Genomic DNA, 144179 nt, shown 5'->3' with positions numbered 1-144179 from the left:
AGAGCAGGGCTGATTCTGCCCTTTTTCTAAAGCACTGTCACCTTTAAACCATCTGGAGCTCTTATTAAGTCCCCTAACACACAACTCAGACAAATCCTAAGCCAACCATCCTGGCTTTGTCTTACTCATTTTAGACTTTAGCCTTTTATAATACTCTTGCCTCTTAGCTCACGTGTTTTCCCAGTGGGTACATACATTCCAAGAGCTGGGCCTATTTAGAAAAACCTACATCTTATTGGAAGCTTAATGTCTGTAGGCAAATGAGAGAGTGATACAAATTTCCTTATTAAGCAAATGGGCTGTCTTTCCTGACAGCAAAAAAGGAGGTAATACAAAATGTAGGTCCTTGGGGACAAGACTCGGGCTATTACGCTGAATGTGTATTTTATTATTTCTGGCAGACAAGGGTGTATGTAGGAGGTGACACTGTTCGGCCTTTTAAATAATGTGTTTGGCTTCAGCGTGAGACCCTAAGGAGCCTTAAGCAGAAGTCTCTGTGGAGTTTTCCACTCGCCTTCCATTCATCTTTTTCTCCCTCATCTGGCCCAAGATCCCTACCAAACCTCTCCCCCAGGGTGCAATGCAGATTATTCACGGCACAGAAATATTATAAAGAAATAATATATATCTCAGGTTCCAAATGCTCCAAACCATGATTTTTGGTCCCCAAACCTCCTCCTCCTTCTCCTTGGTGACCTCTCCACAAAGCCTGTTGAAACCCGCTTTCCCAGGTCAGAGTCCATGTCCATTCCTCTTGTTCTTACTCCTAAAGGCCATCTCACCTTCAGGTCCTATCAGTTCACAGGCTGGCCTTAAGTTTGCCCGGATGTCCAGGGCAGGGATTCAGCCAGAATGGCATGAAGACTAACTCACACCGCACTGCTCTTCATCTACCCATACCTTGAATCCTTAGACTTACCTTAGAATGAAGCATGAAGACAAGGGTCAAGAATGAACAAAGTAGGCTCCTACTAGTCCTGAACCAGCCCCGACACTAGAATGGAGAAGGCAAAGGAGCTGGCAATGCCTCCTGATTTATGGAGAAACCAGAAAACCAGGAAATTCATTAGGGACATTATATTGCTTAATAATGAGATTCAATTGACTTATAACCAGTTTTAAGCTCAGTTGTCTTTTGCTCGACATTGTTAATTGTACTTATTCATTTTTACAGTTGCTAAATTATGAGATATGCTATAGAGTTGTGAAAGAAAAGAAAGGATTTATGCATGTTCTATGCTAGGCTGTGTAGCTAAAAGTGAAACTTGAACTGTTGAAAGAGTTTACAAGAAAGCTAGTGTCAGTCTCCCTAACTCAGAGTCCCTGGCTCTCCAGAAAAGAGATCCTTTTTTTAAATTTTTTCATCGTTGAACTTTTTGTTTTATATTGAAGTATAGCCAATCAACAATGTTGTGATAGTTTCAGATGAACAGTGAAGGGACTAACCCATACATACACATGTATCCGTTCTTCCCCAAACCCCCATCGCATCCAGGCTGCCACATAACATTGGCCACAGTTCCAAGTGCTATACAGTAGGATATTGTTAGTTATCCATTTAAAATACAGCAGTGTGTACATGCCCATCCCAAACCCTCTAACTATCCCCCACCCCAGCAACCATAAGTCTGTTTTCTAAGTCTGTGAGTCAGAGAAGAGATCTTTGACAAAAGACACAGCCTGGACCACCATTTCATCTTGTAACCATGGTGACCAGGCTTCTGTTTGTGCCCTAGGTTTCCTAAAGCAGTTTGTGATTCCAGGATGGGTTCAAAATGTGTTTCATAATTACCTTCCAGAAATCCCAGGTCTTCTTAGTTATTCAAACTCTGTGATGAGAGAACTGTCTTCGGGGACCAAAATTATCACCATCATCATCATCACCATTATTTTTCTCCAAAATGCTGTGACCTTCAGCAAGTTACTTATCACCTTGAGCCTCTATTTCTGGCATGTAACATGTGAGTTAGAATAACTTCTTTTCCATACATAGGGCTTCACACAAGGTCCTCAAGTCTTATGGGCTGCTAGTGGTATTAATCATGGCAGTATGTGAAGGCAAAAATTACTCAGATTCAAATCTACTGCCTGACCAAAGGAGCTCCCACTGTAGCGTGGTTTCTGTCTTTCAAACAAGTCTCACTTGTTTCGTTTAGGAGAGGAGTTAGAAACAAGCAACCACGTTACTCCCTGGAACCATCCCTGCCACACACAGGAAAGTAGCCCCATGCCCCTAGCCCTGAGTGGATGAGAGACTGCCTCTCATGAATCATACCTAGTCTTATATGCATATATACATAGCATTTCACACAGAGACAATGACATTGGAGAAAGATTGCCTCAGTGGCCATTACAAGAATCTCCCTTGTGAAAGACCCTGAAGTTTTGTTTGAGGATAAATAGGACACAAGGCATTTCAGCTAAAGGGAGAGGCCCCAAGCAACACGTACAACCAAAAATAGATGCTCATTCTGAGGCTTGCTAAAGACAGGGGTTTTTTGTTTTCTTTTTTCTGGCTGAGGGAACTTTGTTTTGTTAAACTCCTAGTTGTCTTTGCTCTATAAATCTAGGGACATGGCCTGGGAAGGAAGAACTGGCTCTGCTTAGTAGAGAGAGATAAAAAATTTGGAGTTCCCCCAAAGAAAATCTGGAGGGAAGTTCCTTTGAGGGATGAAGCCTTCACCCTGGATGAGAAGAGAGACAACAGAATCACAGAAAAGGTGGGATGTCAGTGGGTGAGACTTCTTCTAGTGTTTAGGTATCAACCAGGGGACTCACAGCTTCCATCCGCCCACACACGCAGCAGGATGAAAAAAAGCAGACTTATGGGACTAAGGTGAAATCTACAAAATACACAGTAGGGCCAAATGAAAATAAGTTTAATGAGGTCTTTTCATGGCTTAAGTAATCAACAGCAATTTACAGAAAGGCTCCCATAAACTATAGTAGTTTACTAATTATGATATGTATATATATTCATATTTTAATCTCTCTGCAGTCAGGATTCACCTTACAACTGATGATGTGCTAATATTAATTGGCAATGTTTTGCTTTATCTTCCTTAGAGGTAAGGAGAATAATGGTGGATCTTATAATCAGTGGCATCTCAGATTTTTTTTTTTTAATATGGCAGTGGCTTCAGTGAATGTGCCAATAACTTCAACTCTCCAAACCATTTCACAAATACTGGCATTATCACAGTCCTTAGGGTTACAGGGTTAGATTCCAGGCCCACAAAAGCAAGTTCTTTTCATTTTCCTTATTTCAGCTGACATCTCTCTGAAGTTCAGACAGTTCTTATCCAAGCTCTAACATGAGAGAGCACACAGCAGAGGCAAATTTAATTGTACCTGACATCTTTGCCCCAAGCTGATTAGCCAACTAACAACATGCTTTGATTAACTCACTGTGTCAAAAATATTTTGACTCTTTCCACTTTCTTATCAAGACAGAGAGGGGCAGTTCAGAGCACTGCATCTCCATAAACAATTATCTTTTAAGTCCAATCAAACTTTGCCCTCTCTCTCATTGGCCGTTATTCCCACTGAGTGAAGGAAACTTCCATGTTTCTTATTCCACATTTTTCTTCTCAAGGAAGTGGCTTGAGATTTCTAAATCTATCTTAGCCCAGTCGAGACTCTGTAGACCAAAAGCCCAACACAGTGTCTTTAAGAGATGGATGAGAACAATGCCAAGAGACTCTTCCTCAAAGAAGTCACATATCTTTAGTAAAAACAACCAATGTACTGAACACACACACATGTGGTGCTTGGCCTACTTGAATTTCTTGGGAAGGACAGAAGTTTCATACCTAGAAAAACAAAGAGACAAAATGGTCAGTGTGTGTGATTGAGTCAACACCCAGTGTCTTGGCATGAGAATTAATTGAGTCATCTACATGCAAACGTTTTGTTTTTTGTTTTCTTTACCGCGATGTTTTCCAAGGCACGGGCCCCTCTCTTGGGGGGGAACCCACTCCAGGGTGGCCTGACCTTCACAAAGAAAAGAGAACTCTCCCCCAGGCTCCGGCCGGCTTCTCCAGATTGGTTGCGTTACCTCACTGGATGCCTCACAGCGCCCATCTCTGCCACTCCAGATTTGGGGATCAGAACCCGACTCCCTTTCGATCAGGGCGCTCACCCATCTCTCAGGACCGTCTGACCCATGTTCAACCACTGTTCACGTGCAAAGGTTTTAAAAGATGTGACAAACAGAAAAAGGAGGCCACGAGGATTTCTGGTAGACCTTGCTCTTTGGGTGAGCAACACAAGATCAGCAATAGCTATACTGCACGGATCGCTCGCTGTGTGCCACACACTCGCATATAATATCGCTAACAACCGCAACCATCCCGTGAGAGCGGCTCCATTGTCCGAGAGGCTGTGGCATGTGCATTAGGTCACACAATCGGTACACACTGGGGCTGAGATTCAACCCCAGGACCCTCTATTGCCAAAGCTCTTGCTGTCTCTCTTCTGCCAAGTTGCCTCTCTCTCACTCGCAGGCTTTGTCTGATTTCCAGCTCTCAGAAGAGTTCTCCACGTGCTCCCTTTAATGCTGCTCTTCTGAATGAAATTACAGCTGTGTCTCCAGGTGGTGAATGACCTTCTCACTTTGCATCTAACCTTGTGTTTCCCATTCAGGGCTGACAGGTAGCCAACAGTCCCTCCTTTCCGAAAATGTCACTGAGCCATCTTTGAGGGAAAAAGGCGAAGCTGACATTCTACTTCTCCTGTGACTCCCTGGAAAACATCTAATCCCCGTGACCTTATGGCTATTTAAAAAGAGTCAATCCCCAAACCTTGTCAGCTGGTGACAGCCAGCATTTTGTCTAATGGTCCCAAGGGTGGGCACAGTTTCCAGCAAGAAGGGGTAACATCTGGGTGGTGTTTGAAAAGCAAATGGGGGGTTTTTAATGATTAGTATTCATCTACAGTATTCAAAGGCATGTTTTGTTAGCACTGTTATTTGTAGGCAAAAGCAAATCCCACCCATAGATATTGGAATTCTACATCGGTTTTATGATGAACCAGCAAGATATGGCTTGCTGCTGGAGAAGCGAAGGACCCTAATTTGATTTTTATGACACCAAAAATTGAATACTATAGTATTGTTAAGAAATGTTAAGGCATAGCATTGCTGTTGTTCAATTGCTGAGTCATGTCAGACAGACCCCATGGACTCTAGACCGCCAGGCTTCTCTGTCCGTGGGATTTCCCAGGTAAGAAGATAGAGTGGGTTGCTACTTCATCCTCCAGTGGATCTTCCCAACCCAGGGATCGAACCCACATCTCATGCTGCTTCATTGGCAGGCGGATTCTTCACAATTGAGCCAGTTGGGAAGCCCAAAAGGCATAATAGCTATGAGAATTAGTAACTATTACTTGTTAAGCCAGACGGGGACTTTGGTGATTTACATTATGCGGTTGAATCCTCATAGTGACTGACCATATATGTCTCTCATTTTATAGATGAGAGATGGAGACTAAGTCAGACACACAGGTCTGGGGCTCTTCTGAGAAATGCTTGTTGTCTGCTTATGATACCGTTCGTATAGAAATCGAGAGTGTTTAGGAACATTTACAGGCATTTGACACCATCATGACAATGAAGCAAACTTTTATTTTTCTAGAAATTATTTTTATCCTTTCTGTATTTTCCAAAAGTATCACAAATGGATGGGAAATTAAAAAAACAATTTGTCCTTCACCACAGATGGTTTTAGAAACATAGTTCCAAAAAAACTCTTCCTCTGGAATGATGGTCAAAATGTAGGGAAAAGAGATTTAAATGATTCTAAACTGCCATCTTGACTCATTGGAAAAGACTCTGATGTTGGGAGGGATTGGGGGCAGGAGGAGAAGGGGATGACCGAGGATGAGATGGCTGGATGGCATCACGGACTCGATGGACGTGAGTCTGAGTGAATTCTGGGAGATGGTGATGGACAGGGAGGCCTGGCATGCTGCGACTCATGGGGTCACAAAGAGTCGGACACGACTGAGCGACTGAACTGAACTGAACTGAACCTGCCATCTCATGATGTGTCATCTTCATCAAAGTGGCTAGGCTTCCAGAGTGGCTGATGGGGACCTGGGCATCTATATTATTTAAACCTCTATAAAGGATATAAGGTCTGAGAGTTTCCCTGGTAGCTCAGTGGTAAAGAATCTGCCTGAAAACGTGGGAGACATGGGTTTGATCCCCGATTTGGAAGATCCCAAATGCTGCCAAGCAACTAAGCCGGGGTGCTACAACTATTGAGCCTGTGCTCTAAAGCCCAGGAGCCACAACTACGGAAGCTCAAGCATCCTAGAATCCCTGCTGCACAATAAGAGAAGCCACTGCAATGAGCAGCCCACACATTGAAACTAGAGAGTAGCCCCTGCTCGCCACAGCTAGGGAAAAGCCCTCACAGCAACGAAGATCCAGCACAGCCAAAAACAAGTTAATGAATTTTTTTAAAAGATGTGAGGTCTGGGAGGCTAACATCTTTACTCTGTCTAATATATCCCAAAGGAATAGCATCTGGTTCTTAAAGTTCACTTCAGTCGTTCAGTGTTGGCCCCATGGACTGCGGCACGCCAGGGTTCCCTGTCCATCACCAACTCCCAGGGCTTGCTCAGACTCATGTCCATCAAGTCGGTGATGCCATTCAACTATCTCATCCTCTGTTGTCCCCTTCTCCTGCCTGCAATCTTTTCTAGTATCAGAGTCTTTTCCAATGAGTCAGTTCTTCGCATCAGATGGCCAAAGTATTGGAGTTTCAGCTTCAGCATCAGTCCTTCCAATGAATATTCAGGACAGGTTTCCTTTAGGATGGACTGGTTGGATCTTCTTGCAGTCCAAGGGACTCTCAAGAGTCTTCTCCAACACCACAGTTAAAAAGCAGCAGTTCTTCAGCTCTCACCTTTTTTATACAGTTCACCTCTCACATCCATACACGACTACTGGAAAAACCATAGCTTTGACTAGATGGATCTTCGCTGGCAAAGTAATGTCTCTGTTTTTTAATATGCTGTCTAGATTGATCATAACTTTTCTTCCAAGAAGCAAGTGTCTTTTAATTTCATGGCTGCAGTCACAATCTGCAGTGATTTGGAGCCCCAAAAAATAAAGTCTCTTACTGTTTCCATTGTTTCTAATCTATTTGCCATGAAGTGATGGGACCAGATGCCATGATCTTAGTTTTCTGAATGTTGAGTTTTAGGCCAACTTTTTTACTCTCTTCTTCTACTTTCATCAAGAGATTCTTTAGTTCCTCTTCACTTTCTTTCATAAGGGTGGTGTCATCTGCATATCTGAGGTTATTGATATTTCTCTCAGAAATCTTGATTCCAGCTTGTGCTTCTTCCAGCCCGGCATTTCACTTGATGTACTCCGCATATAAGTTAAACAAACATGGTGAAAATATACAACCTTGTCGTACTCCTTTCCCAATTTGGAACCAATGTGTTGTTCCATGTCCAGTTCTAACTGTTGCTTCTTCACCTGCATACAGATTTCTCAGGAGGCAGGTCAGGTGGTCTGGTATTCACATCTTTTGAAGAACTTTCCACAGGTTTTGTGATCTACACAGTCAAAGTCTTTGTCGTAATCAATAAGGCAGAAGTAGATGTTTTTCTGGAATTCTCTTGCTTTTTCTATGATCCAACGGATGGTAGTAATTTGATCTCTGGTTCCTCTGCCTTTTCTAAATCCACTTTGAACATCTGGAAGCTCATGGTTCATGTACTGTTGAAGCCAGGCTTGGAGAATTTTGAGCATTTACTTAGGCCACAGGACTGGAAAAGGTCAGTTTTCATTTTAGTCTCAAAGAAGAGCAGTGCCAAAGACTGTTCAAACTACCACACAATTGCACTCATCTCTCACCCTGGTACTTAAAAGGAGGTGCTTAAAACACATTGTTGAATATGTGAACAGATAAACAGCTTCTGATGGACTGATGTGTTTGAGAACAATTCTTTTCCACACTCTGATCCACTCTTGAGATTTTACCTATGTCAACAGGTTACAGGTTCCCCTTGACCTTCTATCTACATCCTCATCTCAAAACTTTCAAATATGCTAGGTTACATGGCAAGAGAGAAATAGGGCTGAAGATGGAATTAAGGTTGCTAATCAGCTGACCTTAAGATAAATTAACCTGGGATGTCTGGGTGGGCCCAGGATAATCACAGGGATCCTCAAAAGGAGAGGAGGGAGGCAGAAGAGTAGAGTCTGGGAAAATGTGAATATCTAAGAATGGACTTTGGAAAGACTGATGCTGAAGCTGAAACTCCAATACTTTGGCCACCTGACTCATTTGAAAAGACCCTGATGCTGGGAAAGATTGAAGGTGGGAGGAGAAGGGGACGACAAAGGGTGAGATGGTTGGATGGCATCACCGACTTGATGGACATGAGTTTGGGTAAACTCCGGGAGTTGGTGATGGACAGGGAGGCCTGGCATGCTGCAGTCCATGGGGTCACAAAGAGTCAGACACAACTGAGCGACTGAACTGAAGAATGACCGGAAGTGCAGTGCTGCTGGCTTTAAAGATGGGAGAAAGGAGTCATGAGTGAGCTGTGGCAGCTGGAAATGGCAAGGAAATGGATTTTCCCTCAGAAAAAGAAACACAGTCCTGCCAACACCTTGACTGTAGCCCAATGAGACTCATGTTGGACTTCTAACCTACAGAACTATAAGATAAGTTCCTGTTATTTTCAGCAAGTTTGTAGAGATTTGTTACAGTGACTGTAGGAAATTAATAGGAATGTTGATGTAAAAGGTAAGCAGAGTAGGCCCTTTGAGAGGCTTCATGAAAACATGATAATTCAGGAAAACACTACAAATTGTGTCAGTCATAAAAAGAGCTGGGGGAAGATTCCAGGCAGAAGCACTGAATACTAAGTCCTAGAAGTAATGCTTCCTACCTTGGCATATTCAGAGCAAAACAGAGGCCTTAGTGGCTGAGCTGGGTGAGGGGGAGGGAGAATGAATGGGATAGAGCTGGACACATGGGCAGAGGTCCCATTTAGGGTCTGGGAGGCCATGGCAGGGGAGCTGGGGCTTACTCTAAGAGCAGTGGACTGCCATCAAGGTTTCAGGGAGGAGATAATGCAATAGCCCAATGATCTGGTAGTTTATAATCCCCTGATTACTTCAAAAGCAGTCCAGGCTTCACCAAGTGCAAAGCTAGTCAGTAGCACTTAGATTGACTTGAAAGGCTGGGAGGCCTTTTAGACCTCTCCCTTCCAAGTCAAGCTCATCAATTTTCCCTCCTAACCAGCTCTCCATACACATTCTTGGTGCCATGTTCATGCATCAGGAGAGAAGCTCTCATAGCCACCTCCCAGGTGGGTTCCTGCCTCTGGCATTGCCCATTTCTAGCCACCCCCACTCCCACACTGCAAAGCCACATGACCAGCAGACAAACCAGACCATTCGCTGCTTTAAACCTTTCAAAGCTTTCCTATAAAACACACAATGAAATCTAACTCCATGGGCCTGCACTGGAGTTGCGACAAGTAAGGCACTTTCCCCAGGGACAAGATTTAAGGAGGTGCTAAAACACTCAGGAATCAAGGTGAATAATGCTTTAACTTTATTTGGATGTAATTTACATACCAAAAGTTCATCTCTTTGAAGTGTGAGGTTCAGTGGTTTGGTATGTTTACAAAATTGTGCAACTATTATAATATTATAATTTTTAAAAGGTTTTATTTTAATTTCTATTAGAATAGAGTTAATTTATAACTAATTTTATAACAGTTTGATCACCCCAAAAATAACCTTGTTAACAGTCACTCCCCAGCACTCTTACTACTTCCTCTGCCGCTGCTGCTAAGTCGCTTCAGTCATGTCCGACTCTGTGCGACACCAAAGACGGCAGCCCACCAGGCTCCCCCGTCCCTGGGACTCTCCAGACAAGAACACTGGAGTGGGTTGCCATTTCCTTCTCCAATGCATGAAAGTGAAAAGTGAAAGTGAAGTCACTCAGTCATGTCTGACTCTTCGCGACCCCATGGACTGCAGCCTACCAGGCTCCTCTGTCCATGGGATTTTCCAGGCAAGAACACTGGAGCAGGGTGCCATCGCCTTCCCCATGCTACTCCCTTTAGCCCTCATTTTATCTCTCTGTGGTTCCCTGGTGGGCTGCAGTCCATGGGGTCGCTATGAGTCGGACACGACTGAGCGACTTCACTTTCACTTCTCACTTTCATGCATTGGAGAAGGAAATGGCAACCCACTCCAGTGTTCTTGCCTGGAGAATCCCAGGGACAGGGGAGCCTGGTGGGCTGCAGTCTTTGGGGTCGCACAGAGTCGGACACGACTGAAGCGACTTAGCAGCAGTAGCAGCAGCAGTTCCCTTGGAGAATCCCCATGGACGCAGGAGTCTGGCAGGCTACAGCCCATGGAGTCGAAAAGACTCGAACACAAATGAGCGACTAAGCACAGCACATAGTTTCCTATCCCGGACATTTCATAGAAGTGGAATCATGTAATATGCAGTCTTTGGTGGCTGGCTTCTTTCAGTTAGCTTATGCTTTCAATGGTTATCTGTGTTTCAATATGTATTGATGGGGCTTCTCTGGTGGCTCAGATGGCAAAGAATCTACCTGCAATGCATGAGACCCGGGTTCAATCCCTGGATCAGGAAGATCTCCTGGAGAAAGGAAGGAATGGCGACTCACTCCATTATTCTTGTCTGGGAAATCCCATAGACAGAGGAGACTGGTGGGCTACAGTCCATGGGGTCAAAAGAGATGGATACGACTGAGCGACTAACACAAACACACACACACACACACACACGCATGCACGCACACACGCGCACATCAGTATTTCGCTCCTTAATGATAAAATATTATTCCATTGCATGAATATGCCACAACTGTTGCTCCATTCAACAAAATGGGTGGATATTCGGGCTGTTTCTGTTTTGGTTACTATGAATAACACTGCTATCAACATTCATGTACAAGTTTTGTTTGAACATGTTTTCATTTCTCTTGGGCGAATACCTAGGAATGGAATTGCAAAGTCATATGACACCTTTCTGTTTGACTTTTTGAGGAACCACCAAGCTATTTTCCAAAGCTGATGCACAATATTTCGCATCACCATGAGCCATGTAGGAGAGTTTCCATTTTTCCTTATCCCTATCAATATTTGTTGTACTCGGTCTTTTTTGTCATACTCTTTCTACTGAATGTGAAATATTATCGATTGCAGCTTTGATTTCCATTTCTCTAATGACTAAGGACATTGAGCATCTTTTCATATGTTTCTTAGCCATTCATACATCTTCTTTGAAGAAATGTCTTCTCAAATCCTTTGCCCAGTTTTTAATTGGGTATTTGTCCTTTTATTTTTGAGTTGTTAAGTGTTCTTAACAAATCCAGAAAACTCAGCAGTGGCTACAGGACTGGAAAAGGTCAGTGTTCATTCCAATCCCAAAGAATGGCAATGCCAAAGGATGCTCAAACTACCACACAATTTCACTAATCTCACACACTAGCAAAGTAATGCTCAAAATTCTCCAAGCCAGGCTTCAATAGTACATGAACCATGAGCTTCCAGATGTTCAATCTGGATTTAGAAAAGGCAGAGGAACCAGAGATCAAATTGCCAACATTCACTGGATCATCAAAAAAAGCAAGAGTTTCAGAAAAACATCTACTTCTGCTTTTTTTTACTATTCCAAAGCCTTTGACTGTATGGATAACAACAAACTGTGGCAAATTCTTAAAGAGATGGGAAGACCAGACCATCTGACCTGCCTCCTGAGAAATCTGTATGCAGGTCAAGAAGCAACAGTTAAAACTGGACATGGAACAACACACTTGTTCCAAATAGGGAAAGGAGTATATCAAGGCTGCATACTGTCACCCTGCTTGAAAGTGAAAGTGAAAGTGAAGTCGTGTCTGACTATTTGCGGCCCCATGGACTGTAGCCTACCAGGCTCCTCCCTCCATGGGATTCTCCAGGCAAGAGTACTGGAGTGAGTTGCCATTTCCTTCTCCAGGGGATCTTCCCGACCCAGGGATCGAACCCTGGTCTCCAGGCAGACACTTACCTCTGAGCCACCAGAGAAGTCACCCTGCTTATATAACTTATATGCAGAGTACATCATGAGAAATGCCAGGCTGGATGAAGCACAAGCTGGAATCAAGATTGCTGGGAGAAATATCAATAACCTCAGACACGTAGACAACACCACCCTTATGGCAGAAAGTGAAGAACTAAAGAGTCTCTTGATGAGAGTAAAAGGGAAGAGTGAAAAAGCTGACTTAAAACTCAACATTCAAAAAACTAAGATTCATGGCATCTGGTCCCATCACTTCATGGCAAGTAGATGGGGAAACAATGGAAACAATGAGAGACTTTATTTTGGGGGGCTCCAAAATCGCTGCAGATTGTGACTACAGCCATGAAATTAAAAGCCACTTGCTCCTTGGAAGAAAAGTTATGAACAACCTAGACAGCATATTAAAAAGCAGAGACATTACTTTGCTGACAAATATCCATCTAGTCAAAGCTATGGTTTTTCCAGTAGTTGTGTATGGATGTGAGAGTTGGACTATAAAGAAAGCTGGGCACTGAAGAATTGATGCTTTTGAATTGTGGTGTTGGTTTTTAGAGTCCCTTGGACAGCAAGGAGATCTAAGTAATCCATTCTAAAGGAAATTAGTCCTGAATATTCATTGGAAGGACTGATGCTGAAGCTGAAAACTCCAATACTTTGGCTACCTGATGCGAAGAACTGACTCATTGGAAAAGACTCTGATGCTGGGAAGTATTGCAGGCCGGAGGAGAAGGGGATGACCGAGGATGAGATGGTTGGATGGTATCACCAACTCGAAGAATATGAGTTTGAGCAAGCTCCAGCAGTTGGTGATGGACAGGGAAGCCCGGTGTGCTGCAGTCCATGTTGCAGAGTCAGACACTACTGAACAACTGAAATGAACTGAAGTGTTCTTTATATATTCCTCATACAAGTGCCTTAACAAATACATGGTTTGCAAATATTTTGTCTGTGTCTTTGAGCTGTCCTTTCATTTTTGTAACGGTATCCTTAGGAAAACAGAAGTTTTCAAATGTGATGAAAAGTCCAATGTGTCAGTCTTTTATCACTTGTGGTTTTGGTGTCATATCGGAGAAATTACTGCTTGTCTGAAGATCATGAAAATTGATGCCTGGTGTTTTCTTCTGGAGACTTTATATTTTAGCCCTTACATTTAGGACTATCAGGTGCTTTCAGCTAATTTTTGTGTATGATATGATATGTGGGTCCAACTTCATTCTTTTGCATGTGGATATACAGTTGTTTGGGCAACATTTGTTGAGGAGATAAATACGTGTCAATCTTATAAAGACAAGATCAGTAACTGTCATTCTGAGCCTTATTGGATTCTGAGGCAAAAGGAAAAAGTCAGTGTTACTGATTCATCTTTATTTCAAATTTTGATATTTTTCTTTTGACTGCTAAGTTTTTGGAGCCTTTTTAAATGTGGCATTTGAAGCACGTGCCCTATCAACCCCACCGCAGTTGCAGTCCTGATAACAGCTAATCCTAGCATGCCAAGTCTTCCACATCCTAGCTCCCACCTGCCCTTCCAACCACCTGCAGTCAGCCCACCATGCCTCCGCTTTACGCTAATCGTACAGATTTGTTCATGCTTCCTGCACACACTATGCAATGCCAGGCATCTGTCATTTTGATCATCCTCTTCTCTTGACTTGGAACACATTTCTCACTTTCCACTGCTTAGCTCATTCCCATCCTACAAAATCAGATGCCAACCCCTCCAAAAAGACTTCCTGGAACCTCCAGGTTGGAAGAGACGCCTCTCATCTGTGCTCCTACAGAGTTCTGTTTTCCTGCAACCTCACTGATCACTGATTAATAATGATCTATTGCTTGTCTTCTCTCCCTCTGGACTGCAGCTCTTTGTCCTTATGCCCATTGATGTCTTGTCCGCTTTAAAAGAGCCTAGAATACAACAGAGGAGGAAATCGATGTCTGCTTAACAGTTCATATAAATAGAAGTGTGTCAGGGAGAAAGCAATTTCACCTGCCTAGAGCCAGAAGAGAAGATTTCCTCGAAGAACCTTCCTGGCAGGAGGACAGGAGCTCAGCATCTGTCACAGAGAGACTGACTGCTGAACACAGAGCAGAGGCTGTGCCCGAGGCAGGAGCTGCTACTCAGCACTGCAGTGATGAAGCAAAGCATCCAAGAGCCGTATCACATGGCCAGTCCCAGGTGCAGGAGGGTGTTACAGAAATTCAACAACAGGGACTGGTCCTAGGAGCCTATAGCAAGACAGGAGAGAGGCTGAAAGCAGAATCTGTAGCAGCAAGCTACAAAAAAGGGCAAGTCCCCACTGAACTCACTTCATTCATTCACTCATTGATTCATTCATTCACCCACTAGTCACCCCACAAATACCTCTGGAGCATCTTTTGGGCACTGGTTGAGCCCTGGAACATAGGAGCCAAAGATGATTTTAAAGAAAGTCATGGTCCCTTAAACTGTAGCAAACCTAGTATGTGCAGGATGAGATACCGAGAAAATACTAATAACAAAGTCTGGCCTTCAGCGGTTTGCTGGATTATTCCATTTGCCCCTCTAAGTCCACTCTCCACTTTTATCCACTCTGCTATACCCTGGGAGGTTAAATTCCTCAGCATATACCACTGAGCTCCCTTGCCCACTGACTTGCAACTGGGTTTGACCCGTGTTGCATACCAGCAGAAGGAAGAGAGAGAAACCATGAAGAGTATGGCATTTATTACCATCGCTGTGGGGTTGCCATGGGCTGGTTTTGCCCAAGACCAGGGATCCTGTAGGAAGTTCTATTTCACACAGCCTCCCCTGTCTCCTGATTCTCCTCCTCTCTCCATTCCTTAAGACTTATGATGGCAACCAGACCCCGTAGCCCTGTAGTACTGAACTGTTCTTTGTGGTTTCCCTAAACCCTCTCCCAGCTTTGTAAGCAGTTCCTTACTAAATTCTTCTCAGATGACACTAATATGAGTATGCCCTCTGTTTCTCACTGGGAGGTGCTAAGGGAGATGTGACAAGAATATCCATAAACAGAAGAGGAAAGGAGGAATCTCTTGGGAAAAGTGAATGAAAACATCAGGCCATCCACTGGGAATGGAGAACAGAGAGAGGAGTCAAAGCTGATGCCTTAGCACTGTTTGCATCTGTGCCCAAGAGGCTGGAAGAGTGCAGGGCATTGATTGGGGTGTTTGGGAGTCTGTCCCTAAAGGGCAGTAGATTTGGAAAAGAGGACTTTATTTTTCCTCCAGAGAAATGACCAGGTGTAGAAGCAATGAGAGGCTTCCCTGGTGGCTCAGAAGGTGAAGAATCCACCTGCAAAGCAGGAGACCTGAGTCGATCCCTGGGTTGGGAATATCATGTGGCGGAGGGCGTGGCAACCCACTCCAGTGTTCCTGCCTGGAGAATCCCATGGACAGAGGAGCCTGGCGGGCTAGAGCAAGTGGGGTCATAAAGAGTAGGACATGACTGAGTGGCTTTCACCACCACCACCAGACAGCAGTGAAGGCTTAATGAGCTTAACTCTTCAGGGTCAGTCCTTCAACCCACATTCCCCCGGGACCTCGGAGCAGAGGCAAACTGATGCACCTTAAAGTCTAGAGGAAAGGGGGGAAAAGGTTGTTTCCTAAGACCGACAGTATATATCAACAATAAAAGGGCAGAACAGAATTCTGCCAAGTCATCCTAAAGAGATAAAAATGATTTCCAAGGCCTACAGAAGGGGCCTGTAACCTGAGCTACCTAGAGTCTCTCTATGTTTCCAGCATGGGGACATTCATATTAGAAACAGAGGTTCATTAGCCTCTTTTAATGCCATGTCATCAAGCATTGAAGTCACACTACTCATATCCCTTTCGATTCCATGTCCCTTAAAAAATCTTAGCAGTGTTATTTGTCTCGCATATCATTTTTCTAAAAAGGGAGAAAAATTGCATGTACATATGCGGGCTTCCCAGGTGGCTCAGTGGTAAAGAATCCTCCTGCCAATTCAGAAGACTCGAGTCTAATCCCTGGGTTGGGAAGATCTCCTGGAGAAGGAAATGGCAACGTGCTCCGATATTCTTGTCTGGAAAATCGCATGGACTGAGTAGCCTAGCAGGCCACAGTCCATAGCATCACAGAGTCAGATACAACCAAGTGACTAGACAACAATGTGTGTGTATATATAAGTGCTGTGCTGTGCTGTGCTGGGTGCTTAGTCGCTCAATCATGTCCAACCCTTTGTGACCCTCTGCATTATAGCCCACCAGGCTCCTCTCTCCATGGGGCTCCAGGCAAGAATCCTGGAGTGGGTTGCCACGCCCTTCTGCGGGGGATCTTCCCAACCCAGTGATCAAACCCAGGCCTCCCACATTGCAGATGGATTCTTTACTGTCTGAGACATCAGGGAAGCCTCTATCTATCTATCTGTATACAATATTTAAGTTATATATATATATGTATTACTTAACAAGAATATTTTATACTGAAAATCAATACACTTGGCACGAATTATTATTCTTCCTTGGCCTCCTGTAAGCGTCAGCATAACTTCACCTCTCCAAGCCCAATAGGCTCTGGAACACATAGAGTATGTGAATCCTCAAAGCCAAGGTCAAAACCCCAGCCCAGGGCAAAGTCATGAATGTCATTACTGGCCACAGGGTCCTTGGCAGAGCTGAGCATTCAGTGGCCCCTGGGCACACAGACACAATGGTACCTTAGTGGGCCCTGTCTCCCTCATCCCCGTCTTGCCCAGTTGATTGCTTGATCAAAATTCAGGGCTTTCTATTTTCAATTCCATGGGCTGAATTTGGTCCATTGTTCTTCTTGGCTGATCCTGTCAGTCACAGTATCTACTGCCTCTGTCAGACTAGAGCAATCCACAAATTTGATAAGCAGGCATGACCCAAGTGATTGATAAAAATGTTAAAGAGACAGACAGAGGAGCTTTCCAAACATGCCCCAGTTCCGACAAGCCTGTCTTTCTCCCTTAGAGAGCCCAGAACTGAAAGCAGGGTTATAGATATAGTCTAATCTGTACATAACAGCATGATCCTCACCCCTCTCTCCAATTCTGTGCTACTACTGACCACAGTGAATGACCAAGTCTCTCCCAGATCCATCATGGCTCAAGTCGCTGCCAGTGAAAGTACCTCAATGATTTTTTATTCTGATATGAAATCACATCAGTCTGTCTTGTTGGTTTTCTTTTGGACTCAAGTGTAGGCTATCTGGGGCTTCCCAGGCGACACTAGTGGTAAAGAACCCGCCTGCCAATGCAGGAGACGTAAGAGAGGCAGGTTCAATCCTTCACTCGGGAAAGTCCTCTGGAGGAGGGCAAGGCAACCCACTCCAGTATTCTTTCTTGGAGAAGCCCATGGACAGAGGAGCCTGGTGGGCTACAGTCCGTAGGGTTGCAAAGAGTTGGACTTGACTGAAGCGCACATGCACCCACGCACATGTTTGGTTCTTATTCATTTCTGGCTCATTACACTCAGACTGCTGCTTCAGCCTGTTGAGATCTACTGGGATCCCGGGACAATGGATCAGACACATAGCATCTCTCGTTTCTCCACTTGACCTAACTCCCTAGCACCATTTTATGCTACTTTTGTCTCTGAATTTTCATTTCAGAGACATAAACTGCTTCTGGGTGACCCCAGTGTTCTCTAGTCTTTGAATACACGGAAGCCTCTTCAACACAGAAAAAGTCTCAGATTAACAGAGGTCCACACCCCAGACTCTGACCCACTCACTGGTCCGTGCAACAGAAGACCCAGCAGCAAAAGGACATGGTGTGAGCCGCACTCGGTACAGCAGACCAAGGATACGCTGGAAATCTTTCTGCCTCTCTCTGGCTATGGCAGAGGTTGTTCTTCGCTCTCCAACATCATTCTCCCCCCTCTATAAGGAACAAACCTCCACTTTTAACAAAGCACATGTAACCGATTGGAATCCAGTGGGACCCAGACAACATTTCCAGCTTCCTTACCCTTGGGAGTGGTCGTGAGACAGAGTTCTGGCCAATGAAATGCAAGAGTTTGTGTCGTAAGGGACTTGCAGGAAGGTTTCTTAAAGGGCTGGGGGGTTGGGGGTGGGGTGAGCGATCTTTTGTCCTCACCTGCTGATACTTGCTGTTTTCTTGGAATGTGGACATGGTGACTGGCTGTCCATCCACTGGCTTTTCCAGCAGTCATCTTGGAGCTATGCACTGAACTTGAAGTTAGAGAAGTGCTCTCTAGAGGATTGTAGAGGAGACAGATTGAAGCAGGGTCTCAAGACTATCAGACCAGGTCTAGACTGCCTCTACATCGGCTTCTTGTACAGAAGCCATTTACTTAAGCCACCTTCCACCATCCGCTTTCAGCTGTATTCGGCTAAAGCTGTTGCCAGCTACTTAACTTGGTTTTTGTTCTCCACCTTGCTTCTCCAGCTACAGATGAGACTAACAATGTGATACGGAAGGAGGGGTAAAAACACCCTGGGTAACCCCATGGTTCTTTATTCCATTAGCACGCTTTTAATCAGCACCTGTCATAGGTCGAGCATTATGCAACACTAAGAGGGACTTCCCTGGTCCAGCGGTTAGGAATCCACCTCCAATGCAGGGAATATGGTTTCTATCTCTGGCCAGAGAACTAAGATCTCACACGCTATGGGGCAGCTAAGCCTACGCGGCACAGCTAGACAGCCCAGGTGTCACAACTAGAGAAGCTACAAGGAAGAGCTTGCACAGGAAAAAAAAAAAAAAGATGCTAAGAATACAACAGCAAAGACACAAGGAATTCAGTCTGCACATTTTTTTTTCATAATTTTGATTTCTTTCTTTCTCTCTTTCTTCTTTTCAACAAAAACATACTAAGAATCAATAGAGGTGCCGGCCCTGGTACAAGCTCTGGGACTGGGGCTACCATATTTAGCAAAAAATTTGCAAAGGCAAAAATAATTTTTTTCATAATTAGGTATGCCCTCTGCAATTATTTTTATGCTAAAAAGGTATTTGCTGTCTATCTGAAATTCAAACTTAAGTTCAAACTGTCTTATAATTTACTGAGAGTCCTCCCTTGGGCCACCATGGTGAGGACTGAAAGATTCGATCTCAGAGAGCTCCCTGCCCAGTGAGGGGACAGTTAGCAAACCAGCACGTGGTCAGCATCATCGCTGAAGGTAAGGATGAGCAACAGGAAGAAAATCAAGCAGCAGCTTCGATGACAGGAGAGGCTGGTCCTCCAGGTGTTAGGGAAACACCAGGTATCTGGATGTTGACATGGAGCCAAACAAGCCAGAGGAGGTCAATTTCAGGTAGACGGGGCAGCAAGAGTAAGAGCAAAGCCCTCAGGTGAAAACACATGTGGAGTGTCCCAAAATCCCAAGGCCAGGCTGGGCAGCATCAAGGAGGAAAAGGTGGGCTTGAGTCAACTCATGTAGAGCCTGTAGGTGATAGAAAGGCAATGGATTTTCTTCTGAGAGTAAGGGGCAGCCATTTGCAGCCACATGGGTAGAAAAGAGATCATCATACTAAGTGAGGTAAGTCAAACAGAGAAGGAGAGATATTGTATGACATCCTTATATGTGGAATCTAAAAAGCAATGATACCTACGAACTTACTTACAAAACAGGAAGAGACTCATAGACTTAGAGAGCGAACTTATGGTTGATGGCGGAAGGGATAGTTAGGGAGTTTGGGATGGGCATGTATACAGCGTTGTATTTACAGTGGGTACCCAACAAGGACCTACTGTACTGCATAGGGAACTCGGCTCAGGTTATGTGGCAGCCTGAATGTGAATGGAGTTTGCAGGAGAATGGATATATGTATGTATCTATTATATATAGTATGTATGGCTGAGTTCCTTCACTGTTCACCTAAAACCATCACAACATTGTCAATCAGCTATACCCCAACACAAAATAAAAAGTTCCTTAAAAGAAAAGAGTAAGAGGGAGTCATTAGAGAATTACTAGCAGGCGATGGCACCTCACTCCAGTACTCTGGCCTGGAAAATCCCATGGACGGAGTAGCCTGGTAGGCTGCAGTCCATGAGGTCTCTAAAAGTCAGGCACGACTGAGCGACTTCACTTTCACGTTTCACTTTCATGCATTGGAGAAGGAAATGGCAATCCAGTGTTCTTGCCTGGAGAATCCCAGGGACGGGGGAGCCTGGTGGGCTGCCATCAATGGGGTCGCACAGAGTCGGACACGACTGAAGTGACTTAGCAGCAGCAGGGAAGTAGTAAGATTTTAATGTGCTAAGAATGTCTAACATAAGAGGTGCCCTCCCGATAGGTTTTTAAGTGCACACACAGAATGGCTACCTAAAGGCTCCGTGTACAGCTCGTCTCCAGCACTTATTCATCTTTTACAGCCAAAAATTTTGGCTTGCTCATTAGCAACCTCCCACTTCTCCCCTTCCCCAGCCCCCAGCAGCCACCTTTCTATGCTTCACTTGTACAGGTTTCTTGTTTTAAAGACCTCGTGTAAGTGTAACCATGCAGCTTTTGTCCTTCTGTGACTGGCTTAATTCACATAACGCCCTACAAGTTCATCCATGTTACCACAAATGGCAGCATCTTCTTTTAGTTTATAAAGACCTACCTGACTGCTGGGTAGGGATGAAGATGGCAGGGTGGGACAGAATGAGCAAGCCTCTCAATAATACGGCTGAATGAGGCATTGGCTGGGAAATAGCAGAGTTACTGGTGAGGGTGATCGGTGGGAGACACAGAATAGAAAGGACTAGCAAGCAGAGTAACTCTGGTGGCTGCAGGAGAGGAGAGACTCATATGTGACTTCTAGAACTTAGTCCTGAGTAGCTGAGAAAAGAGGCTCTCATTTCCCAAGATGGGGAGTACCACTCCAGGGGGTGGGGTAGGGTGGGACAGTAAGGAGTCCTTCTTGGCCAGGTACCTTCCATGAAATATTCAAATGGAGATACTAACAGTTCAAAGTCGTTCTTTATTACCCTTAATTTATGAAAGAAAGCTGAGGTCCAGAAAAGTTTAAAAAATCAGAACTCACACCTAAATCTGTCTGGATCCAGCTTATTTCACTAGACCACATTATTTCAACCCCCACGCCCCTCCCCGACAGAGGTAAGGTCAGCACCAAGTGAGGTGATAGATTTTCAAATATAATGATTATGAACATTTGGGCTTCCCGGGTAACTCAGCTGCTAAAGAATCCACCTGCAATGCAGGAGATCTGGGTTCAGTCCCCGGGTTGGGAAGATGCCCTGGAGAAGGGCATGGCAACCCACTCCAGTATTCTTCCCTGGAGAATCTCATGGCCAGAGGAGCCTGGTGGGCTACAGTTCATGGGGTTGCAAAGAGTTGAATATGAGTGAGCAATTAAGCACATAGGTCATGAAATCTACAGGATTGAAGGACCAGATAAAATGTGCCCAGCTCTTAGTAGTTGCTGGGTAGCATAGGGAGGCCAACCTGTTGTTCTATGATGATCTAGAAGGATGGGATGGAGGAAGGGAATGGAGGTTACGGAGGGAAGGGACGTATGTGTAATTATGGCTGATTTGCATTGTTGCATAGCGGAAACCAATGCAACATTGTAAATTTTTTTTTAATTATTTAAATAAAAAAATAAATTAAAGAATTGTACCCAGCTCCGCCTGGGCCCTGGGTTCACCATATACTAGAGTCAATCACACCTTCCCAAGACAGGCTGCCCCAAAGCCAGGCTTCACACCATCACCTGTGAATCATTTACACTGCCTTCACTGAATAATTAATCTCCACATAGATAAAACAGGTCCACAGGCTCCCCAAACATCATGGGGCTGGTGCATAATTTACAGAGCAATGCTCAACCTCTCCATGCAGGGAGAGCGAGGCTTGGACACCTGCCAAGGCTGAGAAGGGTGTCAGCTGGAATGAGGAAAAACAGCAGCTCCATGGAAGATGGTATTTCGGATGTAAAGGCAACTACTGAGCCCTAGATTCCCAAGGCAAAAGCAAGGCAGGGAAACATGAGAGTCAGGCCACGTCTTTGCAGGAGCTGGATCTGGGAAGGGGGAGGACATTACTAACGTGTTTTGGAAGTCTGGAAAAATATCATGGATGCCACACTCTGCCTGACTGCTAAGCACCTGAGACCCAAGCAATCTCTCCTGTCCTTCACAAATCATCACTGCCTCTGGCAAAAAAGCTTACTTAGCAAATACCCAGGCATTTTGAGGGTTTCCCAGGTGGTACCAGTGCTAAAGAACCTGTCTGCCAATGTAAGAGATATAAGAGATGCACTTTCAACCCCTGGGTCAAGAAGATTCCCTGGAGGAGGGCATGGCAACCCACTCCAGGATTGGAGTGGAGAATCCCATGGACGGAGGAGTCTGGTGGGCTACAGTCCATAGGGTCGCATAGAGTCAGACATGACTGAAGTGACTTACCATGCACACGTGTGCAAGCATTTTGAGATGATGAGATTTAACAGTGTGGGGCCGTCTGAATACGCAAAACCCGAGGGGCAGTCCTAGAGCATGTTTGATGGCCACAGGCTGCATCCTTATAATTGTAACCTATTTCTTACCTCTGGGCACTTCTGAACATCAAGATTAAAGAGCTGAATGATCTTAAATGATTTTTAGGTTAGCAGCCTTTATTACTTTGTATGCAACTCCCCACAAAGACTGGACCATATAAAGCCCCAGCTTATATTTGGGTTACTTGATCCTAAAGCTGTAGATACAAATTTTAAAAAGCTTTAACTAAATGCTTGACACTTTTCTAAGTATTTTGCAATTTTCTTATGAGAAATTAAGGCCCAGAAACCTATGTATGAAGATTGGGCCTGTCATACTGTGTTTAGGAGAGCTTGTTCGTTTGGGGCTAGATTAAAAAAAGTTCAAATCCCTGGGGAAAGAAAAACTTCCTCACTGCTAAAATGTTCAATATTTCCCAATTTTAGACATCAAGGAAGAGGCAGGTTCTGGTATAGAAAGCCAAGTCTTGTAAGGTAAGGTGCAGATGGGCAAGAAAAAGTGTGCCCATCTTCTTCTGAGTTCACTCCCATTAGCTAAGATTTTGATGTATCTAAACATACTTGCCTCCCTGGTGGCTCGGTCGGTAAAGAATCTGCCTGCATACAGGAGAACCGGATTCAGTCCCTGGGTTGGGAAGATCCCCTGGAGGAGGGCATGGCTATCCACTCCAGTATTCTTGCCTGGAGAATCCCCATGGACAGAGGAGCCTGGTGGGCTACAGTCCACGGGGTCACAAAGAGTCAGGCACGACTGATTGACTAAGCACAGCACACAAACATACTTGCAGGAAGGTGAGAAAAATTGGTGCAAGCCAAAAAAGAAAAAAAAAGTAAAGGATGTGAGTGGAGGGAAGCTGAGAAACAGCCTGTGAGGAGCCCAAGGCTGCTGTTAGGCAGCAAGTATTGTATACACCCAAGTATCAAGTGGTCCAGTGCTCTCTGGGGATAATTCTCTCTGTGATCTCAGAGCCCTGCTAGCCATTCTTGCCTGACTCTGTTGTACCACGGAAAATGAAGGAATGGATTTAGGTCTACCTTGGATACATGTGATGCTTTCTAAGGCCCACTTGACTTCACATCCTGCCGGGGGCCAGCGTGAGGAATTCCGCCCATGGCAAAGGTCATGAGGAAGGAGGCTTGGCATACGCAAAGGCGTGATCAAGCCTCAGGAAACCCCCTGTTCCCGAGCATCTAACCCCAAAACCAGAGTCTGTTTTATGCTCTCACCTACACCTCTGACTTTACGGGGGGCTCTCCCCCATAACCGTTTCTCTCGGAGAAGGAGTAAACGTGCAGCTCCAAGGCAATAAAAATTCTTGGGCGTGACAAGAGTGTTTCAGCTTACGGACTCCTCTGAAGGTTATCTAGCCCACCTGTATAGGTTTGTCCAGCCACATGTGATTGCTTGCAGCCTCCCAACCTGAGAGGCACAAGATGTTTTAGACTTACTAAAGGCAAATTATTTTGGGGAGTTAAAATTATTAGTATAGTTGGTTAGGAATTATATTGGTGAAGGGTCTCTTCATTTGTTGTGTCAATAATTGCTGCTAATTCCCTGCTCTGGGTGGGACAAGGATGTCTCAGGTCAAACCTCTCTGCTGACAGACTAGCTTGTGTGACAGGATTATCCTTACTGCCGCCACTAGGCACATGACTGTTTACTACCTCTCAACCATAAACAGCACAGAGAGTTTTGGAGTATTTTGAGAGTCTTAATTAGCGTAGGACTTTCTCTTCTTGTTGAGTCAATGATTGCCGCCAGGCCTCCATATCCTTAGGCACCTGGGAATATATTAATGTATTTGGAATATAGCAAAGGAAATATGGTAGTTTTTGATGTTAGCAATACTAGACTTTTTGAGTTAATGGATTTTCTCTTTTGTAATAGATCACTGTACTTTGTTATATATCACTGTGTCCTTGCTGTGTAAGAATGTAACTTTATCATATCTTAAGACTAAATAGATCTTAAGGGGAGCATTGGTGAAAGGATTTTCATTTGTTGGGTTGATGTTTGCTGCTAAATCTCCATGTTCCCTACCCTTATAATGAATATAACTAGCATATAGGAAGAAATAAGTATTAACCTTTAAGCATATAGGAGAAATAAGTATTAACCTTTAAGACTAATCATGTTAACCTTGGGTTGAATAAATTCCTTTCTTGATTGTAACTCACTACACCCTCACCCTATAGGAATGTAACTTTATTTGGAGGGTGGTGCCTGGTTTAAGAAAAAACACCCTTGGAAGAAATAAGTTTTTTTTGGTTATCAGAAAGAAAGGATCATAAAATGTAAGCAGGTCTCACTCATGGCCAGAAGATGATGTAATATTCCTAAGACCTTTTTTTTTTATACATTTATGTGAAGCACCTGATTTTGATAAAGGTCAGGACTGCTGACCCCCACGTGACTCTGTATTCATCCCTATGTGTAACAAAAGGTATATAAGCAAACCCAAAAATAAAGAAATCGGATCAGTTTCCGGAAAGACTGATTCCCCCATGTCGCTTCTTTCTTGCTCCCGTTTTTCTGGCTGAATTCCCATCTGGAGCATGGATGTTATTCCACGTAATCCAAGTTATTCAGCCTCTTTTTCTCCACTGATCTTCCTACTACACTATCCATTTCTAATCTCTCTATATCTGTGATTAAATATGTATTTTTCCAAAGACGCCGACTCCGTCCCCCCACCTTCGAATCACCCTGGATCCACCGGGGCTGGACCCCGGCAACATCCCAGGATGTCTGGCTCTAGGTGAGTGATCACACCATCGTGATTATCCGGGTCGTGAAGATCTTTTATGAACACTTCTTCTGTGTATTCTTGCCACCTCTTCTTAATATCTTCTGCTTCTGTTAGGTCTGTACCATTTCTGTCCTTTATCTAGCCCATCTTTGCATGAAATGTTCCCTTGGTATCTCTAATTTTCTTGAAGAGATCTCTAGGCTTTCCCATTCTGTTGTTTTCCTCTATTTCTTTGCATTGATTGCTGAAGAAGGCTTTCTTATCTCTTCTTGCTATTCTTTGGAACTCTGCATTCAGATGCTTATATCTTTCCTTTTCTCCTTTGCTTTTCACGTCTCTTCTTTTGACAGCTATTTGTAAGGCCTCCCCAGACAGCTATTTTGCTTTTTTGCATTTCTTTTCCATGGGCACTATGAACAAAGCTAGTGGAGGTGATGGAATTCCAGTTGAGCTGTTTCAAATCCTGAAAGATGATGCTGTGAAAGTGTTGCACTCAATATGCCAGCAAATTTGGAAAACTCAGCAGTGGCCACAGGACTGGGAAAAGTCAGTTTTCATTCCAATTCCAAAGAAAGGCAATGCCAAAGAATGCTCAAACTACCAAACAATTGCACTCATCTCACATGCTAGTAAAGTAATGCTCAAAATTCTCCAAGCCAGGCTTCAGCAATATGTGAACTCTGAACTTCCTGATGTTCAAGCTGGTTTTAAAAAAGGCAGAGGAACCAGAGATCAAATTGCCAACATCTGCTGGATCATCAAAAAAGCAAGAGAGTTCCAGAAAAACATCTATTTCTGCTTTATTGACTATGCCAAAGCCTTTGACTGTGTGGATCACAATAAACTGTGGAAAATTCTGAGAGATATGGGAATACCAGATCACCTGACCTGCCTCTTGAGAAACCTATATGCAGGTCAGGAAGCAGCAGTTAGAACTGGACATGGAACAACAGACTGGTTCCAAATAGGAAAAGGAGTACGTCAAGGCTGTATATTGTCACCCTGCTTATTTAACTTCTATGCAGAGTACATCGTGAGAAACACTGGGCTGGAAGAAACACAAGCTGGAATCAAGATTGCTGGGAGAAATATCAATAACCTCAGATATGCAGATGACACCACCCTTATGGCAGAAAGTGAAGAGGAACTCAAAAGCCTCTTGATGAAAGTGAAAGTGGAGAGTGAAAAAGTTGGCTTAAAGCTCAACATTCAGAAAATGAAGATCATGGCATCCGGTCCCATCAGTTCATGGGAAATAGATGGGGAAACAGTGGAAACAGTGTCAGACTTTATTCTGAGGGGGTTCCAAAATCACTGCAGATGGTGACTACAGCCATGAAATTAAAAGACGCTTACTCCTTGGAAAAAAATTTATGACCAACCTAGATAGCATATTCAAAAGCAGAGTCATTACTTTGCCGACTAAGGTCCATCTAGTCAAGGCTATGGTTTTTCCAGTGGTCACGTATGGATGTGAGAGTTGGACTGTGAAGAAAGCTGAGCGCCGAAGAATTGATGCTTTTGAACTGCAATGTTGGAGAAGACTCTTGAGAGTCCCTTGGACTGCAAGGAGATCCAACCAGCCTGTTCTGAAGGAGATCAACCCTGGGATTTCTTTGGAAGGAATGATGCTAAAGCTGAAACTCCAGTACTTTGGCCACCTCATGCAAAGAGTTGACTCATTGGAAAAGACTCTGATGCTGGGAGGGATTGGGGGCAGGAGGAGAAGGAGACGACCGAGGATGAGATGGCTGGGTGGCATCACTGACTCGATGGACGTGAGTCTGAGTGAACTCCAGGTGTTGGTGATGGACAGGGAGGCCTGGCATGCTGCAATTCATGGGGTCACAAAGAGTCGGACACGACTGAGCGACTGAACTCAACTGGATACATGTGAAAGTGTCTCTGAAAAAGGCTTGGTTGGTGGCAGCAATAATAACAGGCCAAAGGGATCACTGTGTCTCTGGGATGAGAAAGAACCCTCCTTCCTGTACAAGGGGGAGCTTCCCCAACTATTGTTGTCCAAGGTGGATGCAGATTAAATTTTGTTAAAGACTCTGGTGCATTTCTTTACCTGCCCAAAAGTGAGTGAAGCCCATAAGAGAATGAAAATGGAGGCTTCTTTCAGTCCAACCCGGAGGCTGCTCTAGGCCAGGCAGTTGGGGTCCCAGGGGAAGAAAGAAAAATAAATTAAATTCTTTCATCTGGAAAATAAATACTAAGTGGAAAGTATTGTATGCACTGCTTGAGTGAGTAAGGGAGGTTTAATTCTCTAATCATCGCCTCTAGTTTTTCCATGGAGATAAATAGCAAGTTGGTGGGGAAAGATAATCAAAGCCGCAAGACTGTGTCTCCTTGGCTTCTCTTACCTAATTAAACAATAAAAATACTTCCCCATAAGTACTCAGTTTCTATTTTTAAGAAATTTAAGACAATATTTTAATCCTATGCTTGATTCAAAATAAAACTACAGATTTACCTAGCAAACTCCAATGACACTGAGCTCAGCGTTGGGACATCAGTATGATGGTATCTCAGTACAATAAGGTCCCCTCAAAGCACCATTTCTGATCCCCCTGGACCCTCGCAATGCACTGCCACACACTTCTTTGACATATTAGATCTCAAATGGTGGTTTTTCGTCATTTCAGCCTTCATTTACAAAATTCAGCAGGGCTTGCACTAATATTCACCTGTGCTCTTTTGAAATACCTTGTCTATAAAGCACACCATATTTATTAAATAATAATTAGTTTCCCTGTTGAGTGTTTGAATTTTCCAATACGAGTTCCTTTTACGAGATCGACTTTAAATTGGTTGATAGGATCCTAGCCAAAACGTACCCATTCATTCAGCAACTGTGTATAGAGTGAGTGCTGCTGTGTGCCAGGCATTATTTGGGATACTTGGAATAACACAGGGCGACCAAACTGTTTAAAAAAAATTCTAGGTCCTTGAGCAGCATAAATTCTAGTGGGAAAGTAAAGTCAAAACAATTAACAAAAAAGTAATGAGTAAATTATATTGCACACTCTAAGGTCATAAGTGGCTGTCAGAAAAAGGAAAGCAAAACTTCGCTGGGGGTCCAGTGGTTAAGATTTCACCTTGCAACATTGGGGGCGTGGGTTCAATCCCTGGTTGGGGAACTAAAATCCCACATGTCGTGGGGCTACTAAGCCTGGTGCTGCAATGAAAGATCCTGTGTGTTGCAGCGAAGATCCCACACAGTGCAACTGAGATCTGAAGCAGCCAATTAAATTAAACACCCAAAACAGGAAAGCAAAGTAAGAGAGATATCCATGGAGATATACAGGAGAGAATGTGGGTGGGCGTAGTTAGGCTGTCATTTAAAATAGAGTGGCCAGCATGGAATTCAAAGAGAAAGTGTCCATTAAAGGATGTGAGAGTGAGCCATGTATATATCAGTATCTCACAGGGTATGCACTGTAAGCAAAGCCAAGGGCATCTAAACGTGCTTAGTGTCCAGGGCATAGCCAGGCCAGGTACATATGGCTGGACAGAACTCAAGGAGAGAGCTGTAGACGATACAGAGAGTTGGCAGAGGAAGACTTCATGGAGAGTTGCCATGGATATTAGAAAAGACAATGCCTTCACTCCAAGAACTGGAGAACCTTGGAGGATTTTCAACCAAGGAATAAGAAACGTATCATTTTTCCTAGCCTGTGCACTTCTGTTTAATCTAGCTATAAGATATCCAGCAGGCTTCTTGGAGGTTTGAAAATACCTGAAGCAGGTTCCAGAATCACCTCTGGGCTTCAGGAAAAGTCTAAGAACCCAGGTTTGAGGCCAACATTTGTGTCACAGAGGAGAAAATGGAACACCAGAGTGGGCAATGGACTAGCCAATGGCCAAGCGCCTGAGCTGAGGCTTAAAATCACAAATTTGGGAATAAATTCTAGTGATGAAGTTAGCTCATTGTATAAGATTTGGCAGACCTAATTCAGTCAAGTATCTTCCAGCTGATGGGAAAGATGAAAGTGAAAGTGTTAGTCACTCAGTCGTGTCCAACTCTGACTCCCCATGGGCTGTAGTCCACCAGGTTCCTCTGTCCATGGAATTCTCCAGGCAAGAATACTGGAGTGGGTTTCCATTCCTTTCTCCAGGGGATCTTCCTAACCCAGGGATCAAACTCAAGTCTCCTGCATTGCAGGCAGACTCTTAACCACTAGAGCCACCTGGGAGGCCTGATGAGAAAGATAGTTTTTCAGAAATAGGGACCTGTCAATGCTCAGACCAAGGTTACCTCTTCCAAGAAGCTTTCTCTGCTCCCATCCCCAAGTGGAAAGTGAGTGCTGCCCATTACAGACCTTCATAGCCACTGATGCATAGTCGTGACAACTTTCCTGTTATGGGACCTTGACTGTGCGCCATATTTAGCCTCCATAATTTCTAAACTTCTCAGCAACACCTGAGGCAGGTACAATTATCTTTATTTCATAAATGAATGCATGAGGCATCAAGGAAGTTCAGGAATTTGCCCAGAATCCCACAGTTAGAAGATGGCAAAACTTTACCTCACACAGCCTTGGAAACCCATCCTGTCACAGACTTGGGTTCAAGTCCATTTTCAGCTGAGAATAAATGTCCAGGGAGGCCAGAGGCTCATCTCTTTCAGTCCTACTGGACTCCTAGCACCTAGACCGGAACTGGGGATCCTCAGTGGATATTTGCTGAAAAAATAATGTCCTCTGTGAGGCTCAAATTCCTAATGCCTGAGACTCTGGTCCCATATAAAGACTGAACTAGATAATAAAGGACAAAGAATTTTATAAGGCACAAAGACCTATATAGCAGTTATTCCAAACCTGAGATGCTATGATTTAACATTTAGTTGCTGCTATGTCTGTATTTCTTCTCTTAGTGGCCTTTCAGTAAGCCACCCTGTCTGATGGAACACTGTGTCACCAGGTGGACTGATGGATAAATGATCAGAAAGAGGACTTTGTTTGGGGGATGATACAAAAGGCAAATAAGAATTAAATCAAAGTAACTATGCAGCCATCAAATGGCACCTGTGTGCCATATCCTATAGGTCCTGGCCCTTTAAAAACCAACGATGAAAGTTGTCACTTGCAGAAGTCTGAACTCCTCTGCCAAGTTCAGGATTTTCAACTTGCAGGTCATCCTCCTTCAGTGCCCATCTCTGCTGGCATAAACAACTACAAAAATCAATGGATGCTGCAGCTAGATGGGGAGAGACTGCCAAACAGAGGACGACGCTCCCTCGGGAAGAGAAGAGATAAAGGGGAATTGATGGAAGGTGTCAGGTGAGTCCTTTCATGGGAGCCTGGGGGTGATCAGAGCCCTCGGGAAGGCAGGTTGCCATTCTAGCAGCGCAGGGTCCCCTGGGATGCTTTCTTTTGACAGCTAAGGCTGCCAGAACTGCTTAGGAGGCCTGAACTGGTTTCCTGTTAACCTCCAGGGACTTGGCCTGGTTTCGTCTCCAAAATTGTACTGGTAGCCTCCACATTCTCTCTGAGTTATTGCCCTGAAAATGTGCTTGTAGAGAGGAACCCTGGCTCCTCAGATCCAACCCTGCCACCCACCCCTTATTGCTGTCACAACAGATATGCACGAGGGCCCAAAGCGCCTCTTGGGAGACACGCAGATGTCACCGGGGTCATGGCTGCACTCCGGGCTGACTCACAGCTTAGGCGGCCAGGCCACCCCCGCAGGCTCTGTCTGCAGAGCTGCCTGGTGGTCTGGTGATTTCTGGCCGTCTTCTCTCATCCCTGCCATGTCCTCTGAGACCTGATCCCTGACCATTCTTGCAGCCTTCCCTCTCACCAAATCCCCTATCCTCTCAGACCCCATCCTTTCTGAATTTCAGGCATCCCCCAAACCCCTCTCTTTTAATGTGTGAAGTCGCTCAGTCGTGTCTGACTCTTTGCAACCCCATGAATTGTAGCCCACCAGGCTCCTCTGTCCATGGGATTCTCCAGGCAAGAATACTGCAGAGGGTTGCCATTCCCTTCTCCAGGGAATCTTCCTGCCCCAGGGATCGAACCTGAGTCTCCTGTATTGCAAGCAGATTCTTTACCGTCTGAGCCATGAGGGAAGCCACGAACCAGTGAGGCAGGGTAGGCAGGCTGAGGATTGGCTAGTTTGAATAATCCCAGCAGGTTCTAGGGCCTGGGAGCTGTCCCTGGGAATCTGGTACCTGACCTGGGCTGATGAGGGCAGGGAGAGTGGCCTGGGGTGTCAGAGCCCCCTGAAGGGGGTGGTTGGGCACCTGGGCTGTGGATTGGCTTGTTCGCATAGGAAAATCACAGGCCAGTTATCTCAGGAATTAGCTACCTCTGGGAGGAGCAGTCTAGCCAGGGTCGGCCGAGCCCTGGGATGTCACAACATCAAAAATAACAAAATAAATATAGACAATCACATTTGTCAATTACTTCTCAATAAAGTTGGGAAAGCTACAGAATGAAAAGACAGGATTGATACACTGCCACACCCTCTCAGGCATCCAAGGAGGGCTGGTTTCAGACCTGCGGGCACCCTGAGGGAGGAGGCTAATCATTTGGCAATGCTGTGTCCTGGGGAGTCCATCTCTCCAGATTCCCAACTCATCTCAATCAGCAGTCAAGGGAAAGTCACAGCTGAACCAGCTTGCTAATCCAAGTGCTCCCTCTGCTTTGCAAGTGGGATCTGGGAGACATAAAGATAAACTGCTGTCCCAAGGACAGCCCCATCATGGTTTAGTCCACATCTCTAGAGGGCCATGAGCCAGGTGCAGTGCAAGGCTTGAGGGGATAAACATAGTGAAATGGACATAACCGTTCTGTGTTAGTTTCCTGGGGCTGCCATTAAAAACTGCGGAACTTGAAACAACAGAAATTTATTTCTCTGTTCTGGAGGGTAGACACCTGGAAACAAAGTGTTGGCAGAGCCATGCTTCCATTCAAGACTCTGGGGCAGAAAGCTTGGTGTGCCTGGCTTACGGCTACATCACTCCCATCTCTGCCCCCATCTTCACAGGGTTATCTTCCCTCTGTCTTCACATTGTATTCTCCTGTTTGAATGCCTGTATCTGAATTTCCCCCTTCTTATAAAGACACCATTCACTGGGTTAGGTACAGCCCACCCTACTCCAATAAGTCCTCACCTTAACTCAATTAAGTCTCCAAAGATCCTATTTCCAAATAAGGTCACATTCACAAGTATTAGGCATGGTTGTTATTTAGTCACTAAGGTGTGCCCAGCTCTTTGCAACCCCATGGACTGTAGCATGCCAGGCTCCTCTGTCCTCCACGATCTCCTGGAGTGTGCTCAAATTCATATCCATTGAGTCAGTGATGCTATCTAGCCATCTCATCCTCTACCACTCTCTTTTCCTTTTCCTTCAATCTTTCCCAGCATCAGGGTCTTTTCCAATGAGTCAGCTCTTCACAGCAGGTGGCCAAAGTATTGGAGCTTCAGCTTTAGCATCAGTCCTTCCAATGACTATTCAGGGTTGATTTCCTTTAGGATTGACTGGCTTGATCTCCTTGTAGTCCAAGGGATTCTCAAGAGTCTTCTTGGGAATCGGGGCAGGAAGGGTTGCATAATTTAACTCACAACACTCCTCGAAATGTATTCCCCAACTATTTTGTGCACAGTAGTATGTATCTGTTAATCCCATCCTCCTAATTTACCGTTCCCCACCCCAACTTCTCTTTGGTAACCATAACTTTGTTTTCTATGTCTTTGAGTGTTTCTGTCTTGTATACAGATTCCTTTGTGCCATTTTTTAGATTTCACACTTAAGTGATATCATATGATATTTGTCTTTCTCTGGCTGACTTACTTCACCTAATATGATAATCTCTAGGTCCATCCATGTTGCTGCAAATAGCACTATTTCATTCTCTTTTTTTATGGCTTAGGTATCATATCATTTAATCCTCAAAATCATATATAGCAGGGATTTGGCTATGTAAAAATGGAAGAAACTGAGTCACAAAGGAGTTCTCAGTTGACTCCCTGACACTCATCCATTAGCAGGGAGAGGGTCAATGTCCCTCCTGGTGAGTCTCTACAAGCTGCTGACTGCTTCCACCAAAAGCACACAGCAAAATCAACACCAGTAACTTCCAGAGTCAGTCCATAAAAGGACTTGCAGCTTCCACATTGTTCACTGGCACCGCACAACTTAGGAACCTGCTGCCACCTAACGAAGCCCACCAAACTTAGTGGTGTAGCAACAGCCATCATACATGCTTATGAATCAGGGGGTCTGAATTTGGGACAAGCAGAGGTTAGTAAATGCCTGAGCTGGGGGTTCAAATCGGATATATGACTCCAGAGCCTTCTCTCTTAACCACCACGGGAAGATAAAGGTAGTTTGCAAAGAAACTCAAGTGCCCAGAGAGGCTGATCTGTCTTAAACCCTTCCCAGCCCACCAGCCCCCTCCATCTTCTTTCCCACTCCCGAAGAACAACGTAAGCCTGAATGTCAAACTCTTGATCATTTTTATTATATTCAAAGCATCCACCTATGATCACATAATACATTCTTTTCAGAGAAAACTAAAAATGCAGCAAAAAAAGTAAATTGTTTCCTGGCCAGGCTGCTCAAGGCCATAAACCCAGGTACACCATTAACTCAGAGTAAACTACAGCACAATTACACTCATCTCACACGCTAGTAAAGTAATGCTCAAAATTCTCCAAGCCAGGCTTCAGCAATACATGAACCATGAACTTCCAGATGTTCACGCTGGTTTTAGAAAAGGCAGAGGAACCAGAGATCAAATTCCCAACATCCACTGGATCATGGAAAAAGCAAGAGAGTTCCAGAAAAACATCTATTTCTGCTTTATTGACTATGCCAAAACCTTTGACTGTGTGGATCACAATAAACTGGAAAATTCTGAATGAGATGGGAATACCAGATCACCTGACCTGCCTCTTGAAAAACCTGTATGCAGGTCAGGAAGCAACAGTTAGAACTGGGCATGGAACAACAGACTGGTTCCAAATAGGAAAAGGAGTACATCAAGGCTGTATACTGTCACCCTGCTTATTTAACTTATATGCAGAGTACATCATGAGAAACGCTGGACTGGAAGAAACACAAGCTGGAATCAAGATTGCTGGGAGAAATATCAATAACCTCAGATATGCAGATGACACCACCCTTATGGCAGAAAGTGAAGAGGAACTCAAATGCCTCTTGATGAAAGTGAAAGAGGAGAGTGAAAAAGTTGGCTTAAAGCTCAACATTCAGAATATGAAGATCATGGCATCCGGTCCCATCACTTCATGGGAAATAGATGGGGAAACAATGGAAAGAGTGGCTGACTTTATTTTTTGGGGCTCCAAAATTACTGCAGATGGTGATTGCAGCCATGAAATTAAAAGACGCTTACTCCTTGGAAGGAAAGTTATGACCAACCTAGATAGCATATTCAAAAGCAGAGACATTTTTTACAACAAAGGTCCGTCTAGTCAAGGCTATGGTTTTTCCAGTGGTCACGTATGGATGTGAGAGTTGGACGGTGAAGAAAGCTGAGCGTGAAGAATTGATGCTTTTGAACTGTGGTGCTGGAGAACCACAGCTGAGAGTCCCTTGGACTGCAAGGCGATCCAACCAGTCCATTCTAAAGATCAGCTCTGGGATTTCTTTGGAAGGAATGATGCTAAAGCTGAAACTCCAGTACTTTGGCCACCTGATGTGAAGAGTTGACTCATTGGAAAAGACTCTGATGCTGGGAGGGATTGGGGGCAGGAGGAGAAGGGGATGACAGAGGATGAGATGGCTGGATGGCATCACGGACTCGATGGACGTGAGTTTGAGTGAACTCCGGGAGTTGGTGATGGACAGGGAGGCCTGGCGTGCCGCGATTCATGGGGTCGCAAAGAGTCGGACACGACTGAATGACTAAACTGAACTGAACTGAACTGAGGGCCTGGACAGGAGCAAGGATTCCAGGCATGAAGCTACCCAAAGAAATGAGCTGCTTTCAGATTAGGGGGAACGGGGCAGCCCTGCGCCCCTGGCCAGGTATGGAGCAAATAATCTAGAAACTTTGTGACGTCAGCCTTTTTAAGGTGGTGTTTCTCAGTGCTGTAAGCACAGCAGAACTATCTGGGGAGACTCTAAGAATAATCCTGACACACTAGATAGACTCACAGAAGAGTAGCTTTAGCAGAATTGCCGGGGTCGAGGCACTGTGCTCTTGAAACACTCCCAGGTGGTTCTCTGACCTGAGGGTTGACGAGGGAAGGGCGCCACCCTGAGGTGATGCTGAACAAAGCAGCTGCTCCTGTACCCATTTGGGACACTCATTCAAGGGCAGTCGCTGGGCCCAACTGTATTTCTCTGATATCCCTTGATACCAGAAGCGCTACAATCTGCTGGAGATGCGGAGATGAATGAGATGATCTTGTCCGCAAGGATTTTCCCATGAAGTGAGTCAATGGCGAGCTTGGCTAAGTGTCAGAACAGAGCTGGGCACGGAACACAGTGGAGGAGCAGAAGGGCACTCGGTCTCGGGGATCCGCAAGGACTTTGAATGGGAGTCAACACCCAAACTGAATGTTCTAAGAGGGATGAGAGTAAGCCAGGTGTGTAAAAGGTTGGGGAAGCATTCGTGCCTTCTGCAAAAGAAGACAGGAAGGAAGAAGAGAACAGAGCACAGTGGGACTTGAAGAAATTCAGATCAGAAGAAATGAACTAGAGACCGTTCGAGAAAGCTAGTAGACCCCACAGGAGCTGGTAGGAGCCAGGCAAAAAGTGCCAAAATTTTGCTGGAGGGCAGGAAGCACCTTTGAGAAGGTGTCTGAGATCAAAGAATGAAAGGAGAGAGAAAAAGGTGGATACACATAAATGCAGTATTTACCTTGGTAATCTGTGCATGTTTACTGTACTAATAACTAGCATTTACCACACACTTACCATGTGTCACGGTCAGCTCTAAGCCTTCACCTTCATTCATTCAATATTCAGCAAATATTTTTGGTTCTCTCCTGCTATGGGTCATGGAGAAGTGGGTCATGGCAACCCACTCCAGGATTCTGGCCTGGAAAATCCCAGAGAGGGGCCTGGAGGCTACCGTTAATGGAGTCACAAGGAGTCGGGCAAGACTGAGCAACTGAGTATAGCATGCTAGAGGCCAAGGACCATTGAGGGTGTAGAGAATACAACAGTGAACAGTCAAAAGTCTCTCCTCTTTTTGGCCACGCTGCATAGCATGCAGGATCTTAGTTCCCAGACCAGGGATTGAACCCATGCCCCTCCAATGGAAGCATGAGGTCTTAACCACTGAACTGCCTCTTACTCAGCCATAAGTTTCTAAGTGTTACTGGGAAAGTAATTTGTAGATAGAATTAGAGTCCGCTTTTAAGTAAGAGAGATTGTCCTAGATAGTCTGAGTTGGCCTGATTCAAATAGTTGAAAGGCCCTAGGAACAAAGCTGATGCTTTTGTAAGGAAGAAGTTCTCCCTGGGAACTACAGCATCAGCTTTTCCCGAGAGCTCCAGCCAGCACTCCCTGAGGCTTGTGGGTTTCAGACTTGCCTGTCCGTCTCACAATTGCATAAACCCATTCCTTGGATTGGGCTTCCCAGGTGGCTGAGTGGTAAAGGGTCTGTCTGCCAATGCAAGAGCTTCAGGAGACACGGGTTTCATCCTTGGGTTGAGAAGACCCCCTGGAAGAGGAAATGGCAACCCACTCCAGTGTTCTTGCCTGGAAAATCCCACGGACAGAGGAACCTGGTGGGCTACAGTCCATGAGGTCGCAAAGAATTAGACACAACCTAGCCACTGAGCTCACCAGCGTGCATGCGTTCCTTGAAACACATCTTTAATCTATGTCTCCTACTGCTTCTGTTTTTCTGGTTGAGCCCTGATCAATACAGAAGTGGTCAATTTATGTTAGGGAGTCCAGACCTCACTGACAAGATAATATCTGAGGATTTCCCTGGTTGCCCAGTGGTTAAGACTCCATGTTTCCACTGCAGGGAGGCACAGATTCAAGCCCCAGTCAGGGAACTAAGACCCCACATGCTACAGCCATTAAAAATAAAAAGAAGAAGAAGAAGATAATATCTAAGGAAAAAACCTAAGATGGTGAGTGAGTAAGTGAGCAAATATAATGGGACAATCCAGGTTAGAGGAAGGAGCATTCCAGACAAAGCAAGAGCAAGTACAAGGGTATTATTCCACTTGCTCCTCATAATGACATTATGGAGTAGGACTTAAGGTGATTATCAAGAACTGGGGAGAGTCTTGAGACTTTTCCCTGCTGCCAGCTAACAAGGCAACCTGCCACATGTATATGCTGTCAGAAGCTATGAGACATTTGGCTCAGAAGCAAAGAACATTATCACTCACCACACTTTGGGTGATGTGAGCTTTAGGTGTGTCAGTTACCACTGCTCCCCCACAAGTCCCACAGGAATGAGGCAGGTGGACCCACATGGATGCTGTGTACACTGGGGCCCTATGTGACCTGTACAAACCCAAGCTTAGGAGGCCCTCAATCTTATAATGAGACCACTGTCAAAGCTGCTCAAACTTTACTTCCATTCAGGAGCTCAGTCATGTCTCACTGTTTGTGAACCCATGGACTGCAGCATGCCAGGCTTCTCTGTCCATCACAAATTCCCGGAGTTTCCCCAGACTCGTGTCCATTGAGTTGGTGATGCCATCCAACCATCTTATCCTCTGTCATCCCCTTCTCCTCCCACCTTCAATCTTTCCCAGCATCAGGGTCTTTTCCAGTAAGTCAGTTCTTCACATGAGGTGACCAAAGTATTGGAGTTTCAGCTTTAGCCTCAGTACTTTCAATGAATATTCAGGACTGATGTCCTTTAGGATGAACTGGTTGGATCTCCTTGCAGTCCAAGGGACGCTCAAGAGTCTTTTCCACCACCACATCAATTCATTAAAAATAAAAAGAAGCCAAAGCATCAATTCTTTGGCTCTCAACTTTCTTTAGAGTCCAACTCTCACATCCATACATGACTACTGGAAAAACCATAGCTTTGACTAGTTGGATGTTTATTGGTAAAGTAATGTCTCTGCTTTTTAGTATGCTGTCTAGGTTGGTCATAGCTTTCCTTCTAAGGAGCAAGCATCTTTTAATTTCATGGCTACAGTCACCAACTGCAGTGATTTTAGAGCCCTGCCCCAAAAATAAAATCTCTCACTGTTTCCATTGTTTCCCTATCTATTTGCCAAGAAGTGATGGGACCAGATACCATGATGTTAGTTTTTTGAATGCTGAGTTTTAAGCCAACTTTTTCACTTTCTTCTTTCACTTTCATCGAGAGGCTCTTTAGTTCCTCTTCACTTTCTGCTTTAAGGGTGGTGTCATCTCCGTGTCTGAAGTTATTGATATTTCTCCTGGCAATCTTGATTCCAGCTTTTGCTTCATCCAATCTGGCATTTCACATGATGTACTCTGCATATAAGTTAAATAAGCAGGGTGACAATATTTAGCCTTGACATACTCTTTTCCCAATTTGGAACCAGTCTGTTGTTCCATGTCCAGTTCTAACTGTTGCTTCTTGACCTGCATACAGACTTTGCAGAAGGCGGGTAAGATAGTCTGGTATTCCCATCTCTTTAAGAATTTTCCACAGTTTGTTGTGATCTACACAGTCAAAGGTTTTAATGTAGTCAATAGCACAGAAGTAGATGTTTTTCTGGAACTCTCTTGCTTTATCGATGATCCAAAAGATGTTGGCAATTTGATCTCTGGTTCCTTTGACTTTTCTAAATCCAGCTTGAATATTTGGAGTTTCATGGTTCATGTACTGTTGAAGCCTGGCTTGGAGACTACTACTTTGCTAGTATATGAGAAGAGTGCAATTTTACAGTAATTTGAACACTTTTGTCATTGCCTTTATTTGGGATTGGAATGAAAACTGACCTTTTCCAGTCCTGTGGCCACTGCTAAGTTTTCCAAATTTGCTGACATATTGAGTGCAGCACTTTCACAGCATCATCTTTTAGGATTTTAAATAGCTCAACTGAAATTCCATACGTCATTAGCTTTGTTCATGATGATGCTTCCTAAGGCCCACTTGACATGCATTCCAGGATGTCTGGCTCTAGATGAGTGATCACACCATCGTGATTATCTGGGTCATGAAGATCTTTTCTGTACAGTTCTTCTGTGTATTTTACCACCTCTTCTTAATATCTTCTGCTCCTGTTAGGTATATACCACTTCTGTCTTTTATTGTGCCCATCTTTGTATGAAATGTTCCCTTTGTATCTCTAGTTTTCTTGAAGAGATCTCCAACCTTTCCCATTCTGTTGTTTTCCTCTATTTCTTTGCATTGATCACTTAGGAAGGCTGTATTATCTCTCCTTGCTATTCTTAAGAACTCTGCATTCAAGTGGGTGTATCTTTCCTTTCCTCCTTTGCTTTTAGCTTCTCTTCTTTTCTCAGTTATTTGTAAGGCCTCCTCAGGCAACCATTTTGCCTTTTTGCATTTCTCTTTTGGGGGATGGTCTTGATCACTGCCTCCTATACAATGTCACAAACCTCTGTCCATAATTCTTCAGGCACTCTGTCTATCAGACCTAATCCATTGAATCTACATGTCACTTTTGCTGTATAATTGTAAGGGATTTGATTTAGGTAATATCTGAATGGTCTAGTGGTTGTCCCTACTTTCTTCAATTTAAGTCTGAATTTGGCAATAAGGAGTTCATGATCTGAGCCATAGTTAGCTCCCAGTCTTGTTTCTGCTGATTGTATAGAGCTTCTCCATCTTTAGCTGCAAAGAATATAATCATCTGATTTTGGTATTGACCATCTGGGGATGTCTTCTCTCATGTTGTTGGAAGAGGGTGTTTGCTATGACCAGTGCGTTCTCTTGGAAAAACTGTATTAGCCTTTGTCCTCCTTCATTTTGTACTCCAAGGCCAAATTTGCTTGTTACTTTAAGTATCTCTGTATGCAGGTCAGGAAGCAACAGTTAGAACTGGACATGGAATAACAGACCGGTTCCAAATAGGAAAAGGCATACGTCAAGGCTGTATACTGTCACCCTGCTTATTTAACTTATATGCAGAGTGCATCATGAGAAACACTGGGCTGGAAGAAGCACAAGCTGGAGTCAAGATTGCTGAGAGGCATATCAATAACCTCAGATATGCAGATGACACCACCCTTATGGCAGAAAGTGAAGAGAAACTAAAGAGCCTCTTGATGAAAGTGAAAGAGGAGAGTGAAAAAGTTGGCTTAAGCTCAATATTCAGAAAACTAAGATCATGCACCTGGTCCCATCACTTCATGGCAAATATTTGAGAAACAGTGGAAACATTCTCAGACTTTATTTTTCTGGGCTCCAAAATCACTGCAGATGGTGACTGCAGCCATGAAATTAAAAATTTTCCTTGGAAGGAAAATTATGACCAACCTAGACAACATATTAGAAAGCAGAGACATTAGTTTGCCAACAAAGGTCCATCTAGTCAAGGCTATGATTTTTCCAGTGGTCATGTATGGATGTGAGCGTTGGACTATAAAGAAAGCTGAGCACCAAAGAATTACGGCTTTTGAACTGTGGTGTTGGAGGAGACTCTTGAGAGTTCCTCAGACTGCAAGGAGATCCAACCAGTCCATTCTAAAGAAGATCAGTCCTGGAATGATGCTAAGGCTGAAACTCCAGTACTTTGGCCACCTCACATGAAGAGTTGACTCATTGGAAAAGACTCTGATGCTGGGAGGGATTGGGGCAGGAGGAGAAGGGGACAACAGAGGATGAGATGGCTGGATGGCATCACCAACTCGATGGACATGAGTTTGAATGAACTCTGGGAGTTGGTGATAGACAGGGAGGCCTGGCATGCTGCAGTTCATGGGGTTTCAAAGAGTTGGACACAACTGAGCGACTGAACTGAACTGAACTAGGTATCTCTTGACTTCCTACTTTTGCATTTCAGTCCCCTCTGATGAAAAGGACATCTTTTTTGGATATTAGTTCTAGAAGGTTTTCTAGGTCTTCATAGAACCGTTCAATTTCAGCTTCTTCAGCATTACTGGTTGGTGTGTAGACTTGGATTACTCTGATTTGAATGGTTTGCCTTGGAAATGAACAGAGATCATTACTTCACTTTACATCAGAGAGAGACATTATCTCTCTGAAAGTGAAAAAGTGTGAAAGTGTTAGTCACTCAGTCACATCCGACTGTTTGTGACCACATGGACTATAGCCCCCCAGGCTCCTCTGTCCATGGAATTCTCCAGGCAAGAATACTGAAGTGGATAGCCATTCCATTCTCCAGGGGATCTTCCCACCTTTGGGATCGAATCTGAGTCTCCTGCATTGCAGGCAGATTCTTTACCATCTTGCCACCAGGGAACCCCATATCTCTTAATATGGTCAGGAAAACAACTCTACTCCCTCCAGCATGGGAGAGGCTATGGCTCTGAGTGTATCTCCATAGGAGAAGATTTGGTCAAATCAAAAGCTGGAACAGAAGGTACAAAAGCATGGGAGGTGTAGTGTATGGAGAATTAGCTCTCATCTTGCAGATCAGGAAATTGGGGCACAGATAGGTTGAGTAACTTGCCCAAAATCACACAGCTAGTAAATGAAAAAGCAGGGATGTGTGACCATCTGTCTTCTCCCAGTGGAATGAGGTAACAAACAAGAGACTTTTTTAAATGGCTAGATGCTCAGAACTTATAAAATTGGCACTTAAATGAAGACCTGAAAAATAGATGTAACATGAACAGACACATATTTTAGGTACTCAGATATAACAGAAAATGGAGCAAGAGGGCTCTTGCCTATATAAAACTTAGAGTTCAGATAAAAAATCAGGCATTAGACATATATTTAAATAAATGACTGTATAATTACAACTGCGATAAATGCTTCAATGGAGAGCAGCTAAGAACATGTACAGACTGAATATTTGTTTCCCTTAAAATTCAAATATTAAAACCTAACTCCAAGGTGATGGGTATTAGGAGATCAGGCCTTTGAAGGAGGTGATTAAGCGGTGAGAGTGGGGCCCTCATGAATAGAGTTAGTGCCCTTATGAAACAGACCTCAGGGAGCTCCTTATCCTTTTTGCCATGTGAGGCTTCTGTAAGAAGATATCATCTATGAGAAAGTGGCCCCTCACCAGACACTGAATTTGATGGTGACTTGACCTTGGACTTCCCGGCCTCCAGAATTGTGAGCAGTAAATTTGTGTTGTTTATAGGCCATCCAGTCTCTGGTACTTTGTTAAAGCAGCGCAAACAGACTAAAATCAAGCATGTGTTTATATGTTTGTGTTTGCGCTTGCATGCAATGTGTCTGTATACGCATATTCCTTGGGCCCCTCACGTACAGACAAGAGATGTAACCAGCTATATAATTTGACCAAGGAAGTAAGAAAGCAAAATGGAGAAAATGAAGGATGCCTGATGCTCTCAAATGTATTTTCTTACTATTTTCCCCCATATTTGGTGACATAAACACACAAATTGAACATCATCACTATTCCACATATGGGACAGTTGAGGCTTAGGGAAAACCATCCTGATTCTTTGCAATCATCACACTTTGACACTTGGATCTCCTGTGAATGATGAGATTTTAGGTACAAGAGGAAAAAGCTTCTGGGTAGTCTAACTGGAAAATGTACACCTTCACTATGCCTAAGGTTTCTTAGAGAAAGAAAAGTTCTCTTATTTTCACTGAAGAATGAGGTTTAAACTCCAAGTGGCATTTTTATAAAAACTTCCTTAAACTTATTCATAAGAGCACACAAATGACAGGGGTTTTCCCAAGGTGAGAGCAATAAAGTGTTTGAAGAGCAAAAGCTGACTTTAGCATAAAAAAGGTGAATCTGGTCCACTCAACAGTTATACCTAATATGAAAGTTATTTACATGATGTGAAAATTAACAAGCTCTGTGATCTCATAAAGCCAATTTACTTCCAAACCTAAAGTTGAATTAAATAATCTCTACACTTCCGCCCACTGTATAATCATAAGGGATTTGATGTAGGTCATACCTGAATGGTCTAGCGGTTTTCCCTACTTTCTTCAATTTAAGTCTGAATTTGGCAATAAGGAGTTCTTGATCTGAGCCACAGTCAGCTCCTGGTCTTGTTTGTGTTGACTGTATAGAGCTTCTCCATCTTTGGCTGCAAAGAATATAATCAATCTGATTTCGGTGTTGACCATCTGGTGATGTCCATGTGTAGAGTCTTCTCTTGTGTTGTTGGAAGAGGGCGTGTGCTATGACCAGTGCATTTTATTGGCAAAACTCTATTAGTCTTTGCCCTGCTTCATTCCATATTCCATGGCCAAATTTGCCAGTTACTCCAGGTGTTTCTTGACTTTCTCCTTTTGCATTCCAGTCCCCTATAATGAAAAGCACATCATTTTGGGGTGTTAGATCTAAAAGGTCTTCATAGAACCGTTCAACTTCACATTACTGGTTGGGGCATAGACTTGGATTACTGTGATATTGAGTGGTTTTCCTTGGAAACGAACAGAGATCATTCTGTCATTTTTGAGATTGCATCCAAGTACTGCATTTTGGACTCTTGTTGACCATGATGGCTACTCTATTTCTTCTAAGGGATTCCTGCCCACAGTAGTAGATACAATGGTCATCTGAGTTAAATTCACCCATTTCAGTCCATTTTAGTTCGCTGATTCCTAGAATGTCAACATTCACTCTTGCCATCTCTTGTTTGACCACTTCCAATTTGCCTTGATTCATGGACTTGACATTCCAGGTTCCTATGCAATATTGCTCTTTGCAGCATTGGACCTTGCTTCTATCACCAGTCACATCCACAGTGGGGTTTTGTTTTTGCTTTGGCTCCATCAAATCCCTTATGATTATACAGTGGAAGTGAGAAATAGATTAAAGGGACTAGATCTGATAGATAGAGTGCCTGATGAACTATGGATGGAGGTTCGTGACATTGTACAGGAGACAGGGATCAAGACCATCCCTATGGAAAAGAAATGCAAAAAAGCTATATGGCTGTCTGAGGAGGCCTTACAAATAGCTGAGAGAAGAAGAGAAGCGAAAAGCAAAGGAGAAAAGGAAAGATATAAGCATCTGAATGCAGAGTTCCAAAGAATAGCAAGAAGAGATAAGAAAGCCTTCCTCAGCGATCAATGCAAAAAAATAGAGGAAAACAACAGAATGGGAAAGACTAGAGATCTCTTCAAGAAAATTAGAGATACCAAAGGAACATTTCATGCCAAGATGGGCTCGATAAAGGGCGGAAACAGTATGGACCTAACAGAAGCAGAAGATATTAAGAAGAGGTGGCAAGAATACACAGAAGAACTGTACAAAAAAGATCTTCACGACCCAGATAATCATGATGATGTGATCACTCACTTAGAGCCAGACATACTGGAATGTGAAGTCAAGTGGGCCTTAGAAAGCATCACTATGAACAAAGCTAGTGGAGGTGATGGAATTCCAGTAGAGGTATTTCAAATCCTGAAAGATGATGCTGTGAAAGTGTTGCACTCAATATGCCAGCAAATTTGGAAGACTCAGCAGTGGCCACAGGACTGGAAAAGGTCAGTTTTCATTCCAATCCCAAAGAAAGGCAATGCCAAAGAATGCTCAAACTACAACACAATTGCATTCATCTCACACGCTAGTAAAGTAATGCTCAAAATTCTCCAAGCCAGGCTTCAGCAAGATGTGGACAGTGACCTTCCAGATGGTCAAGCTGGTTTTAGAAAAGGCAGAGGAACCAGAGATCAAATTGCCAACATCTGCTGGATCATGGAAAAAGCAAGAGAGTTCCAGAAAAACATCTATTTCTGCTTTCTTGACTATGCCAAAGCCTTTGATTGTGTGGATCACAATAAACTGTGGAAAATTCTGAAAGAGATGGGAATACCAGACCACCTGACCTGCCTCTTGAGAAACCTATATGCAGGTCAGGAAGCAGCAGTTAGAACTGGACATGGAACAACAGACTGCTTCCAAATAGAAAAAGGAGTATGTCAAGGCTGTATATTGTCACCCTGCTCATTTAACTTAGTGGCACCCCCATGCCAGTACTCTTGCCTGAAAAATGCCATGGACAGAGGAGCCTGGAAGGCTGCAGTCCATGGGGTCGCTGAGGGTCGGACACGACTGAGCAACTTCACTTTCACTTTTCATTTTCATGCTTTGGAGAAGGAAATGGCAACCCACTCCAGTGTTCTTGCCTGGAGAATCCCAGGGACGGTGGAGCCTGGTGGGCTGCCATCTATGGGGTCACACAGAGTCGGACACGACTGAAGTGACTTAGCAGTAGCAGAGTTCATCATGAGAAACGCTGGGCTGGAAGAAGCTTACCGGGAGAAATATCAGTAACCTCAGATATGCAGATGACACCACCCTTATGGCAGAAAGTGAAGAGGAACTAAAAAGCCTCTTGATGAAAGTGAAAGAGGAAAGTGAAAAAGTTGGTAAAGCTCAACATTCAGAAAATGAAGATCATGGCATCTGGTCCCATCACTTCATGGGAAATAGATGGGGAAACAGTGGAAACAGTGTCAGACTTTATTTTGGGGGGCTCCAAAATCACTGCAGATGGTGATTGCAGCCATGAAATTAAAAGACGCTTACTCCTTGGAAGAAAAGTTATGACCAACCTAGATAGAACATTAAAAAGCAGAGACATTACTTTGCCGACTTAGGTCCGTCTAGTCAAGGGTATGGTTTTTCCAGTAGTCATGTATGGATGTGAGAGTTGGACTGTGAGAAAGGCTGAGCGCCAGAGAATTGATGCTTTTGAAGTGTGGTGTTGGAGAAGACTCTTGAAAGTCCCTTGGACTGCAAGGAGACCCAAACAGTCCATTCTGAAGGAGATCGGCCCTGGGATTTCTGTGGAAGGAATGATGCTAAAGCTGAAACTCCAGTACTTTGGCCACCTCATTTGTTGACTCATTGGAAAAGACTCTGATGCTGAGAGGGACTGGGAGCAGGAGGAGAGGGGGACGACAGAGGATGAGATGCCTGGATGGTATCACTGACTCGATGGACATGAGTCTGAGTGAACTCCCAGATTTGGTGATGGACAGGGAGGCCTGGTGTGCTGCGATTCATGAGGTCACACAGAGTTGTACCCAACTGAGCAACTGAACTGAACTGAACTGAACTGAACTGAACTGAACTGAGGCTTCCGCCCAGCACTACTATTTTATCACAAATGAAAAAAAGCCCTTGAAAAAAATCTCATTTACCAATATTTGATAAATAGCCTCCTTTCTCCCCAAATTTCCTTGGGATCCATATATGATAATACTTTCTACAAAAGTTAAAAGCAAAAGGACTTCTGACTTTCTGACATCACAGTTCTGAGTTCTTTATATTGCTTTGCCCTTTGCAACACAGGAAAATGTCAAACTCCAAACTTCCAAAGGAAAAACAATTGGCAGTGAATAAGACAGACAGTGATGAGTGAGATGAGATCAGAGAAAGATAGGCAAAGGTCAGATCATGTAGGACCTTCCAGATTATTATAAAAATATTGTGTATTCTAATAAGCACCATTGGAAACCCAACTAAAAGATTTTAATTGGGGAATGGCATAAAAACTTTGCTTTTGAAAAATCTCCACTCATTGCTGTGTGAAGTGAAGGATAGAATCAACGACAATAGAAAGAGTAGGAGAACCAGTGTGGAAATCAGCACCCTACTGCGGTGAGAAATGATGGTGACTTGAACTAGAGTGACATCAAGGATCTAAAGAGAAGTGGGACAACTCAAAAGCATTTTGGAAGATGCATTAACAGGACTAGGTATTAAATTTAATGTGAGCAGTGAAGGAGAGCAGGCATCAGGAATATTTCTAAGGTTTCAGACTTGAGAAACTGCTCATTTATTGAGCTGGAGAACCTTGAGAGGAAGTATATCTGGAGGAAAACCACAGCTTTCATTTTGAACTTGTTCAGTTTAAGATGCTTTTTTAATACATTCAGGTAGATGTTGAGTTTAGGATATTCAAATAGAGAACTGTTGAGATGGCAATTGACGTGTGAGCCCAAACAAGAAAGAGGCTGGAAGAGGGATGAAGTGAGAAGTGTTTGGTATATAAAAGTTTTCTGGTGCCTGAAGGGGTGTGCGGACAGAGACAAGCCCCAGGACTGTTACTGAAGATACTCCAACATCCAGAGATTGAAAGGAAGAGAATCAGCAGCCATCAAAAGAGGCGCTTCTAGAAATGGAGATGCAGACATGGAGAACGGACTTGTGGATCCAGTGGAGGAAGGAGAGGCTGGGACACATAGAGAAAGCCTCACTGATGCATATAAACTATCAAATGTAAAATAGATAACTAACAGGAAGCTGCTGTGATACCAGGAGCCCAGCCTGGTGCTCTGTGACAACCTAGCGGGGCAGGGTGAGGGGAAGGGAGGGGGCCTCACGATGTTGGGGGGGGGGCGGGGATATATGTATGATTTGTGTTGTTGCACGGCAGTATACAACACAACATTGTGAAGCAATTATCCTCCAATGAAAAACAGGAGCTTCTAGAGGGCTGGCAAGAATATTTGGAGAGTTCAAAGTCACAGAAACCCCAGCAAAATAGTATGTCAAGAAGGAAGGGGTGACCAACAGTGAGAATTCAAAAGAGAGTCACATGAGATTAAAACCAGTCCACTGAACTCTAACTTATGGAGATCGTTTGGCGAACTCGGGAAAGATAATTTGGGGTGGGGGGGAGGCATGTTAGAGGAGCAGGAAGTGGTAGACACCTGGTAGACATGCTGAAATGGGTTGAGAAGAGATTTAGAGGTCCTGGGTTGGGAAGATCCCCTGGAGAAGGGAAAGGCTACCCACTCCAACATTCTGGCCTGGAGAATTCCATGGGCTGTAGAGTCCTTTTAAGTCACAGAGTCAGGCACGATTGAGTCATTTTTACTTTCACTTCAGAGGTGAATACGTGAAGACATAAATCAAAGTGAAAGAAAGTGAAAGCCATTCAGTCTTGTCCAGCTCTGCGACTCTGTGGACTATACAGTGCGTGGAATTCTCCAGGCCAGAATACTGGAGTGGGTAGATGTTTCCTTCTCCAGCGGATCTTCCCAACCCAGGGATCGGACCCAGGTCTCCCACACTGTGGGCAGATTCTTTACCAGCTGAGCCACTAGGGAAGCCCAAGAATAATGGAATGGGTAGCCTATCCCTTCTCCAGCAGATCTTCCAGACCCAGGAGTTGAACTGCGGTCCTCTGTAATGCAGGTGGATTATTTACACTGAGCTACCAGAGAATCCCCTAAATTCCATAAATGAATATACAGTGCAGGTGAATTATAGATTCAAGGGATTAGATCTAATAAAGAATGTACCTAAAGAACTATGGACAGAGTTCTGTAATATTGTACAGGAGGCAGAAAACAAAAACATCCCAAAGAAAAAGAAAAGCAAGAAGGTGAAGTAGTTATCTGAGGAGGCTTTGTGAATAGCTGAAGAAAGAAGAGAAGGGAAAAGAGAAAGGCACATCCAGCTAAACATAGAGTTCCTAAGAACAGCAAGGAGAGTCAAGAAGCCCTTCTCCAGTAAACTGTGCATGAAAATAGGGGAGAACAACAGGAGAGGAAAGACTAGAGATCTCTCCCGGAAAATTGGAGATATCAAGGGAACATTTCACCCAAAGATGGACACAATAAAAGACAGAAATGGTAGAGACCTAGTAAACTCAGAAGAGATCAAGAAGAGATAGAAAGAATACATGGAAGAATTGTACAAAAAAAGATCCTAATGAACTCAGTAACTACAATGGTGTGGTCTGTTACCCAGAGCCAGACATTCTGGTCTGTGAAGTTAAGTGGGACTTAGGAAGCACTGCTGTCAATAAAGCTAGTGGATGCAATGGAATTCCAGTAGAGCTATTCAAAACCCTAAAGAATGATGCTATCAAAGTGTTGCACTCAATATATCAGCAAATCTGGAAGACTCAGCAGTGGCCACAGTATGGGAAAGGTCAATCCTCATCCCAATTCCCAATAAGGATAGTACTAAAGAATGTTCAAACCATCATACAGTTTCACTCATCTCCCATGCTAGTAAGGTCATGCTTAAAATCTTCTATGCTAGGCTTCAACGCTATGTAAACCAAGAACTTCCGGATGTCTAAGATGGGTTTAGAAAAGGTAGAGGAACCAGAGATCAAATTGCCAACATCTAATGGATCATAGAGAAAGCAAGGGAATACCCAAAAAGCATCTACCTCTGGTCCATCAACTATGCTAAAGCCTTTGACTGTATTGATCATAACAAACTGTGGAAAGCTCTTAAAGAGATAGGAATACCAGACCATCTTACCTGTCTTCTGAGATACCTGTATGTGGGTCAAGAAACAGCAGTTAGAACCCCGTATGGAAAAACAGATTGGTTCAGAATTGAGAAAGGAGTACAACAGGGCTCTCTGTTGTTGCCTTATTTATTTATTTAGTCTATAAATAATCACAAGAAATGCCAAGTTGGATGAGTTACAAGCTGGAATCAAGATAGGCAAGAGAAATATCAACAACCTCAGATATTTGGATGACACCATTCTAATGGCAGAAAGCGAAGAGGAACTAAAGAGCCTCTTGATGAGGGTGAAGGAAGAAAGTGAAAGAACTGGCTTAAAACTAAATGTTTAAAAAACTAAGATCTTGGCATCCAACCCCATTATTTCATGGCAAATAGAAGAGGAAAAGGTGGAAATAGTGACAGATTTCCTCTTCTTGGACTCTAAAATCACTGCAGATGATAACTGCAGCCATGAAATCAGAAGACCATTGCTTCTTGGCAAGAAAGCGATGACAAACCTAGACAGTGTGTTGAAAATCATAGACATTACTCTGCCAGCCAACAAAAGTCCATATAGTCAAGGTTATGGTCTTCCCAGTGGTCACATACAGTTGTGAGAGTTGGACCATAAACAAGACAGTTCAGTTCAGTAGCTCAGTCATGTCCAACTCTCTGCAACCCCATGAATTGCAGCACTCCAGGCCTCCCTGTCCATCATCAACTCCCGGGGTTCACTCAGATTCATGTCCATCGAGTCAGTGATGACATCCAGCCATCTCATCCTCGGTCATCCCCTTCTCCTCCTGCCCCCAATCCCTCCCAGCATCAGAGTCTTTTCCAATGAGTCAACTCTTCGCATGAGATGGCCAAAGTACTGGACTTTCAGCTTTAGCATCAGTCCTTCTAAAGAAATCCCAGGGCTGATCTCCTTCAGAATGGACTGGTTGGATCTCGTTGCAGTCCAAGGGACTCTTAAGAGTCTTCTCCAACACCACACTTCAGAAGCATCAATTCTTCGGCGTTCAGCCTTCTTCACAGTCCAACTCTCACATCCATACATGACCACAGGAAAAACTATAGCCTTGACTAGACAGACCTTAGTCGGCAAAGTAAGCAAGTGCCAAAGAATTGATGCCTTCGAACTGTGGTGCTGGAGAAGACTCCTAAGAGTCCCTTGGACAGAGATCCAAGGAAGATCAAACCAGTCAATCTTAAGGGAAATCAACCCTGAATACTCATTGGAAGGACTGATGCTGAAGTTGAAGCTCCAGTATTTTGGTCACCAGATTTGAAGAGCCAACTCATTGGAAAAGTTCCTGATGCTGGGAAAGATTGAGGGCAGAAGGAGAAGATGGCATCAGAGGATGAGGTGGCTGGATGGCATCACTGATGCAATGGACATGAACTCGGGCAAACTTCAGGAGATGGTGAGGGACCAGGAAGCCTGGTGTGCTGCAGTTCATGGGGTCTCAAAGAGACAGCAACAACACGTGAAGGTAGCTTGTGTGTATGTATTTTCCAAGAATCGTGCATATGCTGTGGTGCCCAGAGGCAAATAGAAGGTCAAGGGATATTTAAAGCCTCCCAGAAAGGATCTAAAAATGAGCAACTGACTGAAAGCTAGTGTTTTCCCAGTGGCTCAATGATAAAGAAGCCACTTGCCAATGCAGGAAACACGGGTGACAAGGGTTCGATCCCTGGGTTGGGAAGAGTCCCTGGAGGAGGAAACAGCAGCCCACACCAGTATTCTTTCCTGGGAAATCCCATGGACAGAGGAGCCTGCTGGGCTATGGTCCATGGGGTCGCAAAGAGTCGGACGCGATTGAGTCACTGAGCATGCACAAAGAGCAGAAATAAACAATAGAGTGAAAACCAAAAAAAGGAGATGGAATCTAGGCATGAGATCTGGAGTAACTTAGAAAGATTTGCCTATGATCAGAGGAGCAACACAGGCAGTTGAGGGGGAGGACAGGTAGCATGGAGCTAAGGATTGTGCCTTGCCCCTTGAGGGTAGGGGTCATCACCCTTTACAGCTTCAGAATTGCTCACACTCACCACCTTCATCCTACAATGTGAGGTCTGGAATCCTTATCCTCATTACACATATGAGGAAACAGGTTCAGACAGATTCAAGTGATCTGCTTGAAAGCTTACAAGACGTTAATAGCAGAACAAGAATTCAAACCCAAGGCTTTCGTCTTTAAACACAACCCCTCCCCCTCCCTCCCCCTCTCTCTCCCCCCCCCCCCCCCCCCGTCCCTTCCTTCATCTCTGTAATTCTTTCTCTGCCTTTATCTCTCTGACTCTGTCTCTCTTTCTCCTTCCTGCCTTCCTTTTCTTCTTGGAATGCCGGTCAGTTCCTTTTGCAGAGTCAACCTTGGAATTAGTGTACTGAAACCCTTAGGCACCCTCTTCTCAGCCTGGATTTTATATGCTATCCAGAGACAGATTTGCCAGCAGATTAAAGCTGTTTGAAGCCTTCTTGAGTTTTATGCCTCAGTTATTCAGAGCTAGGGACCTCTCAAGTTCTGGATTTTAAAATACGCTTTTTTTTTTTTTTACTTTTCAATTTGTTGACAACTGCCATGAGAATGCTGGTATCCCTCTGGATTGCTCCAATATAACTGCCCTAGAGGCTAAAGAACGTATCTACCAAGGTTGGAAGCCGACTGAAGCCTCCCGAGTTCGGTGCTTCACTCCAAATCCCAAACTTGTTCATGGTTCAAATTCACTCACGCTTGGCAACAAAATCAACACATTCTGGTTCTTTAGAAAGACACTTCAAACTCCCTTTCTAAAAGAGCATAAGTAGTGGCCATTAAATAATTCATCCAGATAGCTTTCAGGAGAGCAAGGGCATAAATGAATAAGAACCATACAGGTTACATTTGACTCAAAACCCACCAGAAAATAAATAAAAGACTTGGAAGCTAGTCTGAAATTTCATAAACCTTAAACACACAGAGTTCCAACCACCTCATTAGGATAAAATAATACATTAGCCCAAGTCACTTTGGGTGCTCATGTGGAAAACTTTGGGATAAATAAATTATTTGTATGAAAAGATATCTGCTTCATTGCACTAAATGGTACCCTTGTGGCCAAAAGTGTTAATGATACTTCCAGCTGCCTCTAATGGCATGCACTAAAATCACACTGTTTTTTAAATAAAGATAGAGGGCTAGCATCAGTGCTGGCAATCGCCTGGCAGACCGGAAGGAACATGCACAGATTGAGAGTTAGATGTGGGTTCCAATCCTGAATCTGCCATATTCTAGCTACCCTCTAGAAAAAGTTGGCAAACTCCTGCTTTAGACCCACAATTTTGATTATCACATGTCTACTTTGTTACCAAGTCACTAAGTCATGTAATCTCTCAACCACCAAGTGGAAACCCAGCATTGGGAGACGAGGAGCGTGGGGGCCTAGGCACACAGAAGGGCAGATTCGGGCTAGAGTTTCACATCGCTTAGTATTAGCTGTGTGATATTGGGCACCTCTCTGGACCTCAGTCTTCTCATCTGTACACATGTAAAATAATAATACTCACCATATAGGTTGTTTTGAGGATGAAATGAGGTAACGTATGAGATTATATAAGGGCGTCCCAGGTGGCTCAGTGGTAAAGAATCCTCCTGCCAATGCAGGTTCAATCCCTGGGTTGGGAAGATCCTTTGGAGAAGTAAATGGCAACCCACTCCAGTGTTCTTGCCTGGAAAATCCGATGGACAGGGGAGCCTGGCAGGCTACAGTCCACGGGGTCGCAAAGAGTCAGATACAATTTAGCAACTAAACACGCATAGGCATGCCTGAGATTGTCCAGGAAGTTGCAAAGACGACGCTTAGCATGCACACTCTGAGTTTCTGCTTCTCAAACTAGGAAATGAAGCAATTCCTACGGGGGAACACAGGCTCCCTGCGAGGTGCTGTGCTTAGTCACTCAGTAGTGTTCAACTCTGCAACACCATGGATTATAACCCGCCAGTTTCCTCTATCCAAAGGGATTCTCCAGGCAAGAATACTGGAGTGGGTTGCCATGCCCTCCTCCAGGGGATCTTCCCAACCCAGGGATTGAACCCAGGTCTCCTGCATTGCAGGCAGATGCTTTACTGTCTGAGCCACCAGGGAAGGCCCCCTGGGGAAACCTCTAATTCCAAAGGTTTTGGTTAATTTTAATGACCACAGAAATTTAACAACAAGATTTGGAATTGATCTAAGTGCTAGGGTTTGCTGCTGCTGCTGCTAAGTCGCTTCAGTCGTGTCCGACTCTGTGCGACCCCATAGACAGTAGCCCACCTGGCTCCTCCATCCCTGGGATTCTCCAGGCAAGAACACTGGAATAGGGTGCCAAGTGCTAGGGTTTAGTAGGAAGTTAAAGGATACATTCAGGTTTAAAGTTGTTGATTTCAAATGCTCTATGTAATGACTTATATGTGGAATTCTAAAAAAATAAAACAGGCAAATTAATATAATAAAACAGATGCAGACACAGATATAGAGAAGAAATTAGTGGTTACCAGTGGAGAGACACAACTGAAGCGACTTAGCAGCAGCAGCAGCAGCTGTGGAGAGAGGGAACCAGAGAAGGGAAAAATAAAGGTAGGTGATTCGGAGGTACAAGCTATTATGTATGAAATAAATAAGCTACATATTTGGTGCAGCACTGGCAATGTAGCCAATTTTCTACAATAACTTTAAATGAAATATAATCTATAAAAATATTGAACCACTACTTTGAAACTAATAAAATATGCTCACCAGGCTCTTCTGTCCACAGAACTCTCCAGGCAATAATACCGGAGTGGGTAGCCATTCCCTCTTCCAGAGAATCTTCCCTGCCCAGGGATTGAGTCCCTCTCTCCTGCATTGACAAGTGGATTCTTTACCACGGAGCCTCCTGGGAAGCCTTTTATTGACTTTGGGCTTCCTTAGCAACTCAGTTGCTAAAGAATTTGCCTCCATTGTAGGAGACCCCTGTTTGATTCCTGGGTTGGGAAGTTCCCGTGGAGAAGGGATAGGCTACCCACTCCAGTATTCTTGGGCTTCCCTGATGGCTCAGCTGATAAAGAATCTGCCAGCAATGTGGGAGACCTGAGTTCTACCCCTGGGTTGGGAAGATCCCCTAGAGAAGGGAACGGTTACCCTTTCCAGTATTCTGGCCTGCAGAATTCCATGGATTATATAGTCCATGGGGTTGCAAAGAGGTGGACACAACTGAGCAACTTTCACTTTTCAGTGCTAAAAATTCCCACATGACACTCTCTCTTCAATCAAAGTATAGAATGCTTCTGTGAAAAGAGCAAGGCAAGCACTCAAAGATTTGGGAAAGATTGAGGGCAAGAAGAGAAGGGAGCAACAGAGGATGAGATGATTGGATGGCATCACTGACTCGATGGACATGAGTTTGAGCAAACCCCAGGAGTTAGTGGAGGACAGGGAAGCCTGGTATGCTGCAGTTCATTGGATCACAAAGAGTCAGACACAACTTACCAGCTGAACAGTGGCAGCAAGTTCTCAACAGTCACGAAGAGGTACAGGACCTGCGCATTTCCAACCCTGTCATACCCCATCTCAACCCAAGACACAGTGAGAGAGGAGATCAGGAGATGGGGTGGGGCTTGTGGACTAAAAGAAAAGAGGAACAGGGCAAGAATCCAGAACTACTTCCATTTGAAGGATGATTCACATTTCAGGGTCAAAGTGACAACGTGACAAAAGATGACCAGACAGACCTCCAGGCCTGTCTCTAAGCTGGAGGCCTTGTCTTGGGTGGATCTCTGCTGAGGGAGGAAAAGGAGAAAGCAAAGACCCAAGGCAGGAGAGAATTACTTCGAAAAGCATCCATGTTGTAGGGGGAAGAGAATTCCTCAGAATATTTAACTCTAAATTCTGGACCCACACCTTAGTAGCCTTGTGATCTTGGAAAAGCATCCTTAGACAGTTCTCAAAGCCTCAGTCTCCTAATCTATAAAAACCACACAGTTATACTCAGGATTTAATGATGCATGTGACCTTACTTAGTGATTGAAGGCATGCTCAAGCAGATTCAATTGAAGACCAGCCAGTCCCCTAATCTTTCCTAGGTCTGAGGGCAGACAGGTAAGATGTAAAGCCCAGGAGCTTTATTTTTCTCCAAATTCTAAAGGTCCTTCTCCAGCTTTCAGATGAGATATCGAACCAGGAAACTACTCTTCAAGTGGCACCATATCTATTTCAGCAATCCCCATGCCCCACGAATTGTCTAAGCCAATGAATACAGCAGGCACGTAGGTCAGGCAGTAAATTCACCTCCTTGTGCTAGGAACTCTTGGCTGCAGGGTAACATAATGCGATGTTACGATTCCCACCCCTACACATGAGACTGATCCAGAACATTCTGCTCAATTCCAGGTGGCTTGTGCTCAGTGATGCTCTCTGCTCAGACACCTCAGCTGACTGTCTCGATGGCTGCAGCCACCTGGACGTGGACAGAAGGAGGAGCATGGGCTCTGGAGCCAAACTCGACCCCGATCGAGACTTGAGTCTAGGCCGTGCATTTGAAGTTCTCTGTGCCTCTGCCCGTGTATTAATTTCCTATGGCTCCCACAACTGGGTGACCTAAAAGACTAATAGTTACAAGTTCAAGTTCGATGCATGAAACAGGGCACTCAAAGCCGGTGCACTGGAACAACCCAGAGGGATGGGATGGGGCAGGAGGAGGGAGGGGGGTTCAGGATGGGGGATTTACACTAAAATCCAGTATGGTTTCATCTCCAGATTCTTAACTAAATACATCTACAAACTCCCCTGTTTTCAAGTAAAGTCACATTGAAGGTTCTGGATGGACATGAATTTGGGGGGCACTGTTCAGCCCACTATGCTCCCCTCATCTGTAAAAAATGGAAAAAAACCTCTGGGCACCTACCTTACCAGATGCTGTAATAAATGAGACAATACGCATAAGAGACTATTTCCTGTGATGTCCAGTGTAAAGGAAACACCCAGTCAACACGACCTACTGATAGACAGCTTTAGGCCGACATCCATCAATAACTCACTTTCTCACCTTGGTCAGTCACCTCTCATTTCTCCATGTCTCCACTGGGTAAAGGGAAACGCTGATGCTTCAACAGCCCTGGAGTCCAGACTCCTAGTCCAGGACTTAGACAACTTTTTGTGTAAAAGGCGAGGTAGTAGATATTTTAGCCTTCATGGACCATATATGGTCTTGGAGGCAACTGCTTAATTCTTCTGTCACAGCGAGAAAGTGGACATGGACAAGACATGAGCCAAAGGGCATAACTGGGTTCCAATAACATTTTATATACATGTCAGATGGTGGGCTGGATTTGGTCCTGCTTCCAGTCTCTCTCCCCTCCAGCTAACCCTCCCAGACTCACCGTTGACCTTCCCAGAACATCATCTCTCGGTGTTTTTTGCCTCTCTTCTACATCTGAACTTGTCACAGTTAGTCCCTTTTCTAAGACAGCAACCGCTTTCTAGCTTATTATTTATGAACACATCTGATCTCCTATCCAAGACTGTGAGCTCTCAGGGGAAGTGCTGAGTGGATCCACCCTGAATCACTTAGGTTTCTGCACAGAGTGGGTTCTGGTTAATGAACTTTGACAATGGTGAGGTTCCAAGCACTGCCTTCCTCCCCTTGGCTTCCAAAAACCTACTCTGAGGGAATGTTGTGAACTTCCAACTTTATTCAGAGGGTTTGAACATTATTCCAGGAGCCATAAGAAGCAATGGCAGGTGTCAAAAATGACAGGCATTCATCCACGTTTGAAGTCCTAATGAGTAAATAGCGAGAAGGTTACACTTAGCCCAAGGAAACTCAGAGTTGATTTAGTCACCAAATGGTCATATCTCCAGCAATCAATAACTGTCCTAAGAGTGATTGTTTTATTTTCCATTGAGATTAAAAAATATCAGGGAAGCAGTACATTAAGTGGTTTGGACTCTAATATCAGAGCTGGTTTCAGGTTTTCCAAACTACTCACTATTATTTGACATCCCTGAGACTAACTTTTCTTACCTGTAAAATACGTATAATAAAAACATCTCCCTCATAGGTTTTTGAGAGAATTTAATGACTGTGGAGGATGCAAAGTCCTTGGTACTGAGTCTGAGAAAACTCAGACCATGTCAGGCAGTATCACTATCAGCAGTATCGGTACAATAACTATTAAGAGTGCCAAGCAGCAGTGCTTCTCTGAAGATGCGAATGTTTAATTAGCAGCTTCACCTTTCTCGCTCAGCTTCTTGCCTGCAAGATTCTCCCAGGAATCACTGCGTGTGCATCATCACCTCTGCTAATGATACTGAATCACCACATCCTTCCCGTTCTCCTACGACACCGAGGTCAGCTATGGAACGCATTAACGTCTCAGGCAGACAGTTTCTCCTCAAACCGCAGTAACTTCCCGAATCTAAATTTGAACAAGCCTGCGATCTCCTGGCTCAGAGTTGATGACCACTGCCCCCTTTCCAGATCTCATTTTCTTCAGGTCAGTTCTGCTTTTTTGATCAAATTATGAGCACACGGATAATAACACTCACCCAGCATCTTGATCTCCAAAGCAATGTAAAGCCCTTCAAGTCCATCTGCCTATTCAGTGAATTTCCATCTTTAATAAAAACAAGTTTCAGACACCAGCTTCAAACGCTGATGCAGGCGAACTTGCCTCCCAGGGGGCAGGTGCACTGCGTGCATGTTAATGTGCAAAAATCAGGACGCGCGGGCAGGGAGGACTTCAAAGGCATGAGATGTGGAGCAGGAAGATAAGGAGGCTCTTCAGAGACTGCTGACTGTGGGCAAGTCATTTAACCTGTCTCAGTGGCCTGGTATCTAAAAATGGGGATAATACATATGCCTCACCCATGTCACAGCTGTGGCAAAAAATAAGTAAAATAATGGTTAAGGGAATGATGGGTGGATGGTATGATTCAGCATTACTTCTCAAAGAGGTCATTTTATTCCAATTTCAGCCCTTCTGCTTAAAACTGGAGGTTTGCCTCTTTCACTTCTTAAACAAACTGTGTTGAAGGTCCTGTCTGCTCTAAAGAAACACGGGGGAGAAAACCTATTTGTTGTATATTCACTAGGGAGTAGTATGACCTACCACTGAACTCTTACTAAGGCCAGCATGCTATCCTAAGAGAACTTGGATAACCTCAGAGCAGTCCTATAAGTAGGCAGCATCATTAGCTCCTTTTTAGAGATGGCACAACTGAGATACAAACATGATTAATATCTTGCCCATGTTTACTCAGGAAAGGAAGAATCTATTTTAAATTTTTAGTGGAATATAGTCGATTTTCTTCTGTTTAATTGACTATGCCAAAGCATTTGACTGTGTGGATCACAACAAATTGTGGAAAAATTCTTTTAGAGACAAAGGTCCATCTAGTCAAAGCTATGGTTTTTCCAGTAGTCATGTATGAACGTGAGAGTTTGACTATAAAAAAGCTGAGTGCCAAAGAATTGATGCTGTTGAACTGTGGTGTTGGAGAAGACTCTTGAGAGTCCCTCGAACTGCAAGGAGATCCAACCAGTCCGTCCTAAAGGAAATCAGGCCTGAGTAGTCATTGGAAGGACTGATGCTGAAGCTGAAACTTCAATATTTTTGCCACCTGATGCGAAGAACGGACTCATCTGAAAAGACCCTCATACTAAGAAAGACCCTAATTGGGAAAGATTGAAGGTGGGAGGAGAAGGGGACAATAGAGGATGAGATGGTTGGATGGCATCACCAATTCAATGGACATGAGTTTGAGTAAACTTCAGGAGTTAGTGATGGACAGGGAGGCCTGGCGTGCTGCAGTTAATGGGGTCAGAGTTGGACACTTAGTGACTGAACTGAACTGAACTGAACTGAGTTGATTTACAATATTGTGTTAATTTTAGGTATATAGCAAAGTGAATCAGTTATATATATGTATAAATGTATATTATATTATTATAAATATATATAATATAGAGATGTATTATTATATTACATGTAATATATTATATGTAAATATACATATTGTATTATATGTAATATTATTATATTATATGTAATATAAATCTATTATTATATAAATATATATATAAATCAGTTATATATATATATATCAATCCCTGAGTTGAGAAGATCCCCTGGAGGATGGCATGGAAATCCACTCCAGTATTCTTACCTGGAGAATCCTTGTAGTCAGAGCAGACTGACAGGCTACAGTCCATGGGGTCACAAAGATTCAAACACTACTGAAACAACTTAGCACACATGCATTAATATGTTTTATTTTATCTATATATATATATATATAACAAATATATATATAGTCTTTTTCAAACTATTTTCCCATATAGGATACTACAGAATATTGAGTAGAGTTCCCTGTGCTTAGTAGATCCTTGTTATCAATAGTTATCTAGTTTATATACAGCAGTGTGTATTTATTAGTCCCAATCTCCTAATTCATCATTTCCTCTCACAGTTCCCTTTGGTAATTTTCTTAACCAACAGGCTTCAATATTTATCCAGGTACCCCCCCCACCCCAGATATACTTTCAAGCAAGTCTGTGCGATCAAAACTGTTTTCACAATAATACTGAAATGACTTTTTCATTCTCATTCTCTCACAAGTGTAAAATGGAGTTTTCCAGACGCTACATATCACATGATATCACAACAGATTGCATGAAGAAATGAACAGGAAAATCATGCTGTCTTCCACTAAACCAGGAGAGATTTAAAAAAATAGTACAATGCCTGTCATTTCAATTTTTTTTTTTTAGTTTTGGAAAATATTGTTATTTTATTATTTTAATATTAAATGCATTTTATTGTGTTTGTAAGTTAAAAAGCACATATTTTTAAAAATTCTGTTTTAATTTTTGATATGGTAAAGGTCAATAGCTACTATAAATATAAGCAAAGCTCTTTGGAGTGCTCAATAATTTCTAAGGGTATAAAGTGGCTCTGACACTTAAGTCTTTGAGAACTGGGGCTTCTAGCTAGATAGAGTATCTACCCTAATCTCTCACAGAAGCCATGCTTTTATTTCTAGTTTTTGATGAAGAAATTGAAGCTTAGAGAGGTCACGTGGTTGAAGGTCACACAAATCACAATGAAAACTTTCGAGAAACAGGAGCTAACCAGTATCATTTTTCTTCAGTTTACTGTGACACTCCCTACGCTATGTGTCATAAGACACTTCAGCTGGTATAAATCTCTGCCAGTCAACTGCCTCTATGTTGGGCTTCCCAGGTGGCACCAATGGTAAAAACTCACCTGCCAATGCAAGAGACATCAGAGACGAGAGTTTGAAACTTGGGTCAGGAAGATTCCCTGGAGGAGGGCATGGCAACCCACTCCAGTATTCTTGCCTGCAGAATCCCATGGACAGAGAAACCTGGGGGGCTACAGACCATAGGGTCACAAACAGTCAGACATAGCTGAGAAAACTTAGCACACAAGCATGCAGAAAAGACCACAGAACCTAAACGTTTTCAAAAAGTCTTATAATTTACTTCTGAAATTTAATTTATTTGAGTTGGAGGTTACACGCATTATTCTTATCGCTCTTCTCTCCCACCTAACGCTCAGTTGTGTTCAACTCTTTGCGACCCCATGGACTGTAGCCCACCAGGCTCCTCTGTCCATGGGATTTTCCAGGCAATAGTACTGGAGTGGATTGCCATTTCCTTCTCCAGGGGATCTTCCCCACCCAGGGATTGAACCCAGGTCTCCTGCATTGTAGACAAACACTTAACCGTCTGAGCCACCAGGGAAGTCCAATTTCCTACCAGATGATATCAAAAGCCATTCTGATGTTGAACTTGACATTGTGCCACCACAGAGCATAGGTGTCTCTTCCCCACCATTCATCTCCTGGCTAATCAGAGCCTCAGTCAGTTTATGAGCCCAAGGATATTTCTCATTGGTCTAAACCAGTTACGGTAACTTTGTTTGACTTGACAAGCAGTTAATCTAGAAGAAGTCATGTGACTCATTCCTGGCCAGTAAGTTGGAAAATCGGATCATGGAAAAAGCAAGATGGTTCCAGAAAAACATCTATTTCTGCTTTATTGACTATGCCAAAGCCTTTGAGTCTGTCCAGTCAAGGCTATGATTTTTCCAGTAGTCATGTATAGATGTGAGAGTTGGACTATGAAGAAAACTGAGTGCTGAAGAATTGATGCTTTTGAACTGTGGTGTTGGAGAAGACTCTTGAGAGTCCCTTGGACTGCAAGGAGATCCAACCAGTCCATTCTAAAAGAAATCAGTCCTGGGTGTTCATTGGAAGGACGAATGCTGAAGCTGAAACTCCAATACTCTGGCCACCTCATGCGAAGAGTTGACACACTGGAAAAGACCCTGATGCTGGGAGGGATTGAGGGAGGCGGAGAAGGGGACAGAGGATGAGATGGTTGGATGGCATCACCGGCTCGATGGACGTGAGTCTGAGTGAACTCCAGGAGTTGGTGATGGACAGGGAAGCCTGGCGTGCTGCAATTCATGGGGTCTCAAAGAGTCAGACATGACTGAGCGACTGAAATGAACTGAACTGAACTGAACTAGACTAGTATTTGGTTGCTTGAAACTAAATGCACTTCCAACTGATACGAAGAGCAAATTGTAGAGATATTTCTAGGCAAAAAATCTCTTTACCAATAAAATTAGATCCAGAAATGATGTAGATAATGAAAGGACATTAAAGCTATATTTGCATTTAAGAATGTATGAGAAAACATGAAAATGATGAGAAAAGAAATAGAAAGAATAAAAAAGAACCAATGGGATCTTCTAGACCTGAAAAAGAGAACATTTGAAATGAAATACTGACTGCATGGTATTAATAACTGATTAGACATCAGTGGAGAGAGAAAAGGTCAGTATGCTCTGAAAACATAGCAATAGGAAGTATTTAAACTTTAAGCACAAAATGAAAAAAGGATAGGAAAAATTAATAGAGCTCCAGGAACAGTTAGGAACAATATAAAGGAGTCTAATACAACTGCAACTATAGTCTGAAAAAAAGAAGGAAGGCAGAAAAGACTATTTACAGAAATAATGGCTGGAATTTATTCAAATTTAATGAAAACTATAAACATATGCAATCAAAAAGTTCAATAAGCTTCAAACAAAATTTTAAAAAAAGAAAGAAATCCATCCCTATAATCAAACTGCTATACACCAGTGATAACGAGAATAATCTTCAAAGAAGCCATTAGTAAAAATGACACATTATATTCAGAGAAGCAAAGATAAAAATGACTAGAGTTCACATCACAAACAATACACAACAGAAGACAATAAAATATCTGTAAAGTGTTGAAAGGGGAAAAAATGTCATTCTAAACCCAGTGAAACATCTTTCAAAAGTGAATAGTAATTTTAAATATTTTCAGATAAGCAAAAACTAGAAGAATTTAGTGAGGATATCTTAACTACAAGTAAGGTTACAGGAAGTTTTGGGGACAAAAATAAAATTATACCATATAGCAACTTGGGTCTATTCAAAGGCATTATGAATAGTTTAAATAATAACTATCTGTGCAAAGGAAAAAAATTTTGACTCAAGGTTTAATCATTTAAAAGGAAATTGTTTACACTTTGACATAAATCACAGCAAGATCCTCTTTGACCCACCTCCTAGATTAATGGAAATAAAGGCAGAAATAAACAAATGAGACCTAATTAAACTAAAAAGCTTTTGCACAGAAAAGGAAACCATAAACAAGATGAAAAGACAACCCTCAGATTGGGAGAAAATAACTGCCAATGAAGCAACTAACGAAGAATCCATCTCCAAAGTATATAAGCAGCTCATATAGCTCAATATCAGAAAAACAAACAATCTGATCAAAAAATGGGCAGAAGACTTAAATAGACATTTTTCCAAAGAAGACATACAGATGGCCAATAAACACACGAAAGATGCTCAACATCACTCATTATTACAGAAATGCAAATCAAAACTATGATAAGGTATTATGTCATACCAATCAAAATGGCCATCATCAAAAAAAAAAAAAACTACAAACAATAAATGCTGAAGAGGATGTAGAGAAATGGGAATCTTCTTGCACTGTTGGTGGGAATGTAAATTGATGCAGCCACTACGGAGAATAGTATGGAGATTCCTCACAAGCTAGGAATAAAACTACCATAGGACCGAGCAATCCCACTATTGGGCATATACCCTGAGAAAACCATAATTCTAAAAGACAGTTGGACCCCAGTGTTTATTGCAGCACTATTTACAAAAGCCAGGACATGGAAGCAACCTAGATGTCCACTGATGGATGAATGGATAAAGAAGCTGTTGTACTTATATACAATGGAATATTACTCAGCCATTAAAAGGAATGGATTTGAGTCAGTTAGTGAGGTAGATGAACCTAGAGCCTGTTATACAGAGTGAAGCAAGTCAGAAAGAGAAAAAGAGTTGTCATGCATTAACACATACATATGGAATCTAGAAAAATAATGCTGATGAACCTGTTTACAGGGAAGAATTAGAGATGCAGACATAGAGAACAGGCATGTGGGTGCAGCAGGAGAAGGGGCAGAAAGGACAAAGAGAGAAAGTGGACTGACATGCATACACCATGCTGTGTGAAATAGATGGCTAGTGGGAAGCTGCTATGTAACAGATCTGTAATAGATATGCAATAGTGGGAGCCCAGCCTGGCACTCTGTGATGACCTAGCGGGATGGGATGAGAGAGGGGAGGGAGGCTCACAAGGGAGGAGATAGATATATATAATTATGACTGATTTGCATTGCATTGCTGTATGGCAGAAACCAACACAATGCTGTAAAGCAATTATCCTTCAATTATTTTTTTTTAATTTTAAAAGGAAATGGTTTAAAGAAAAAAGTGAAAAGAATGCATTATTGATTGATTGATTATAACAATAGTACTGTGCCTGGGGAGAAGAGAAGTAGAGTAGACTGTTATGCCTTGCATTAGAAAATTAAAAGGATATAAAATGCTATACAATGCAAACATTGGCAATAAGAAAACTGGGTGATTATATAAGCATCAGACAAAATGGGCTTCAGGACAAAGAGTATTGCCAGTGATAAAGAGGGACATTTCAATGTAACGAAAAGGTTTAATTTATTTAATTTAAAGAAGACCTCACAATTCTAAATGTATAGGGACCTCACAATCCTAAATCCTGAGTAACAAAGTTTCAAAATATATGAAGTAAAAACTGATACAACTAAAGGAGAAATGAGCAGATCTTAGGTATATTTTGAGATTTCAGCACTCTTCTTCTAGTAGTTGATGATAAATCAACTGGAATAAAGTCTGATAGAAGGCTTAAATAGCTCTTAGCCCAATTTGATCTAACTGACATTTATAGCACAAGTAACCAAACAACAGAAGATAGATAATTTTCAAGTGTGCTTAGAAATCCACTGAGATATACCACATGCTGTGTCATTAAAAAGCCTCAGTACATTTTAAAGCATGGAAATCATTCAGTCTATTTTCTCTGACTACTACAGAGTTAAACTAAAATTCAAAAATTGAAAAATATCAGGAAAATCCAAATATCTAGGAAAATGATCACTTCAGAATAATGCATTTTTTTCAAAGAAAACTTGAAACAACGAAAATTAGAAGATATTTCAAAGTGAATGAAAAGGACTGTATCAAAATTTGAGAGATGCAAATGAAGCCATGCTTGGAGAAAAATTTATAATCAGATGTTTACACTGTCAGTTTTTTTAACACGTCCAAAATCAGTTAGCTTAGCTAACAAATAAAAAATAAGAACTGAAATCCAAAGTAATAGAAAGGAAGTAATGAAAAGTTTAAATCAATGAAATAAGAAACCAAAAATAGAGAAAAATCACCATAAGCTGCTTGTTTGAAAAGATCCATATATAAATGATGAATCTCTAGATATGCTGATCAAAAAAAAAAAAAAGATATGGTGTAATCTGCCATCCAAACAGAGTGAAGCCAGAAAATGATCAACTCAGTAGCTGCAATAGAAAGCACACAAAAGAGTGGAATGTTTAGAAAGTGGGAGGAAAAAAGATGTATCATGCATGTGGCAAGCAGAACATTGTAGTGGCTGCACTGAGGTCAGACAAAATAGACCAAAAGAAAAACCTTGTTATTAGATGTAAAGAAAACTATTTTATAATAATAAAAATGGGCAGCTCCTAAAGCATAACAATTTGTCATCATATACACATCCAAGACAATTTCAAAGTAAAATTTAAAAAACAGAATTAAAGAGAGAAATAGGCAATTCAAAAATAGTATCCCCACTTTCAATAATGCATAGAGCAAATAAGATTTTGGAAATAGAAAACTTGAACAACTCTAACTGTAGTTAACTGACATCTGTAGAATGCTCCACCCAACAGTGTCAGAATATACATTCTTCTTAAGCATACAATGAAACATTCTCCAGAGGAGACCATAAGCCAGTCTGTAAAAGAAGCCTCCACAAATGTAAAAGGATTGAAATTATACAGAATGAACAATTCTGACACAGCAGAATGAAACTGGAAATCAATCACAAAAAATAACCTGATAAATTTACTAATATGTGGAAATTCAACAACACAATGCAAATTACCAATGGGTCAAAGAACATGCCTTCAAAGCATGTTCTGTTCCAACAGTAGCACGGACCTCAGTCGTTCATATCTGAGCTCTGGAGTCAGACAGATTTCCCATCCATGCCCTTCCATATTCAAACTGTGTGACTCTAAACAAGTTCCCCAAGCACCTCTACCTCCATTTCTGAAATGGTAGAGCCTACCACTCGGGGTTGTTCTGAGAACACAGTGCCTGGTCCATATCTAGTGCCCATTAAGTGTTCAGTTCAGTTCAGTCGCTCAGTCGTGTCCGACTTTCTGCGACCCCATGAATCGCAGCACGCCAGGCCTCCCTGTCCATCACCATCTCCCGGAGTTCACTCAGACTCACGTCCATCGAGTCAGTGATGCCATCCAGCCATCTCATCCTCAGTCGTCCCCTTCTCCTCCTGCTCCCAATCCCTCCTAGCATCAGAGTCTTTTCCAATGAGTCAACTCTTTACATGAAGTGGCCAAAGTACTAGAGCTTCAGCTTTAGCATCATTCCTTCCAAAGAAATCCCAGGGTTGATCTCCTTCCCTAGTCAAGTGGAAAAGCCTTTAAGAAGGTTACGGAAGTGTTGTCTGTGGAGGTTGGCCCAAGAAACGAAAAGATGGATAGGTATACAGGCTTGCAGCCCATGGAATATATAATCAATTTCACTAGTCCATCTAAGGTTCAAAACTTCTGATTCTGGTCAGAGTGAAACAAGCGGATCAAAGTGTTTCAGTTGTCATGCTTTGGCAAGCACTACGCAGAGATGTAATTGTGCCACCGGCAGGCCTGGGTGAGTCCAAGGACATACCTCCTTCAAACACAGGAAAGACCTCGTCAGGACATATAACCAACTGACTCCCACAGGCAGTGGCTGTGAGGGACGCCTTGGGGAAATCAAGACCTCAGCTGCTGAGATGAGCAATTTCCAAGCTGAGAGTTTGCCGGAGATGATTTTGTGCACAGCAGAACTGCTGCTGGCTTCTGCTCTGCTAGTCCTGAGTAGCAAACTCAAGTGAGAGCTTGCCTGCAATGGTGATTCCAAGCTGGAGGAGACTCTGCCTCTCAGAGGACATTGAGAAATGTCAGGAGGCATTTTTGGTTGTCATAACTGAAGGAGGGGGCTTCCAGTGCTTAGAGGCTAGAGATGCTTCTAAGCGTCCCGGAGTACAGAGAATAGCCCTACATGGTGCAGAATTAGCCAGGAGAAAATACCAATAGTACCTCGATTGAGAAGCCCTGTCCTACAAGAAAGAACTAGGATCATTTCCATGGCATTCGCAGAGCACTGTGCCATAACCAGACCCCGATCTGGTTGACCAGCCTCACTATTGATGATGATGTTCATTTGTTAAGAGCATAAACATCTGAGTCCAAATTCAAGCTGCCCCACTTACCAGCTTAAGCAAGATATTTTACTCTAAGTGTTTCTGTTTCCTCATCTATAAAATGAGAATTTAAGTAAAATGCACCTCACGGGACTTACCTGCTATTAGAGTGGATAAGAATCTTCTGCCAGTGCAGGGGACACTGGTTCTATCCCTGGTCCGTGAAGAGCCCAATGCCACAGAGCAACTAAGCCTGTGAGTCACAACTACTGAGTCACTCCCTAGAGTCCTAAAGCTCCGAATACTGCAACAAGAGAAGCTACCATGCTACGAAGCCCTGCACACCACAATGAAGAGTGGCCCCGCTCGCCACAACTAGAGAAAACTCGAAGGCAGCAATGACGATCCAGCACAGTCAAAATTAAATAAATTATATATTTTTAATTGTCTCACAAAAATTGTCTTAAGGATTAAATAAGCTAAGTGAAATAATCCATGTAAAGTTGTTAAGTACCTAGCACTGCATTTAAGTTGGTTCTAATGAGGTGGATAAACCTAGAGTCTATTAAACAGAGTACAGTAAGTCAAAAAAGAAAAACAGCTATTGCATATTAATGCATGTATATACATATGGAATCTACAGAGATGGTATTGCTGAAACTATCTGCAGGGCAGCAATGGAGATGCTTACATAGACGGCAGACTTGTGGACACTGGGGGGGAAGGAGCATGCATGCTAAGTTGCCTCAGTCATGTCCAGCTCTTGCCGCACTATGGACTGTAGCCAGCCAGGCTCCTCTGTGTGTGGGATCTCCCAGGTGAGGACACTGGAACAGGTTGCCATGCCCTCTTCCAGGAGAATCCTCCTGACCCAGGTATCAAACCAGGTCTCTTACATCTACCTGTATTGGCCGGAGGGTGCTTTACCACTTGAAGAGGGAAATGGCAGCCCACTCCAGTACTCTTGCCTGGAAAATCCCATGGATGGAGGAGCCTGTAGGCTACAGTTAATGGGGTCACAAAGAGTTGGACACGACTGAGCGACTTCACTTTCCTTTCCTTTCTTTACCACTAGTGCCACCTGGGAAGCCCAGGGGAAGAAGTGGGTAGGACAAATAGAGACAGCAGCATTGAACTATATAATCATGTGTAAATTTAGATAGCCAGTGCGAAGTTGCTGTATTTGCTGTATGACTCAATTGCTATATGACAAGTTCTGTGACAACCTTGGGGGGAGAATGGGGCAGGGGGAGGGAAGTTCATGAGGCAGGCGGCATACGTATACCTACGGCTGATTCATGCTGATGTACGGCAGAAACCACACAATATTGTAAAGCAATTATCCTCCAGTTAAAAATAAATACTTTTTAAAGAGAAAAACTAAAAAATAATAATAATAATAATAAAGAAAAGTTCCTAGCACTTAAGAAGCAGTGTTGAGTATAATTTTCTTTACTGCTGTTTTATTCTTGAGGATTCTATGTTGCTGCCATGCTACCGGCTAAGCCCTTTGCCCTTTCATCATCCCACCTGCAATCATTCTTGTCCTTCCTCAAAGATAAGTTCAAACGTTGTTCCCTCTCAGAAACCTTCTCAGACATACATCAGGGATCCATCAGTCCCTGCTCTGAGTTCTCTGGCATGTCATTTACTCCTGTGTCCACCTTGATTACTACCGGTTTGTCAGCTCCTAAATAGCAGGGAATACATCCCACCACCCCGTGTGCCCTGGCTCAAGCTACAATAAATAGCCATTAAACTGAACCTCAATCTGCTTTTATCACAGTTGTCTGCATTTTCTTTGTCCCTTACCAGCCTGAAAGGACTTCCTTATTCACTCATTTTGTTGTTCAGTCGCTAAGTCATATCCAACTCTTTGTGACCCCATGGATTGCAGTATGCCAGGCTGCCCTGCCCTTCACTATCTCCCAGAGTTTGCCCAAATTCATGTCCATTGAGTCACTGATCCTATCTAACCATATCATCCTCTGCCACCCCCTTCTCCTCCCGTCCTCAATCTTTCCCAGCATCAGGGTCTTTTGCAATAAGTCAGCTCCTTGTATCAGGTGGCCAAGTATTGGAGCTTCACTTCAGCATCAGTCCTTCCAATGAATATTGAAGGTTGATTTCCTTTAGGATGGACTGGATTGATCTCCTGTACTATGTGAATAATGGGCCTTCCCAGGTGGCACTAGTGGTAAAGAACCCACCCGCCAAGGCAGGGGACGTAAGAGATGTGGGTTCAATCCCTGGGTCAGAAAGGTCCCCTGGAGTAGGGGCATGGCAACCCACTCCAGTATTCTTGCCAGGAGAATCCCGTGGACAGAGGAGCCTAGGGGGCTACAGTTGCAGAGAGTTAAACAGGACTGAAGAGACTTAGCCAACATACATGCACTGTGTGAATAATAACCCCGACAACATGCTAAGGTCATCTCCAGTGGAGACTGTCTTGTGGGAGCTGACTGTGGGTCCAGGAATTTGTGAGACTTCCTATGAGATGTAAATGGGAGGAGAGAGGGTAGAGCTGCAATGACGACACTGATGGGGAGGAATAAAGAGGAAAGAAGGCTCTCTTCCCACTTCATATCCAAGGGGCAGAAATAGTAGTCATTGCTCATGGCAAAGGGTCTCATTGCTCAGACATTGTGTGAACATTTTCTATAAACTGTCTTCTTGTTTTAATGAAGAAGATAACAAAATTGCCTCAATTGTTATAATTACCTGACCAGTGTCACACACCAAAGATGACTTCTAGATAGGTCTGACTGACCCAATATTTGTACTTCTAATCACTATGATTTACTCTTGTTTCTCAAAGATAACTCAATTGACATCATTCAAAGGAGAGTACAAAGATCTGATGACAAATTCACAAACTCTTTAGACCCACAATAGCAGTTAAAAAATGGCAGCTGAGGAGAAAAAATAAAACAGAAAAGAAAGAAAAAATAGACAACTGAATGGTTTTTAAAGATTTTTACTTACCTAACAGCAGAAACCATTCTTCAAGAGAAAACTTAAAAGCAAGTCTGTTTTGTCTCACAGATATGGAAAGCAAATTTATGGTTACCAATGGGGAGAGAAAACTTCAAGTTATGGGATTAACAGATATAAACAACTCTACATAAAAGAGGTAAGCAGCAAGGATATACTGTATAACACAGGGAATTGTAACAATTATCTTGTAATAACGTATAATGGAATATATGCTGCAAAAAATACTGAATCACTGTTGAACACCTGAAACTAACTCTATATAATAAATCAATTAAACTTCAATTTATAAAGACACAAACAATACACAAGTCTGTTTTGTAGAAGATAAAACACAGAACAGAGCTAGGAGGTGGGGAGTCCTCCGGAGCCACGCGCACCTGTCTCCCCCTCCCTACTCCAAAAGCTCTTAAAGGAAGTCTGAGGAACCAGCTGACCCCACCTTAGGTTTTGAATCGGTGGAAGAGAGAATCAGAAACAGGCAATGATTTGCTAAATCCACTCAGCTCAAACGTGGCAGAACCAGGAATTCTAGGTCTCTTGGCTCTGAATTCAAAGCTCTTTTGATTTTTGTTTGAATGTTTTGATGCCTTATTTATGATGACTAGACGTTCTTACTGAGAAATGCAGAAAAACAAATAATCCCACCCCCAAAATCACAAAGGACTAGTGTTTCTCGTTTGAGGTGATGCCTTGGGTTACAAGATGCATCCACATTTGAAATGTTAAAAATTCTGGCCCTCAGGATCAATGAAATGTAGCATTTATATATCCAGAGAATGTTTGGTTTTTTGAATTTTGATGGAAGACACTTCTATCGGTTTCTCCCTTCATCCTTCAGTGCTCTTTTTCCTAAGATACTGGTGTTGTTTGGATTAAAGTCTCCTTTGGAATTTGGTTAAAGTTACAGAAACACTAGCTTAAAAAATGTGGATATACACTGGCACAGTTTGAGACACAAAGTGATGACCCCCTGAAGTCACTCACGTCAGCGATGCCATCCAATCATCTCATCCTCTGTCATCCCCTTCTCCTCCCACCTTCAATCTTTCCCAGCATCAGGGTCTTTTCTATTGAGTCAGCTCTTCCCATCAGATGGCCAAAGTATTGGAGCTTCAGCTTCAGAATCAGTCCCTCTAATGAATATTCAAGACTGATATCCTTTAGGATTGACTGCTTTGATCTCCTTTCTGTCCAAGGGACTCTCAAGAGTCTACTCCAACACTCCCACAATTCAAAAGCATTGATTCTTTGGCATCCAACCTTCTTTTTATGGTCCAGCTCTCATATCCGTACATGACTACTAGAAAAAAATGTAGCTTTGACTGTATAGAAATTTGTTGGCAAAGTGATGTCTCTGCTTTTTAATATGCTGTCTAGGTTGGTCATAGCTTTTCTTCCAAGGAGCAAGAATATTTTAATTTCATGACTGCAGTCACTGTCCACAGTGATTTTGGTCCCCAAGAAAATAAATTCTGCCACTATTTCCATTGTTTCCCAATCTATTCGTCATGAAGTGATGGAATCAGATGCCATGAGCTTAGTTTTTTGAATGTTGAAGTTTTTTTAATGAATTTTTTTTTAATTGAAGGATAATTGCTTTACAAAATTGTGTTGGTTTCTGACAAACATCAACATGAATCAGCCATACAGAATGTTGAGTTTTAAGCCAGTTTTTTCACTCTGCTCTTTCAGCTTCATCAAAAGGCTAAGTTCCTTTTTGCTTCCTGCCATAAGGGTGGTGTCATTTGCATATATGAAATTATTGATATTTCTCCTGGCAATCTTGATTCCAGCTTGAGCTTCATCCAGCCAGGCATTTCACATGATGTATTCTGCATATAAGTTAAATAATCAAGGTGACAATATACAGCCTTGATGTACTCCTTTCCTAATTTGGAATCACTCCATTTTTCTATGTCTAGTTCTAACTGTTGCTTCTTGACCAGCATACATGTTTCTCAGGAGGCAGGTAAGGTCATCTGGCATTCCCATCTCTTTAAGAATGTTTTGCAGTTTGTTGTGATCCACACAGTCAAAGGCTTTAGCGTAGTCAATAAAGCAGAAGTTTATGGTTTTCTGGAATTCCCTTGTTTTTTCTATGATGCAACAAATGTTGACAATTTGATCTCTGGTTCCTCTGCCTTTTCTAAATCCAGCTTGAACATCTGGAAGTTCTTGGTTCATGTACTATTGAAGCCTAGCTTAGTCCCTAGTAAACACTATTCTATTCTTTGCTTTTATTAGTTTGACTACTTTAAATACCTCATATAAGTGGAATTGTGCTATATTTATGCTTTGGACATTTCACTTCTCATTATGCCCTCAAGTCTATCCATGTTGTCACAAATGGTGGTATTCCCCTCTTTTTTAAGGCTGAATATTAGATTGTAGGTATATACCACAGTTTCTTTGTGTCCGGCTCCTTTACGACGCTGTGAACTGTAGCTCGCCAAACTCCTCCATCCATGGAATTTCCCAGACAAGAATACTGAAGCTGGTTGTCATTCCCTTCTCCAGGGGATCTTCCTGACCCAGGAATCACAACGCGTCTCCTGCACTAGCAGGCTGATTCTTTACCACTGTACCACCTGGGAAGCCCATTATTCCATTAGGGGTTGAAAAACAGTGATGCTCCAATTTTAATTTTCCTCCTGAATTTATTAACAGGAATCATTTTATAAAGAATAATCTTTCCCACACCAACTCTTTAGTTACATTCAGGTAAAGGAAATACAAAATAAATGCCCCAAAATAATAATTCCTTTGTTTGTCCTTTGTTTGTCCAAAATAATTTTCCTTTGTTTTCCTTTATTTACCAATTTTCTCAATCATTATTTGGGTCTCTAGAATCCTCTAAAAGTAACCAGTGACTTTTTTGTTTGTTTTAAAATATCATTATGAGCTCACAGATTTCTAACATATTTGATGTATTTCAATATATTGTAGTTATTATTCTTTTTGATATTCCAAGTTTCCATTTTTGGCGATTGGAAATACTTAGGAGCAAATCCTCGTTTCTCCTAAGTTATCTTAACATGGACCCAAGGGCAGTTTGATAGTCCCTGCTTTCTGGCATGATAAAATGTTCCAGACTCACCTAGTGCATTTCCTGTCTCACACCTGTAATCATTCATTCCTAGGATCCCCAGTTCTTCAGTGAGAAACGTTATTTGGAGTCCTCAATTTGGATGTGAAGGGTCCTCATTGCTACTGGGCTGATCATTCTTTGTAGGCATTTTCAGTGGGCCGATCTAACAACTTTTTAATAGAAAATATATCAAGATGCAGTTTACTTATATCTCTTCTTTCTAATAAGGAAAACTTCAGCTCCTAATGACACAGGAATGATTATTTCCAGTACATATGTAAGTGTATGTGTGTCTGTATCTTTGCATGACAAAGGACCTGAGCAGGGTCTCCATTCTCACGACAGATGGAGGGCAGTGAGACACCAGCAGGAGGAGCTGCTGGAAGAGGATGAGGAAAGATGGGAGAAGGAAAGAGAATTAAGGAGGGGGGGAGACTTCATACAGAATATCCTCTGAACGCAAAATTGCGAGGTCTCGTGCATAACGTAAAGATGTTTATACACCAGCGACAACTCCCTAAGGTTAAGACACTGTGAAATCACATTCTTTGACCACCCCCAACTGGGCTTCCCTGGTGGCTCAGATGGTGAAGAATCCACCTGCCAAGCAGGTGACATGGGTTCGATTCCTGGGTCAGGAAGATCCCTTAGAGAAGGAAATGGCAACCCACTCCATTATTCTTGTCTGAGAAATCCCATGGACAGAGGACAGTTCAAACAGTTGGACATGACTAAGCAACTAAATAACAGCCAACAATAATACCAAAAGTTAGAATACTCTAGGGCTTCCATGGTGGCTTAGACAGTAAAGAATCTGCCAGCAATGCAAGAGACCTAGGTTTGATTCCTGGGTTAGGAAGATCCTTGGAGAAGGGAATAGCAACCTACTCCAGTATTCTTGCCTGGAGAATTCCATGGACAGAGGAGTCTGGCAGGTTACGGTCCATTACAGTCCGTGGGGTCATGAAGAGTTGGACACAACTGAGTGACTAACATTTTCACTTTAGCATACCCTATTCTAAGCATCATTCTAAATAATCACTATATAAACTCATTGAATCCCATACCAACTTCAAGAGATAGGCATCATTAATATTATTACCACCATCTTATAAAAGAGAAAATTGAAGCACAGAGAGGTTAAACCACTTGTCCAAGGTGAAATGACCAGTGAGTAGAAGATTAGACCTGGGCGTTTTGACTTTAGAGTACCATATGATGCCATATGCATCTTGAGAAAGGGTATTAAGAACCAATACACAAATACATACAAATATTCACACACACACACACACATACATTTATACATGACTTTGGAGAAAAGAGCACTAGCAAAGCCAAGTTATAAACATCTCATTGTAAAATGGAATTTGGAAATCTGTGAGATTTCTGCACAATTTAGCACCACTCAAAGGGATAAGAGACCACAAGGGGATTGAAATTAAAATTCTCAGTAGATAAATGGAAGCAACCTATATTTCCATCAACAGATGAATGGATAAGGAAGTTGTGGTACATTTAAACAATGGAATATTACTCAGCTATAAAAAAGAATACATTTGAGTCAGTTCTAATGAGGTGGATGAACCTGGAGCCTATTATACAGGGTGAAGTAAGTCAGAAAGAGAAAGACAATATTGTGTATTAATGCATATATATGTAATCTTGAAAGAGAGTAGTGAGAATCCTACATGCAGGGCAGCAAAGGAGACACAAAGAACAGACTTTGGGACACAGTGGGGGAAGGAGAGGGTAGGATGATTTGAGAGAATAGCATTGAAACATACCCATTACTTTTGTAAACTAGATAACCTATGGGACTTTGATGTATGAGGCAGGGCACCTAAAGCTGGTGTCTGAGACAACCCAGAGGGATGGGATAGGGAGAGAGGTGGGAGTGGGATTCAGGAGAGGGGGACACATGTATACCTGTGGCCAACTCATGCTGATGTATGGCAAAAACCACCACCATATTGTAAAGTAGTTATCCTCCAACTAAAAAATAATTTTTAAATTTTTTCCTGTAATAAACCAAAAAAAATTCTCAGTAGACAATAAACAGATTAATTCATGTATTTATTCATTCATTCTTCATTTACTAAATGAGGACACTAAGACTTAGGGAGATTGAATAAATAAATACCTGGGCTTCCCTAGTGGTCCAATGCTTGAGAGTCCCACCTGCCAGCACAGGGAGCATGAGTTTGATCCCTGGTGCTGGACAATCCCATATGCTCCATGGCTACTGAACCTGTGCTCTGGGGTTTGTGAGCCACAACTACCGAATCCACACGTCACACATGCTTAAGCCCCTCGGTCTTGGAGTCTGTGCTCTACAATGGGAGAAGCCACCACAATGAGAAGCCTGTGCAGCCCAGCTAGAGAGTGTCCCCCGTCACCACAACTAGAGAAAGCCTGCTCACAGTAACAAAGACCCAGTGCAGCCAAAATTTAATTTTAAAAAAATTTTTAATGATGAGTAACTTCTGGAAGTCCCTCGTCTAGGAACTCTATGAATTCAGAAGCATATACCCCCAAAGACTTTTAATGCCTTTCACTTTGAGAAACCCAGTGTGACAGAGGTGACGGGTGGATGGTCTCAAATATAGGATCTAGGCTGCCTTCTCTCAAGATTACAGTACTAACAGCATCCATAAGGCTTCCCTTCTGAAAGAGGAATTCAATCCAACTCTCCCTCGCAATGAGCTCGAACTAGCCCATTTGTACCAAGTAGTCTCAGCCTAATGGGTGAAAAGGGAAATCCCTAATGCAGGCCAGAGCAGGTGCAGGAAGTCATCCACTTCCTCCCTACATCCCGTAGGACCAGTCATCACAGCCTCACTGCCAAGGGCACTGAGAAGCAGGACCTACAGCTGGGCCGCCCTCATGCCAAGAGCCCATAAGCCCAAAATGGCAGCTGCAAGGAGAAGGAAGCCAGGCTTAGCTCATCAGTTCTCCGGCTTGCTCCAAGTTGGAGTTGGAGCTGGGGACAGCAGACATAAAAACATCACCAGCTGGTGTGTTTCCTGGCAGGGACAGCAGCCACAGCTTTGCCTGCCCCCAGACACACACATGCGGCAAACAACCTCCATCTGTAGCTCCTTTCCCTCTGTTTATCAGGCCTACAAGGCAAGAAAAGAGAACAAACCAATGTTTTAGAGGCCCAACAGGACCCGGGCTCTGCCTCCAGTCGAGTGGGGTTGATGGATGGGAGGCTGGCAGTCAACAGATGAAGCCTCATTATACTTGTAAATCAGAGCAGGAAATAAATGAGCGCTTCCAGCAGTGCGGCACAGCGCCTGCCCTCAGCAGCCACCTCACCTGCCTGCCCTGCTCACACTTTCTGTCTCAGCAGTTTTGGCAATCACACTGAGCTGGGAGAAGGAGGAAGCCCTGGGTCAGGGAACTCCAACCAAGTCAAGGTCCATCTGGAAGGGTGGAGGACAGAGTGGGAAAAGCCCACCCCTCTGTGTGTGGTCTTCTAAACTGGTCTGTCCAGCTGATGTTTGGGCCCCTTATCTCTTATTGCAGAAACTGCAGCCTCTTACTTGCTATTAATTGGAGGATCCTGAAATGGGCAACATGGAAGAAAGAATGAGAGTAGGTTTCTATGAGGAAAAATTGATGTTTTTCAAACTGTGGTGCTGGAGAAGACTCTTGAGAGTCCCTTGGACTGCAAGGAGATCAAACCAGCCAATCGGAAAGGAAATCAACGCTGACTATTCATTGGAAGGACTGATGAAGCCTAAGCCAATACTTTGGCCACCTGATGTGAAGAGCTGACTCATTGAAAAAGACCCTGATGCTGGGAAAGATGGAAGGAAAAAGGAGAAGGGGTGGCAGAGGATGAGATGGTTAGATAGTATCACCAACTTAATGGATGTAAATTTCAGCAAACTCTGGGAGATGGTGGAGGACAGAGGAGCCTGCTGTGCTGCCATTGATGGGGTCAAAAGAATCCGACGTGACTTAGCGACTGAACAGCAACAATAGGTTTCCATGCCTGACTTCCAACGTGACTTTGACATAGAAAACAAACTTACGGTTACTAAAGGGAGAAGGAGGGAGGAATAAATTGGGAGTTTGGGATTGACATAAAGATACTACTATATATAAACAGATAACTAATAAGAACCTACAGTGTAGCACAGGAAACTCTGCTCAATACTCTGTAATAACCTGTATGGGAAAAGAATCTTAAAAAGAAAAGATATGTGTATATGTATAACAGATTCACTCTGCTGTACAGCAGAAACTAACACAGCATTGTAAGTCAATTACACTCCAATGAAAATTAATTTTTTAAAAATTCATCCATGCATCCTCTCTTTGCTTCTCTCCCTTCATTTAACCACACACTGTCCACCACTGTGAGAGCTCCTTTTGGGCAATTCTCGAAGAAGATTGTAAATAGCCAAGTAAAAGCAGAATCACCAGGCTTATTCCCCCAATTCAATTCAGGGAGCCTTTTCAAGCACCCAAGGCACAATAAGATACAAGATGAAGAACAAGGAGCTCCTTGTCCTCATGAGAACAACTTAAATCCAGCACAAATACAAACAAGAATTCAATGTGTTCCTCATCCATTTACTGCATGAACACTTACTAAACACCTCTTATTAAAGAGATAAGTGCTTTTATAAGTGAGCTGAACTTTCAATTATAACTCCTGTGAAAGTAGGCAAAGTGCTTTCCTAGCATGAAGACTTGAATTGGAGGAATTTCATACTGATGCGTAGCATGGTTGACACTTGTCCAGTACCTATTCTATGGGGGGTGCTGAGTATTAGCCCTTATGAGGGATACAAAGATAATTAAGTCATGAATCCAGGTCTTCAGATGTAGAGAACCAAGTGAATCCAGATCTTCAAATGTATAAAATTAAGTGGAGAGACAGAAATAAATAATACTAACTTCAGTGCAAAGCACACTAAGGCGCAGAGAGGAAGGAGATAACTATAATTTATTGAGCAGCTACTTACCATGTGCCTTGTGCTTTACTCACGTAATTACTAAAGTATTTGGCAATATTTTCTGATCATTGCTCTATGCTGTAGATCTGCTGATATGGAAGAGAGATGTAAATGAGCAAGCTCTTAACTACAACGTAACATGAAGTGTGATGGAAAATAGAGGCCATCTAATACCAACTTGGCGAATCAAAGAAGGCTTCCAGGAAGAAGTGACTTCTAAGCTAAGTCCTGGAGAATAAGTCAGCCAAGCAAGTTAGAGGAAGAGATTGTTCTTGGCAGAGAAAATAACATGTGTAAAGTCCCAAAAGCAAGACAGAGGTTTACATTCCTCATACAATACAGAGAAAACTGAGGTGAAGCTGGGGGAGGGTATGGAATGTGCCCAAAAGCACACAGATGGTGAGGGACAAACGTGGAATTTGGATCTGAATCTTAGTTTCTTCCACCTGTAAAAGCTGATACCAGAAGAAGAGAGATTCCAACTGAAGAGAACAGAGAGCTTTGATAAAGTGTGTTTTGAAGAACAGGGCAGAAATAAAAGGAGGTAAACACAAAGGATGAGCTACCCCATTCCCACTGGCAGGTTAAATCCATGTGGCACTGGACATTTTAAGTACCAGGCAAAGGAGAAGCCAGAATTGCAACGCCTGCAGTATGGCGACAAAGGTGCCTTTGCTATGGCCTAATACGTTCATCCTTATGCTGAAGTCCTCACCTTCAATGTGATGGTGTTTGGGGAAATCATTGGATTTAAATGAGGCCATTGGGTGTGTTGCTCCCGTGATGGGATTGGTGCCTTAATGAGGGTCTGAAGAAACCGGAACATTCTCTTGATCGCTCGTTGTCTTTCTGCCATGTGAAGATGGAGCAAGAAGGCATCCTTCTCTGCTTAACCTTCAGAACCACAAGAAGCAGATTTCTGTTCTTTAAGCCACCCCTGTTCTATAGGGTCATTTTTTACAGCAGCCCAAGCTCAGACAGCCCTGTAATGAGAGGCGCTCCTCTGACCTGAGAGGGGTGAGTGCAGAATTTTAAACATGTCCAAGCAAAGAGAGCATGTTCTTCTTTACTGCTGGCAGACCCAGAGCTCCTGGTGGACAGTCCCTCCCAGAATGCCTTGCGGTAGTCCATCATCTCAGCCCACCCTTCCTTCTTTTCTTACTTTCCTCCCTTTGTGCTTTCTTCCTTTCCCTCCTTCAAAAGCATATTTAAGTGCATTACTTCTTGTGAAAACCAGATCCAGCTGAATCATAAAGAGACTGTAGAACAAACTCATCAAAAAAGCGTGTTGCTTCAAAACCAGATTTGATTAACTATCTTAACATGTGTTGGATTTTTAATGATTGTGTCCAGCTATCAAGCCAATAAGTTAATTTAAACATTAAAGTTCGTTCCTTCAAATTCAGGTTTTAACAGCAAATTAATAGATAGAGGCTTCTTCATATCACAAAAAGAGAGGGACTTGGGGTTTTATCTATGTTCACTCTTATTATTTGTTTGTTGGCTTGCTTTGGTGATGTCTAGCAAAACAGAAATTCTTTTAAGAGAAAAGGTGCAAATACCCCAAATATGACTGAAAGGAGGCAAGGGTCTGAATGGTCAATGCAGAATATGACTTGCTGGCAGTTTGCAATCAATCCTCCTAGTAAGCAAGCTAAATTGGAAAAGTGCATGGGTTTTAGAACTAACAGACCTATGAACTCCCTAAATTCTCTGATGTCAGCACATCATTTTTTTTTTTTTGGTCTTATTGGAAAGGTGGGGACAGTGCTCCACATCCTCCTTGTAGGATTTTTTAAATACTGAATAAGATGATGCATATAGATCCCCAGCACAAGGCTTGGAACATAACAGGTGTTCAAAAATAGATCCCTCCTCGGTTGTCTCCCTCCCACATTCAGCGGCCCTCTCCCCTTAGGACTTTGTACACATTTCTATTATAACATTCACGTCACTGCACTTTAGCTTTCTAGTCACTGGTCTATCTCTCCTGTTAGATATGAGCCCATTTAAAAAATGCAAGCTGTGTCTTATACATTTATCTTGAGTAACCAATAGACTGGATAGTAGTTGCTCATTTAATCATTTCCCCCATGATTGAGTTTGAAACTTCTCAACTTTGAAGCTTTAAAAAAAATGAGTGCAAGTCAGTATGTACTATGTTGCTGAACCCTGTGGCTCAGGCTTACTGAGGTGTTGAAATTCAAGGCAGAGGAACCAGCATGAGACAGGAGCCACCAGGGTGAATTTGATGAAGGAGGTAGAGCTTAAGAGGATTGGGCAGCCCTGAATGGAATGAAGGAAACCCCTTTAGAAAGGATGAAAATGAGCAAAAGCAGAAGTGAGCATATCACATTCAAGGAATAAGAAGAAGATGGGTATGACATGCCCAGAGGCAGGCAAGGGCATTTGCTGTTGATGTTGCGGTAACAGAGAACTCCTGGGGGTGTCCAAGGAGGGCTGTGACATGGTGGCACTGATGTGTGAGCAAGGCCAATGAATGCAAAGTCCAAAAACGTCCCCATATCCAGAGGAAGACCACCCCTTGAAATGATTCGAGCCTTGCCTAGGATTTGGGGAGAAGAAAGTTCATGAAAAAAGAATGTGATCCCAGAGCTTCCCTCATGAGACATCAGTACTGCTAGGTCCATTCCCATCATGCTGGAACTCTGTTGACTGCAAGACACCAACCTGGGGGTCATCAAGGGCCAGCCTCACAGCCCAATATCCTGATGCACAACTCAGCTACAAGGCTCTGATGAACAGCTATTACTTCTCAGCTCAGTGGCAACTTCAGAAGGGTAATGGCACAAGCCAGCTAATATTAGTCAGGGTTCTCCAAAGAAACAGAACCTATAGGTTGTGTATATATGTAGACAGAGATTTATTCTAAGGAATTGGTTCACATGATTAACGGAGCTGGTAAGTCCAAAATTTGAAGACTGAAGCAGCAAGCTAGAGATCTAGGGAAAAAAAACCAATGCTGTAATTTCAAGACTGAAGGTCTCTGCTGCAGAATTCCTTCATGCCCAGGGGAGGGCAGTCTTTCGTTGTAGTCAGGACTTCAGCTGATTAGATGAGGCTCACCCATGTGATGAAGGGCAATCTGCTCTATTCAACGTGCACAGATTTAAATGTTAAACATCCAGTATAATGTTTGACCAAATATCTGGGTGTCGTGGCCCAGACAAGTTGACATATAAAATTAACCATCAGATAGTGCCAGAACTTTCAAGAAATTACGACAAAAAGGAAGTTGAAATGAGTTTTGGGGAGGAATATCTTGTTGAAAATGAAGAATAAGTTTAAAAAAAGAATGAGTGAACCACAAATGTAAAACAACATAATAATTAAGACAGTAAAGGCCAATTTTCTATGCAAAGTATTTTTCACATACAACTTATGTGTCATTCACTCAACAAGCTTGTGAGGCAGGCCCTATTTCCATTTCACAGATGAAGAAAGTGAGGCTTAAGAAATAGCACAAAACTTCTAAATGGTGAAACTGGCTGCAAAAGCCAGATGCTGTGTGTGGCTAGGTAGCTTCAGTCTTGTTTGACTCTGTGTGACCCTGTGGTCTGTAGCCTGCCAGGCTCCTCTATCCATGGGATTTTCCAGGCAAGAAGACTGGAGTGGGCTGCCATTCCCTTCTCCAGGCTATCTTCCTAACCCAGGGATTGAACCCGGATCTCTTACATTGCAGACAGATCCTTTATCATCTGAGCCACCAGGGAAGCCCCAAGCCACCAAGTAAGCCCCAGATGTTGTGGATTTCCTAAATTTACTTTGTACTTCTCAGATACCAAACTGTGTCTCCAGAGGAAGCAAAATGCTCTGAGTACAGAGCAAAACTCAGAGAAGGAAGGGAGACCGGAAAACAAGTACTGCCACCGGAACTCACAGAAATGCCAGCATGCAACTGTTGAATGACCAGCTCAAAAGTAAGCTGTGTCTTAGGTCCTCTGGACAAGAAAAGCAAAATGTGCTTACCAATGCCCTTGCTGACTGTAGCTTTACCTAGAATACATTAGAAGGGCAACAAAGTAGATCTTGGATAGGTAGCTCCTTTAAGAACAGGTGGCTCAGATGGTAAAGAATTTGCATGCAGTATGGGAGACCCGGGTTCGATCGCTGAGTTGGGAATATCCCCTGGAGAAGGGAATGGCAACCCACTCCAGTATTCTTGCCTGGAGAAGTCCATGAACAGAGGAACCAGTAGGCTACAGTCCATGGGGTCGCAAAGAGTTGGACACAACTGAGCAACTAACACACACAAAAGCATCATAACTTCTCAGGTCTCTTGCAAACTGCCTGACCTAGAGTCTTGTTTATTACCATTTCCAAATGACTAAAAAGCGTTTCCTTCCTTTGCAATGGTATGAAATTTGGACAAAAGGAGAGGATCCCATTCTCCACTTCCGATTGCAACCCACAACTGGGTTTTCTTACAAAGCACAAGGAGGAAAGAAGAAAGGGCATACTTTCTTTCCAAAAGAGAAAATAAACTGTTAACTGTTATGAAATTATGTTGTTACTATTTTAAGCCTAGCTATATATAAATCTGTGTATCTGCTGGATGAGCTTATAGCTGTCACACACATAGTCAATCTAAACCAAGAACATCTTTCATTATTCTGTATCTCGCTGGACAAGGAGCAAAAAGACCAGACCCAGCCAAGCCATGAACCAGCAGGGCAAGCTCAGGTGATAGAATATAAGCTTGCTGATCCCCGCTTTGCCTGCTTCCCGGGAGTGTTGACACATGGACAAGTGTTTTACTATCCATAAAGCATCATATCACCGTAAGCCATTATTATCACCACAGTTAAAATAACAACAGCATTTATTTTATCTCCAATTTGTAATTTTGTGCCATCATGCAGCTGAGGCCTGTTGTAGTCTGCAGCCTCTGAGACCTCTGTAATCAGTAACAGAGAAGCTGGAAAAAGTCTGACACAGGCAGACAGGACGTGGAGGGCTCTGAATGATCGTGGAGCTTTTACTTATGCAATAGCATTGAGACCAAGGCAGTCAATCCTAAAGGAAATCAATCCTGAATAGTCATTAGAAGGACTGATGCTGAAGCTGAAGCTCCAATACGTTAGCCACCTGCTGCAACGAGCCAATTCATTGGAAAAGACCCTGATGCTGGAAAAGATTGAAGGCAGGAGGAGAAGGGGGTGACAGAGGACGAGATGGTTGGGTGGCACCACTGACTAACTGGATGTGAGTTTGAGCAAGCTCCGGGAGATGGTGAAGGACAGGGAAGCCTGGCGTGCTGCAGTACACAGGGTCGCAAAGAGTCAAACATGACTGAGTGACTGAACAATGAACAACAACAAATAGCACTGGTCAGGGGTTTTGCATCTGATGACAACAGTTAGTCCTGCAATGGAGGAAAACATATAGGAATAGAACAAGCATAATCTTTGGAGTCAGACCCAGATTTAAAACATGTCTTTGCTCCATAATACCCTAGTAACAAGGCTGGTTACATTTCCTTTCTGGATCTCTGTTTTCTCATCTTAAAAAACAGGCAATTAAAAAGAATCATATTAACATATGTATTTAAAGTACCCATACAATATTGCATGGTAAATGCTAAGCAAATGTTAATTTCCTAACATTTTCGCTCTTTTCTCCATCATGCACTAAAATAGAAATTACATTGTTGTAATTGTGACCTATCACACAATTTGTGACCTATCACCTATTTGTGACCACCCTTCCCAAATCACCAGGGATTGTTTCCTTCAGATATTATTGTACATCTTGTATGTGCCAGAAATTATGCTGGACACCAGACACAAAAGAGTGAGCAAAAAATAATCTTCAAAAGCCATGATATTTGATGAATGGAATGATGCTGATTCCAAAATATTAAGTGAAGTATCAAAACATACTCTGTTGGAAAACCAAGGTCCTTATGGGACTACTTTGGTGAAACCAAAGCTTGATGGCTTCTAATAGTTTATGAAATAAAACCCTAGGTCCCTCAAACCCCTGTGTAATTTGGTTCATTTTTCACCTCTCCCAGTGAGAGGAACACAGACAGTGTTGTCAAAAGAATCTGTGTAATTTTTCATGTAACACTGCTCAAGTTATATGTAAAGATAATATGTACTTCAGGATGTTTCAGAAATGGTTTTTAAATTAATCTTTTGTTAATTGAAATAATAAGCTACTTCTAGAAATGTGATATATTTCAAAGTTAGTATTTCAGACACTGTGGACCATTCAAAAAAATGGTGCTGGAAGAATCAGTTAGCTGTTTTGAAAAATAGAATACCATGGGATGTCTATTTCACATGATACACTAAAACTGATTCTAAATAGTTTGCATATTTAAATATCAAAGGCAAAACTTTTACACTTTTTAAATATATATAAAAGAGCTAATCCCTATGATTCATGGCAAAGAACTATTTTAGTTCTTTAGTTCAAGCAAATAGAACTTGCCTATTTCTTAGATATGTCAGTAAATAATTTAAAATGATAAGATGAACCATAGGAGATGTATCAATCTATATAAATAAGTAGACATGTAGATATACATTGTATTTATGAAAATATATGGGAGATTTGATTTATTTATTTAAAATGGAACTAATTTAATAATATTTCTATGTAACTAAATTAATTACATATAAATTTTATCTTTAATAATATATAATTTATATATATGAAACATAGGAAATGTATTGATATAAAATATATATATGAGAATAAACACATAGAATGTATTTACAAAATTAACAAAGGTTAGTATTCAGAATATATGAAAACTTCTACAAATTAATAAGAAAAATACAAACAACCCAGATAGAAAAATGGGCAGAAGTCATGAACAGGTATTGCACAGAAAACGTAAATTGTCAATAAACGTATGAAAAGACACTGCACCTCGTTCAGTTCAGTTCAGTCACTCAGTCGTGTCCGACTCTTTGCGACCCCATGAATCACAGCACGCCAGGCCTCCCTGTCCATCACCAACTCCTGGAGTTCACTCAGACTCACATCCATCGAGTCAGTGATGTCATCCAGCCATCTCATCCTCTGTTGCCCCCTTCTCCTCCTGCCCCCAGTCCCTCCCAGCATGAGAGTCTTTTCCAATGAGTCAACTCTTCGCATGAGGTGGCCAAAGTACTGGAGTTTCAGCTTTAGCATCTACTTAATAAGTGCAAATTAAACCACAATGCTGGAGAAGGAAATGGCGACCCGCTCTAGTATTCTTGCCTGGAAAATCCCATGGACAGAGGAGCCAAGCAGGCTATACTGTCCACGGGGTCTCAAGAGTCAGACACGGCTTAGCAACTAAACCACCACCAAACCACAATGAGATACTATTTGACACCCACTAGCTTGGAGAAGGCAATGGCACCCCACTCCAATACTCTTGCCTGGAAAATCCTATAGACGGAGGAGCCTGGTTGGCTGCAGTCCATGGGGTCGTGAAGAGTCGGACACGACTGAGCAACTTCACTTTGACTTTTCACTTTCATGCGTTGGAGAAGGAAATGGCAACCCACTCCAGTATTCTTGCCTAGAGAATCCCAGGGATGGGGGAGCCTGGTGGGCTGCCGTCTATGGGGTCGCACAGAGTCGGACATGAATGAAGCGACTTAGCAGCAGCAGCGGCAGCAGCAGCTTGGCAAAAATTTAAAAGATAGCACCAAGTGTTGGTAATTGGTACCACTGTTTAAGAAACCAACGTGGGTTAAGCAAAATACGCACAAGGGAAATTCCCTGGTGGTTCAGCGGCTGGGACTGGGTGCTTTCACTGCCAGGGCCTGAGTTCAACCCCTGACTGGGCAACTAAGATCCCACAAGCCGTGTGGTGTGACCAAATAAAAAACATGGGCGTGGATTCTAGCTCCTTATACATTCAATGGCCTGTACTTAGAATGCACTGCCTCGATCATGTCTGGAAAACTTACGCTTTAAAACCCCACATAGTTGGCATTCACTTATAAAACTCAGATTCCCAGATGCAGTGTGAACTGTTTCCCCTTCTGGGCTACCTATGCACAGGTGTATCATTTCATATCCATGTAATATAATTATGTGTTTCTATCTCTCCCCAAGTAACCTAGGATCTCTCGAAAAGCAAGAGCTTCAGGGCTCAGCACATGGCATTTAAGACGTTCACTTCAGCGAGTGGGACCCCACATCTTCCACATCCATTTTCATAGTCATACCTCCTCTAACGCTATGGCAGCTACAGGTGTCGTCTGCATCTTCCTTCTGGGAAGCCCTGCGCTTTTATCCCATCCTCTGCTCCTCTCTCTCTCTGCTTCACAAACTTCAGTGTTCAGAGTCCTGACCCACTGTCACAGGTCCAGACCCCACAGCCAAATGAGACAATCAAGGAAATCTAACCACATTTTGAATGGAATATCGATCAAAAATATCTCACTCTTGAGTGATTTCAAACTCCAAAGCTAGTTGTGATTTTAAAGGACCTTGAATTCTTAATTTTATGGACTCGCATGGGAGCCATTTTCTCATCAAGGACTTGGATGGAGGTGACAGCCTGCCACCATTAAGATGGGTATTTGGCGTTTGGCAGCTCTTGGACCCACGCCTTCTGTCCCTTGACCACCAGGGACTGTGTATTGAGTGACAGATGCAGGAAAAGCACCTATGACTTGGTTAGGCAGCAGCCTGTGTCATTTGGCTCTGTTTACAGTCAGCCCAGCTGCAGCCAGTCAGCAGCTATGACACTTGGAAACAGCAGTCTCTTTTCCAAGTCAATATGGGATGCTTCCTGGCATAAGAGAAAGACCATTATAGAAGAAATGAGAAAGGTTGCTAGCTCCACTGCTCTGCAGTTCTGTGACATTCCCCCAAAATATAATCTCTCTGGGTGTCACTGTACCATTTATAAAGCAATAAATAGCCTGTCTATTGCTCCAGGGCAGGGAAAATTCTTCAGGATGAAATGCAATAATGAATTTAAAGTCTAAGTAAAGTGAAGTGAAGTGAAGTCACTCAGTTGCGTCCGACTCTTTGTGACCCCATGGACTGTAGCCTAACAGGATCTTCCATCCATGGGATTTTCCAGGCAAGAATACTGGAGTGGGTTGCCATTTCCTTCTCCAGGGGATCTTCCCAACCCAGGGATCGAACTTGGGTCTCCTGCATCGTAGGCAGCCGGTTTACCATCTGAGCCACCAGGGAAGTCCAAGTTACTATAGAAATGTTAATGTTAGCCAACATGCTTAATGCTTTCCATGAACTAGACATGATTCTAAGTGCTTTATTTAATCCAACTGGCAGTCTCATGAACTAAGTATTATATCATTCATTACATTTTTAAATATGAAGAAACAAAAGCACAAAAAGTTTAGTGAACTTGCTAAGATGACCGTCAGTAATGCAAGATCTAGGATCTGAAACCAGGCTTTTCACTACTTGGTTAAGATGCTACACTGAACATCCCAGGAACCTATTGCTTTAGATTTATATTAATGATACCCATCAGACAAAAAAATGGTACTTTGTTTATATAAAGGCACTTAGCATTTTGTCTTAATTTGGTTTTTATATGCCTGTCTCCCCTATTAGAATGTGAGCTCCTTGAGAGCAAGAACCATATGGCAAAAATGTGTAATGGTTCCAGCACTGACTACTCAGTTTGACATATTGTAAGTAAGCACATCATGATCTAGAATTTGTGGGCTCAATAGATGGAAAAACTGAAGGAATAAAAGGAAGATGAATAAGATGGATGGATGGATGGATGGATAGATAGATGAATGAATGGATGGATGGACGGATGGATGGATAAACATATAGACATATGGATGAATGGATAGATGGGTGAATGGATGGATGGACAGCTGGATAAATGGATGACTAGATGGGTGGATAAATGGATGGATGGATGAATGGGTGTACAGATGGATGACACTCCCAGGAATAGCCTCCTTGTGCTCCCTCAGAAACACTGGTGCGGGCTGAACAGTGTCCCCAACGCAGAGGTCTTGGTCCCAATCTTCTCCTTTAAGCTCTGACAACCGTACCTCTTTCCCTCATTTCTCCAGTTACTATCTCTTGCTGCTTCAGTGGGTTTGTTTTTTTCCCTCCTGTTTAATTTCCCAATCCTTATTTAATCAATTTTGTATATTAAATGATCTCTGTTAAAATTATCAGTTAAAATTCCTGCTTCCATGAATGAATCCTGATTGATTGAACTTACCATGTGGTCCCAGATATTTGCTAAGCTTTTTACAAATGTAATTGAGTCACTCAGCCATGTCTGACTCTTTGCAACCCCTTGGACTATAGCCTTCCAGACTCCTCTGTCCATGGAATTCTCCAGGTAAGAATACTGGAGTGGGTAACCTTCCCCTTCTCCAGGGAATCTTCCCAACCCAGGGATCAAACCTAGGTCTCCTGCATTGCAGGCAGATTCTTTACCATCTGATCCACCAGGGAACCCCTTTACCAAAACCCTATGGGGACATCATCCTCTTTTTTGGGATGCAAAAATTGAGACACAGAGTTAAGTTCTTGTCCAAGCTCAACACAAGCTTGAATTGTGGTGCTGAAGCTTCTATCTCCATTGCAGTCTTGTCTAAAAATATCTATTTCTATGAGACGTATGGTTCCTAGAGTTAATTCCTGTCTTTTGTGCCAGGATCCTTCTTGGAATGAAAAAAATATATGCACAGTTCCCTGAATAAAGTGTGCCGTTCTCCGTCTCCACCCACAGATGGCAATCACACAGATATTTATTACCAACAGATGGCTGCAATACAGGAGTAAGACTCAAGTACGTGTGGTACACTTAAGACCAACACGGCAATCCAAAGTTATTTCCCACCTACACAGCGAAGAAGGAATCAAATTCCAATCGAGAAATGATTACGTCTTTCCCCAGAGTTTCTGATAGAAAAAGCAAATAAAGCTTGTCGAATGGGCTGGAAGCCTCCCCAGACTATAATGGTTTCTTTTTCCTCATCATAGATGGCACCTACTCTCCCTACTGCTATCAATCTGTCTTCTTTTGGGCATCTTTCTATCTCTATCTCACAATCTCCTTCAGCAGGTTTCATTCTCTCTTTATGTTCTTTTGTCTCCCCCTGTCTCTCTTCCTCTAAGTAAAATAAATTCTTGAAAGACAGCTTAATCCTTTGAGAGAGAGATTGGGTCAACTTTTGAACTTTATGCAGGAAAATATACCCAATGCTGACTTTCTCATCAAGAAGTTACCTGTAACCCCAAACCTTCTAAAGCCCTAGTAATTCTTCCTGTTTGCTTTCCCAGTGATTGAAGCTTGTGTGCTGAGTGTGTGATGAGAAAGTTACTCTTGTTCAGATCAATGGACCTCAGGAGAGTCACTATGTTTTTCTTTTACACAAGAAACCACCATCAGCCTCTAAGTCTTATCTCATTTATAACTATTTAAAAAAAAAAAAACAAAAATGATGTGTCTTGTGGGTCTCTCTTCATTTGCTTACTATTTATACTGATTTTTTTTGGTTTTGGCATTCATTTCTAATCAGGTTGATATTCTTACATTTGGTATTCCCCCCAGCATGGCTTTTTCTAATTGTGGCCTGAAAGGCAGCCATTTTAAAGGGGGTTCACTCAGGAAGGAAGAAAAAGGCACAGTTTCTTCTGGGAAACTTTCCCAGCAGAAGTCAAAATTATTAGGATTTCCTTGGTGGTCTAGTTGTTAAGACTGTGCTTCCACTGCAGGGGTCAAGGGTTCAGTCCCTGGTTGGAAAAGTAAGATTCCGCATGCTATGCAATGTGGCCAGGAAAAGTAAAGAAAATAGGGAGTGATTAAAAATAAAATATAATAAAAATTATTCTTAAGAAGACCACAGAATAGGTTAGGCATCCCTTTAACAGACATCTTCTTTCTGTCTGACTGGGGAATTGTGGGAGGATCCTGTGGAAGGGACCAGAAGCAACCTCTGCCCGTCATTGCAGAGGATATGAAGGATCCTACATGGGGAGACAGAGAAAGTAATGTAATGGAGAGAAGGCCAGGCTGGCTGTGAATCCTAGCTCCGCAACTTACTTAACGTGTCAGAACTTTGGCTACCTCATTTTACAAAATGTACATCCTTCCTAGGGCTTCCCAGTTGGAGCTAGTGGTAAAAAACCTTCCTGCAAATACAGGTATACTTAAGAACATGGCTCAATCCCTGGATCAGGATGATCCCCTGGAGGAGGGCATGGCAACCCACTCCAGTATTCTTGCCTGGAGAATCCCATGAACAGAGGAGCCTGGCGGGCTTCAGTCCATAGGGTTGCAAAAAGTAAGACACGACTGCAGTGACTTAGCACTCACACCCAGATCATCCCTATCCAAGAAAGGTATTATCCATGCTAATAAACCTAACGGTGGCATACACAGCATTAGACACTCACGAGAAGCACATTTACTCCACACAGGAGTTGTTCAAGTTGGCATCTTTCATTTCTCATATGAGGAAACTGAGTCTCAGGTAGCTAATTAAATTTCCCGAAGTTCCAAAAGCAGTAGGCACTCAACCCACACTTAATTAAACTTTCTATCCCAGAACTATCAACTTTCCCCACAAAGAATAGACGGATGCACAGCCCACAGGCTGAATGGTGACAAGAGGGGAAGTTTATCTATGTGTTAGTCTGTTTGTTTGTTTCCCAGGGCTCATTAAATCACACCATACCTCCCCTTCAAGGACATGACAGTCATAGCAGGAGAAGGATGTGGGTGAAAAGCAGAGGGGGACACAGCGTAAACGACAGGGAGAAACAGTGGCGGGGACGTGGAGGCAGCCAATGAATTTGGTGGGGAAATCTGCTTTCCCTTACAACCGTGAAATGCATCACCCCGGTGCGTCTTGATGGAGTGCTGTGTGTAACATTGCTGAGGTTTGAGAACGCCAACACGTCACTCTCTTCTCACATAAGGATTTTGGTCTACTAGGTAAGTAGACCCGAGAGATACACAGGAATTAAAACGCAGTGTCTGCTTTGTGAGTGGTAAAGCTGAATTGCAGGATGATGCTTGTCCAACATGGAAGCATCACTGATGCACTGATGCATTCCATCATGCATGGAATCATTCCATCAGTGATGAAAGTCCAACAGGGTCCCCTGGAATAACTTAGCCATATTCTTCACCAACATTCGCCCAGAGATTCCATATACTTCTAGAGGAATCTAAGATGTTGGACCACCCACGGGCTCACTTTCTACATATACGCATGAATATACAATGTTTGTTTTTCTCTTTCTGACTTAGCTAATTCTCTATGACAGTCTCCAGGTTCATCCACGTCTCTGCAAATGACACAGTTTTGTTCCTTTCATAGCTGCGTAATACTGCATTGTATGCGCGTACCACATCTCCTTTATCCAGTCCTCCATCAGCGGATAGCTAGGTTTCTTTCATGTCCCAACTACTGTAGATCACGCTGCAATAAACACTGGAGTAAATGCATCTTTTAGAATTGCGATTTCCTCTGGGCTGTTGTTTAGTTGCTACGTCATATTTGACTCTTTCACGACCCCATGGATTGAGCCCCGCCAGGTTCCTCTATCCATGGGATTCTCCAGGCAAGACTACTGGAGTGGGTTGCCACCTCCTCTCCAGGGGATCTTCCTGACCCAGGGATCACACCCAAGTCTCCTACAATGGCAGGCAGATCCTTTCCTGGCAGTCACCAGGGAAGCCCAGAATATGGCTGAGCTCTTAGTAAGTATTTGGTTTACTTCTTCAGTGCTGACTTTGTAAAGCAAAAGGAAATATTGCCTGAAATTAATATCAACTTGTTCAAATTTCTGACTCACCATTTTCTAAACTCCAGAGGAATCATTTACCTCAACACCTTTCTCCATGCACATGCAAAAACCTGAGAACCCTAAGAATTCTTTCCTGCTACACATATCTTCACATTAAATGATATTTTTGTACAAAACCAAGTCAATTGCCTAGAAATACTCAGGGGGTCTTGTATTAATTTTTTTGGGTAACTGTGGTTTACAAAGCACCTTTATGTGTGGAGAAGACTAACATTTAGTGCATCAGGTTCTTTACACAATGTACTTCAATGCTCCCAATGGTGCCCTGAGGTAGCTGTCATGAGCCCCACTTCGCAGATGAGGAAATCAAGTGCAAACCTTCATCACGTGATTTGCAAGCCAAGGTCACACCCTGCCCATCGGCAAAGCCCAGTCCCTAAAGGCTGAATCCAGGGTGTTTTCTGCTACTTTGCAAATTGAGAGCAGCTGTAAAAAGGCACGAAGCCTCAAGCAACTAATTACCTTTTTAGTCCTCCCTTTTACCCTCTCTAAAATGGGAAGAATAATATCATCAATGTCATGGTACCTGAGCACATCACATAAGTTGTTACAAATGAACTGCTTGGACCCGTGTCTGGCATATAGGAAGTGTTATTGTCAAGCAGTTTCTTAAAGCAAAAACATAAATTGGTAATCGTTTTGTCTTGGCTTCTGCTGTTTGCTGAGGAAGGGCTTCCTGGGTTCAGGACAGTTTGGAGACTCACCTCTGACAAGCACAGGGAACCAGATAAAGAGCCTGTGCCAGGACTCTCCTGCTTCGTGTTGCCCAGGAAAGGGGTTTTCAACAGTAGTGACATCCAATGCTTCTTTCTGTTATTCATTTATCATTCTGACTTTGAAAAGCATGTTCCGGGCACCCAGGGTCATGAACATCCACACAGTGAAACCCCAGCCTTGCTAATGTCATGGACGCAAGACCTTTCAATGAGGTTTCCCATCCTGAGTTGCAGGGGAATGGCAGAGAGGAAGGGATTTTATTAACTGTGCTGTGACACCACTCCCCGTTTTACTGAAGAGAAAACCGAGGCACAGAGATGGGGAGTGGCTTGTCTCAAGCTGTCTCCTCAACAGCTCTGTGAAGTAGAGGTCACCCATCCTATTTCACATTTTTTCTCTCTACCCAGTGCACAATCAATGCTGCAGCCACTGCAAACTGCATGTGAGCCCCTGTACTCCATCGCCTCTCCTCTTATAGACGCTGCCATCCTTCCGCCAGAAACCTCTCTCTCCATATTGTCCACCTGGCTATTTCCAGCTGTCCATCCAGCTCAGCTCAAGCTCCCACTAGCTGTCACCTGGACTCTGGCAATAGTTTCAGCTGGTCTCCTTCCACTCACACTTGCCTCTCCGAGGAACACTTTTTTTTTTTTTAATATAAATCAGGTTGTGACACGTCTAGTTAAAAGCCTCCAGTGACTTCCAACATCCTTAAGATAAAACCCAAACTCCCTGCTCTGCCTAGAAAGTCCTGTAGAACCTGGCCCTCCCTACTTCTCATCTCACTTCCTGTCCACCCCCCAGAATGCACTCCATCCACACTGGCCTTCCTGCTGCTCCTCAAACACCCTAGGTCTTGCTGGAGGCACTGGCTCCTCCTCTTCCTTGGAACTCTTGCCTTCGCATCTTCACAGAGCCAACTCCTTCTTATCATCCAGATCACAAGTTAGCTTCACTGTCTGAGCCTCCCCATGACCACAGAATTATTTTGCCTCCCATACCCTGGGTATTTCTCTGATAACATTTCCAACTATCTGGTATTATTGTGTTTGTGCATTTACTGACTGTCTGGCCTGGAGAATTCCACGAGCTGTATAGCCCATGGGGTTGCAAAGAGTCGGACAAGACTGAGCCACTTTCACTTCCACTAGATGCTCGACACTATAAAGAAGAAATAGGGTTTTATTGCCATTAATCTTAAGAGCCTAGCCTATTGCCTGGTACAGAGCTGGTGCTCAGTAAACATTTACTAAGTAGATAAGCAAATCAGCTTTCAATTCTGCATTGTAATCCCTCAAGGCTAGTACTTTGGAAAAGCTAGAAAATGGCAATTAACATGTATACCAGTTCCCTTCCAATTCTCTGCTATGTACAATCCATAAACTGGGATTTCCCATGATAGTCCTAAAATATTGGTCTCATCATATTAGGTTACATGCATTGCTTTGTCCAAATGACTGTTCTAATCCACTTGTTCTTGTTTAAGAATGTTTTTCATATACTCACCACACTGATGTTTAAGCTCAAAAATGGACGAGCTTAGTCTTCCATTTGATTAAAGATGCTAAAGATTCCAGTATTAATGTGTCTACTTTCTCTTGGGTAAAGAGTAAAGCCCTCATCTCAGAGTGGCCCCAGATGGAAGGGGGACTGACCCCTGTACAAGGAGTCGAGAGTCTCAGGGTCTCATTCCCTCTGGGAAGTGTCTTAGCAATTACTCAGTGGCTCATCATCCTCTAAAGTACATTGGATGTCTGCTGAAGTCCCTTCCAAGGCAAGAGTGAGATTTATTCATTCAAGAAAGGTAATTATATTATGCCTCTGTACCAAGCACTGTCAAGGTGCTGGGAAAACAGCCTTTAAAAAAGCCCCCAGGAACATCTCTACCTTCAGGAAACTAATGTGATTCTCTAGAGCAAACTCTGCTGTTGAATCATCAAGACATTCGATTTTTCATATGGCATATATTAATTATGACAGAGTTAGTGGTCTCACGTCCTTCCACCCGAGGATGAGACATCTAGTCTTCATCTTCCAGCCTTATGCTTTGTTTTCTACCAGGAGTAAAAGAAACTCCATCCCCATCTATTCCCTTTTCCAGTGGGTTTAGCCAACCCAGTGTTTGACTTGCTGTTCTCTTCTCTTCTGAACTGACAGTGCTCGTGAGATGGGTTAGGGGATCAGCAGACAAAAATGAAGCCACTGCTATGTCTGTGAAAAAAAAAACATGGGTTATATTTCAGAAACCTGGCATTAATCCTCACTTTGCCATTCATGAGACCATGAGAATGTCTCTTCATCTCTCTGGGTCTCAGCTTCCTTATCTATAAAATAGAATGTGGCGGCCATAAAAAATGTACCTCTCAAGTCTTTCACTTCGTGGAATGTAATTGACCAAGGGCCCCATGCTGTCTGAAATCCGTCACCATACTAGCACCACCAGCCAAAGTCTGATATGCCAGGGGTGCTTTTGGGAGAAACAGGTGCATTTCTGGGAAACTTGGGACTACTCTGACCATTGACTTTGGCCTTTCAGCTTTGTCAAAACTTTCTTTGAACTGAAAATCAAAGACTCTTTCGCTACCCCAAATTCCTTCCTCTCTCCTCCATGAGAGTAACACCTGCATCAGGGCCCAGTGATTCTCCCATCCACCACTACTCCCTCACCATTTCCCCTCAAGGCCAATGTCCATAATCAATCTCTTGCAAAGTTTATGACTTCTTAGCATCTGCCTCTTGAAGGACTCAAAGTAACACACTGAGACAATGATGTCCACGTATATCATTGTGAGGACAGTATCATTGAAAATGTTTTACAAATTACACAAGGTTTTATAAAGCATCATATATAATAAACGTATAAAGCATCATGTATAAAGCATCATAAGATATAGCGTAAGATACAGTTTAAGATACATCAAAAAATCCTACATCATTCATTCATTTACTCACCACTTAGGTACTAAACTGGCTTCCCTGGTGACTCAGAGGGTAAAGAATCTGCCTGCAATGTGGGAGATCAGATTCCACCCCTAGGTCAGGAAGATCCCCTGGAGAAGGGAATGGGCCACCCACTGCAATATTCTTGCCTGGAGAATTCCATGGATAGAGGAGCCTTGTGGGCTACAGTCCATGGGGTCTCAAAGAGTCAGACGTGACTGAGCAACTGACACTCTCACTAGGTACTAAACACCCACCCTGAGTTGGGCTCTTGGCAAAGGATCTGAAAATACAAAGGGACTATTTTCTTTCCTGAGATCACAGGATGGAGGAGGTGTTCAGATCCCTCATGATTTAGAATATATTAGGTAATAACGTATTTTGATAGAGACATGAGGGTTGAGGGCAGGGAGTAAGGAAGGAAAAAGAAGGAAGAGAAGAGAAAGAACAGCCATTATGCCAAAGCACTGAAGTGTGAGATGGTGGCTATTCAAGTGCACAGAAAGTTTCTTCAATTGTGCTGTGCTAAACACAGTCTGATGCTCCACATCGGCCTGAGCCTTTTGGGGTCGCAATGGTTGTAACACTTTTGCGGGGAAACTCTTCAGTGTTGTCACCCTTTCATGGCCCCGCATACTCAGCTCAACAACAGACCTCCAAAAGAATATGCTCTGTGTTGTAATTTTCCAAAGGCGACATGATTATAAAACCCAAACAGATGGAAAGACTATTGCAGTGGCGAATAAAGCTGTTAGCAGTTTCCATTTGTAGACAAAACCATTATTTTTGAGCAGATCGCTGCCAGAATTTGATGGATCTGGTACTCTTTGCACCCTCTGCTTTGCAGAAAGCCCTAAAACTCTGTCAGACTTTGCAAACAGTTGTGGGATGTTATTTTTGAACATTTGTTTATGTCCAAGTCATTGGCTCAAAGAGTTTCCCATTTAGCTTGCTGCTAATCTTGAAATTGCCATTAATGTACAGTTTCCAACCATGAAAATTGAACTATGAAATAAACGGCTGTGTGATCATCTTTTATTTAAAATATTACTGCACCCCATCACTCTATGTCAAGGCCTGGCTTGTTTATGAGAGTGCATGATTACATAATTACATGTTAGAAATCATTTGTAAGGAAAATTGATTGGTGTACTTTACAGCAAGGATTTCACCAAAAATAACCCTGTCTCTAGCTGCAGAAATGGAGGGCCAGGTTAGAAAATGACAAAACAACCTCAGGAGCCTGTCACCATCTTGTTTATTTCCCATCACAAGAAGGAATAATTGCTCAAAGAGTAATGAGGAGCAGAGCCATTGACTCTGAATAACTGTGATCCACAAATCAGATTCTAGACAATATTAGGGGCTACTGGAAAGAGTTCTCAACAAAGATTCATGAGCTCAAGTTCTAGTGTCAACCCTGCTGATAACTTCTCAGTAGTGCTCAGCCTCCTAAAATCTCCACTCCTCTGTCAGTAAAATGGGATTTGGACAGCAGTTTGCTCAGGCTAAGACACTGTCCACACAGATGCAGGGGAGATGAGCAGAAGCTCAGGCATGGACGAACATCACTCTGACTAGAAGGTCCATGGATGGCAAGTGGAGGGCTATTACTTAGTGGTCCCTCCTTGCAGCCCTAGGGGTCTCAGATTGAGGCTCTCCAGTCTTTTCTATCGTACCTTCCTGTCTCTTCCCCAGTCTGTGACCATTTTTTTTCCCATGACCTCTGCCAATAGGAAAATTTATCCTATAAAAATGTCTTCTAAATTTGTCTGTAGCAGGTGTTTGTAGCCTTTGTTTCTAGTTCTGCAGATTATTTGTGTCTAAAGATCTGGGAATGAAGAGATCACACCGGTTAAAACCTCAAAATATTACCAGTCCAAAGTAATAGAATAACAATAGCAGCAATTATAGTAATGATACCTTTCCTTTCAATGATATTGGCTTCTCTTGGTAAGTAAACACCATAAAAGGAGGATTGTTGAAGTGCTTATTTGGCTTAAAGAATATATTGTTTAACTCTTTCTGGGCTTTTTTTAAAGTACTGAAGTAATTTAGTTTAGTTGCAGAAAAAGAATGAGAATGCCCATGAAGAAAATACAAGAAGAAGGGGCGAGGAGGAAGAGAGAAGAAAAAGGCAAAGAGGAAGGAGAAGGATGATGAGAAGGAGAATAAAGGGGATAGGAGGAGAAAGGGAAGAAAGGATGAAGCAGGAGAGAGCAAGAGAGGGAGAAGAGAAGAGGGAAGGAGAGGAGAAGAGAAAGGAGCAGTTCATAGCCCCTCTTCAAAATCCCTCCATTCAAAGAGAGCCACCATTAGGGCGTCTTCTTTTATTTTTTTTTTTTTTCCTGTGAAAGTACAGTAAAAATTTACAGGCCTGGAATCACATTGCAATCTGATACTACTACCTGTGTTTTTAACTCAACTGTATATCATAAATAACTTCCTGTGTTCTACTTCTTTGCACCATTTTGGACTGTTGTGTTGTATTCCATTGTATATATGCACTCTAATCCATAAATGTGCTGGAAACTTCTTGGTCACCATATCTTTGCACTTATTCTTACTCATTTCCCTGGCATTTTCCTGAGAATGTTACTGCCATTGTGAAGGTGAAACAGAGCAAAGATTGCCTTGGAAAGCAGATATGTTGAACAAGTTTACAAATGAGACCTTTTCTTATAAACTTATGTGTCTCTTCTACTGGGTTACAAGCTTTTTCAGACTGTTGCCTCCACTTGCTATAACACGTTGATGAGAGCATCTGCTTGCCTCTCCAGTGACCGTGCCCATCCAGCACACAGTTTATATCTCAATAAATAAATGTCAAAATGAAGTAAACTAAATTCTTCCTCCTCCACCGGCAAATCCCAACTGAAAAATCACCTGCTTTTTCTTTGAATACATAGCTTGTGTTTTCCTCCACAGTATTTTATTTATATCCTCTAGCATTTATCCAGGCAGGAGAGTCTCATGAACAGAGGAGCCTGGCAGGCTACAATCCATAGGATCACAAGGAGTCAGACACAACTGAAGTGACTTAGCATGCACGCACTAGCATTTATCACAATATATCTTCTGTGTCTGCACAGTTTTCTCTCACTACATGTTTATCCTCAGCACCTAGAAGATTCTGACATAAAATAATAGAATTAACAGACAGAGGGGCCTTTTTTTTTTTTTTTGCAGCATAAAGTCATACAACAGTGTTGATACTTAATGAATGCTTGCTAAACTGAATTCAATTGAACTGAATTGGTGCTAGGATTTCCAACAGCAGAACTGAAAATATTGCTATCTCTTTATCTCTAGTTTGAAGCTTAACAATCTTTCTGAAGTCCAGTGATGATTGAGCACAGCATGAAATTTCCCCTCTTTCTCACCTATCCAAACCAAAAATGCTGAGACGATTCATGCCCCGTTGATTTTTTCCCTTCTTACAAAGGATAAGGTGAGACATGGTTTACTTGCAGAGATTGTATCGATCTTCATTCTAGAGATGCAATTGGATCTTCCCCTTGCAGAAGTCTGTCACTGACTTTCACTAGGAGAGACAGAGATTGACCATGGGATGTTTTGGGCAAAGTCAAGACTCAGTATTCAAATACAACCAGCCCAGTGAGCTGAAAATTTACCCCATCAAGGCTAACCCTCATCACCTGTTGGATGGGCTCTTTCATGTTACTTCCAAAAAGCATAAAAGTGTTAGATTGTTTAACCTTTTAAATCAAATCAAATCTGTACCCTTTTCAAACTCACTATTGTTATTATCATACTTGTAGGTAGGACACCAAAGAACAGTGTTCAAGCTACCAGACAATTGCGTTCATTTTTCATGCTAGTAAGGTTATACTCAAAATGCTTCAAGCTAGTCTTCAGCAGTACATGAACCAAGAATTTCCAGATGTACAAGCTGCATTTAGAAAAGGGAGAGAAACAAGAGATCAAATTGCCAACACCCAATGGATCATAGAGAAAGCAAGGGAACTCCAGGAAAAAATCTACTTCTGTTTCATTGATTACACTAAAGCCTTTGACTGTTTTGATCACAACAAATTGTAAAAAATTCTTAAAGAGATGGGAATACCAGACCATCTTACCTGTCTCCTGAGAAATCTGTATATGGGTCAAGAAGCAACAGTTATAACATTATGTGGAAATACTGACTGGCTCAAAATTGGGAAAGGAATACATCAAGGCTGTATATTCTCACCTTATTTATTTAACTTATATGCAGAGTATATCATGAGAAATGCTGCGCTGGATGAATCACAAGCTGGAATCAAGACTGCTGGGAGAAATATCAACAACCTCAGATATTCTGATGAAACTACTCTAATGGCAGAAACTGAAGAGGAACTAAAGAGCCTTTTGATGAGGATGAAAGAGGAGAGTGAAAAAGCTGGCTTATAGCTCAACATTCATAAAATAAAAATCATGGTATTCAGTCCCATTCCTTCATGGCAAATAGATGGGGAAAAAGTAGAAGCAGTGACAGATTTTATTTTCTTGGGCTCCAAAATCACTGCAGATGGTGACTTCAGCCATGAAAATTAAAAGATGCCTCTCCTTAGAAGGAAAGCTGTGACAAACCTAGACAGCATGTTAAACAGCAGAGACATCACTTTGCCAACAAAGGTGTGTATAGTCAAAGCTATGGCTTTTCCAGTAGTAATGCATGAATGTGAGAGTTGGACCATAAAGAATTCTGAGCAACAAAGAATTGATGCTTTTAAATTCTGGTGCTGGAGAAGACTCTTGAGAATTCCTTGGACTGCAAGGAGATCCAACCACTCAAGCCTAAAGGAAATCAGTCTTGAATATTCCATGGAAAGACTGATGCTGAAGGTGAAGCTCCAATACTTTGGCCACCTGATGTAAAGAACTGACTCATTGGGAAAAAAGACAAAAAAAAAAAAAAAACCCTGACACTGGGAAAGACTGAGGGCAGGAGGAGAAGGGGGCAGCAGAGGATGAGATGGTTGAATGGCATCACCAACTCAGTGGACCTGAGCTTGAGTGAACTTTGGAAGATAGTGAAGGACAGGGAAGTCTGGTGTGCCTCAGTGGTTGCACAAGACTTGGAGACTGAATAACAACAAAGACAAATCTCAGGACACAGGGTAGATCCTCAACTTCATATATAAGAAGATGGGATGTTACGTGTAACTGAGGAAGAGATGAAAGGCATAGTAGCTTTTCAAAGTATTGATTAAATAATGAATGTTTGTGCTATAAAACAAAATGATAGATGTCCTTTTATTGAAAGGAAATCCAAGTGGCTGCAAGGTAGGAGTCCAAGTGGCTGCAAGGTAGGAAGCCCATTTGTGGACCAAGAAATCAACCAAGAGAAAATTTAAGGCAGCCCATGGCCATAAAGTACTCAAAGGGGACAGAAGTTTTTAAGAAGCAATCTGATGTTTACAGTCATATTAGTCAAATTCAGATTAGAACAGACAGTAACAATCCAGATAGAGTGAAAATTCCTAGAGGAGGTTAATAGATGAGAGAAAATTTTCTTCATGTGGTATTTAAAAGAAGTCAATTTAATGACCAGGGCATTTTAATTGTTTTGGTGGGAGTGTGTTGTTTCATTTTTTATTTTAACCTGTAATTAAGTAAGTATATTTATCAGTTCAGTTCAGTCACTCAGTCGTGTCCGACTCTTTGCGACCCCCATGAACTGCAGCATGCCAGGCTTCCCTGTCCATCACCAAATCCTGGAGTCCACCCAAACCCATGTCCAAGTCGGTGATGCCATCCAACCATCTCACCTTCTGTCATCCCCTTCTCCTCCTGCCCTCAATCTTTCCCAGCATGAGGGTCTTTTCAAATGAGCCAGCTCTTCGCATCAGGTAGCCAAAGTATTAGAGTTTCAGCTTCAACATCAGTCCTTCCAATAAACACCCAGGACTGATCTCCTTTAGGATGGACTGATTGGATCTCCTTGCAGTCCAAGGGACTCTTGAGTCTTCTCCCACACAGCAGTTCAAAAGCAGCAATTCTTCACAGCTCAGCTTTCTTTATAGTCCAACTCTCACATCCATACATGATCACTGGAAAAAACAATAGCCTTGATCAGATGGACCTTTGTTGGCAAAGTAATGTCTCTGCTTTTGAATATGCTCTCTAGGTTGGTCATAACTTTCTTTCCAAGGAGTAAGCGTCTTTTAATTTCATGGCTACAATCACCATCTGCAGTGATTTTGGAGCCCAAAAAAATAAAGTCAGTCACTGTTTCCACTGTTTCCCCATCTATTTGCCAGGATGTGATGGGACCAGATGCCATGATCTTCATTTTCTGAATGTTGAGCTTTAAGCCAACTTTTTCACTCCCCTCTTTCATGTTCATCAAGAGGCTTTTTAGTTCCTCTTCACTTTCTGCCATAAGTGTGGTGTCATCTGCATATCTGAAGTTACTGATATTTCTCCCGGCAATCTTAATTCCAGCTTGTGCTTCTTCCAGTACAGCATTTCTCATGATGTACTCTGCATAGAAGTTTAATAAGCAGGGTGACAATATAGAGCCTTGATGTCCTCCTTTTCCTATTTGGAACCAGTCTGTTGTTCCATGTCCAGTTCGAACTGTTACTTCCTGACCTGCATATAGGTTTCTCAAGAGGCAGGTCAGGTGGTCTGGTATTCCCATCTTTTTCAGAATTTTCCACAGTTCATTGTGATCCACACAGTCAAAGGCTTTTGCATAGTCAATAAAGCAGAAATAGATGTTTTTGTGGAACTCTTTTGCTTTTTTGATAATCCAGCAGATGTTGAATTTAACTCAGATGACCATTATATCTACTACCGTGGGCAGGAATCACTTAGAAGAAATGGAGTAGCCATTATGGTCAACAAAAGAGTCCAAAATGCAGTACTTGGATGCAATCTCTAAAAAGACAGAATGATCTCTGTTCGTTTCCAAGGAAAACCATTCAATATCACAGTAATCCAAGTCTATGCCCCAACCAATAATGCTGAAGAAGCTGAAGCTGAACAGTTCTATGAAGACCTACAAGACCTTTTAGAACTAACACCCAAAAAAGATGTCCTTTTCATTATAGGGGACTGGAATGCAAAAGGAGGAAGTCAAGAAACACCTGGAGTAACAGGCAAATTTGGCCTTGGAATATGGAATGAAGCAGGGCAAAGACTAATAGAGTTTTGCCAAGAAAATGCACTGGTCATAGCAAACACTCTCTTCCGACAACACAAGAGAAGACTTTACACATGGACATCACCAGATGGTCAACACCGAAATCAGATTGATTATATTCTTTGCAGACAAAGATGGAGAAGCTCTATACAGTCAGCAAGAACAAGACTGGGAGCTGACTGTGGCTCAGATCATGAATTTCTTATTGCCAAATTCAGACTGAAATTGAAGAAAGTAGGGAAAACCACTAGACCATTCAGGTATGACCTAAATCAAATCCCTTATGATGATACAGTGGAAGTGAGAAATAGATTTAAGGGCCTAGATCTGATAGATAGAGTGCCTGATGAACTAGGATGGAGGTTCGTGACATTGTACAGGAGACAGGGATCAAGACCATCCCCCTGGAAAAGTACCACATTCATGTGATAGAATACCAGCCAGCCATCTCTTTTAAAATTTAAAAATCATTGAGCTTATGGCTCCAAGACACAGTTTTGTGGAGTCTTTTGTTTTGTTTTGTGTTTTGGCATCCCCTCTCAGCATGCAGGATCTTAGTTCCCTGACCAGGGATTGAACTTGTGCCCCCTGCTGTGTAAGTATGGATTCTTGACCGCAGGATCACCAGGGAAGTCCCCAAGACACAATTTTAAATGAAAAAAAAAGTGCAGAATCATTCTGCCTCAAGCTTGTTTCAAGATATATGTACGTGTTTTCGTATATGTTCACACAAAAAGTTTCTAGACAAATACAAAATCAACATTAGTGCTAGACTCTTCTTCAGAGGAGGATAGGAGGCGGGGGGACCTGCACTCCTCAAATGTGAAAAATTCTCATTGCAACTGATCTAATTCTATATTATTTGCACTGTTTGAATGTTTCATCCTGTTCACTTACTAGGTTATTTTTAAGTAATTTGTTGTTCAGTCACTAAGTCACATTTGACTCTTTGCAACCCCATGGACTGCAGCACACCAGGCTTCCCTGTCCCTCACTACCTCCCAGAGTTTGCTCAAACTCATGTCCATTGTGTCAGTGATGCCATCCATCTCATCTTCTGTCGCACCCTTCCCTTTCTGCCCTCAATCTTTTCCAACATCAGGGTCTTTTCCAATGAGTCAATTCTTTGCATCAGGTGGCCAAAGTATTGGAGCTTCAACTTCAGCATCAGTCCTTCCAATGAATATTCAGAGTTGATTTCCTTTAGGATTGATTGATTTGATCTCCTTTCTGCTCAAGGGACTCTCAAGAGTCTTCTCCAGCACCACAGCTTGAAAGCATCTATTTTTTAGTACTCAGCCTTCTTTATGATCCAGCTCTCATATCCTTACATGACTACTGGGAAATTCATAATAGAAAGATAGTGTCTTAGGGAGAAAAGGGGGAGAACCAAGAAGTCCCAACTAATTTTAAACGGTGACATAGAATGTTGAGTAGCGTTGAAAAGTAATTCTCATGGTGGAGCAAGGTGAGCAAGGCTGAGAGAATTGGTCCTGAAATTCAAACTCATAACAAGGAATCAAACAACCAGCAGTCACTGGCCTTGACAGATAAACAACAAGAAGCATTGACCCTCAGCCTGATTACAGGATGTAACAAGAGAATATTTTGGCTATATTCCCATGACACTGAAATATCTGATGAAAACAAAAGCATACAGGCAAAGACCTAGTTACCCTGCCCGCATGATGTGCTGTCTCAATCTGGATACATAATGTGGACTATTGACTGACTTAAATTTCCATGTGGGCACTTAGAATGGGGGAAAATGAGAGACATTGTTAAGAATGCCAGTAGGGGACACTTAGGAGAAAACGTCTTCTTCTTTCAAGCTCTTGATTATAACAAAAGTGGAATTCAGAAAGGGTTAATAGTCTCCAAAATCAACGGAATTTACCTGTTCCACCTGTAATGTGTAAGTTCCCAAACAGGATTAGCATAACTTGGCAGAAACACCAATAAATTCGAGGTCAGAAAATCTCAAGCCTCAGGTGTAATTGTAATATTTTCACTTAAATTTTAGACCTCAGTTCTGTAATGAAAGAGAACTACAGAATTTCACAGGTAACTTAAGTATTCAATAGAAATCAGAGGAGTCCAGTATTCATGTCTGCTTCCAATGAGACATCACAGACACGTGCATGTGTGCAGACATATACGCTTGCAACAAAACTTTAGAATGTTCTTAAACGCTATAAAACCTATTCACAGACTCTGGACAAGAGTCTCTACTAACATTATACCATATATTCATTCTCATGAAAGATTCAAGGTCAATGTTTAATCCAAACAGCGTACTAACACCACTCCCTTCATATACCAAAGACATTTTATCAACTGTTATTTCCTTCCCTCAAAGCTTAACAATCACCTCATTTTAGACACCCATAACAGCTAGGGATGATGGCAGCCTCTATTTTTGAAGAACTACCCAACACCTATCAGATGTTTGCACACAGGCCCCAAGATTCCTAACCACATAGTTAATAACATTTTAATATATTGCCTCTCTTTTGAATCCAATTTTAAAGAAAGATCTTAAAGAAGCCTGCCCAAGGAATGTAAAAGGAATGGATGTGTTTTTCAATAAATTCATTTAAATATCCATATTATGGGATATTTATTCCTCTATCCATCTTTTACTCAGTATTCCTATCAGCCACAGGGCAATTACTAATACATACATTTCTTATTATTTCCTCTCACATTTCCTTCAATTGAAATTAAGCCTCACAGACTAACATCTTCTATCACATTGCCTTTTTTACATGTCAGACTTGATCTTTTTCCCTGAACTTTACTAAGTGATGTTTACGTCCATTTTCAATTTCAAAAAATATATATAATGTATGAAGTCTCTTCTAATTTTTAACTTATCACAGTGCCATACTTTTCTTCATGCCATGCCCTCTTTTTCCACTGCTCTCTCTCCACTCCACCCCACATAAACTCTGCTACCTATAAAACTCTATACAATTAAAATGAGTCTCAGTGGGAAAAAAAAAAAAAATCCCATGAGGACCCTCAGGTTACTGGTCTACCTTGAGATGTTAAGCTTTGAAATAGTCTGCTCTTCCATGCTGGAGGGCCATCAACCTCTCTCTCCAAGAAGAAGGAGATAAAGGCTACTCATCACAGCCCATCTCTGCTTACTCTATTTATCAAGAGTAGGAGAGAGACTAAGAGGCTTGCCTGAGATGCTTCCACAGTCTGGTTCATCTGCTCTTCCATCAGGAGGAAAGCTTTTGTTACCTGATCCATCTTCCTCTCGCGTTTCTTCTGCATATAAAAAAGGGGCAAGGTATCTGGATGGTCCACTGCACCTAAAAGGAACCAAAAACATTCATGTCCAGGACATTCACTTTTGGGTAACTGACTCCCCTCCTGGCGCAGCTGCATGTGACCATAGCAGGCATTCTGAACTCATGGACCAGCTAGGGTCCATGATGCTCCAGGTTCACACATCACGGTATCCCCATCGCTGCACCATACCTCTGACCCATCCTTAAGAACTCAGCTCAAGCATCCTTTCCTCTGAGAAACTTTCCTTCAGACACCCCATCCCCCAGCTGGGTCTCGGCCCATTTCCTGGGCTTTCCCTTTATGTTGTTTTTGCATCCTCTTCACACCTTGAGTGCAGTCCTTATCACACTGTATTGCAGTCTGGTCTGTTTTCCTCAATAGACAGTGAGCTTTCTTCTGAATTGCAGTTAAGGTACTTCCCAGGCAATCCAGTGGTTAAGACTCTACTCCCAGTTCAGGGGTCATGGGTTTGATCTCTGGTTGAGGAGCTAAGACCCCACATGCCTTACTGCATGGCCAAAAAAAAAAAATCCAGTTAAGAAAATTGATCAATTTAACTGAATTGTCACTATGCGCCAGGCATGACACAAAATACTTCAGATAGATTAGCTCATTGATTTCTCCCACAGAACACATAACTCCCTCACATTTTACAGAGAAGAACATTCATACTTGGAAATGTAAGTAACTTGCACAAGGTCATACAACTAGAGTCAGGATTAGAACCCAAGCAGCCCAATACCTACAATTTTAATCACTATACTACTTCACCTTTCTTTAAGACACAGAATTCTGAAAGATGAACAGTCCACTGGGTAGGCATCAGAGAGCAGGCATTCTGAACTCAATAACCTACAGATGTAAAGGTTCAGATGCACAAAGTAAGACGGAGTTTATGAGAGAGTAGTGGCTGGTGATTCATAGAACTCGATGAGGAAAAAAAAAAAAAAACTCTTGAAAAATTTGGTTTTCCGAAATAAAGGATTTAGAACTTGGACTTCATCTTTTAACCAGCCTGGGATCACTGAGGGTTTTAATTAGAAATGGGACAAGATCATACTTACATTTTAGAAAGATACTTTTTACAATCTTATTTATTTATTTTTGGCTGTGCAGGGTCTTCGCTGCTGTGTGGGCTTTCCTCTAGCTGCGGTGAGCAGGGGCTACTCTTCATTGCAGTTCCTGGGCTTTCTCATCACAGTGGCTTCTTCTGTCATGGAGCACGGGCTCTAGGGTGAAAGGGCTCCATCAGTGGCAGTTCTCAGGCTCTAGAGCACAGGATCAATAGCTGTGGTGCACATGTCCAGTTGCTCCACCGCATGTGAGATCCTCCCAGACCAGGGATTGAGCCCATGTCTCCTGTATTGGCAGGCAGATTCTTTACCACTGAGCCATCAGGGAAGCCGAGAAAGATCATTTTGTTGGCAGTGTGGATGCTTTAAGAGAATAGAATTTTAAAGTTGCGCTGGGCAATAAAGCAATGAATAGTGCATGTCGAGCATTGTACCAGGTTCTAGACTTGCAGGCACCAGGTAGAGGGAACTATAAGAACGAAGAATAACGGTCCCTAACCTCAAGACCACTGCGGAGTGGCTATGGAGGGAGACATACACAACGACAAAAGACGAATCAGGACTATACACTAAGTGAGGGCACGAGTTAAAATAGGAACAAAATGCTGGGAGAATGCAAAGATGCAAACGGTTAATACATGTCACATTTCCGCATTTTCTTCCTGTGTCCTGCCAGTATCCTATAAGAAAGCAAGAGGTGAAGAGAGGAAATAGGCTCTGTGCAAAAAGCTGAGGGGAGGATGAGATGTGCAAACATGTGACACCACTCCTCCATGTAGGTCCACAGAAGACATCATTAATGAACTGCTCCTTCCAGACCCATAGAGACATCATCAATGAGCTCCCCGATCCAGGCCCAAAGGTATCATTAATGATCTCCTCCATCTAGGCACACAGGAATGATCAATGAGCTCCTTCATCCGGGCCCGCAGAAGACAACATCAGTGAATTCCTCTATCTAGGCCCACAGGTATCAGCAATGAGATCTTGCATCCAGGCTCACAGAAGACATCATCAATGAACTCTTCCATCCGCATCCACAGGAATCGTCAATGAGTTCCTCCACCCAGATTAGGTATCATCAAGGAACTCCTCCATCCAGGCCCACAGAGGACATCATCAGTGACCTGCACCTTCTCAAACCAGGTTGGTTTTCAAGTTAAAGCTATTCTTCCCTTGCCCCGAGAGGGCTCAGACTTCTGATGTGAGGTGAATGGTTACAGTAAAGGGTAGGCTACATTAGGATGAGAAAGAAAGCACGTTTCCATCTTCAATTTATCCTGGTGCTGTTCCAAGTAAGCACAAACTATAATGTACGTGATCATATTTTCATTTCAGTGTTTGTGACTGGTCTGTTCATATTTTCTATTCTTTCCTGATTCACGCTTGGAAGGTTGTACTTCTCTAAGAATGTGTCCTTTCTTCTAGGCTGTCCATTTTACTGACATATACTTAATGGTAGTAGTCTGTTACAATTCTTTGTATTTCTGTGGTGTCAGTTGTAACTTCTTTTTCATTGGAAAGTACTTAAAAAATGCTGTTTCAATCGGAGGTGAGAAAAATAATTGCCTTTTCTCTGTCCCAAGCAGGACAGCCAAGCAGATGTCCATGGTATAACTTAGTGGTCATGGAGAGTGACCTTGCCCAAGGCCTAACAGCTTAAAAAACTGCACAGTAGTCTGAGGGTGACTGCATATGGGAAAAGATGGGGGAATGATATTTTGATTAAAGACTGCTGATATAAAGCCACTTTCAAAGTCCTTTCTGCCCTCATGTAACTTCTATGGATATAATACACAGTGTGTCAGTTCCTCAGTTGTGTCCAACTCTTAGCGACCCTACGGACTATAGCCCACCAGGCTCCTCTGTCCACAGGATTTCCTAGGCAAGAAAATTGGAGTTGATTGCCATTTCCTCTTCAGGGGATCTTCCAGACCCAGGGATCAAACTCCCGCCTCCTGTATCCACTCTATTATTACAGGCCGATTCTTTACTGCTGAGCCACTAGGGAAGCCCAGGTGTGATGGTGATGGACTTCCCCTGGCAACTGCCCCCTCTAGAAACCTCCAGGAACTATAATTGGCCAGAGAAGAGAAAGAAGCTCCCGTGGTAACCCTTAAGGAGCTACCTACATAATCCTTCTGGCATATTTATGAAGTTGGCATGAACATCTCCATTGAATAGATGAGAAGAACAAAGGATGGATTATTTTGGTAACTTTCCCACAGAAGCCCAGCTCTTTGGCAAGACCAGGATGTGAACTCAGGTCTGTTCATCCGAAAGGATGCTCCAGCCTCTGCATCTTGAACTCTTCCCATGGATAGAGCCATACTTTAGTAAGTTCTGTCCAGAAGGCCTGGCCAGAATGCTGGGCCCACTGACCTTCACTTAAACCATTCCAGGCAGCAGAAAGAAGGCCAGCGGGAGAACTACACACAGTTGGCCCCTCTGTGCAGGAAAGAAGCAGGAAAATCCAGATGTAGCCCTTGGGAGCAAGCAAAGGAAGCCAAGGTGTCTTTTATCAATAATCCCCTTCACCTTAACCCAAAAAACCCACATTATAGTTTGTTATGATTCTGGCAGATTGAGACTAACATTGGCTTTTTTTTTTAATATAGCATCACAGGCTCAAATAATACTTTGTGGCAGAACTGAAGTCATCCAGGATAATCCTGTTTGGTTAATGCCCTTATCTGCGTGGACTGGGTGAACATGGCCTGCTGAAAAGACTGATGAAAGGTCTGCCAATGTAAGGGAGTGCCATCTCATCCTTTCATTTACAATCATGTTCCGCAGAAAGAAAATGAAGCTTTAAAAAGAGACATTTTTTTATATGCCTTATCATCCCTCCTGTCAAAAACAGACTTAGGTCCAAATAAAGGATGGCCCAGTTGGAAGCATAAGACAAGTAACAGTTTGTTCAATGGTTTTGTGTTATAGTGGGTCCAGGTCAGATGATTTCAGCAAAATTGAAGGGGTTCCTTCCCTACGCTTTTCTCTCAAGTTACCTTTAACTGTAACAGATTTTCATCTTACATGTTAATTCTAGAATCTTTAACTATCCCCCACCGCGCCCCCTTCCCCCCCACCGCCCCAGCCATTCTTACCCCAATTCCCATGAAGATGAGACTCCACTCGTGTCTTCAAGAGAAGTGGATGAGTTTGAGAGTTCTGCAGAAGTAGCTTCCAGGACTTGGTAGTAGATGAGATATTAGGAAGAAGAGGATAGAATCTATGAAGACTCCCAGGGCTCTCTACAGAGTTCCTCCTCTTCTCATTAGTGTATCAGGAAGAAGCAATAGCCCCAGTTCTACACAGGAAATTGCCCTCAAAGAAAAAAAAAAATGCCATTTCCGCTTGATGGTCCAGAAGCTAAAAATACACATACTTTCACATAGTCAACTAAAGAAAGAGAAATATGAACATGAGTTTGCAGCAGAAAAATGTATAGATAGACTCCTGACTTACAGCAGGAAGAATCAACAAAAGATAGCCCATTGGAATTTCAGGTCATTCCAATCCCAGTTATCTCTTAGTTAGAAAAGACTTGTGCAAATAAAGGTAAAAGTTCTGGATAAGCACTTGGTTTAACTACCTTTTGCTTTGATGTACTCAGTGTGTTGGCAACTTTGAGAATTCTCAAGAATTTCTTACTATATACACCTCCTCGTTCTGCACTAGTGTACTCAGTCTTGTCCAACACTTTATAACCCCATGGACTGTAGCCTTCCAGGGTCCTCTGTCCATGGGATTCTCCAGGCAAGAATACTGGAGTGGGTTGCCATTTCTTTCTCCAGGGGATCTTCCCAACCCAGGAATCAAATCTCCTGTATCTCTTGCATTGCAAGCAGATTCTTTACCTGCTGAATCAGGAGGTTCAGTACATATATCGCTTTATCCATCCTAAAAGTAACCTCCCTATATATGTTTTTTCTTTTGTTTATAAAAGCAGACACCAAAGCACAGTTTAAAATTCACGCAAAAACAAAACAAAAAAAAGTGTCAGTTTTTTCTTTTCAACTTTGGCTATTATAGAAGAGTTAACGAAAGTTTAATGTGTGCCTATAATGTGAAGACCTGATATAAGCAGATAGGTAAGGGGGTCCCCAAAGAAAAAGAACCAGGAATAACTTTCTTGACATAAGAGAACCAATTTTTGCCTATGTCATTTTCTGATCTAAACTTGGCCACAGTGCTTGCCCTTGAGCAGGTCTCAGTAATCAATGATCTTAAGGAAAACAAAGAATGCAGGGACAGAGAAAGGCAGTCAAACAATAGTGTGGTGATAAAGCAGAGTCCTATATCCTCTTCAAGGGGTATGCATAGTAATATGTTTTTGAGTTCTTCAAGAACAAAGGCCCCCATGCAGGTGGCAGACATGATGATACTGACCCTCCAGACTTCAATCAGCTAAAGCTTGGATTCTGTCCACCTTTACCCTGATTCTAACTGAATTCTCCTCTGCCCAAGCCCTTTCATGAATATGCATATACACTTAGCTTACAATTTCCCCAGTTTTGCTTTGGGAAAAATTTTCCCCAATTTTGCTTTGGGAAAAAATCTCCAGTGTTCTCTTTGCTGCCAACTAATGTTGCCAAAACCTTGGCTCTCTATGCACCAGCGACAAACAGAAATATGGAGATAGAGTTATGGAGGAGACAGAGCAGCTTTATTGCTCTGCCAGGAAAAGGGGGGACACAGCAGGCTAGCACCTGAAGAACTGTGTGCCCCTCCCTGGCTAGTATCATTCTCCCCCACACGCCCCTACTATCCAGGCTGGCACATAACATTGAGCAGAGTTCTGTGTGCTACACAATAGGTCCATTTTAAATATAGTAGTGTGCACATGATTTTCCCAAATTCCCCAACTATCCCTTCTCACAGTCCTTCCCCTTGGCAACCAGAAGTTCATTTTCTAAGTCTGGTGAAGAGGAGCTAAAAAGCCTCTTGATGAAAGTGAAAGAGGAGAGCTAAAAAGTTGGCTTAAATCTCAACATTCAGAAAACGAAGATCATGGCATCCAGTCCCATCACTTCATGGCAAATAGATGGGGAAACAGTGGAAACAGTGTCAGACTTTATTTTGGGGGCTCCAAAATCACTGCAGATGGTGATTGCAGCCATGAAATTAAAAGACGCTTACTCCTTGGAAGAAAAGTTATGACCAACCTAGATAGTATATTCAAAAGCAGAGACATTACTTTGCCGACTAAGGTCCGTCTAGCCAAGGCTATGGTTTTTCCTGTGGTCATGTATGGATGTGAGAGTGGGACTGTGAAGAAGGCTGAGTGCTGAAGAATTGATGCTTTTGAAGTGTGGTGTTGGAGAAGACTCTTGAGAGTCCCTTGGACTGCAAGGAGATCCAACCAGCCCATTCTGAAGGAGATCAGCCTTGGGATTCCTTTGGAAGGAATGATGCTAAAGCTGAAACTCCAATACTTTGGACACCTCATGAGAAGAGTTGACTCATTGGAAAAGACTCTGATGCTGGGAGGGATTGGGGGCAGGAGGAGAAGGGGACGACCAAGGATGAGATGGCTGGATGGCATCACGGACTCGATGGACGTGAGTCTGAGTGAACTCCGGGAGTTGGTGATGAACAGGGAGGCCTGGCGTGCTGCGATTCATGGGGTTGCAAAGAGTTGGACATGACTGAGCGACTGAACTGAACTGAACTGAACTGAGTCTCTTTCTATTTGAAAATAAGCTCATTTGTATCATTTCTCTTTAGATTCTACATTTAAAGAATGTCATGATATTTCTCCTCTGTTTGACTTCACTCATTATGACACTCTCTAAGTCCATCCGTGTCACTGCAAATGGGATCATTTCATCCTTTGATGGCTGAGTGATATTCCGTTGTATATATGGACCATATCTTCTTCATCTGTTCTTCTGTCAATGGACATTTAGGTTGCTTCCATGTCTTGGCTGTTGTAAACAGTGCTGCAGTAAAAACTGGGGTGCTTGTATCTTTTGGGGCCATGTTTTTCTCTGGATATATACCCAGGAGTGGGATTGCAGGGTCATATGGTAGCTCAATTTTTAATTTTTTTTTAGGAACCTACTTACTGTTCTCTATAGTGGCTGTACCAACTTACATTCCCACCAACAGTGCAAGAGACTTCCATTCTCAGCATATCCTCCCCAGCATTTGTTGTTTGTGGATTTTTTTTTTTTTATGATAGCCATTCTGACCAGTGTGAGGTAATATCTCATTGTAGTTTTGATTTGCATTTCTCTAATAACCAAAGATGTTGAACATCTTTTCATGTGCCTATTGGCCATCTGTATATCCTCTTTAGAGAAATGTCTATTCAGTTCTTTTGTGCAATTTTTGAGTGGGCTATTTGTTTTGATGCTATTAAGCATCACAAGCTGTTTGTAAATTTTGGAGACTAATCCCTTATGGGCCACATCATTTGCAAATATTTTCTCCCAATCTATGGGTTGTCTTTTTGCTTTGTTTATTGTTTTCTTTGTTGTGCAAAAGTGTTTGAGTTGACATAGTTCCCATTTGTTTATTTTTGCTCTTATTTCCATTATTGTAGGAGATGGATCTAAAAAGATGTTGCTGTGATTTATGTCAGAGAGGGTTCTGCTCGTGTTTTCCTCTAGGAGTTTTGCAGTGTCTGGTCTCACATTTAGGTCTTTAATCCATTTCGAGCTTATTTTTGTGCATGGAGTTAAAGAATGATCCAATTTCATTTTTTTACATGTCGCTGTCCAGTTTTCCCAGCACCATGTGTTGAAGAGACTGGTCAATTAATCTTTGACAAAGGAGGCAAGATGATACAATGTTGGAAAGACAGTATTTTAAAATTCTTAATGAAACATTTTACATTCTGTCTCTCTTTTTTTTTCATCCTAAGTCCTCAAAATCCAATATGTATTTTTCTGTCCATAGAACTTCTCAAATCAGACTAGCCACATTTAGGAGTTCAGTAGCCACATGGGGGTAGCCACCATATCAGTCAGGGCAGTTGTAGTTCTAACCGCTATGCTAAATACTTTGCAAGTATTATTTATTTAAATGTAATGACAACCTGAAAGAAGATAGACTGTGTTCCCATTTTTCAGATGAAGAAACTGAGGCTTCAAAGGTTACATAAATTACCTAAGGAAAAAGAGCTAATGATTGGCACAGCCAGAAATAAGATATTTTTGATAAGATCCTATGCTCTTAATTTTTATACTACATTGCCACCCAACCTGGATACATGGATGGGTAGATGAATGTACATACAGTTCCTTTGAGGTCATTCTTTGGACTCTTGGTTTTGTATTTGCTTTTTTCCTAGTCACTCCCTCCCAACAAGCAAGTACATGTACATACATATACACGGACATACACACACAAGCATACCTATGTATACACACATATACATACACTCATATTCTGGACCAATACTTTTTGACTATTTTCAGACTAGTTACTACCTGAATCAAAATTACATGGACTCAGATTCCCAAAATCCACCCCACATGATTCTCTTCCAGTAGGCTATGGAATGTTCATGAACCTGCACTGTTAGTTTCCCAGATCTTTGATTTGGATGCCCACTAAAGCAGTGTTCACAACCTTGGCTAATATTAGAGTCACTTCGAGCTTTAAAAGTGCCATATTTGGGCTCCATCCACAAACGCTCTGATATAACCAGGTTGGGATAGGACCTGAGCAGCAATTATTTTAAATGGACAGCTGGGGTAGAAAATTCTGCATTGAAGTTTGAGATCTACTCTCATCACGCTTCTGTGTTCCTGGCCAGTCTGGATAATTATGCATAATAATGTTGAGAAGAATCCAGAGAAATGAATTTAAAGTTTTGTGCTTCCAGGTGTCCAGGTGGTCAATTAGGACAATGAGCCAAACTGAAAGTAACAGCCTCTATTCACTCTGCAACAATGCGAGCAAGAGGTGGAAAAGAGATGCTGGCTCCCCGGTGCTCTATTTTCCCCCAGAATGGCACCAGGCGAGGGCCAGGCAGATACAGCACAGACAGAAGGGATGCCCTGATTAAAAGACTCCTGACATGCGGGCCAGAGGGATGTAGGGGGTTGGTGGGTGGCTGGAGATATAAACGTACTGAGTCAGAGTGCAGAAAAGAGGCCCTGCCAAGGCCTCCATAAGAAGGCCTCTGAATGGAAGTGCCTGCCTAGGAATGCAAATATGCATTTATGAGAATGGAAGGTCTGGGTCGGGGGGAGGGTCCTGATCCTTGACTACATCTCCCTCCAGAAAACAGCATTGCAGGTCTGGGGTGAGGAGGGCACCTTTCCCTACTTCCATGAGGTCTGCCACGTAAAGCCTTGCAATCGCCTCTGGTTGAGCCATAAGTTCACTAGTAGGATTCTGGCAAGGAACTAGACCCCTCAAAAGCATCTATTATGCTTAGAGCTGTGTTGAACATCATGAGTCAGTCTATGTGCCCTGAATTCTCTATGCAGATCTGGTCTGAAAAGCAAGCCAGCTTCTGGCCACTGTACGTTAGGCAAAGTTGGCCATGTAACGTCATTGCATTCCACTGCACTACATCATGCCTCAGACCCTCAGGTCTCAGCTCCTTCAGCCAGTCCAACTACTCATTAGGGATTTGCATCCGTTGAAAATGACAGGAAACGAACTGGCTGAAACCATAAATAAACAAATTGCTTATTACAAGCTGCTAAGCGGTCAGACCAAAGAAAGGGCTGATCTTAAGCGTGGTGAGATATGGAAATTCAAATATCGAGATACGGTGATTCAGGAATCCTTCCTTCTAATGCTCTTTCGTTCTGCTTTCCATCATGGGCCATCATCCTCAGGAAGGTCTTTAATGCACAAAGCATTGAAGATAGCCACCAACCACTCCAGGCTTCGCCTTGCTCACACCCAGTGCTCCATGAGAATGCTGCTCCTGACCCACCAGTGAGCACAGCAGATTCAGGCAAAGACCACGATTGGCTCTTCTAGGGTCACATCCACAATATGGGAGACCTCAATTCGATTCCTGGGTTGGGAAGTTCCCCTGAAGAAGATCATGGCTACCCACTCCAGTATTCTTAGACTTCCCTGGTGGCTCAGAGGGTAACGAATGTGCCTCTAATGCGGGAGACCTGGGTTCATTCCCTGGGTTGGGAAGGTCCCATAGAGGAGGGCATGATGACCCACTCCAGTATTCTTGCCGGGAGAATTCCATGGACAGAGGAGCCTGGCAGGCTATACAATCCACGGGGTCACAGAGAGTCGGACACGACTGAGCAACTAAGCACACAGCACAGCACAGGGTCACATAGCCAACTAAGCACACAACACAGCACAGGGTCACATAGCCATCCCTGGACCAATCAATATGACAAAGAAGTCAGAGGGACATGATTTTCAGCCCCACCGGAAACACACAGAAAGAGGAAAGAGAGTTCCTAGAAGGAAGCTATACACTTCTGGCAGAGAATATAAAAGAAGACCAACTAAACTGCATGCTATTGAAGCTTGATGTGAGGAGATAACTTTGAAAATGTGTTTTTAAAATACTATGTTTGTCGATCCTGTGTTCTTGAGGAGCATAAACCACTTCAGAAAAAAATTAAATTTTTCAAATAAAAATGTTTCTTTTCCCAGAAAGTTATAACAGGAATCAAGTCATTGACCCACAAGGATGGTGAGAAAAAAGGAAGCTTCTCACCGGGGACTGACTGTAGGAAAGACCTAGGCACTGGGTCTGGCATTTCAAAGAGACCACATCATCAAAGCCTCAGAAGCACAATTCTGCAGCATGAGAAAACTAGGGTAAAATTACATGAGGTGCCTGCCTCATGTATCCAGAGCTAGTAAGTGTCAGAGCAGCTCTTGTACCCCAAGTCCACCCTCTCATGAAACACTGCGTTGTTTTCCTGTGTTGTTTTGGTAGTGCAACCAGCTTGCTGTATTTCTCATTTGATCTTCACAAAAGCCAATAAAAATAATAAGGCAGGCATAAGTGTTTGACAATATCTCCTTGAGGTCAAGCCCTAGAGATATAATTGTAGCTCTAGCCATCAAAGGAAAAGGATTTAAGAGCATCCACAAGGAATTCCTGGTACAGTTGGCCCTCCACATCTGCATGTTTCATGCACTGTGATGCAAAATATGAAGGAAAACAATAAAATTCCAGAAAGATCTAAAAAGCAAAAGTTGAACTGGTCACATGCCAGAAGCTATGTCGGCTTCCCAGGTGGCTCAGTAGTAAAGAATCTGCCTGCCAATGCAGGAGATGCATTTTCCATCCCTGGGCTGGAAAGATCCCCAGCTATAGGAAATGGGTACCCACTCCAGTATTCTTGCCTGGGAAATCCATGAACAGAGGAGCCTGGCGGACTACAGTATATGGGGTTGCAAGGAGTCAATTCAAACATGATTTAGCAACTGAGCATGCCTGCATGCAGAAGTTGTTTACATTGTATATGACTGTTTACAAAGCAGTTGCATTTTATTAGGTATTACAGGTAATCTAGAAACAGTTTAAAGTACATAGGAAGATTACATGGGTTATATGCAAGTACTATGCAATTTTTTATAAAGGACTTAAGAGTCAGCCAATTTTTATATCCCCTGGGAGTCCCAGAACCTACTACCACAGATACCAAGGGACAAGGTATCTTGTACCACTGAACATCGCACCAGCCATTCAGGAGAGAGGGTAGTGCCATTTCCAGCTTCTCACACCTCCTAAAACAACAGGAACCTACAGCTTCCCTCACCTCCAATAGAATCTCCTGGAGGAAACCAAGGGGACTGAACCCAGCCCAGGGCTATATGCATCCCTAAGCACATTAGTCAATCACAGTTGGACAAGTTCAAACTGCCTATAAAACCAAACTAACTTGATCTACTGCATGTAATAGCAGGCTTCCCAGGTGGCACTAGCGGTAAAGAACCTGCATGCCAACTCAGGAGACACAAGTGATCGGGGTTTGATCCCCGGGTCAGAAAGATCCGATGGAGGAGGGCATGGCAACCCAATCCAATATCCTTGCCTGGAAATCCCACGGACAGAGGAGCCTGGCAAGCTATAATCAATAGAGTAGCAAGAGTCAGACATGACTTAGTGACTAAACAACAGCAACTACGTGATGACTTGAATCCTGTCTAATATATCAATAATTTCCAGCACACAGTTGGTGTCAATGTTAAGGTCTTTCTCTTTCCCACCTGGACAGTTCAAATGTAATGAATGAAATGGAAGGAAATTTGAACAAAAAGCCACGACATTTGTATTCCAGCCCTCTTCTCCCTCTGCTACTCATTTCCTCTGTGACCTTGTTAAGGTGATGTAGGCTCAATGTTTCTTGGATTGCTCATTCCTCAAATGAGAATAATAATGCCAGTCTCACTTGCCTCCAGACTATTGTGGGGATTAAATAAATGAATGTTCATGAATTCATTGTGAAAAGTCTAAAGAGCTATCCAAATATTAGGGACCGCTTTGGGCCGTAGCCCTCATCAATAATCTCTGGGACAGCCTTTAGGGAGCAAGGATACTGGCAGAAAGAATACAAAGTAGCTGTTTCCTTTTGCAAGGTCACCGCTGTGCTAAAGACATTGACAAGCCTGGAGAAAATAGAGGTCGAATACTAGGAAAATCCTTCATGCAACAGAAGATTTTTGTCAGCAGAGCTGAGCAGAATGCCAAGTCACAGACGGTTCCCTAAGAGCATGGTTAACTTCCTGATCAACCTTTTGAAGCACTTTAGGAAAGTCCTCACAAACCATAGACTCCCGGAAATTCAGACTCAGAAGACAACCTCAGAGAAGCCATGAGTCCAAATGCTTCATTTTCCAGGTGGGGAAACGGGCCCAGATTCACCCGCTACTTTAAATCCACACTTCTTTCTCCTATACCAAAAATTTCTTTGTTATATAAATTAGGAATGAGAATCCTGGAGAAGGGAATGGCAACTCACTCCAGTCTTCTTGCCTAGAAAACCCATGGACAGAAGAGCCTGGGGGGCTACGGTTCATGGGGTCGTGACTGAGCACAGAAAGAAAAAACTGTCCAAATCTCCAAACATCTCATTTAACTAGATTCTTTACCACACAGAGCCCTTCAGCCTGGACTCCAGAGAGGGTTGAACTTCCATAAGATTCAGAAATCAGGAAGAAACGTGGACAGGATATGGAAGCCCCAGAGACAGCATAATTATAAAATTAGAGTGGCATTTGAGGCACTTCAGATGAAAGTCACCACAGAAATGCCCAGCTTTTCATGAAATTACTGAAAGGAAAAAGGTATTTCACATTATATTACAGCTTGTGAGGTTTCCATTAAATTTCAAAGCTGCCGTGTTAAGAGTTTGGGCTTTTCTGAAATGACTAATTCCAGAGCCTCAACTTTTCTGTGGTAATTTTAATAGGACCCTGTAAATGTTTCCCTTCAGGCTGGAAGCAGGGTTTCATCACAGGAGAGGTATCTCCAGAACCAGCAAGGCCCGAGCCTAGGAGTCCTGTGATTCCACTGGGAGGCAGGAAGCTTCTGTTCCTTTATTCCCTGGAACACTATGATCCTGTCAGAATACTAAGAGAGTTGTGTTCAGTCAAACAAACAGAGGCAGCTCACAGAGAGCGTGCTTGTAAACACATGTCCTCAAACAACTGGTATGAGATTGAAGCTGGGGCCCCTCTTCCCACCTGCAAAGCAGACACTTACAGAAGCTCCTAACCAGACTATTTTCTTGGGCTCCAAAATCACTGCAGACAGTAACTGTAGCCATGAAATTAAAAGATGCTTGCTCCTTGGAAGAAAAGCTATGGCAAATTTAGGCAGCATATGAAAAAGTAGAGATATTACTTTGCCAACAAAGGTCTGTGTAGTTAAAGCTATGTTATAGTTAAAGCTGAGCACCGAACAATTGATCCTTTTGAGCTGTGGTGTTGGAGAAAGCTCTTAAGAGTCCCTTGGACTGCAAGGAGATCAAACCAGTCGATCATAAAGAAAATCAATCCTGAATATACATTGGAAGGACTGATGTTGAAGCTGAAGCTCCAATACTTTGGCCACCAGATGCTAAGAACTGACTTATTGGAAAAGACCCTGATGCTAGGAAAGATTGAAGGCAGGAGGAGAAGGGGACGACAGAGGATGAGATGGTTGGATGGCATCACTGACTCAATGGACATGGGTTTGAGTAAGCTCTGGGAGTTGGTGATGGACAGGGAAGTCTGGCGTGCTGCAGTCCCTGGGGTCTCAAAGAGTCGGACATGACTGAGTGACTGAACTGAACTGAGCAAGTCTCTGGGCTTCCCTGGTAGCTCAGCAGTAAAGAACTCGTCTGCCCAGTGCAGGAGATGCAGGTTCTATCCCTAGTTTGGGAATATACCATGAAGAAGGGGATGGCAACCCACTCCAGTATTCTTGCCTGTGAAATCCCATGGACAGAGGAGCCTGGCGGGCTACAGTCCCTGGGGCCGCCAAGAGTCAGACATGACTTTGCGGCTGAGCATGCACGTGTGTAACCAGTCTCAGGCCTGGCTAATCATTAGAAATAAGGTCCAAGCTTTCATAAATGAGTACCCTTTGAAACATTCTCTTATAATTTGAATTGTGCTCCCTCTCCCCAAAAATATATTGGAATGCTGACCCTCAGAACCATATAATGTGACCTTATTTTGAAACAGCATCCTAATAAGAGATGACAGACACACACACAAGGAAAACACCTCGTGACAGCGGAGGCAGAGATGGCAGTAATGTATCCACAGCCAATGAATGTCAAGGATCGCCCACGACCCCAGAAGCCAAGAAGGGGGCATGGAGCTGACAGTCCCCTGGAGTCTTCAGAGAAAGCACAGCCCCACTGACACCTTGATCTTGAACTTCCAGCCTCTGGAACTGTGAGGGGGTAAATTTCTGTTGTTTTTTGTTTCTTGGATGCCCCAGGTCTTCTGCTGTGCTGTGCTAAGTCGCTTCGTTGCAACCCTCTGGACTGCAACACCAGCTCCTCTGTCCTTGGGCTTCTCCTGGCAAGAGTACTGGAGTGGGTTCCTGATGCAGAGATCAGACCCACGTCTCTTATGTCTCCTGCATTGGCGGGCATGTTCTTTACCACTAGCACTACCCAGGAAGGCCTGCCCCAGTCTAAGTTAATTTAAACTTTCACTGGTGGCTCAGAGGGTAAAGAGTCTGCCTAGAATGTGGGAGACCTGGGTTCGATCCTTAGGTTGCGAACGTCCCCTGGAGGAGGGAATGGCTGCTCACTCCAGTATTCTTGCCTGGAAGATTCCATGGACAGAGGAGCCTGGAAGGCTATAGTCCATGATTATAACTTATAACCATAAGTTACAGTGAGTGATTAACACTTTCTCTTTCTCAGGTCTTAGTTGCAGCATGTGGGATCTATTCATAGTTCCCCAACCAGGGATGGAACCCCAACCGCCTGCACTGGGAGCTCAGAGTCTTATCCACTGGACCAGGGAGGTCCCTTTCGGTTGTTTTAAATCACCTAGTTTGTGATGCTTTGATCTGATAGCCCTGAAAGCAAGAAACGCCTTCCAAGTGCAAGGAGGACAAAACCTGAGTCTGGGCTTCCCTGCTGGCTCAGCTGGTAAAGAGTCTTCCTGCAATACGGGAGGCCTGGGTTTGACCCCTGGGACAAGAAAATGCAGAGAGAAAGGAACAAGAAGAACTGGGCACGTGTTCAGGGCCTCCCTGGCCTGGAGAGCTGGGCCTTCCTTAACTCATTTAAAAAATGAAAAACCAGTCTGTCCTGTTATGCAGCTGTGGAGGAAAACAGAGCAGGAAGGTCACCTTTACTGCTGACCTGGCGTCATAAAAATAATCAGCAAATTGCCACAAGGTGCTTCCGGAAGGTGATTCAGACGTCGCCTCTGTTCAGCCTGAAAGAGAACCTAGCGACCGGCCAGCCCGCCAATGCATCACTCTTGGAGGAAACGGCTGTGTTTATGAGCAGATATTACTCTAAATTGTTCTCCACAGCACAGAACATCTTTTCTGCACCAGGGACATCCGTACTTGGCTGGCAGAGAACACTCTCAGGTGTGGGATGAAGGTCACGTCGGTCCTCTGAAGTGGACATGACAGTTCCGACCAGGTTCCAAAGCTGAAGGGCAGCCGGTCAGCCCACAGGGGACCAGGAAGCCCTGTCATGCAGCTTCCCAGAAACGGGCTTTTGTCCAGGAAGTTCAGTGCACACAGGGCGCAGACTTCAAAGTCAGAAACTGTAGAGCTTTGTGGGCAGGTGAGCATCTAGGAAAGGAAAACTTCAGCCCTTTGCTCTAAATACATTTAGTAAAATGTTCTCAGACTTGGTCTCCAGCTCCTCATCAGGTTCTAACAATGAAAGCTCAAGGCCTTTATTCCACAATTTAAACCAAAGTATGCTCTATTTTGGAGAAGGCACTGGCGACCCACTCCCGTACTCTTGCCTGGAAAATCCCATGGACAGAGGAGCCTGGTAGGCTACAGTCCATGGGGTCACTAAGAGTCAGACATGACTGAGCGGCTTGACTTTCAATTTTCACTTTCATGCATTGGAGAAGAAAACGGCAACCCACTCCAGTGTTCTTGCCTGGAGAATCCCAGGGATGGAGGAGCCTGGTGGGCTGCCATCTATGGGGTCACACAGAGTTGGACACGACCGACGTGACTTAGCAGCAGCATGCTCTTGAGGTTTCTCCATGGTAAAGAATCTGCCTGTCAGTGCAGCAGCCATGGGAGATGAGGGTTTGATCCCTGGGTCAGGAAGATCCTCTGGAGCAGGAAATGGCAACCGACTCCAGTATTCTTATCTGGAAAGTCCCATGGACAGAGAAGCCTGGTGGCCCATAGTCCACAGAATCAAAGAGTTAGACACGACTGAGCAACTGAGCGCCCGTGAAGCTTTATTGTATGTATATATGCAAGAGATCATCTTAGAGCTGCCACTTTCACTTTAATTCTCTATTATTCATTGAGAAGATAAACATTGACCTTGAACGTGGAAACAATCGAGCCAGGTCGGCAAGGCAACAGTCTTTGCCACGATTTGTTACCCCCTTCACATTCCAGGCACTGTGCCTAACTCTTCAGCTTTGTGATATCTTCTTTCATCCTTACCCAAGCCTCTGAGTCAGGATCTATGAATATTCCTGATTATCAGATGAGACCCAAGTGGTTTCCATGGATTATCTACCCAGCATCCCACAAGTCAGGGCAAAGGTGTGATTCAAGCAGAGGTCTGTTTGCCCTCAAAGCCTGTGCAACATATACTGTCTCATCTTTGCCATGGAAAACAATTCCAAAACCTGGGTTATGATTCCAACACTCTGTCTCTCCCTGGACCCCAGAGACATTCTCTGTCTACCTTTCCCAGGGCAGTAGGATTATAAACTGTAAAGTGTCATCCTCAAACAGTGAACAAGCTTATCTTTGCCCTATCTGGCAATACTTGGCAAATGCCCAGCAGGTACTTTCTCTGCTTCAGGAGAATTTTGAGCAAAGCCGGTGTGGGGAGGGACAATCAGCAAGTGAGCCACAAAAATCAGGCAACAGGAGCAAGCAGTTGGAAGTTATGGTGCCATTGACAGCAAGGGGGAAAGGCACAGAATGAAGCAGATTCTCCACTGATGTGAGAACAGGAGAAGAGGAAAGGAAGTCTCTAGACAAAGATGGTGTTTAAATCAACACGATCAGGGTACAGAGCTATCTTTTTCTCCCTTATGAGAGCCTCTGACCCACAGAGGGAGAAATCAACTGAACAAAAAGTAACTCATTTAGGATTGTTGATCTTCCCTGCTCCCTTTTGGGACATATAAAAGGTCTCATTTGCCTGCTTTTAAATTTTAAAATAAGGAATTTTCACATATGATTAAACAAGGGCTTCCCCAGTGGTTCAACACTAAAGAATCCACTTGCAATGCAGGAGATGGAAGAGACGCGGGTTTGATCCCTGGGTGGAGAAGATCCCCTGGAGGAGGGCATGGCAACCCATTCCATTATTCTTGCCTGAAGACTCCCATAGACAGAGGAGCCTGGTGGGTTATAGTCCAAAGGGTCACAAAGAGTTAGCTTGCATGCGTGGTTAAATGAAACATGGTACAGCACAGACTGGAGTAGCATGCTCTCATTAGAAGTCAAATTTTCAATACACCTCAAAACTACAAAGAGGTATTACCTTATGCTGGTCAGAATGGTCATTATTAAAACATCCAAAAATAATTTAAGTGCTAGAGAGGATGTGGAGAAAAGGGAACTCTCCTACGCTGTTGGTGAGAATGTAAATTGGTACAGCCACTCTGGAGAACAGTGTGGGGGTTCTTTAAAAAAAACTAAAAGTAGAACTACCATGTGACCCAGCAATACCACTCCTGGGCATATATCTGGAGGAAACTGTAATTCAAAAGCATACCTACACCCCAATGTTCATAGCACTATTTACAATAGCCAAGACATGGAAACAATCTAAGTATTGATCGACAGATGAACGAATAAAGAATACGTGATACATATATACAACTGAAGATTACTCAGCCATAAAAAGGCAAGAAATAACACCATCTTTAGCAACATGAGATTATCATACCAAGTGAAGTAAATCAGACAGAGAAAGACAAATATCATATGATATTACTTACATGTGCAAACTAAATTATAATACAATGAATTTATTTACAAAACAGAAGGAGACTCACAGACTTAGGAAACAAACTTAGAGGGATTCCTCGGTGACCCAGTGGTTAAGACTCTGCTCTTTCACTGCTGAGGGTGTGGGTTCAATCCCTGGTCAGGGAACTAAGACCCCACAAACTGCCAATGCAGCAAAGAGAGAGAGAGAGAGAGAGAGAGAGAAAACAAACTTACAATTACCAAAGGGGGAGGGGGAGGGATAAATTTGTAGTTTCAAATTAGCAGATATGAACTACTGTATATAAAAATAGATAAGCAAATTCCTACTGTATAGCACAAGGAACTATATTCATATGGTAATAAAATACAATGGAAAATAATATGAGAAAGAGTATATGTATATGTATATGTATGTATGAATATATATGTACATATATGTGTGTATATATGTATGTATAATGAATTACTTTGCTATACAACAGACATACAACACTGTAAATTAACTGCACTTCAATTTTTAAGAAGTCATATTTTCATTATCTAATGCCATGAGACAAAGCTCCCAAGAGAGGGTAAAGCATAAATATCAGGAATCCTGACTTTATATGTGTGCTCTTGTATATGCGCCTCTACAGTAGATCCTATTTCTTTAAAAAATATGTAATTTCCATGGATTTGAATGGAAAAAAAGACTGGAAAGAAATATACCCAAAGTGTCACTGGTGGTCTTCTTTGCATGAAGAGGTAGTAGTTGATTTTTATTTTTTTTCTTTACAGCTTTCTGCAGTTTAAAATAAATTTTACAAGAGCCATATACTATTTTATAATGAGACAAAATAATATTATAAATGCTTTTGACAAAACTTGAGTAAGAATATCTCAAAAGTCAAGTTTCCATTTGACTCTACTTCTAAGCCCTCCCCTAGCTCTATGCCCCAGTGTCCTCACCCTGCAAAGCACAGAGGTTGCCCTTGATATCTTGGATTCAATGCTTCTGTTATACATTGCGGACAACTTGTGAAGGTAGGAGAGAGCCAGAGAAGTATGCAAGCCACTGAAGGCAGTCAGAGATACAGAGGAGTGAAACAGAGAAGGAACAGAAATCTAAGAACAGAGGGAAATAGACAAAGCAAGTGTGAACGCAGATTTTTGAGTTGATTTTAAGTCACAACCTTCTGTTCGTCAGGCCGCTGTTTAAAAGTCATAGTCCTTTGAAGCTTTGATTATTCACAGATCTTCATCTACTTTAATTAGCAAGCCTCTAAACATCTCACAGGAGGATTTCATCACACCAGGACAGAAGTTAATCTCTCTGTTAAAGCAGAATGTGATGCAATCAAACTGGAATCTGGCTTTAGTGCCACAGGCTTGAAATGACTCACCCTTGAAATAAAGCAATTATTCCTGTTATCTGCCCACTTCACCGTTAGCCTCTGGTCTAGGTGGGAAATAATTCCGTTTAAAATGGTACTGTTTAACTCCATTCCACCAAAATACTCACATGCCCTTTCTCTCCAGAATCCCAGGCGCTAGTGACCTGGGGAACAAAACTTCCTCCCATGGGCATCCAGGGCCTCAGTGTTCTGAGCAGAAAAGAGGGAACCAGTTGCTTTCACTCTGCTAAGAATATTGGTACCTCCATTTTCTGTAACTGTCCTGGGCTTCAGAGAATCCTGCTGTTTGAAGCACAGAACATATTCAGTAAATGCCTCAAGTCTAGGACGGTCATATCAGTCAAGTGTAGAGAACTTCATGAAACATCAGACAGCCATAAAAGAACTCGTCAGCAGGGGGACGAGTTGTGGCAGATCTTTGTTGAAGCCATAGAATGGCTGGACCTTTGTACCGCTGGAAGACATTTTTTCCATTTCTTACAACTACACACTGGGCTTCCCTGATGGCTTAGCTGGTAAAGAATCTGCCTGCAATGTGGGAGATCTGGGTTTGATCCCTGGGTTGGGAAGATCTCTTGGAGAAGGGAAAGGCTACCCACTTCAGTATTTTGGCCTGGAGAATTCCAGGGACTGCATAGTCTATGGGGTCGCCAAGAGTCGGACACAACTGAACAACTTTCACTTTCTTTCACACAGATACGGCGTCTCATAAAGGAAACCAGATGAAAACCTATACATATGTCTGACTCCCCAGGATAAACTTAGAAACGAGGCAACATCAGTAATGACCAAAGGCAGAATTGTGACTAACCATCCTGGTTTGCCCAGTTCTAACAGTGGCAGTTCCACATCCCAGGAAACCCCTCAGTTCCAGGCAAAGTGTGACAATTTGTCACCCTGAAATTGTCCCCAGAAGAGGAGGCTACAGGCTAGAAAGAGACACAGGGGAAACTTCTAGGGTACTAGGAATGGAGAAATTGATTAGGGAGGAGGTTGGCTGTGTTGTTTCACTGTTTAGTCGCTAAGTCATCTCCAATTCTCTGCGACCCTCTGGACTGTAGCCTGCCAGGCTCCTCTGTCCACGGGATTTTTCAGGCAAGAATACAGGAGTGGGTTGCCATTTCCTCCTCCAGGGGATCTTCCTGACCCAGGGATTGAACCCAAGTCTCCTGCATCGCAGGCAGATTCTTCACTTACTTCTGAGCCAGCGGGGAAGCTCACACAGCTGTTACAAGTGTGGAAATCATTATGCCCAGCACCAAAGATTGGAGCATTTGATGCACTTTACGGTATTAATACTCTCTCTGTGCTCTGTTTAAAAAAATTCTGATGATATACATATTTAATTAATTAAGATAAAAATAAAACAATTATATAAATATGTATATTGTCAACTAAAAAAGATGTACAACTTGAGAGTTGCGAGTTAAATTTTATTTGGGGCAAGATGAGGACTGCAGCCCAGGAGGCAGCATCTCAGATAGCTCTGAGAGGCTGCTCCAAAGCGGTAGTGAGGGAAAGTCGATATATAAGGTTTTGGTGAAGGGGGAGTTCAGTGCCTTGAAGCGCTCATTTTACAAAAGGTTTTCATTAGTCATGAGGATCTGATGTCACCATGAAGCGATTTAGTGCTTCTCTAGATATGAGGCGATGCAAGGATGGAGATCATAAAATCTGTTCCTAAAAACATCCAATTATCTAAATCAGTCTTGAATATTCATTGGAAGGACTGATGCTGAAGCTGAAACTCCAATACTTTGGCCACCTGATGCAAAGAACTGACACATATGAAAAGCCCCTGATGCTGGGAAAGATTGAAGGCAGGAGGAGAAGGGGATGACAGAGGGTGAAGTTGTTGGGTGGCATCACTGACCCAATGGACGTGAGTTTGAGTAAACTCCAGAAGTTGGTGATAGACAGGGAAACCTGAAGTACTGCAGTCCATGGGGTCGCAGAGTCAGACACGACTGAGTGACAACTGAACTGATCTAAAGACCTGTCCCACCAGATTCCCTGGAGCACAGAGGGCCTCACTCCATTCTGAATTCCCTCAGGGGGTGTGTCAGGTCAACAGCTATAGCAGCATGGGGTTCAATCTCTGGAGAGGCAGATGGAAAACGCCTTTGGTGTTTAGTCATTGGCAATGCTCTTGGTAAGTGCCAATTTGTAGCTGACAATATTTAAAATATATCTAGAAGAAGATCAGGAAGCATCCTCAACAAGCCTGCACACAGTGGGGGATGGTGATGACTTGGACCCGACTTCTCAGATTCTCTTTAAACACTTTCACAGTTAAGCAATTTGGAGGTGGTCTGGGAGGACGCTGAGTCCATCACCCCAAATTGCTGGTGTTCCTATTAAAGGTAACTTTCCTTTCTACCACCCCCGACCCCCAAAAAGGAAGATCTGGACTAGAAAGGAGAGCAGTTGAAAAAGCAAGGCAGTCACCAGTGCAGGATACAGCACCCAAACAGGGTATTTCCCTCCCAGGCTCCCTATGGATTCCTTTATCCACTCTCTTCTCTGTCTTCCCTCACATCTGACCACTGGACCCCAGGCTCTGGGACCACATCTGTCCTTAAGGAAGGGAGAGGATGGTCGAAGGAGCCAGAATTCAGCAATGCAACCTGGCGGCATCACACCCCCACCAAGCCTCAGTGGCTGCACCCCATCCAATCAGGGAATCCCGAGCCTCCTGAATTAGGCAACTCTCACTTGCCCTGTCCCCTTTCTCTCCAGCTTTGGTCAGCTTCTCGTAAGCCTGGTTCCCACCTCTGCCCAGCCTCATCAGCCACACGATATGTTTGGCTCTCTCAAGCCAGCTTCACCTCTGGAAACCTTTGGAAGAAGCTGAACTTCATCTCCAGACCCAATGTGTCTAACCCCTTCCTGCACTATCACAGCCATTGCTTCTACCACAAGAGAAATTTCCTGTGGCCTTGAGAATCCAGTCTCCAGCCTTCTTCTTCCTTCAAAGAATTAGGGCAGCAGTGGTGAGAAACTGGGCTTCCCTGTTCTCTCAGCAGTGATTAATGCACCTGCAGGGCAGGAGATGCAGGGAACACGGCTTCAATCCCTGGGCCAGGAAGATTCCTGGCGGGCACGGCAACCCGCTCCAGTATTCTTGCCTGGAGAATGCTATGGACAGAGGCTAGAGTCCGTGGGGTCACGGAAAGTCAGACCCAACTGAAGTGACTGACCATGCATGCATGGTGAAGCCACTACTTGGCATACACACCCCCTATCCACCCTAACCTACCCTACCCTCAGCAGACATCACTAATCAATGCTGATTCTCCTCTTTGGATGAGGTCTTGGACTCCTCATTAGTCAAGTTCTTCATGTGTGATTCATGGATGAGAGAAAAGGAAACCTGTCTGCTATCCCCACAAGGGGTTCTGAGTTCATAGAGGGACTTAATTAGTTCTGTACTTGATCAGAGAAGCCAAAAGCATAGATGGTACCTGTATTCTAGTCAGTCTATCTGCTCCTCAGAGATGGCCTGGGCCGCCCAAATACTTTCAATCAGTTTGACCACCCCTCTAAGCAATAGGTCCGTCTGGGGTAGGTTTGTGATCCTGTGGTCTTAGCACTGCAAGTCTGATCTGCTCCACTGCCCAGTTCTCGTTAATTTGCCAATAAGACAGTGGCAGAATATTTCTTCTTCTCCCTTTTTACTTTTTTGAAATTATTTATATTATTTTTATTGATGTGCTGATATCAATAAAATGCACCCACCTTAGGTGTTCAACTTGATGAATTTTGCCAGTTCTATATCTCCAATGCATTCACTACCCAAAACAACGCACCGAACATTTTTCATCCCAAGTTCCCTTGCTAGTGGGATAGTTCTATCGCAGTGAAGAGCCAGCAAAAAGTTATCTGTTTCCTCTAGGCAGATGGGGTCAGATTCCTAGCTGGCTTGTTAAATTGCACTCTAGCAAAGGACTACTCCAGCTCCAGCTATAACTTCAAACAGTGCCTTGTAATTTTCTCTCTAAAACAAAGAAAACTCCATTTCGTTTCTGTCCCTGAACTATTGAGTTTTATCTCCCCAGGCTTCGTTGACCTTCCAAAGGTTTTTTATATGTTTTCTTATGTCCTGGTTCCTCCACTTATCTTATTTATTGAAGTACCAGTTTTTCAGAATAGACTGTGCAAGTCCTTTTATAGCACCAGACCACAATCTTATATATTAGATGTCTGATGGGAGGGCTGTAAACTCAGGAGATGGTAGTAGGTATGGTGCTCGGACTTGCTGTAATATTTTTTTCTGTCTCTCTCCCTGTAATATCACACATTATTAGAGTCTATGCCTTGACATCCATCTGGTTCTCAACCTGTGGGATAAGCAATGTGTTCCATAACCATTCCACACTACTCCAAATTTTTATCAAATTTTTCAACCCCAGAGAAAGTAAACGTATTTGTTAGAAATGCGGCAAAGACTTATAAACTAGCTCCTGCTATTAATAAGGCAGAGTCATTCTGCCAGGTAATGAAGGATGTGTCAGGTTCTGTTGTTCTAGATATTTGTCAGTCTCTGCACCCAAGCAAGGCACAAATAAAGCATTTCCAGGTATTTCCATGTACTAGCCAGCAGTGACCTCGACAGCATAACTGTGAAAGTCATTCAACCTGATTCACCAGAAAGGAAGCAGATGTAGGCAAACGTGTGCAGGGGAGAGCCAGGAGGTCTTGTCCCTGCCACTTCCTCCCGCTACGGCGACGTTGTTCAGACCCTCACTGCTTCTTGCCTGGATTATTTCATCAGCCTCCTGACTGGTCCCCTGCCACCAGTCTCACCCCACCTCCAGCCTCAGTCCCAGTGAGAGCATCAGCTTTCTCAGTCATTCTCTGATTACACAGCTTTCTGGGTAATTCTGCAATGAATTCCCTATGCCTGGGGAATGATGTCCACACTCCAACATGCTCCTCAAGGACTCTCCATGGAGTAACACACTCTGCTCCTGCCTCTGAAGCTGAATCTGGCCCCTGTACCATAACACCAAATTAAATCTCAGAGAAAGGATTTTGGATAAAATAGAAAAGAATTGCCAGATAAAGGGGGCCACGGCCAGCTAATGCCCTCCAAACTGTCTCGACCTGGGGGGTTAGTGAGGAGTTTTATACTAGCCGTTTAAAGACGACATGATCAGCTTGTGGACATTCTGGTTGATTGGCAGTGAGGTAAGTGCAAGTCAGCACCATCAACCTCCGGTTCCAACTGGTCTGGTGTCCACATACTTGTGGGCAGCTTCTAATTAATTTCTCCTACCTGGTGGGGGTTGTAGTATCTGCAAAACAGCTCAAAGACATTCCTGTGTGTCTCCCTTGATGGAGAACCAGGACCCTGCCCCGAGGCTGCACTGATGTTTCTCTTAAATGTTCCTTCCTGGTCTCTCCTCCCTTCTGTCTGCATCACCTTCCTTCCCTAATTAGCTTCCATTTGAACCTGCTCTTCAGAATTCAGGGAAGGTCATGGAGGCTAAATGAAGGTTATTTCCTATCTTCGAGAAACGGGGACACAGAAAGGCTTTTGTACCCAGGAGCCCCACAAGGTCTTGCTCCATATCACCTCTGCACCACTCCTGTGTGCACACCCACGTGTTCCCGCCTGCCCTTCTACAGACCATGCCCAGCCCAACTCATAGCTATTCTACAGCATCATGAATTAGCTTAGATATTATACCTTCCAAAACTCTTCCCAAGCACTTCAGAATAGATTACGTCTCCTCCTCTGCACCCCTGTAACCCTCCATTATAATATCTTCAGTGTTTCTGCCTCCCCTAACTCCAGAGACACCATTCCCATCAAACACCGTAAGAAAAAGACTCCCCCTGCCTTGTGGAAGATACGGGCACTGAGCCTTTGCTTCTAAATCAGCTGTTTACCTGTCTGCCTCCCACCATCCTCACATCCCTCATAGCAAGCTTCCGCTTATCACTATGACCACAACTTTCTTTCAGAGAAGCCCTCTTCTGCCTGTTAAGTCCTCAGGTTCTCTTCTGGATCCATCTTTTTTTTTTTTTAATTTGTGTGTGTGTGTGTGTGTGTGTGTGTGTGAGTCACTCAGTCATGTCTGACTGTTTGTGGCCCTGTGGATTGTAGCCTGCCAGGTTCTTCTGTCCACGGGATTCTCCAGGCAAGAATACTGGAGCAGGTTGCCATGCCCTTCTCCAGGAGAGCTTCCTCACCTGGGTCTCCTGCATTGGCAGGCAGATTCTTTACCATCCGAGCCACCAAAGCAGCCTTATTTTTAATTGGATGACAATTGCTTTACAATGTTGTGTTGGTTTTTGCCTGAAACCAAACGTGAATCAGCCGTCAGTGTACATGTGCTCCCTCCCCCTTCATCCTTCCTCCCACTTCCCACCCCAACCCCACCCCTCTAGGTTGTCCCAGAGCACCCAGTTGAGCTCTTCATGTTGTACAGCAGCTTCCCATTAGCTATCTGTTCTGCAAATGGTGATGTATATATTTCAGTGCTACTCTCTCAATTCACTCCACCCTCTCCTGCCCCTACTGTGTCCAAGAATCTGTTCTCTATGTCTGAGTCTCTATTCCTGCCTTACAAATAGGTTCATCAATACCATTTTTCTGGATTCCATATATATGTGTTAATATATGATGTTTGTTTTTCTTTCTGACTTACTTCACTCTGTATAACAGGTTCTAGGTTCATCCTCCTCACTAAAACTGACTCAAATTCCTCCCTTTTCATAGCTGAGTAATAGTCCATTGTGAACACCTACCACCAGTTCTTTATCTATTTATCTGTCAACGGGCATCTCGGTTGCTTCCACGTCCTGGCTGTTGTAAATAGTGATGCAGTGAACATTGGGGTACATGTGTCTTTTTCGATTACAGTTTTCTCAGGGTATATGCCCAGTAGTAGCATTGCTGGATGATATGGTAGTTACATTCCTAGTTTTTAAAGAACTCTCCATACTGTTCTCCATCAATTCAGTTCAGTTCAGTCGCTCAGTCGTGTCTGACTCTTTGCGACCCCATGAATCGCAGCACGCCAGGCCTCCCTGTCCATCACCAATGCCCGGAGTTCACTCAGACTCACGTCCATCGAGTCCGTGATGCCATCCAGCCATCTCATCCTCGGTCGTCCCCTTCTCCTCCTGCCCCCAATCCCTCCCAGCATCAGGGTCTTTTCCAATGAGTCAACTCTTCGCATGAGGTGGCCAAAGTACTGGAGTTTCAGCTTTAGCATCATTCCTCCCAAAGAAATCCCAGGGCTGATCTCCTTCAGAATGGACTGGTTGGATCTCCTTGCAGTCCAAGGGACTCTCAAGACTCTTCTCCAACACCACAGTTCAAAAGCATCGATTTTTGACGCTCAGCCTTCTTCACAGTCCAACTCTCACATCCATACATGACCACAGTGGCTGTATTAATTTCCATGCCCACAGTGCAAAAGGGTTCCCTTTCCTCAACATCCTCTCCAGAATGTATTGTCTGTAGACTTTTTGATGGTGGCCATTCTCATTGGTATGAGGTGATAGCTCTTTGTAGTTTTGATTTGCATTTCCTTAATAATAAGCAATGTTGAACATTTTTTTCATGTGTTTATTAACCATCTCTATGTCTTCTTTGAACAAATGTCTGGTATTTAGGTCTTCTGTCCATTTTTTTATTAGGTTGTTTGTTTTTCTAATATTGAGCTGCATGAACTGCTTGTATATTTTGGTGATTAATGCTTAGTTGCTTCACTTGCAATTATTTTCTCCCATTCTGACAGTTGTCTTTTCATCTTGTTTATGATATCCATTGCTGTGCAAATGCTTTTATGCTTAATTAGGTCCCTTTTGCTTATTTTTGTTTTTATTTCCATTACTCTAGGTCATAGAGGATCTTGCTGTGATTTATGTCAAAGAGTGTTTTGCCTGTTTTCCTCTAAGAGTTTTACAGTTTCTGGTCTTACATTTAGGTCTTTAATCCATTTGAGCTTATCTTTGTGTATGGTGTTAGGAAGTGTTCTATTTCATTCTTTTACATGGAGCTGTCCAGTTTTCCCAGCACTACTTATTCAAGAGAGTATCTTTTCCCCATTGTATATTCTTACCTCCTTTGTCAAAGATAAGGCGCCTACCCATTCTTTTGAAACTGTTTACTCCATCAAACTAACCCGTTTTGCAGCCACTATGCTTTGGGATCTGAAAGTGTTCATTTTTTTCGAGTAGTTTTTAAGTTCAATTTTGCCTGAATCAGCATCATTGATTTCCACTGGGCCGTATCTGACAAAAACAGGAAGAACCATTCCCCACCCTACCCCAATTTCCAAACTTGACTCTGGCCAGAGTCCCAGGCCTCAGTCACCAAGGAGAAGAATCCAGCCCCACAGAATGTACATAGGAAGAGTTTGGGAATCCTGGCCTCTATAGCCTCTAAATCTGCTCCTTGCAAACAGGGGTTGTGCCTTTAATTTCTTTAAAACATTTCTCTCTCCCCAAGTTTGCTGAATTATAAGTCATGCATAGTAAACACTCATTCAACACTTTGTAGGTGAAAGCACTTATTAGTTAATGAATAACTTGAAGTTAAGAAAAATATTTATCTTTAGTTGAGAGACATGCATCTTCTAAAATAATTAATAAAAGTTAAACCAGAAATCTATTTTGAAACATAAAGAGTCCCTGAGCTGTTCCATTGATTTGATTATTGTACCTTTTCTACAAACCTGAGACGAGTTGCTTGCTAAAAACCTGGATGAAGTCATCTCACACATATCCATTTTGGTACACACAGTCAACATAGAGACAGTCTTTTCTAGCAGGGAGCATCCTCCACAGAAACACAAAGATAGCAAAGCCTCCAAAATTATATGCTAAAGACAATGAACCATGGGAAAGGAGAGGATAGGAACAGTGGAGCAGAAGGAGGCTTTTTTTTTTTTCATTTTTAATCAATTTTTATTGGAATAGAGTTGCTTTAAAAGTGAAAGTGAAAGTTGCTCAGTTGTGTCTGACTCTTCCAGACCCCATGGACTGGTCCATGGAATTCTCCAGGCCAGAATACTGGAGTGGGTAGTCTTTCCCTTCTCCAGGGGATCTTCCCAACCCAGGGATCGAACCCAGGTCTCCCACAGTGCAGGTGGATTCTTTACCAGCTGAGATACAAGCTGCTTCCCCAATAGTTGCTTAACAGTGTTATATTAGTTTCTGCTTCACAGCAAAGTGAATCAACTATACATATTCATAGATCCCCCATTTTTTTTAAATTTCCTTCCTATTTAGGTCACAACAGAGCACTGAGTAGAGGTCCCTAAGTAGGTTCTCATTAGTTACGTATTTTATATATAGCATCAGTGGTGTATCTGGGATGAATCAGGAGGCTGTTGTTTTATACCTGACGGTAGAAGAGAGGCATTCTCTGCTCTGGACCTTGGTCTTACAGCAACCTTGAGTCTGCCCCTTACTGGGAGAGGCCATATAGCCCTTAGAGAATCAATATGCCTGACTAAATTTTTCTTCATTAAAAAAAAAAAAAAAAAACCTTTCTCTTTTTACTCTTTTGAAACCCCTAATGGCAGAATGAAATAATTCGTCTCTCGCTTTGGAGTTCACGCTCTGCCAAGTAATTACAGGCTGCTCAGATGTCTGACCCTGGATCTTAGTTTGGTCAAGTTTCAGATCATATTCCATTCTTAATCTTTCATCATAAATCAATTCTTTTGGCCTTTTAATCACTCTTGTTGCTGTGTTCTGAACTGGTTCCAGGGCAATAAATCAATTAGGAAATGTTTGTAAAGTGCTTTAGAAGACAAAAAAACGTGGCCGAGTGCAGCCAGTTAAACCGGGCACTCAAACCTGTTGTTCAAGGCGTGGCCTGTGTAAGGGGAGGGGCGTGTTTCTACTAAATTTCGCTGTAATCTTTCCAAGGTGGACTGATTCATTCCTCCTTCGATATTTCGCTTATTTCCTAGAGGCAAAAACCACACCGTATTTCTTCGAGATATTTGTTTGGGTTGAAGGATAAGGACAGCCTTATCTTTATAGCAAGAGAGACTGCATTTGGGTATGAGACCTTTCTGATAGTGAAAAAAGAAAACAAAGAAATGGTCAACAAAAGGACACGGTGGAGATTCTGTCGATGGAGATCTTCCAGAAAACAAACAAGCAAATAGAACTCTTCAGTTAAGACCAGGGGTAGCAAATAGACTTCAGGTTGAGTTGACTTCTTTTTTTTATATATTTTAAATAATTTTATTGATGGAGTGATTGGCTGTGCTGAATCTTCACTGCTTCGAGAACTTTCCTCCAGTTGCAGCTAGTAGGAGTTACTCTTCAGTTGTGCTGTGTGGGTTCCTCATTGCAGTAGCTTCTCTTGTTGCACAGAACAGACTCTGGGGCAAATGGGCTTCAGGAATTGTGGCTCCCAGGCTCTAGAGCACAGGCTCAATAGTTATGGCACGTGGGCTTTAGCTGTGGGACCCTCCCGCATCGGGGATCGAACCCACATCTCCTGCACTGGCAGGGGGATTCTCCACCACTGAGCCACCCAGGAAGCCCCTAAGTTGACTTCTGATCAGCTCCAGTCACTTGGTAGCAGCTGCCTGTAAAAATAGTTTTAAAAGAATTTGGAAGCTACATCCAGGCTCAGAGGAAAAGGATTGTGATCAGTTAGCAATGTCTTCCCTGAGTGCAGAGGAGACAGGTGAGAGACATGTGTGTTACCTACCTGCCACTAGATGTTACAGAACCTGAAGACAACATTTAGAGGTATGATCTGGCACAGGACAGGTGTCCTTCCACTTTAAAAGATCCTGCATATTTATTAAAACAGCCTCATAGTGTGCTCTATACTGCATAGCGATGTATCAGCCAACACAAACTACATTCATACTGGGCACAGAGATGGATGCTAACCTTAAGGTGGCGAGAACAAAATGCATTCCATGCGCATCACACCTTCAGTTTACAAACCTTTACATCTATACTTTCTTATTTTACACTCATTTTAGTTTTCAACGAGTATGTATTGCACCTACTGGGTGCCAGTTAACATACTGTGAGCTGGATGGAACTGGTAAGTTAAAAATAAAACATGGTCTCTGGCAGTCCAATGATTAGGACCCTTTCACTGCAGTGACTCCGAGTTCAATTCCTGGTCAGTGATCTAAGATCCCACAAGCTGTGTGGTGCTGCCAAAATAAATAAATAAATAATAACACACAGTCCCTGCCTCTTGGGGTTTATAGTCTCATGGAGAATAAGACAGATGAAAAGGCAGGTATGGACTCCATTTTGAAGATGAGAAAGCAGGTGTTAGTCACTCAGTCATGACCAGTTCTTTGTGACCCAATGGACTTAGAGCCCACCAGGCTCCTCTGTCCATAGACTGTAGCCCACCAAGCTCCTCTGTCCATGGGATTCTCCAGGCAAGAATACTGGAGTAGGTTGCCATTCCCTTCAGGGGATTTTCTCGATCCAGGGATTAAACCCCAGTCTCCTACATTGCAGGTAGATTGTTTACCATCTGAGCCACCAGAGTAGTTGATGCTCAAATAACAATATATAACTTATACTGGGAAAAAAGAAAAAAGATGTGAAAGGGCCAGGACTGCAACTGAAGGTTCCCAGTATAATTTTTCTCTCTGTTGAGCCCTGGAGTCCTGCTCCATTATTTTACATAGCCCCTTGATCTCAGAACCAGGCATCTTCCTGGTTCCACTTCTGTGATGCTCCTGAGGACCATGTGTCCTCTGGACAGTGCTGACCTTCTGGGATCCCATCTGACCCTATGAGGGATTCCCCAGGATGCCCCTGATGGGTCCTTCAGAGAATGGAGCCCTGGGTCTGGAAAGGAGAATAGGACTTCACAAGCAGCATGGAGGTAAGCCAGACTTCAGACAGCAGGTCAGATCCAAGGTGAAGAAGAAGGGAACAGCATTGCACTGGAGGGAGGTGGAAGAAAGAGTAAGAAGAAATGGCATGTGAAGGCAGAAAATTATAAAACAAACATGTGGCTTTGGGGAGCAGTGAGTAAATTGGTTTGGTTAATCCAAAGAAAAAGGAAAATATCTATTTAGCACCTATGTGCCACAGGCTCTGAAAAATTTCATTTAATCCTCATGACATCTGACTGAGTAAGGAAGGAGGGCATTGGGACAGCATCTTCCTATGGTACAGACAGGGTAACTGATACTCATCATGTTAGGCAATTCGTCCAAGGTCACAGACAAGGAAGTAGCAGAGCCAGGTTCACGCCCAGGTCTTTTCATCTCCATATCCAGACAGAGTCCCTTCTGCTCAAGTGTGCCAGAGAGTCAACACACAGGAGGGTAAGATTTTTAGAAAGCATGAAAACAGACATCAAAATTGGGCTGCAGAGAAGAAAAACTGCCTCTATTGACTTGACACTCTTGTTGTTACCTGCTCTTGCCTCATACATGATGTATTCAGGGGACGATGAAAGACAACCCTTTGTGAAGGAATTCAAGCCTTTTGTCTGCCACAAAAAGGAAGCCTGGACTGTTTCTACTTTGAAAGTAGAAGTGCAGTTGCTCAGTCTTATCCAGCTCTTTACAACACCATGGACTGCCTGTAGCCCACCAGGCTCCTCTGTCCATGGGGTTCTCCAAGCAGGAATACTGACGTGAGTTGCCATGCCCTTCTCCAGGTGATTTTCCCAACCCAGGGATTGAACCAGGGTCTTCAACATTGCACGCAAATTCTTTACCATCTAAGACACCAGAGAAGCTAGCTATGTTGGGAGATGTTAAAAACCTCGAGATGGTCTCGTCACAGTCCTCCCTTCTCAGCTGCATTTTCTCTGCAACCATTGCTCTGTACCTGCCCCTTTGCCTCTTGCTGAAGATACAACTCATTGGCTTCTCAATATGGACCCCCCTCTCCCCCATCTTTCCTACAGAACCTCAGCAGCACTCATTCACACTCACCCTCCGTTGAAGGCCACGTGCAGCAGAGCAGGCAGAATGTACCCCCAACTTCAGCAGGTGACTACTGCCTAGTCAAAGCTGGTCCTGATGGTCCCATTTTCCTTACCAGTGTGGACTTGGGCATGAGCATGTGATGTGATTGGGTGACTGAGACATGAGGATGAATTTACTAAGAAGCTTGGTCCGGAGGCTTTTACTCATAAGTGGATGCAGAGAGAAATGGGTTTTACTTCCTCCAGATACTTTCCTGTCTGTGATGCCTGGGACTGTGGCAGCCACATCGCAAATATGAGGGGGCCAGACTCAGGACAGGCCATCTTCACCAATTTAACAATGTTGCTCTCACCTACTTTTGTTTGTCAGATGACATGTATATACAGAAGAAGAGTCACTTCCCTGGTTGTCTAGGGGCTAAGACCTCACTCTCCCAATGCAAGGGACCTGGGTCAGGGAAGTGGATCCTATATCCTGCAACTAAGAGTTCTCATACCACAACCAAAGATCATGTGTGGCACAGCTAAGACCTGGCACAGAGAAATATAAATAAAATTTTTTTAAATAAAAAAGATGAACATAAAATCTATTATACAGGATGAATTAACTGAGAAAGAGAAAGACAAATATCCTATATTAACTCATATATATGGAATCTAGAAAGATGGGACAGATGGACCTATCTCAGGGCAGCAGTGGAGACGCAAACATCGAGAACAAACTTGTGGACACGGTGGGAAGGAGAGGGTGGGGTATACTGAGAGAGGAGCATTGAAACATACGCATTACCACATGTAAAATTAGATAGCCAGTGGGCATTTGTTGTATGACTCAGGGAACTCAAATCAGGTGCTCGGTGACAACCTAGAGTGGTGGGATGGGGTGAGAGGCGGGAAGGAGATTCAAGAGTGAGGGGACATACCTACCCCTACCGCTGATTCGTGTTGATGCATGGCAGAAACCAATATGATATTGTAAAGCAATTATCCTCCAATTAAAAATAAATAAATTTTACAAAATAAAATGATAGTTCACAGTGCTGATTCACTGTGTGCATGACAGAGTATTTGGGTTTCTTTGGGGGTTTTGACAAATAAGAGGTTCTAAAAATGGCATTTGGGCCATGGAGGAATGGGACAGAAAGAAAAGAAGGATCACTTTAGCTTTTAAATGGCTACCATATAATGTCCTTCGACAAGGAAAAAATAATGGAATTTTTAAATATCTTTTGGTTGTTGAACTACGCTTCTTGATTATAACATCACTCAGAAACCAGACCACAATGATCATAATTTCAATTAATACAAAAGCCAGCCTAAAGGAAATGAGTTATGACCCAAGAGGCAGCTGTTATTCGCACATTTGTTGATTTTGTGCAAACTCTTCCCCCTAGAACAGGGATTGGCAAACAACAACCCTAGGGCCAAATCAAGCATGCTGCCTGTTTTTGTACATAAAGTTTTGTTGGAACGCAGCCAAATCCATTTGTTTACATATTGTCTGTGGCTGATTTTGTGCTAAAATGTCAGAGCTGAGTAATTGTGACAGAGGCTGCAGGGCTCACAGACTGAAAATACTTTCTATCTGGTTCTTTACAGAAAGTTTGCTACCCCTGATCTAGAAGAAAGAAAACTGAACTGATGGGCTGAGTATACAAAGAAAGACTGGCCCGACCACATATAAAAATGACCACACAAACTCATGTGAATTCTGACACACCATCTACAGCAACCAGCCTAGGAAACCAACCTGTTACCAACAGCAACCAGCTCAGGACGCCACCTGTTAATTGTAAGTCAGACTTAACGGATGTCAAATCACAACCTCTAGCAACTTGTCCAAGAAATCAAACAAGAAGTCCTGTGATTCTCAGTCTCAAACAGCTAGGACTTGATTAACATTGAGGCAGTCTGACAATGGGTTGGAAAAGAACTTCCAGACACAGAACAGTTCAGAAGGGAGCAAGTTTATTGAACAAAGAGCAGAGATAATGTGGGCACCGCAAGCATTGTGGGCCGACACCTCCCTACAGGCTGGGGAGACTGGACCATTTTCATGGATTAGTAGCCAATGTTTATAGCCTCAAAACTATAAATTCCTGCTGGAAGATTGGCATTAGGTGATTGGTTAGGGTGTTATTGGGTGATTACAGGGGTGGGCATTCTTGCCTAATTTGAAGTCATGAAACTTGCTGGTGATGATCACAGGAGCTTTTGGCAACCATCACAGAGGGACTCAGTTTCAGAGGAGACCTTGGCTCTGGGCTCCGCTTCTGTGACCTTGGTACAAGGCCTCACACCTGTGGCCTTGGGACAGGACTCAACAAATAAAAATTGACAGCTTGCCTAAATTTTGTTCCTGTTTCCAACTTAGGATGAACCAGGGACAGTTAAATCTTCACCCCTAACTAATCACACAGGATGTACCACTTCCAGTTACCCTGACCACTTACTCATGCTTCAGCCTCCAATTAAGGCGTGTATGAAGCCTTCCCTTTTTCCAAAATACAGTTTGTATACTCCCCTGACTGCTTTCAGTCTCTGCCTAAATGCATGATATAGATCCCTTTGCTAGAGTAAGTTCAGAAAAAATAGGCTTTGCTGTTCTCATTTTTGTTTGATCTCCATTTGTTCCCACAGAATTTGGAGAGCATGAGTGCCGATTCTGCATCTGCCACTCATTTCGTACATGATATGGAGTGGTGGCTGCGTGGTAAAGAATCTGCCTGCCAGTGCAGGAGACTTGGGTTCAATCCCTGGGTTGCAAAGATCCCCTGGAGCAGGAAAGGGCAACCCACTTGAGAATTCGTGCCTGAGGAATCCCATGAACAGAGGAGCCTGGTGGGCTGCAGTCCCCGGGGTTGTAAAAGAGTCAGACACTACTTTGCAACTAAAAAACAACATTGAATAACTCAACTCATCTATAAGAAAGAAATAGAGAGAGGGAAAAAAAATAAGAAAGGAAGAAAAAGAAAGAGAGAGAGAGAAAGGGAGAGAAAAATAAAGATAGTAAAATGAAAGAAGGAAGGGAGAAAGACAGAAAGCGGCATGGTCCCTGCGCATAGTAGGTCACAGGCTACCTACTCTTTCAGGGTGATTATTGCCATACTATTAATAGAAATAGGTGGAAAAGACTGAGATAGTTCTAAGGAGTGACAGACCGTATCTGGGTCATTTATCGAGTAATTGTCTGACATTGATTAATTGATAATCATTGTTATACTTGAACACTATTAATATAGTCATTAGGAAATTATCCTTCCCCTAAATTCACAAATTTCTCCCTTTTCAAGCAGAACTGTAAGCCACTCACTTCAAAATACAGATTAGTCATTTGTTTGAAAATCCAATTTCACAAATGGCTTATTTGCTAAAGTAATATTTTAATGGATCTTGATTCAAACTTTGATTCAAACCATTTTTATCTAAGGCTTCCATTAGTGGAATCATTTGAGTTTGTCTAGTTTGTTTCATGAATGCTTAGAAATATCCACAAATGATACCCTTCAGTGTTTTCCGTAGAATATTTACTTGATTTGTGGTATGCAAATATATATATATATATAAACTGTACAGAACTTTCACTGAGATTTTACTGAGTGCCTGAAGTGATATTGGGGTGGCCAAAAAGTATCATTTTATAGAAAAACCCAAGCCAACTTTTTGGCCAACCAATACTACCACAGTTTTATTGTCTATGAGCATTCTACAGATGTTCATTGTTTAAAAAAGCCTTTTAAAGTTTTCATTTGTTAAAAAAGCAGTATACAATATGGAATCTAGAAAGATGGTCCTGATAAACTTATTTGCAAGGCAGCAATGGAAACAAGGAGCAATGGAAACAGAAGGAGAGGGTGGGACAATGGAGAGGGTGGCACTGAGACATATTCACTGCCATCCTAAAATAGACAGCCAGTGGGGTGCACTCTTTTATTCAGGGAGCTCAAGCTCAGTGCTCTGTGACAACCTAGAGGGGACTTATGTATACCTATGTCTGATTCATGTTGCTGTATGGCAGAAAGCAACAAAATATTGTAAGGCAATTATCCTCCGGTAAAAACTAAATTTTAAAAAAATTTAAACAGCAAGATATGAATATTTATTTGAATTTTTCAGGTTTAACCCAAATGTTATGGGACATATAAGCAAAGCCCATATTGTAAAATCTGTGATATTCCAAATTCTCCTTCTATATGCAATTGAAAGGTACACAGGACAGCGCGGGAGACCTGGTGTCCAGTCTGGAATCTACCCCTGACTGTCTGAGCAAACTCCAGAAAATAACATCACATCTTTGGATCAGTTCCTGACCTGTAGGCTATTACTAAGGTTCATTTCAAGATGAGAAAGCTATCATCAGTGAGCTCCAAGAATTTTAAGAATTACTAGTGGAAAATGACACTTTCCAGATATTCAACTGGGATTCCTCAGCTTGTGAAGTTTCAATAACTTTCACTCAAGTAGCACTGGATTCAAAGTGGAATCTAGGAAGATTCTATCCAGGTGGTGTTCCCAAGCAGAACAATACATTGTTAGCATCATCAGCAGAGACCAGGGTAACTGAAAATACCAGTGAGAAGGTCTTGACTTCACCATTCATACATCAAAGGCTAACTTAGATTATGGGGATCTGGGGATGAGTAAGACTAGGCCCTGGTGGCTCAAACAATAAAGAATTCCCCTGCAATGTGGGAGACCTGGGTTCAATCCCTGAGTTAGGAAGATCCCCTGGAGTAAGGGAATGGCTACCTACTCCAGTATTCTTGCCTGGAGAATCCCATGGACAAAGGAGCCAGGCGAGTTACAATCCATAGGGTCACAAAG

General features: G+C 42.9%; 1 long non-coding RNA gene across 1 annotated transcript; it reads right to left on the bottom strand.

The window, feature by feature from the left end:
* Positions 1 to 42082: 42082 nt before the first annotated feature.
* On the bottom strand, positions 42083 to 110960 carry LOC138442731 (uncharacterized). The gene is made up of 4 exons (XR_011257864.1): positions 110584 to 110960; positions 107468 to 107632; positions 106293 to 106423; positions 42083 to 43607 (listed from the first exon to the last, which is right to left on the bottom strand). It is a non-coding gene; the product is annotated as an uncharacterized lncRNA (long non-coding RNA).
* Positions 110961 to 144179: the final 33219 nt, after the last annotated feature.

Source organism: Ovis canadensis, chromosome 6 (assembly GCF_042477335.2).
Source record: "Ovis canadensis isolate MfBH-ARS-UI-01 breed Bighorn chromosome 6, ARS-UI_OviCan_v2, whole genome shotgun sequence".
Taxonomy (NCBI): Eukaryota; Metazoa; Chordata; class Mammalia; order Artiodactyla; family Bovidae; genus Ovis; species Ovis canadensis.
This window is presented reverse-complemented; position numbering and strand designations above follow the sequence as displayed.